Source organism: Mauremys reevesii, linkage group 9 (genome assembly GCF_016161935.1).
Source record: "Mauremys reevesii isolate NIE-2019 linkage group 9, ASM1616193v1, whole genome shotgun sequence".
Lineage (NCBI taxonomy): Eukaryota > Metazoa > Chordata > Testudines > Geoemydidae > Mauremys > Mauremys reevesii.
This window is the reverse complement of record NC_052631.1, coordinates 91,009,906-91,153,877: the sequence shown is the minus strand read 5'-3', so window position 1 is coordinate 91,153,877 and position 143,972 is coordinate 91,009,906. Positions and strand designations below refer to the sequence as shown.

The following is a 143,972-nucleotide window of genomic DNA, read 5'->3' as shown; positions in this document are numbered from 1 at the left end:
GAACTGAGTGCATGTATCTCAGAATAGTATCTGGCCCTTAAAACTTTCAGAATCAGAAAAATCACTCTGACCAATATACCACAGTCTCACCACCTTACTTTTTTCACCTTGCCCATTAATCTCCTCCCACATATTCTCTCTGATTACTGCGCTAGATGAGATATTTCTGAGCCACAAAATGCAGATCTGCATTTCAAGCCTTCAGCGTTCAGGAATGTTTGTGCTTTTGGTTCAGCCCATTACTGATGTAGGGGCCAAGTCCAAAATTTAGACCCCAGTTCTAATTCTGAACACTCTTCCTCTCCAAAAGTTCAGGGCAAGCAGGTTGCAGCAGCATCAGTGACGCTAGACCCGGAAAGGAGGTGTGATAGAGCATGGCAGGACCTTTCCGTATCAAGGATCAGGAACTGTGGTGGGGATGTGCATGCTCCCACTGATTCAGATTGCTTTAGCTTGAACAGAATCAGAATGTCTCCAGGACTTTATGCCGCCATCAGAGGCAGAATTGAGCTAGTTATAGTGCTCTGGTGACCGAGTACTTGTTTCTGGAGGCTGCTATCTTGTGTACCATAACCTAAATTTTCATTTAAAATGAAAATTAAGAGTCAGATTACAGTGCTCAGCACCTGAACTGTCACGGATCTAGGCATCAGCTGCCAGGTTAGTGATCAGAGCCGTGAGCGACTGTGCCTAGTGGTCACAGCCAAAGGTCAGGAGACAGAACCAAGGGTCAGAAACCAAGCAGGGCTGGAAACAAGGCAGGAACAGGAGTGATTGATGCTGCAGATGTAAGTGTGAACAGCTAGCTATCAGTCTAATGCTAGTGCTGGGCTTCAGAACATGTCTCTTGGTTCCTCCAGCCAACTGGATGGTTTGGCCAATCATGTGATTCTGCTACAAGCCAATTGTGATTCAGCTGCTAGTCCTCTGTTGCTCATCCACGAGGTGGAACTAGCCGGGCTCAGGCTCAGCTGCAACCTGACATAAACTCAGTGAGAGTTGTGGATGCTGAGAACCTTTGAAAATCAAGCTTAAGAAGGTCTCTAGCCTTTATGGTTGCAAAGGTAACCTGAAAGATGATTCTCGAGTGTAAATTGATGCAGTGCCTGCATCTGCAGATAGCCTGAAATAATACTTTGGAAGGCAGCATGAACTGCCTCTGATTATTTAAAGGGTTGTTAACTCTGAAGTGTATTAATGGCAATTTCAGTGTCAGCATTGTAAGCTATTGAACTACTGATTAATTAGGAAGAATTTACCGTACATGGAAATTCATTTTGGTGTCTTAGGTGGATGGTTTGTTTGTAGGTGGAACTTGGGAGAGCATCAGTACTTTCTTTTTTCCTATTTGAGTCCTGCCTTCCCCAAAGCCCTTTCAGGTCCCTTATTGTTACCTGGAAACACTGAATGTAGGTATTAGAAGCCATAATGGAGCATTATTGTAAACCATTATTATTTTCCCCCAATATAGTAATCAGTTAGACAATTTTCTGTATTTAGTTCTTTCTATCTTTCCATGTAAATGAGTTCCTCCAGATTCTTCATTATTTTTGTCTCTGTCATGTGAATTCCCTCCAGTGTGTTGATCTCCTCTCAGCATTGAGGATCCTGGATTTTAGGTATAATCTCAACAGTACGCCTCATTCATCAGAAGCTCTACATTTCTCCTGCCACCACCTTCTTTTTTCCATTATATTGCACTGCAAGCTCATGTAGAACTTGCTGTCCACCATCATTCTTTGGGCTTTTTTTAAGCATTATTTCTTCACGAGTATCTCTCTCCCTATGACTCTCTTTTCCCCAACTGAATTAGGTTGCATTTTTTTCCAGGTCAAATCTCATTTTGTTATTTCCTGCCCGTAGGCCATATCATGCCATCAATATTTAAGCAGAACTATTCCCTACTGAAATCAGTGTGGCTTTCTCCTTAAAAATTGATGGCACAATGTGGCCCTACTCCTATGTTCCTATTCCTCTTCCACTATAAATCGATATGTTATTTCTCTTTCCACAATGTGTTAAAAATACTGGAATATTCGGAACCATATTTAACCTATTAATTAAACAAATGGAATTTCAGGACCTAGCACATGTGTGAATTTTGTTAGCAAGTGAGACTCAACCACATTATTTAGCTGATTTCGCTGTACAGATCACTTTAGTCTTCAGGCTGAATATCATTTCTTCAAATTGAAGATGAAAACTGTAATTGGATATAGCCACAGATGTTCAGAATACAGAGGACAAAAATATAGGTTTCATAACTCATGAGTTATGCAACCAGTAGCTTTTTCACAAATTAAAATGTAAATTTAAGGGGAATTAAGCAAACAAAATCAATCTAAGCACAAATAAAACTATACTCATATCCTTAAAGCGGTGTTTTTAAAAAATTCCCTCAGATTTTAATCATTGTTATTTTTTCCTAGAAAAGCTCCTCACTGTTTAGTGGATCTGGTTGCGCTGAGACTATTTTAAATTAAGAAAGTTATATACCCAGGCACAAAAACAATTTCAGTTACCTGAAATGCTGTGGCTTCTCATTGAAAATAGGATCCAGTTTAGAATCTCTATTCTTTAGTCAAAGCCCTAAGTGTGATGGGTCCCACTTACCGGAGAGAGACCGTATCTCCCTCCATAAACATCACTTCCCATAACAACTACATTCCATTGGAACTACAAAGCTCATAAACACAAGAGACTGAACTTTCAAGCTAGCTGGATCGAGATTACAGAACTCAATCTCACAAAAGATAAAAACGACCGGAGAACTAACCACTTCCAGAATTTAACTTTGCTCCACTAAATTCTAACACATACAAATGAGTAAATGAACAAAACCAATCAAACAGGTTCTCCTACAGGCTGGGATGGATAACAGCAAAGAGAGAGAGATTGTTATGTTATTTCTATTTTTAATTATTCAGGAGATGCTCAGATACTACCGTTGCGGGTTGCGGGGCATGTAAACACAGAGACAGGGAAATAGAAAGTGAAAGAGCACCTTGGGGGAATGATATTATATTCCCATATTCTCAGAACCAATGTTCACTGATAGAAATTTGTTCTAAAATATATTCAGGGGTTGCACAGGTACAACTGAGAACAGATTTTGAAGACCACAGGTTTGCCCAGGTGTCACTCAGGGCAGATGTTGCCCTACAAAATCTTAATTCCTGGTCATGCTGCAGTAGGTGGAAGAGGCCCCGTTTGAATTTCAAATCCGTTTGCAGAACTGGCTGGCATCTTTTTTTAATTTTTAACCTGATCAGATTTGATTTGGATATACAATCAGCATGGAGCCCCACAATGCCATTTTACAGACCCTTTCCAGAGCAGAACTGCATTTGGAAAAATTCAGAGGAAAAGAACTGAGATTACCCCAAACCTTGTCTTGAGTAAACACAGCTATTAACCCTATGAAGGGGATGGGAAAACAAGAAGCTGATCACTGCAGAGAAAAAAGACTTTGAAAACTTGTTCTATTGCTCCTGTTATAAAATCTTGATTCCTCTAAGTGTTTCTGTTCATATAGTCACGTTTCCCACAGTCCTGCCAAGGCAGTCCCCAGAAACAGATGCTCCTGATCCCTTCAGAAAATCTATTAATCTTCCCCTCAAGAATTTGACACGACTTGGTTGGATGTTGTCAGTTTAAATCAAGCTGCATGAATGTCATAGGAGTCAGGAGTAGAATCTTATTGGAAACTAAGAGGGAGAAAAGCAGAGGGACTGTTATTTACTCCGGACAGTCCTGCTGCTGTGTATAGCACAAAGCATGCGCCTCACTGTCCCTAAATGAAGCACAAAGTGCTTGGCGCAGTTGCTAAATAAGAAGCGGCATCTCAGTGGGCTGCATCAGTGGATTAATTTTAAATGCGTAATTCAATACTGTATAGACCACATAAGCCTTTAGGAATAGAAATAGAGGTTTTATAACTGAGTTATGTAAGCAAGTTTTTAGAGCTTGTAACGAGGATTGGCAGAACTCATTTATTTATTTTTAATAATTTTTATGGATAATATTGATGTTTATTTTTACACTTTTTTATTTGAATCCATTTACATTTTCACGGTTGTGTGAAATTATGGGTTTTAAGCACTTTTTCAATTATTATCTATTTACATTTTTGCAGTTATGGGAAATTAGGGGGGGGGTGTTTCAGACAATAGTTATTTAATTACAGTAGATGTTGAGATCCAAAAAGTTAAAACTTTGCAACCATTAAAACAAAATTATCAACATCACATGTCAAAATATACAAAGTAAATATCCTGAAATCAAACTCTAATAAGTTCTCAAGCAGCATTTTTCTTACTTAGCGTATCTGTAAATTTCTATTATCACCAATGAAAATATTTTTCTGACTGTTTCTGAGTGTACAGTGAAACTGGGATTTACCAACATTTACCAATACAAATCTAATCCTTGTAAGCCTACTTATAGCACAAAATTCCAAGTCCAATTAGGAGTGTAAAACAAGTGGTACTCTTTTTGCAAGATTTTTCACCTTCCCTTTGGTTAGTTTCTTTCAAAATTTAGTTCAGTCTATCAAATCAAAGCACTTCCTTCATCCAAGTGCACTACATTTAAATAAAAATGTCTCATTGCCAATGCCAGAATCCAGCTTTTTCCCTCACTCCTTAAAGACAAATGTACCTCAGATTCCTCCAGTAGCTCCCCAGTCAAAGGCTTATGTCAACGACATTTAAAGAATGCTATTGAATTTGAACCCTCATTACTGGTGCAGAACTGAATGCCCGGACCAAGTCTTGAAATGACCTATGTGGTCTCACTAGGCCTAAAGTCAGCAGAAAAGATTCTGGGGGACACCTCTGGAGCAATCCAGTGCTGGGGAAGCACGCACAGCCCTTCTTCATCTCAAGGAGGTAGCTTTCAGCACGGGCATGGGGAAGAGGGAAGCAAGTGTGTCACCTATGAACTGGGCAAGAGCTTTATGTCCACTCCATGCCTACTGTGGAGCCACAAGGCTCAAACCATGGCTGTGGGAAGAAGAAGGAGTCAGGTCTGTTACTCTCACCCCAACCCAGCTGGTCATGGCCAGAATGAGAACACCAGGATTATACCTCCAAATACACATGAAATGACCAGTAGCAACTTCATAGCATTTTATAACCAGCGTTAGAGTAAGTGGTCACAGGAGTTATTAAGTGATTCAGCTATTAACTGCAATTCAGCTATTATCTGCAATTTGATCCTACAGCTGATACCTGACCAATGCAACAGACCCCAGAATGCAGAAGCTTTGTGGGAATAAAGGAAGTCCTACCTTAATACTGTTCTTCATGTGCCAAACAAACTGTTTCCCACAACACAAAGGGTCCAAGCCAGTATCCATGCTGTAAAGAACTGTCACATCTCACTACATAAAAAGGACAAAGATGTCAAATTAGTACAAAGATCTCAAAAATACAGCTTCTCACTCTTCTTTTGGACAAGGGATTAATAGTTGCCCTTGAGTAATATAAATCCCAATTTCTTTATACACACACACACATCAGGTTTGCAGCTTTAATTAGCAGCTTCACCAAATTAAAAATAGTGCATTACTTAAAATGACAGACTTGGGCAACTAGCAGAAATATCTGAAGGATATGCTGGTACCTTAGCTAACCGGAGCTGCTCCCTTTTAAGCTGTGCACTAATATATTTGGCATCAAAATAAATCGAGCTGTGAAACTTAGAGATTGGCATGAATGAGAATCCCAGCTACAAACATTCCCAAACTTTGCAGTAGCTTCCCACAGCAGATCTGATCCCACAGCTTCAAAATAGGCAGAATCACAAGCCTGGCTCCGAACCCTTTCAGAATTTTGGAAAAGTTTGTATCTAGCTCCATATCCAAACTTTGTGGCTCAGATCTATCATATTATGGGATTAACAACTGTGTTTTGAAAGTTCTTCATAAGAGAGACAACCTTAATGATTTAACAGCAACCCAAAAAAAACCAGGCAGAATTGCCTCTTAAGCATGAAAAAGACATTAATTATGGACCACGTTCTGAAGGCACTACACAGAAAACCAAGACATTCATCTAGTCATTTTTTCATTGTGGAATAAATTCTGTTGGCAGGCACACTAGTGTAAATCTGGAGTAACTTCAACTAACTTCAGTGGAATTTCTCCAATTTTATACTGGTGAAACTGGAAATAGAATTTGGCCCTAAATTCTTTTCCTGGATTTATTGTTGTTTCACAATGAAACAAAAGGCCTGATTCTAATCTCATTTACATCAACATAATTCCATTGGCTTCAGTGGATTTATTCCTGATTGACAGAACTGCTAATAAAATCAGAATGAAAGTCCAAACTTCCCCCAAACTGAAATCCTTCCTGTTATTTTACATTTTGCTTGGAAAATTGTGTGAAATCTCTTCTTATTGCAGTAATTCCCTAGAAGGGAAGCTCTTCACCTGGAGGAAGTGGTTACAGACCCATTATCACTAATTAAGATGGATGCAACACTCTAGCAAAAATGTTAGCTAGGTGCTCGGAAAATTGTTGATCTTATCTGGTTAATCCAGAACAAATAGGATTTCTTAAGGTCTCTTCCTCAGCAGACAGCACAAAAAGACTGAGAAACTGCTTGCCTGATGCACAGAAATCTGTCATTCCTCTGGTGCATTTTCAGGTACTTAGCAACATCAACTGGCCCTATTTATTTCACATGGTATAGGCCAGGAGGAATTCATTTTGAGGACAAGATTATTATGCAATGGACTTGGTTATTTTAGCAAAGGGTGGGCTTCTTTTACATTAGAGAACAGAAGAGGACAGAGTTGTCCTTTCTATCCTCTGGTGTTTGTTTTGACAGCGCAACCTCTCACATAGCTAAAATCAGGGGCCCTGAATAGCAAGGCCTGAGAGTTCCTGGGATCAGCCAAAAACAGTGAGTAACCTTGTCAGCAAGAATGGAGGATGACAGACCACTATAGTTCCCAACCCTGCCAACTTCTAATGTTCCTAAACCACAAGTTGGGCCCCCAAACATCACAAAACTAGTTAAAAATCAGGACTTCTGGGCCCTTGGCTCGCATTTTCTCCTCTTCTCAGTAACTGGGAGGGCCAGAAACCCTTTTTTTTTCCTACCAAAGCCAAGACACTCGTGTAATCATGTGACTCCAGGAGCTGAGGCGCTACGTGAACATCATTTTTTGTGACACTCATGACAAAGTCGCAGGAGCTGGCCCCACATGCCGGAGAGATGGCCCCTCAGCAATCCTCCACAGGGCCCTTCCCTCCCCCCAAAATGTGTCTCCACTCTGAGCCCCGCCCCCCAAAAGAACCAGTGTTGCCCCCCCAAAAAAACTCCACCTCTGTGACTAGGTTTCCCTTCAGCTCCTCTCCTCCAAAGCCCCCCTCGATCCTGGGTCCTCCCAGTTCCCCTCTCCCATACCTGAACCTTCTTTGGAGGAAAGAAGCTACCAGGCTGCACAGAACTCACCAGGGCTCTCTCCTCTGGAGTCAGCCCAGCCCCCTGCCTTCCCAGAGTGGTTCCCTCACTCTGCACTCAGGGTCTGTGGAGGTGCTGGCAGGCCTGAGAGCAGCCAGGAGAGACAGAGCAGCCCCTAGTAGCTGAAGGTGACACTGCAGCTTCCTCCAACCCGCCCAACTGGTTGCTGATCATAGGGGAAGGCGAGAGAGAGAGAGAGTGCTGAGGGCTGTCTCTCCCCTGCTCCCTCCCTCCAGGCGGGGGCGAAAAGTTGGTGAGGAGAAATCTATTAATAATCCTCCCTAGTTGAAAGTTGGTTGGGTGGGGAGATGCCCCCCAAATGAAATGATGCCTATGACCAAAATCTTTTGTGCTATGCTATAAACTAGCTATGCCAGGGGAGGTTACTAGTCCTTTCCAACTTGCTATTCTTTTATTCTTGTTCTTCTCCCATATTTTATATTGCACTGCAGGAAACCTGCCATGCAGTTAAAAAAAAAGCATTGTCCAGTCCCTGAATCCAATGTAAGCAGGGTTAAAGCTCTACTAATTGTCTCTTCAAAGTTTTGTTTTGTTTATAAACAATTTGAATGTGAACTAATGAAACAGGAAGAAACCATTCTGTCACCCTGACAAGACTGCATCAAGAGAGGAAGATCAGTGCTGGAGCCAGAGACACAGAGAATGCCAGATTTCCACCCACTAAACCTAATCAGAAATATACAGAATGTACCTAAAGGAACTGTGGAAATCTCTTGCTGTCCCCTGTGTTTCTGGCTGACATGCTCATCTTCCTGATTTGATACATGTTACTAGGATGCTTGGTTTGTTGGAGTTATCACTATAATGGCTGCTTGGCAGATATCACTAGAGATTTTGAAACATTTTTAAATACTGCTTTGCATTATTTATTAATTATTGTTATTATTACAGACAGGCTTAGGAACCCAGTCAAGGATCAGAGCCCCATTGCACTAGGCACGGTACGGACAAGTAAGAAGATAGTCTGTGTCCCAAAGAAATGACAGTCTAGGTGTCAGAACAGAATTTCCTTTTCTAATTTTCACATTCTGATTAAGTGAATTTTCCTGTGGTGATCTAAGACTAATGCAGAGATATGAAAATTGCTTCAATTTCCCCTACAGGGAGTGAATTAATATGGTCAAACCTAACACCGATTTCTTGTTAAGCATGCTACCCCAGATACCAGAGTGTGCATATTGAAAATTAAGAACACATTTACATATCTACGAGATGAAAAATAAACCAGGCTGGCCTCAAAGAAGTTACAAGTGCCAATGAAACTGGGAAGTCTTAACCAAAACAACCAGATGTTCTGCCTTTATCTTGGGCTATACACTGAAGCAGTATCCTTCAGACACTGCCATTGAGGCACTCTCTGGGGAAAAAGGGGGAAAGCCTTTTCTCCAAGGCTGAATCTAATCTAGATGCAGGATGCCGGATGATATATAGACCCTGTCACAGGGTGACTGGCCCCTTTAAGAAGGAGTGAGGGGATGGGGGTGGGGGGAGGTTTCCAGTCCACCTGTGACTCTTCAACTGCTTCCCAATTGCGTTTAAGAAAGGCACCGACCTGAGCTATATAAAAAGGGTAGCAGGCAGTAAGAGTTGCCCCAGGAAGAAAGTAGTGGTTGTTATCACCATGCTGGGCTAGAGAAATGTTGGGCAGAACAAGTGGTGAAGGCTGACTAGAGCTGAGGAACCCTGCTGAGTTACAGGAAAGCTTGTGAAGAGGCTCCTAGAAACAAGGGCAAGAACCAGCTGGGTTAAAGGAAGCCAAGCCTGAGGGTAGATCCCAGGAGCAGTGGTGAAAGTTACAGGGAGGGAGGCCTGAGCAGGGGTGGCTCCAGGCCCCAGCACGCCAAGCGTGTGCTTGAGGTGGCAAGCCACTGGGGGCGCTCTGCCTCTCGCCACGAGGGCGGCAGGCAGGCTGCCGCTAGTCCCGGTCCTGCTGGCCTGTGGGAGGTCTGCCGAAGCCACGGGACCAGCGGACCCTCCGCAGGCATGCCGCCAAAGGCAGCCTACCTGCCGTGCTTGGGGTGGCAAAATGCCCAGAGCTGCCCCTGGGCCTGGGTGAGTGGAACACTCTAGTGGCATACCTGATTTGAGCCCCCTGGAGAAGAGCTGTGGGAAAGAAGTCATTCTGGGCACTCTCAGGTGGCTGGCCTGGGGAGTGGAGCCCAGGAACAAGACCCCAAAAAAGACTTGGAATAGGCTGGAGATGGCCTCTAATGGGTGTGAGCTGGAAATGATCCCCTGAGGGGGGCATGAGAAGCAGCTGTGCTTCAGGCAGAATGGTTTTATGATGAGGGTTCTGTAGATTATTTTGTGTCTGTGAATAAATTTGTGTGGGACTTGGAAAGGACACTGAGAGACTGCCTTCCTTTTTATGGGTGAGTGAAGGGGAAACTGAGGAAGGTGCACTGGTTGTGCTGAAGATGGCTGCAGGGGGGGTGCCTGAGACAGGCTGCCCTGTCACCTAAAATAATGGGAATCTTTGGGAAGCCTTTCTGACTTGCTGTAGGTTCATTCACAGTGGTTTCAACAAGCCTTTCTATGGATAAACTCTCTCCTGAGGAGAGACTACATCAGGGTGGCCTAGGTACCTTTTAGTTTGCACCATATGGGACAGTTAGAGCACTCTACAATTTGTACCCTAATAATCTGGTCTGTGGCACCATGCAGACAAGCCCTGAGTCTGGGAAACTGAAACAGGGCCTACAGGGAGTCATCAATGTTAAATAGCCCTATGCTGGTGGGATGTAGGGGCTACTGGCAGAACCAATGAGTGTGAATGACCCTCTAGGACCAGCCATCCACAGGGGAATGGAAAATTCTAGAATAAGAAAAGCAGGAAGAGGTGTCCAGCTGCTCTCTAGCAAGGAGGATCAGACCACTGCCAGAACCAGAAGACTTGTGAGGGGAGTAGAAGCAGGAATGACTTGGCCTCCCTGAAGGAACTCATCAAAAGCCAAAGACTCTTAGGAGCAGTGAGGAAGCTGAGGGTGTGAATTGCATGCAGATGTGTAATGGGGTGTATAAATCCCACACTAGTTAACCCTGGGTTAATAGGAGCCTGAGCCCAATTAGGCCATTGTGTAGCATCCGGTGGGTCTAAGGCATAATTTCATTGGCGCTGACTCTGTGGGTGCTCAGGGCAGGGGCGGCTCTAGGCTTTTTGCCGCCCCAAGCACGGCAGGCAGGCTGCCTCTGGCGGTTTGCCTGTGGAGGGTCCGCTGGTCCTGTGGCTTCAGAGGACCTCCCACAGGCAGGACCAGCGGACCCTCCACAGGCAAGCTGCCGAAGGCACCCTGCCTGCCGCCCTCGCGGCGCTGGCAGAGCGCCCCCCGCGGCTTGCCGCCCCAAGCACGCGCTTGGCATGCTGGGGCCTGGAGCCGCACCGGCTCAGGGGATCAAGCACCCGCAGAAAAGAAAAAAAACAGTGGGTGCTCAGCACCCAGGAGTCAGACCTTGAGTATGGAATCTAATGAGTTCTGTGCTGCTAACAACTTCTGCCCTTCGGGCAGGGAGTTTGTTTATAAACAGAGGCAGGATGATTAAGATAACAATAGGCTTGTCATTATCTTAAATTAAGAATCATTAGATGATCCTGAAAGCATTCCCAGGCACTCAAGTTAAAGACAGGAAAAAAAGAGTAGGAATAAATGGTCCATTTTCAGAATGGAGAGAAGTAAAGTGGTGTCCCTGAGGGGCTTGTACTGGTCTGGGACCAGTGCTTTTCAACATATTCATATATGATCTGGAGAAAAAAAAGGAGTAAACGGAGAGGTGGCAAAGTTTGCAGATGATACAAAATTACTCAAGATAGTTAAGTCCAAAACAGACTGCAAAGAGTTACAAAGGGGTCTCTCAAAACTGGGTGACTTGGCAACAAAATGGCAGATGAAATTCATTGTTAAAATGCAAAGTAATGCACATGGCAAAATATAATCCCAACTATGCATATAAAATGATGGTGCCTAAATTAGCTATTCTCTAGCAAGAAAGAGATCCTGAAGTCATTTGCAGTACTCTAGTTTCCAGAATACTACAAATTTATAAATCCTTCACTGTACCTGTATTATCCTGAACTCATTCTCCAGCTTCAGAAGACTTAAAAATTATCTCCAGTTATCAATGGGACAGATGCAACTGAATAATGTAGCTGTCCCTAATTTGCATAAAAACAATACCAGGGAACCTAGATGTAAATAAGATTGCTGACAGTTTTCATCCAGAAAGCTAGTGAGTCATAATGTCTTTAAACTGGGATGTTAGTGAAGACTGCTTTTAGGTGATTGCAATGATTTTAATATACTGTAATTCATGAGAATGTAATTATGTAGTTCATAACAATTGCATCACTAAAATAGTAAAGATACCAATGATAGACACATATTCAATAACTAGAATATGAAATAAGTGTATAAATATGCTGATAATAGACTCCCCTCAAAACTGGCAGAGTGCCTCCCCCAAACACACACACCTCTTCTTCAAAAACACCCCTGGGCAAAAACAAAAGTGTGCACCTATTCATAATTGGTTATTAAACCCAGCTGGGGAGGAGTTGGGGCTTCATAAAAGAAGGAGCAGAGGGCAGGGGAAAATGAGGCCAGAGAGGAGATCCATGTGAGAAGTAACTAGGAGCTTTCTCTCTTAGGCTAAAGGTTCAGAGAAGCCAGGGAGGCCTGAAGCTTGGATTCAGAACAGGTTGGGGGGCTGAGCCAAGAGACAGCCTGGGAGGCTCTGCTGTGAAAGAAAGAACTCTGCTGATATTGAGCAAAGCCCGGACAAGAAGCCATGATGAAGGAGGGTGGGGGACCTGGAAAGGAAGCCCAGGAAGCTGAGAGTGTCACGGAAGGCTGCTAGAGGCAGGGAAAAAACCCAGTATTGGCACTAAAAGGCAAAGGCTACAGGAAATGGTGATTTGCTCTCATCATCCTGCAAGAGGGCTCAATACGGAGCTGAGACCCAAGGAGTACCAAGATGGCAGGAGATGACAAGCATGGCAAGCCCAAGACAAGAATGGGTAAAGTACTGGGAGCTGAGTGGGCGTAGAAGCACTTGAAGTGGGAGTTCCTTGAGTGGTCTACATTTGAAGATACCAGGTAGGACATGTGGATCTTAGTAACCACCATGAAGAGGGGCTGAAGGGACTGGAACTTTGGATACAGTTTTATGGGGACTTGGGAGTGGAGTACCCTGAAGGGCTATGGAACTAAAATGTGACCAGGCCGGAGGGAAGAATCACTAGAAGAGGCAAACAACTGCCAGGCTGGAGTAATCATCAGCGGGGAGTGCTAGATGATGAGGTGGAAAGAGCTGCTATGGCATGCCCTGCCACCCCGGTGGTGAGTCAACACTCCTACAAGCATTTTTTTCCCCATTAATCTGTCATTCTGTTGTGCTTATGACGTACATCTCAACCCCAATATAACGTGACCCAATATAACACAAATTCGGATATAACGCAGTAAAGCAGCGCTCCGGGGGGATTAAAGCAAGTTCAATATAACGTGGTTTCACCTATAACACGGAAAGATTTTTTGGCTCCCGAGGACAGCGTTATATTGAGGTAGAGGTGTATAAAGTGTGTGTGTTCAGAAATTCCTTTACAAAACCTGTGTTCCTTGCTTTAACTGTCCTGGTGTCCCAGAAGGGTGTTGATGAAGAAACCAGAGCTCACCCAGCCACATGGATGCTGGAGGGAATGGGTCTTAGCAACTGATGGAGTGGGGTCAAGAGGGCACTGGTTCCAGGGTCTAGGTGGCTGGATTGTGGGACCCACAATCCAAAAAGAGGCGTCAGAGTGTCTGCAGCTGGGGCCTGTGCCTGAGTGACCAAGAGCTAAGAACAGTGATCAGTCACTACCCAGAGCCAGGTTGGTTAGCAGCCCGTGGAATTCAGTGGTTGGGCCCCCTCACAACAGACTGCTGGCAGTTCAGCGAGTGGGACTGGAACAGACTGTGCCAGGGAATCCTGCTTCCTCGCTGGTCATGTGTGCCTTTTTATGGATTTGTGATGAAGGCAAAAGAGGTTCAAAGTTGACTTTTTTTTTTAGTAGGGGAAGTGAGTTAGCATGTGGCTTCATGGCCGTTAATGCCTCTAGAGTTAGTCTAGCTCAAGTAAGAGTGGCCAGTCTGCCAGAATAACACTCAAGGCTACAAAGAGTAGTTGAGTTAGTGTCATTCATCAGCTGCTAACACAAGCTTGAGCCTGTTCCCCAGATGGGCCAGCCCATTTGAGTTAAATCACCCCACACTTGAGTGAAGGGTTTCTGTGTGTGGATGGGACTCAGGTTAGGGGCAACCGAAATTGCAGTGAAGACAAACTTTTAATTTTCAGGGGAGTTGTTCATGTTTGAGAATTTTTTTTCCTTTTATTTTGTTCAACATGGTGCAGCCTGATCCTCAGCTGGAATAAATCAGTGGAGTTACACCAGCTGTGGATCTGGCCCATTATCCCTCGTAGAGCAGCACCTTTACATTATGGATCTTATATTTTAATTCACTATATGGGAGCTTGGTTAATGCAGTCATTTGCTTTGCTGCGTTTATTTGGAATGTATAGTGTGTCCTGTTTGGAGCTTATCATAACTCAGAAATGTGTCTTTCTCAGAAAAGGATTATTACAGCAGCACCAAAATGAGGGACTCGTGGTAGGTGCTGTACGGACACATAGTAAGACAGTCTTTACCCCAAATAACTACTTATCTAAATAGACAAGACAAAAGGTGAAAGGGAGGGGGGGGAATTGTGAGTTTGTGTGACGGGGCGGGACAGCTCCGCACTGGTACAGCAGGGGTTAACCCTTCTTTGCTAGCAGAGGAAGCCACGCCCAGGAAGCTCTGCTGGGCATGCTCCAACTGGCAGACCGGTATAAAAGCCTGCAGGTCTGCTCAGTCTGGGCTGGCCACCGGGGGAGAAGGACGCAGACCGTCAGCTCCTGCAGAAGGAGAGCCAGTGAGCCTGGACCGGGGCGTCAGCCGAGCTGAGGCCGTACCGGAGCGGAGACCCCGGGGAGGGGCGCCTGCCGCGAGGGACCTACGGGGGAACCGCTCCCACAACGCAGACGTCCGGCTAGACAGGGTAGGAAGTGACCCAGGGTGATTGTCGGGACTGACAGCCTTAAAGCTGCAGTACCGCTCGGCGTGTTGCGGGCGGATCCCCGCCGAGCGGGTGGCAAGGAGAGCTTGCCACAATCAGGGCCCTGGGTCGGGGCTCGGTGGAGAGGGCGGGCCCGAGTCCCCCTACCCCACCCCTTAAACCCCGCTCCGAAGGGGGTGCTTTTGGACTCTGGCCGCTAGGCCGCGCTACCCCGCTCCGAAGGGGGTGCTTGTGGACTCCGGCCGCTAGGCCGTAATACGCCGGCTACCAGGGGCCGACCGACGGACAAGGGAGTGGCGTGACGCTAGGCCCCCAGCTCGCCCCTGCCACTAGGGGGTGCTGGGGTACCAGACCTGTCACAGTTGCCTAAAGTCTCACAGCAGGTCAAAGCCAAGAATCAAATCTTACCTGGTCTTCCAAGTCCCAGTCCAGTGATCCATGCACTAGGCAACACTGCCTCTAAAGCAGTGGAACAGCAGCACCGCTGTACAAAATGAACTTCAAGGACCTTCAAAGGCTCCAACTGTGTAGCTATTTCAACCTAGCTGGCCAGACGCAGAAGCTCTCACTGTGAAACCTGTAGATGTCAGCAAATCCTAACAAGTACAGTGTGGGTTTTTTTGTTTTTGATTTTAAAGCTTTCAGAGCAAACACACTCCATTGGTGCCTAGCACTTCAGCTTGACATGAAAAATGTTTGAGGATCCTGTCTGATGAGAAGCCAGCAATGGCAATACACCTCCACCACCTACGTTGTCGCTAGGACACATTCATCAAAAGGAGAAATCTACATGAAAGATTATGGAAAAAAATGTCAAATGGAGAGAGAGGGTGGCGGGATTAAAGAGCCAAATTCACGCCTGGTATAATTCCATGGACTTCAATGGATTTACACCAAGGATAGATTGGGCTCCTCACATTTAGCTCATGTACAAGGCTGGTAGCCTATAGTCTTCTTTTTTTATAACCTGGTAAATAAATTGACCACGGTACAAGACACCAGGGAGCACAGCGGGATAGTTACTGGCAGTAGCAACTCCCTTATGAAACTCTGAGAAGTGAAGCCTCATAAATATCTCTTCCACTTTCTGTGGCTGTATGGAGCATCTGGCTGCCTGCCTGTGAAGCAAAACATACAGTTTTCAAGATTCTTACTGGCATGGATGCAACTGTGCTGTTCTGGCTAGCTGTTTTTTCACTTGCACTTAAAGAAACAATACTTATCCCATCATGTCCGCTGCTGAAGTCATATTTGTCAAAAACCCCAGGTTGGCGTTAACAAATCATTAAAATCGGATGCCTTTTCCCTACCCAGGAAAAAGGACAGACAGCGAGAGCCATGACTTTAAAATGCTGCAGGGGAAAATAGTTGGGGAGTAGGCCAGGGCTTTAACTGTACATTCTGTTGGAGGTATGAGTGACCTCTCCAAGTGCAAGTCAGTTTCAGAGCCATATTGGAGCCATCACCACTCCAGGATTCCCCGGAGCCAGTGGTCGCACATAACATCTTTCATTTATGGCTGGAGTAATGGCTGCAACTATGAACCTTGTTACAGTTATTCTTGAGTTTGTAACCTCCGTTCTAGATAGCATGCGTTCAATCAATGTAAGCCACGTCCCTGCAGAGTCATGCACTCATAGGAGCGGGAAGACATGCACCTTTGAGTCTCCTTGGAAACTCTATGAAACAGATTCACATTAGTAGGAGAGTGCATCATAATGGAGAGGGTAGTGTGGAATAAGCCCAATTACTTACAAAAGTAATCTGTACAACACCTATTTTTAAGGAAGGTCTGATGGTGAGATAATACAACTTAAGACCAGTTTAGGAATTAAAGGATGCTTCTCAACAAGCATCAAGGTAAACTATGCAGCTGGAAGGAGACACTACATATAGGATCATGTGAAAAAGAAAAAACATAGCAGTACCCACCAGTCCAGGACTGTCAGCCTCTGAGCTTCAGACATTACTGAATATTTAGAGTAACAGTTTTTCTTTATGCTTCATTCTCAGTAACGCTCTTAACTGCATTACCAGATAAACTAATGCAACCATTATCTCTGAAAATCTGTTTTGTTAAATTGTCCTTTCTACGGGCCCAATTCTGCTCCCACTGAAGTCACTGGATGTTTTGCCTTCGCTTCTGTGTGAGCAGGACTAGACCCACAGGCCCCAATTCAGCAACATAATTAAACACAGGCCTAACTTTAAGCATGTGCCTGGTCCCATTGCAGCCAATAAGACCACTCACCTTGGCTTGGGCTTAAGTGCTTTGCTGAACCAGGATCTTGTTGGTAGTAGGGGGAAGGTATTTTAAGAAAATATTAAACTGTTACGAGTAGTTAAAGTACCTTTTTCCTTTGTCAGTTTAAGTATTCTGTACTTTACCTTTCTGTTGTATCATTCCATCACAGCAAACAATATTCCTTACAATCAGAATTATTGTTTTAGGACTGTCATGCAGTAAGGAGATACTGCTACAAAAGTCACATTTATGTCCATCCTGCTAATAAACTTAGGGATGTTTACACATTAAAATACTTTCTCAGACTGGAAAAAAGCACACTGAGTGTCTACTCTCAGCTACCGATTACTTCCATTAACATAGGTACAGATCATGCCACTTTTTATTTAAAATGAGAACTTCTAATTGATTTCACTGGAGAATTCTAATTTAAAATCTGTAGTACATTAGGGGTCTTGAATAGGCATGATTCAAATGGAGAAAAGACTCTACTGTCTTTACCTGTATTTAAAGTGCAGTGTGGAAGCATCCTAGGTTTTCATCGGACTGGAAGGAACCTTGAGAGGTTAGCTAGCCTAGTCCCCTGCACTTTTATATCCAGCTGAGACACAAGTAACCTTTTTTACTCCTTTCTACTAATAAAACATGGCATCTCTGCAGCTAATGATGCCAACTGATATGGTTTTACCCTGCCAAGTTTGACCCGTAAAATGCTGCCCCCTTGGAAGACATGTCCAGAAAACATATTCACTTGCCCATTGCTTGTGACTACATATGCTGCAGCTTGTCATGGCTGTTCAAAGTATTCGCATCACCAGCACTAGAGCATGTATCCAAAACAGTAGGAATAACTCTGCTCACTGCAGTTCAGACAATAAACTTCTCTTCCAAAACGTCAGATCAGAGCTGGGCTTGGTGATGTAACCAGCAGAGAGCAGTCACTGCAAACAATTAAAACAAACAAGAGCCCCATGACTTGGCACCTTTCCCACAGGTTGCTGCTGTCGTTATTTTGTAAATTGGAGAGAGTTACCTAAATGCTGTGGAAATGTTTAAATTTAGAAGCTTTCCACAGTGCTCTGGTACACAATCAGCCTCACTCTTCTATTCTGGAAAGAGGCCCCTGTAGAACACCTCTGAATTCATTAGCTCAATTTAGATGATGATCTAATTGGACAATGTGATCTAGTGCATAGGGCACTGACCTGGGACTCAGGAGATCTGAGCTCTGCCACTGACCTGTTGTGTGACCTTGGGTAAGTCACTTCACCTTTCTGTGCCTCAGATCCCTGTAAAATAAGGCTGATTATATTTAATTTCTTTTGTAAAGTGCTTTGAAATCCACAGATGAAATGTGTTATATAAGAGCTAAGTAGTATTAACAAATACATTCTGAAATGGATAAAAGGGAGAATCTACTTTGAGAGTCATGTTGCAAATGATATTTTTTTAAATACAGAATATTTGTCAAGCAATTGCTGTTGCACTAGTATAGTCTGTTAAAGGTAAGTTGCCATTTTCCGTTTAAATGTAATTTAAAGATTTTTATATGATGTAAGAATGCAAAGAACATTTATCTTCAATAAACTGAATAGACAAATAATTATTTTCAGTAAGGCTTGGTCTACACATAAACTTTGAACTGGTCTAACTATGTCAGTTAGGGGTATGATTTAATACCCATATAGTTACACCAGTAGAATCTCTCATTTAGAAACGTGCCTTATACTGACATAGCTTATTTCCTTTCTCATATGGGAGATACCAGTATAAAGCACCTTTGTATCTGTATAACTGTGGCCATACTAAGGGGGTTTTACTGCTTCAGCTATACTGGTATCTTTAAAGCAGTACAACTTTCTGTGTAGACGAGGACATTGTGGCCTTGTCTACCACTGCTCAGGAGCAACTCTATTTCCTTCCCCTGGAGTGAGTCCTCCCCCTCCCCCAACTCCCCCATATGTTTCAGGATTTGTCCTACAGAACAGTAGCCTCGCAGCATGACACTATGCTGCCAACACCCTCAGCTATTTAAAACAGAGACTTTGTTTGACATTCTGTAGGCTGGTCTTGCAATATGTGTGTGAGTCATCTAGGAAAATCGGGACAGGCGGCTGATCCAGCCATTCCCCATTTACTTACTCTTGCTCTTATAAAAACCCATTTCATGACTTTAACATGTTCTGTATATAGACTGGCCAGCTCACCTGTGTGTCTGCTTGTTGACAGACTGATTTACTGAACTATGTACCAGTTTAACAATTGACTATATCCCTCTTTACATAACTTGCCTATAAAACTTCCTGTATATTCTGCATGATGGTTTACTCACACAGCAACCATCCTCTGGTCCCAATGGCTTCTAACTGCAGCAGCACCAGGGGATGCAGTGTCTTTCTAGCAGCTGTAGCTTTCATCACACTTTCTATGTAGCTTAGTAAATAAACAGAGTTAAAAACAGAAATGCCCCTCCCCTTTCTTGGACCCACCTTTCCTTTGCATTAACAAAAGCCTCATTATTATAAGAAACGCAACCAAGTTTTTAAATGAATCTACTGCTCGTAATCATTGGAATACTTCCTCGCTCTTTGGGGAAGGTTTGAGTACCCTCTGCTGCCATACGGCAGCATAGCAGGAAGCCTAAAGCCAGATGCCTGTGCCATATACATGGAGTTTCAGTGACCAGTTTCCAGGTCCATCAGTAAAAAACCCAGTCCTAATTACCCATAATGTTACATACTCTCTGCACTTCTCTGCAGTTTATTTAAAATTACAATCTTTGAAAAGTAATCTTAAAAATACCCAGGTAAGCCTATTGTGTTATGTATTATTTGTAACGAAGTAGGGCCCAAAAATCCAGTCAGGATTGTGCTGGGCACAGAAAATGGAAAATCAAAGATCCACTCCCAGGAACCTAGCCAGCTCTCATGGCTTTATCACAAATCTCATGATATGTGGTGGGTTTTTTTTTAAAGCCCTTGCTCCTGGAGTCAAGTGATTACATTGAGACACTCAACTTTTTTTAAAGTAAGCTTCTAGCCCTTGTGGTTGCAGAGAAAAGCTTGAAAAATGTGCACTTCAAAATCCAGAAAACAAATAAAAGGAACCCCAGATGTATTTTCTTAATCCCATGGTTTTTTATTTTTTTTTAAATGTGTGGCATTGGCAATACTGAAATCTACTCTCATGAGTTTTTGCAAGGCTTCCCGGGACCAGAGGATCACTGGCACAAATACTGGTAGACGGCTCATTAAGACTGCTGTGAGCACTGCTGGTGCACAGTCCTGGCTTTCAATCCAAGCAGCTTTGGTGAATGCTGTTTTTGCAGTAGTTGCTCAGTTCTCCTGTGTGCAGTAATCACAGCCAGAATTAGTATATATTGGCTCACAAACCGTACTCCATGAACCATGCGCTGGTCATATGATGTTGACTCCTTGTTTCCACCTGCTCATTTGCAGTAAGACAATTGAAATATGCCAGTCTCCTAATATTATTTTTCCATGTAAGCGATTGCTGTAGTGCCAGGGGAAGGTGGCCTATCTGATCACAAACAGGGGGAGAGGTGGTCCCGGAGGCAATCTCTCTATAATAATAAAAGCCCTGTGGGAACCTCTGATGTATTATGTAAAGCCCTTCATAATCTAGATACTAAATATGAAAGCCAACCCTTCCTCTGTGAATCTGAGGCTGTGCTAAGGAAACCCCTGAGCCAGTTCAAGAGAGCTCCTCAGTGAGGACATTTTAAATAGGACATTTGGGGATGTTTGACCTACTGGAGATTGTTAGCGCATAGATCACTTTTAGCAACATGTTAAATGATTTCTCAAGTTATATATGAATTAAATGCTTCTGTGCTCTATGGCAATAGTTCAATCCTGAACCATGGCAATATGCAGCTTTTCAGCTTCACACAGCACGCTGTGCCCTTCCAGTCATTCCTCGAACAAGCATGCCATGTAAACGGGCAGGGCCAACAGTTCTCTGATGCCCTGAGAAGTGACAAAGCACATCTATCCCTCCGAACTCCTCAGTCACCAAAATGAAATGTCATTGAATTGTTGTTGCTGATATCTTGCTGCCCTTGGAAACTGTCTATATGGTAGATCTTTTAAATGGATTAGCAACCATATTTTCCACTTACTAATGCTGTCAGAATTTGGAGACAAATCAATATGCCTTTAGGCCTTGTTTCTGCTTCTACCATTGTTAGGGGATGTGAGAGTTTTCACAAATGGTGCACAAATCTAGGGCCAGTATAAAATAACTAAAACTGACATTGGAAAAACTTTTTTTTTCTTTCCTATAACTGCTCACGGTCGCATTTATTCTTTGCCACTTTCTACAGATTCACTCTGGTATGTTTTAGGTAGAACTGGCCAGAAGTTTAAAACATCTAGCTTATCCTTAATTGAAATTATTTCCCCCCACAGATTTGTCAAACTGTTCAAATATTCTATTTGTAAAAAAAATGACTTTTCCCAACTTTTTTCAAAGCATTTGTTAAAAATATTTTTCAGATTTGTCACTGAAATAGTAACCATATCTAGAACATCTTAGATCAATTTTTCAATAAAGTGTTGGGGAAAACAGAGATCCATTTCAAGCCCTTTGGAACAAAACTCTGAAATTTTGTAATGCTTCAGAAAACTAACTTTTCAGTTTTTGATAAGCTCTAATTTTGGGGTGTTTGAGTTTTGGAGAGTGAGGAAAGGATTGTATCCATCAGCAGGAGAACCTAAAGAGGGTCTGAAAGGAAACTCCATTTGATATGCCTAGGAGTATGAAGGTTCATAAGGGACCATCACGTCTCACTATGAATAAATCTACTCTAGAGATAATAGACATTAAGTTAACACAGACTGCCTTGTTCAGCTGATACTACATTATCAGCTGTGTGCAAAGCTTAGTGCATAGGCACTTTCATGTAAATGAGAAGGGACACATTTAGGCTAAATATGGTTTAGTTCAACCAAGGTCATGGGGACTCTTGACTCTAGGAAGACAAGGGGAGGGATAGCTCAGTGATTTGAGCATTGGCCTGCTAAACCCAGGATTGTGAGTTCAATCCTTGAGGGGGCCACTTAGGAGAATCTGGGGCAAACTCAGTACTTGGTCCTGCTAGTGAAAGCAGGGGGCTGGACTGGACTCCAATGACCTTTCAGGGTCCCTTCTAGCTCTATGAGATATGGAGGCAGCAGGGCCAAATTCACAAAACAGTGGTGGAGCAGGGAGTAGAGCATAGCCAGTCTACCCCTGGATCCTGCAAACACTTCCACCTGTGCTCAACTTTAAGCATGCATGTAGGCCTACTGGAGTCAGAGACTATGCACACAGTTGCAGGATTGGGGCCCTGATCTGCTGATATACACTAAATTGAGAGTAAAAACATTCATGCACTTTGCTACCAAACCAGTTCCCCTCCAAAAGCAGCAGTAGACTATGCTATTCAGTGGAGATTTGCTTATTTTCTAGTTAACATAACAGATGAAGCAAAACAATCACTGAAGGCTGGAGCCAAGGAGGATGGTATGTTTAGTATTTCCATCTTTACTCAGTGATGCATGTAAGATAGGCGCCAATGATGCTGCAAATTTATATATTGGATAAACATTCTATAGCATTTCTATCCCCTGGCCTGACAGCCAAAGGTACCTGCTCCATGGCTGTACCCCCAAATGCAGCATGAGGCATGACCAGCTGGATGTTTAGATGGGCTGTTATTAGGAAATGTTAACTGAGGCTGGTAGGCCTAACGTAAGGCCCATACACTTTGATTTTGTTGGGGCAGCCCATTGCTCAGTTTCTATAAACAAACATACTATAGAAGTTTACAGAATTCTGCTCATTGAGAGTCAGTAAAATATAGGTAATAAGGATTTCTAGAGTAGCGTCCTGTCCAGAAAGCAGCAGTTCTGCTGCAAGGAGTAGTGAACGTCTCTTCTGGTCACCAAATTCTTCTGATCAACTAATTTAAAAAAATAATAATTACTGATATTCCAGTTCATCAAGAGCTTAAGCTCCATTCCTGTCATCAATGCTACTGTGCCAGCCCCTTGACTTCAAGGTCCACCTAGCAAAGCACAGCACAGAGATTTCTTTCAGAATCGTTGAAAGAACCCCACAGCCCAAGAGAGACTGCACCAATTGTCCCATGACTTCAAAGAAGACTAAATACAGTCTCTCACCTCTGTGATGCTCAGTTCAAAGCCCTGTAGGTAGAGTTTTCCCCAACCTGGAATCTATTCAGTATATCAACCCACCCAGCACAAACAGTTCTTCAAGGGCTGCTTCCCTAATGCCAGTCCTGCCCCTCTGGAATCACAACCCATCCAAACCCTGAAAAATTCCATCATGACAATAGCGTTTAATAGTAAACCAAATATGGGAATAGAATACAAAAGGGGGTCCTCCAAAGGTGAGGATTACAAAAACGTATATACAACCATACAGAAAAGGAGACACAATATCAAGAACAAAAGCAACAAGGGAATAGATAAATGCTGTTATCATTTGCAGTAGTTTAGGTGTGGGGTTGCAATCCAGACTGGCAAAAAACAGGAGAGAAATAGCAATATATAGGAAAGTGCATATTTTAAGCAGAGGGTCAGGAAACCCATGTATGTGTTATCAGCTGTAGAAAACCATAGTAGACAATGTTTAATTTGTTCTTTTACATAATACTCTCAAACTTTAGAGAAATACAAGTGCTTCAGTACATTGCAGGAGAAGATACTAACAAGAAGTAAAACAGGCCTGTAATCTTTACTCTTTCTGATTAGCATTCACTCATAAGAGCAGACCCATTAGCTTACGTGGGACTATTTGTGCAAGTAAGTTGTTCAGCCACATGAATAAGAATTGCACAATCTTCTTTAGCAATGGATACAGATTTCAGAAGTAGTAACGTACTTAAATTCAGGCCAGAACCAACAGGTGGGAGTCCAGCTAATGAGTTACTCCAAGGTCAAAATGTGTTGTTTCATATTTGGACCTCTTGCCACGCACCATTTTTCTTAAAGCTACTACCCAACTTGTTTGCGAAAGACAATCTGTCAGACACTTCAGACTTCAATGTTTTCATCGGCTGTAAACAGAAAATGTTTTGCAAATGTGCAGTGTACAGGCAGGTGCAGTTTGGTTGTCATGACACTGATGTCACTAAGTCATTTTACAAAGTTTATTTTTAAAGGATCTGATTCTGTTCCCATAGAAGTCAGTGGCAAGACTCCTACAGACTTCAGTGACAGCAGAATTGGACCCTAAAAGAGCAGCTGTTTGCCAGCTATGTGTCTTTAGATAGATGTTCAGCTTCAGCTTTCAGTTATGTACTGGTGGCTACGGGTGGATGTTGAGTGCATCTTTCTCCCCCCCCCAAACTGTAAAGGAAATAGTCTAAAAATCATAGTGCGGTGACTATGGACAGTGGGAGGCTGTTTGTAGCAAACAGGTATCCTTCTACACAGAAAAGAAGAGTGGGTCAAACCTTCCCCACCTCTGCCATTAGCAGGGATATTTCACTAAAGAGGCTTACAAAGAGAAATTGCTCTATGCTAGAAATTAAATATAAAGACTTTAGCTTAGGTATAAGGACCAAATTCAGCATCTCCAAACTACGTTAAGGTCAGTGGAGTTATTCCAGATTTACAGAGGTAACTGAGCAGAATCTAGTCCTTAGAAGGTATTGATTTTTTAAAAATATGTTAGCAGTAGAACACAAAGGCAGTTGCAGTTCTGGGCCTTTCCAGCAGATGGTATAATATAAGGCATGAGGCCCAAGGCAGAGTGACTCTAACCACCTAAGAAATGAGAATCCCCTACATCTGCATTGCTGCTTGTGTCTTGTTTCATTTATGAAACAGATACGTTAAAAATCAGAACCACAGTCAGACCTGCCCTTGACCAGGCTTTAGAGACATAAATGCTACTACATCAGTGATAGCCAGTCTGGATGCTCCAGTGCAGAGCTCTAAAACCATTTTGTGACACCAAACAAATTCAATGCTCAAAGTGAAATCATGCAGAATACTGTATTGCGTGCAGGGTACTTTAACCTCCCCTTTTAGAAAGGAAATGCTTCAAAGGCATGAAGTGCCTCCTCCTAGAGCACCACTGTCTTTTAGTCAAACGTGGTCAGTATGAATCGGTCAATTGGAATTTCATAGTATTTTGTCATGGAAAATGCTCAGTTTCCTAATGCTGGTGGTTACTGCAGGTTAACCCGTCAGTGGCATTTCGTCTTCACATATTCACAGCTACAGTCTGTGCTGAAAGTTCTAAGGCTTTTATCTCATCCCCCCCCAAATGGTCCCAGCGAAGAAGTTACTATATGGAGTTAATACAGTTATTGGCAGTACAGAGGAGGACACTCTTGTCATTTGCTATTGAACAATCTGAGGCATTTCACTCCAAGCTTTGGCTTTTTTCTTGGCCAGGGACAGCCAGGGTGGTTCAGCAGAGCTGCACGGTGTCATTGGCAGATTACAGGATTGTCTCGTTTCCTTTTCAGTGGTGGGAACCACAGACGCTTCCTGAGCCATAGGTCCAAGTGTAACTGCTGAGAACAATGCCAGTCAGTCATCAGAACACAGGAGAGTTAGACAGAACTTACGCTAACTTTTTTTCCTGCTCTTTAAAGTGACGTCACCTAGAGGTGAAACAAAACCAAAAGTGACACAATTTCACAAAGCAACAGAGATAAGAGGAGGAATTGCCAGACTAGATCTGACCAGTGGTCCAGAGACCAGTGTCCAGTCTGTGACAATGGCCAGTACCAGCTACTTCAGACAAAAGTGTCAGAAACTCTGTAGTAGGCACTTAGCCTATCTCCAGTGAAAGCTTTCTCCTAACTCCCAATATTTAGAGGAAGGCTTAAGCCCTGAAGCATGAGTAAATTTTTCCAAAATTCCTGAGGGATTTTTATCTTGTTGTTCATATAAATATCCAATTGCTTTCTGGATCCTGCTAAAAACTCTTGGCCACAGGTATAGCTTGTGACAGGGAATTCCACAGGCTAATTTTGCATTGTGTAATGCACAAGTGGCTCGAGGAGTCAACCCCATATGATCATGTGCTGCATGGGAAGAATCACTCCAAGTTTACCTTAGGCTAGCAGAGAATGACAGGCATCTCCAACACTGAGTGGTCTAGAGATTTACCTTCCAGTCTTTACTGCCAACAAAAATACTTGTACTATAAAAATGCTATTAGGAAAAAATATGCGTTAAACCCATACTACATTTTCTTGGACATGTTAGCCAGAGGGGAGGGAAGTTGATAGGATAATGTGACTAGATATTCTTTTCAAATATAGCTTTTGAAATCTACAGCCTATCACAAGCCTGGTGGCATCGGCAAAGACTAAGGAATGTTGATACTGTTGCTGGTAAGGCTCTGAGCTACTATTTAAAAAAATGCCTAATTTATCCATCTTATAGAAAATATCGAAGACTGATGTCTTCCGACAGGTTGCACAGGACAGGACAGAATGCAGCCCTACACATAAGCAACTGAAATATCTCAAGGGACAGTTCACAAGCCATTTGACATTCAGCACACTTCTTCCACTCCAACAGATTGTATTTCATTTGGAAATATAAATCAGGGCCTGAAAAAGCCAAACCTTCTCTTATGTTTAGTTAGTATTTACAAGTCTTTGTGTGGCACGCAGAAGGGGGGCTAAGGCAAGCATGAATGGAAGCTATTTATGGGTACAAGCAAAGTTAAGCACAAGGGGCCTTGATCCTGCTTGCATTGAGATCAATGAAAAAATGCCCATTCACCCCGATAACACCTGTCGGTAAAGCCTGCCCCTAGGATCAGCTCAGTAGGACCCTGGGCCTCAGCCTAGGATAGCCCTGGCTGTGCCCTAACAAGAGCAGGTCAAGCTCCAGATATAGCATCACTTTTTCAACATTGCTTACCTAATGTAGGGACTTAGGCCCAGATTTTTAAAGGTGCTCAGGCATTGCTGCACTCAGCAGTGCCACACCTAACTGATTTAGGAGCCTACATCTCATTTTTCAAACGGGAAGTAGGCACTTAGGAGCCAAAATCCCATTGACAGTTGATGATATTTAGGCTCCAGAAAGGCTTAAATACCTTTTTAAAATCTAGGCCTCCAGTTTCAAAGGGTGTTAGGCTCCCAAGTGCCTAAGTCACTTTTGAAAAAAGGGACTTGGACACTTATGAAGATCATACCCATATTCCTCTGTATTGAGTGAAAGTCAGTCTCAAGTCCCTTGGACAGTCTCAAGAGCATAGGCTTAAAAAAAGTGGGTGGAGTGTAGACAGAGAATGGGCGAATCTGAGGAGACATGGGGTTAAGGACATGCTAATAGGAGGTCTAAATAAGCAATCCCCTTTCTGGCCTGACATTTGCTCCAAGAGAGGAGTAATAGAGGATCTGGTTTCTCAGAACTCTCTCCTAATCATCACATTTTACCTTGTGCTAGACATGCACCAAGCCACACCTGCCGCCCTGTACAGGACGCGTATCATACACACAAGCCGCAATCACTTATCAAGTGTAGAAAGAAAACTTTTGTAACACCCATTTATGAGTCAAAAAGTGTGTCCAAGGTTACCACTTGCTCTGGAAGTTATATACACTCCTTGCCCCTCAGCCAAGTCAAATTATTGGCTCCTTTAATATGAGTAAACAAGGGGAGTCTAAGTTTTGAAAGTCTCCCTGTTTTGTTGGTCATGTGGGGAGAATGCTGGCAGCAGGGTGTGGTGTTTTTCTGAACTGTTGGGTAATGGTGATTTTCTTGAGAACATCAACATTAGTCAGAGATAGTCATAATTTTCAAGGTGAAAGAATTGAGTGACCATAGCTGCTACCTCTGTGGGGGAAAGACATTGTACAACAGGATGATCCATGGAGCAAGACAATGCAAAGAAAGGTTTAATGCTGCTGCAACTTTCATGGGTGGCATGACTTTCAGCCAAAGTGAAAATCCAGGTGTCTCCGGCAGAGGCATGGGAGGAATTTTCAGCCCAGCCCTGACTGTACTCCAAAAAGAGACGTCTCAAACTTCCTACCTGCTTACCATTGTCTAGCTTTGGGCCAAGTTTACCAAGTCTGGGAATGAAGCTGGCACATAATGGAATCCTTAAAAAAAAAAAATGGATCATAGCTGAATCACACACTGTTGAGCTGACAGCTAACGCGGCATTTCTGCGCCATATGATTCCTCAGCCAGTCATCCATTGCTATGTCAGTGACCCAGGATGGGGAGGAAGGCGAGAAAGTCTATTCACTTACTTACAAGAAAGCTTTGAAGTTAATAGATTTCATTCAGTAAAATATATTCTTAGCTGCAAGTTTGAGTCGTGTTATCTGCACACGGTTCCAGTTCAACTCTGATGTTAGGCATAGCCCTAAACAAGGGCTGGGGCATACGCTGCATCAGTCTCCTCAGAAAGCACCATGAGGCACACACCTCTTTGAGCCACGGTTACTCCCGGCTGGTTGTAATTTACTACTGGCCTCTAGTCGCAGTGAATCACTACATCACCAACCACCCCCTTCCACGCCCTGAGTCAGGAACTTTGGCAAGCGGGCTGAGGATGGAACTTTTCTCTACTCACCCCCCACCCACCTGCTCTGGGGATGGAGGAAGCAGGGAGTAGCATTATCAACATGTCTGGACGCAGCCTACTGGGTGAAAATGCTGAGCATCCACCCTCTGAAGATTATGCCCATTTAAAGGTTTCTCAGGCTGGGCAGCCAAAAATGGACACACCCAAAAAATCACTAGTGAAAATCTTGGCCATTACTGTGAGTCAGACACACACACTTTAAAAAGAAATACCTGCTGTAACAGACATAGTGATCTTCATTTGTGATTTCTTCTCCTGAGCACACAGGCTGGGAGTTACGTTCTTCCCCATTAAATTCTCACTAGCACAGGTCACTCGCTTTAAGGAAAAAAAACAAAGAATGCAAATAAGGAAACCAGAAGGTGTAAATAATTACACCCAGGAAGTAGTTCCCCTTTAAGGTTCGATCAGAGGTGGACTTGGAGAATTCACCAGAAGAGAAATAGAAACAGGGCACAGGTGCTTTGGGGAATATACCAAGGCAGGCAGGTGCTTTTCTCTTTACACAGCTTTTCAATGGCATGTTTAATAATCACTACTTGTGATATCGTATCCACTTACCATTAAGTCTGTAATACACTTATGATCACAATGATCACTGAAATAACAATACTGCTTTGTCCTTCCTTGGCACCCTCTATCCAAGGATCACAAAGTCCTTTACAAATGTTACTGAATTAAACTTCTGCAAAGAGGACAATTATCCCCATTTTACAGATTAAGACAGTGAGACACAGGTCAAATGACTTCCCCATGGTCACACAGGAAATCTGTGGATGAACCACAAACCTTTTGTCTCCAAGTCCTGTGCCAGAACCAGTTCTCAGCAACAGAGCAGGGGCTGTGGAAAACTGCCGTAACTTAGAGCAGCTTTTTGTGGCCGCTTTAAATTGTGCTGGGCATTTGGCAGACCCCTTCAGAATATAAGAGGCGCGAAGATGACTACGTCAGGAAAGGCGTGTTGCAGAGTCTGACCCCAAAATTCCAAGGACCTGAGCTGTGGATATAGCCAAATACACATCTATTCATTTGTATCAGCAATTGTCCGTGGGCACAACATTAGAAATTGGTTTTGAAAATTTGGTCATAAACATTACTAAAAACCTGCTATCTAAGAACATCAAATTCAGTATTGTGTACAGGTATCCCGTCAGACTGTCACAGTATTCACAATGGTTCTAGTCTACCAGCCACTAGGTACCATACCTCCTCTTGATCCATTTTGGTCAAAGTTTTGTCCTCCCTTTTATGTCCTTTGGCAAGAGGATGACCCTGGAAACCTTTCTGCTTTAGTTTTGCCATGGAGACCCAAGCTGGTTCAGAGGTAACAGTTTCCAAATGCGGACTAGGGACTTTTTCTATAAAAGAAGCATTTTGGAAGTAAAAAAGGGATTTAGGGCAAGTCTATCAAAACCTAAACAGTTTTGTGTTTTAAACCCTTCAGTGAATACACTTTGAAAAGGGTGAAGATAACTTTTCCCTGCTGATTTTGTCTTTGTTCCTCGGCAAGGATGTTTGTCCTTTTTATCTACTGGAGTCTTTCAAGTCAATCGGGGCAGGATTCAGCTCTCACAGCAGCATGCTGACAATACAGGCTAAATGTAGAGTTATGACCATTGTTCTGTTATGTAATCCAGTTAGAGACAAGCTGCCTTTTCGGTTCCCAAATTTTTTAGAAAAAAAAAAATCACAACTAATGTGATACCTGGTTAAGTTCTAAATTGCATTGGCCTGACAATTAGCTGAAAACAAATTCTACAAATTCCACAAAAACTGGACAAAAATGGCCCATTTTATATTTCTGATGCCCTGTTACAATTCTAGCTTGAATACACTGTATGGTGGAACCTAAGAGTTTTCTTGAATAGCCTAAACCCAAGATAGAAGTCCAAATTGACATCAGCTGAGTTACAGCAGAGCTGTATTTCAGGGTCAAGGCTATTAAAGAAAATTTTTACTCTTTTCATATCCCTGGTTTGCCGCTCTTTGTAATGGCCTTGCACAGCCATTATTCTCAACAGTCTTTGGATACAAGCATAGTGTAAATACCTGAAAGTTTGTTAGAGTGTTGCTTCTTTGAGACTTCTTCAGGTTTTGTTCTGGGGGCATTTTTCTCTTCCACGACAGCTGATTTTTTAGCTAAAGCTTTCTGGTTGCCTGGAAGGCCATGAGGTGGCCTCCCAGTGCCTATTGATTTTTGATCCTCCTTGACAGAACCAGAAGAGGTGGTGTGAACAGCTAATGGAATCTGCTTTGGAGATTCACTGTGGTACTTTAGCAAAGAGGATGTTCTTCTCAGTCTGATCCCAAATGGGTTTTCAGCATTCTGTGTTTCATGCTCAGCCCCCTCCATGGAAGAATTCAAACTGGCCTTGTTGCTCTCATTATCCCTCTCAGGGTTGTTTTTTGTAGACTCTTGCCTGGTGGTATCTAAGTGAGCTGTTCCTTCAAACAACTCTGGTCTTATGGGAGAAGATGGGGAGCTTCTAGCACAGGAATCTTCCTTGGAATTTGAACCCCCCGAAAGAGATCTTTGCCAGGCAGGAGCAATAGTAAATCGAACTGGTTTTGTAGCAGGAGATTTCAATGGAGTCTTTACATTTTCCTCTGGAGATTTGCTTTCTTTCTTTGTTTTCTCTTGAGAAGATACACTGCCTAACTGGTTCTGCTGACTGTCACCACTAAGAGGGATACAACTCTTGAAGCCAGCCAAACTGGAGGAGGCAAGGCATCCGATGGAATGTTTTTCCAAGTTGTTGGATGCATCTGTCTCCTGATTGCTTTGGCTAGCCTTTAAAACAGGACAATGCATTTCTGGTTTAAAATGTAGCTCCTTGTTCACTGCACTCTGAGGCAGCATGGAATCTATATCTGACACAGACACAACTGAATCTTTTTGTAGGGTTGTTTTTGAATCTACATGGTCTTTGGATGGCTGAAGTTCTGTAACTTTGCACATTTCTTTATCATCATTTGCTGCTGGGGTATTTTCAGGCACTGAAACAGCCATCCACTCTACTTCAGAGGACGTCTCCAAAGTAGCTAAAAGAACCTGTGAAACACACACTGCAGGATCTGAATCAGGCCAGATGAAGTTGTTCTCATTGGTACAAGGCTGTTCTTCCACTTTTCCTACCAGTGCCACACCCCTGTCTCCAGGCTCTTTGTCACTTTGGTCTACAGGTTGTTTTAAGGATACCTTTGTGGCATCTGCCAAACTATTTATGTCCTCCTTTTCCAAGGAAATGCCATACAAGTCAGATGCTAACGTGTCCTGAAATACAATTGCTTCTGGTTCAGTCTGTAGAGATTCAGAAAGTTCAATTACTTCATCGGTATTTTGCAGAAGTAGTTTGAATTCACCAATAGAGTCATCAGAGCAGTAAGGTACCAGTACTTCCTCTGCCTTGTTCTCCTCCTCAGACTTTACTAGAGCAGACTGCACATTTGGAAAGGACACTGTTACTTTAGATTGGTGATCTGTTTCTATAAGGCATGCATCCTCTTCTAGCAAAGTACAAACTACATCTGCAGGGGATACAGAATTCTGAGGGTTACTTGTGGAATTGTCAGTCTTTGTTATGGCCTGTGTCTCCTTAGCGCCACTTCCTTTTCCATTATTCTCCTCCCAGACCAATGGGCCTGTGTTGAACAAAAGAAAACAAATTTATGCTTGATGGTTACAATGAAGACTCCTGCACTCCTCAACCCCCCTGCCATTGTAATTCATAGTAGGTACTATGGTCATTTGCTAATAGTTTCCCAATATCTGGATACCATTTACTAGATACCCAAGGCTGACAAACATACTTAAAAATGGGGGATGGACTGGCTGGCTCAGGAGACTGGTAATGAAATACATTAGCTTCCGTTGGAATATAGCCAGGGCTAGTAATAGTCGAAAGCTGCTGTCGCCAGGTGCCTGCTCAGCAGCTGATGTATCAAATGCATTGTTGCTTTCAGTTCAGATCTTAGTGTGCCAGTATCTACATCAGTGAAATCACCATAACTATTGGCACTATTACTGGTAGTCTCAGGGATGCAATATCTGAAATGGAGACGCTCACCCCACTGATATCTGCCCTGTTCCTGTTCTTTGGCTTTGGCACCTCGACCTCTAGAACTTCCCCCTTTCACTGAATTCACCAGAAATAGTGCAAAGTGTCACATACACCAGAAATAGTGGAAAGAGATGCCCGACTACATACCACGCAGAGCTGTGAGCTGTTAAGAACCCTCAATCCCTGTTCACTTCAACGTGGCTTGCAGGCACTAAGCACTTCATAGGCAACACTTAGCATCCTGCAGGATCAGGCCTTGAGTTTGGTTTAACAAAACACTGACAATGTTACAATCAATCAATGCATTTATAATGCACTGATCAAAATCAGGGATTCTAAACATGGGCTGTGTGGGAGAAATGTCAGCTGATTTTACTATTGCAGTGAGAATCAATTATCAGCCAAAAAATAGAGGAAAAATGGACCTGCTTGTACATAAGCTATTTAAAGTCACAATACACACCGTCTCACAAGATGGTTTGTTCCAAAGGTACAATGCTCAGGCAGTATTTACAGATGTAGGATAAAATTTTCAATAGTGCCTAGGTTACTTAGAAGCATAATCAATGAGATTTAGGCTCCCGTGTGATATAGGTGCTTTGGAAAAATGTTACGCCTAGTGTGATTTCTGTTTTAATGCCTTCCACAGAGTTCATCATCATCCTGTTTAGCAGAGCACATCATTCTTTTCTCACTTTCAAGCACAGTCTGCCAGCTCTCAGGCAGAGGGGATGGAGTTTAGGATTTAAAAAAAAGTAAAAGCTGCCTACTTTTAGTCATAGAATTCTGTTAACAGACTTAACAATTTAGCCTTCAGAATTATGCCTTACCTGCCCAATTTTCATACTGGTCCGCATCAAGGAATCTTGTTGTACTTTTCTTTTCTGCAGTTACAGGAAGACTCTGCTCCTTTTCCAGTTGTTCCAGCTAGTGGGATTCAAAAAGACACTTGGGTTGGTTCAAAGTAAAGACTTTTGCACAAAACTTACACTGTATGTAACTTCATTTTGAAAAATATAAAACATACACAAGAAAAAAATCCCTGTATTGTAACTTCAACAATACGATGAATGAATGTTGCTACTCCAATGAATTACATAGCAAGACATCAAAGCTTTAAAACTACAAATACAGTAGTTCAGTTTTTGGTGAGTACCAGAAACATTTTAAGACAGATACATTTTGAGAGGAAGTGTTTTCAAGACATCACAAAGCTACATGGGTGTATGGAACAGAACAAGTCAGAGATGTCATCATCAGTTCAGATCACTAGAAATGCTAGAGGAGAATTCGCTGTTCTCCTCCAGTGTTGTAGTTTTATCTGCTGCAGTGCAAAGAGCATCAAATAAAGATTCTGTAAGAGCTGTGCTGCCATTGAAGCCTAGCCACATGGCAGGGCAGGACTTCATGTCTCCAAGGGGGCAGAGAGCCACCCTTGGGAATTCGTACTCCTCCTAGCAGCAGTAAACCCAGAACAGATTTTCAAGAGGAAATGCTCCTGGTGCAGAAGGGAGCATCTTGCATAGAGCAGTTCCTCCCCATTTCTGCCACACTCTGCCCCATCACTCTCTTCCTAGCCTATGGGCCCCAGGCCCACAATATGTTTCCCAAGGCTCTGTAGATTACTGTGACCAGATAGCAAGTATGAAAAAATCGGGACAGAGTATGGGGGGTAATAGGCACCTATATAAGAAAAATCTCCAAATATTGGGACTGTCCCTATAAAATCGGGACATCTGGTCACCCTACCGTAGATTCCCAGGGGGAGGGGGAGAAACACTGCTCTTCCCCTCAGATTCCCTACCCCAGTGCCACCCACTTTTGCTTCTCTCTGCCAGTGGAAGTGGAAGACAGCGCAAGGCTACGTGTTCCATGCATCCATCTGTCTGAGCAATCGGTTCCCAGATCTATGGAGATCCTAGGACTGACATTCAGCCCAAGGCTACTTACAGTAGCTCAACTACTCTGCCTCCTTGGGATGCAAAAGATTACAGATAAGGCTGGGCTGAGATTGTTTAATACACCTCTACCCCGATATAACGCGACCCGATATAACACAAATTCGGATGTAACGTGGTAAAGCAGTGCTCCAGGGAGGCAGGGCTGCACACTCCAGCGGATCAAAGCAAGTTCAATATAATGCGGTTTCAGCTATAACGCGGTAAGATTTTTTGGCTCCCGAGGACAGTGTTATATCGGGGTAGAGGTGTAGTTTTTTCTAAGTAAATTGGCTTTTCAAATAATACAAACTTTTTTTTTTTAAAGAAAAAGTTTAATTTGAAGTTTTTCAATTAAACAATTAGAAACTAAAAACCCCTTTCATTTTATTCAAATCAAATAGGACTGAAAACAAATCTGGTTTGGGGGTTCCCCCTTTCTTTTCCTGGCAGGGGAAAAAGGGAGGTGGGACAGAGAAATGAAGGGAGGGAACAAAAAAAGAGAAAAATTCATTTCAATTTGAACGACAGCAACAAAACATATTAATTGTGAAATCATTTCTGTGAAAAATTCCAAACCAAACAAAATTTTAGTTTCATTCAAAAATTTCCTTGGAAAAGAATTCCCATTTTTGAGTGGCTCTGAGACAGCGACAGAGTTCTCTATTCTATTGATTATTCCCATGTCAAATTCTACTTCCACAGTGTAATTCTCACTGTAGCAAAATTCTCCCCTTCACGGCCATTCAGTCAGAGTTTTAAGGCCAAAACAGGACTAGGTGTCTGTTCCTGTCTCTATTAAAGCCAATGGGAAGATTCCAATGGGAAGATTTCCATTGGCTTTAATCACTTATCCTCCTGTTTAACATATTCATGAACCCCAGAGAGGGGGGAAGGAACAGCAAAGGCTGCACACACTTGCATCTGTCTCCCTTTGCTTTGCACTCATCCCCCAGAAAAGACTTACAGGGGTTTGCTGGTTCTTATTGGTAAAAACTCTCTGTTTCCGCGGGTTTATTGCTATCCTGTGCTTAGCTGCCGAGGTATCCAGGCAGCCCACGGGACTGGCAGGGGTGTTGAAGTCAACAGGAAGCAAGCGGCTGGCTTGTGTGGCTGGAATCACAAGCACCACAGAGGACAAAGGGCTGACAGGTCTAGAGGAAGCATCGGAGGGTACCTGCAAAACACAAACATCGCTATTTATTTTGCTCAGATTTTCTGTGCATCTGATCCTGGTTCCCATTGCCTAGCTCACCAGTTTGGTTTAGAAGCAAATATACTCAAAAACAGATCTATAAAAGTATTAAACAGCTGAATTTTTTTTGTTGTTGTTGCATAAAACACACCCTCTTCCAGGATGTGTCCGTTCTTCTCTCGGCTTCTACTTGCAATTAACGTTTACGCTTAGTATTGTCTGATCGATGGCACTGTAACACAAGTGAGACACACATAACAACATTCCTCTCCCAATTCTTATTTGAATGAGCGGTTTAGCAGTATCTTCCTGTACCAGCAGGAGACACTGCTGCCGTTTTTATAACAAGATCTTTTTACTCTTCCTCATGAGAGCAAGCAGATAGCCTGCAGCAGTGTGATTGCTGATGGCCACAAAAGAAGGACCACACTCCGTTCCCCACCAACTCTAAGAAAGTTTCTATCGATTAATTTGTTCTTTCACTCTTCCCTCTCCGTGAAACTCACAACAGATTTCACGTGTCCCTTTCCATCTAGCAGTCCTGTACTATACCTCTACCCCGATATAACGCTGTCCTCGGGAGCCAGAAAATCTTACCGCGTTATAGGTGAAACCGCGTTATATCAAACTTGATTTGATCTGCCGAAGCGTGCAGCCCCGCCCCCCCAGAGCGCTGCTTTACGGCATTATATCTGAATTCATGTTATATCGGGTGGCGTTATATAGGGGTAGAGGTGTATTTTTGAGATAAATATGCTACACACAGGACAACCCCACAACACTGCTATCCTTGGGAATCAAATATTTGTCATCTTAGCAAGAAATGATGCTATTATGAAGTGAGTTGGGGAAATGTGTGCAGTGAAACCCAAAACCATGCAAAGTTAGTCTGGTTTTGTTACAAACTTGAAACTCAGACCAGGTTTGCTGGAAGGTTCGCAAAGTTGCACAGACACTTCAAGCAAGCTTTATCAGAGTGAAAAATCTGCCGTTTTCCATGGTTCCACCACAAAACCCAGTGAAACATGCCAGTTTGGACTGAATCTGGCACTCTCTTTTTTGGGTTTGCTTGAACTTAAAACAGGGTCAAGAAGGAGTAATCTATGCTGATCAAATAAAATGTTCCTACAAACCTCTCTGAAAGGAATGTGCAGAGTTCCCCATATTATTTATGATGTGGCAAGTTATAATGTCTTATTACACAGTTTCAGTCTCAGGGTCGGCAGGCATACATCAGAATGTGAGAATACATGGGGAAATTGCCTTATAAGGATGCTACATAGCTCCATTCAGATGTAAATTCCATTGTAAAGACCCCTGGGCAAGTATTTAATAAGTGAATATTTTAGATTCGCTGGGCTCATAAAGTCACAGACTTAAGATGAAAATATTGGTTACCGTGATGAAATACAGTATTGTGCATTAAAGAAGAATCATGATCTACAAGATCCTCCAACGGTACATAGTATGGTCACTTTAAGAAAGTATCTGCTCTCAATTTTGGCCTGGGCCAAGGCCTGTCAGATTTAATTCAAACCATCAGGCTGCATCTGGTTGCCTAAAATGTATTAAAAATCCTTTAACTCTGATTGGAGGAAAGTACTCATTCTCAGCTAGGTTTTTAAATGCAAGATTGGAACTGGAGCGGTGCTCTAAAAGGCTTCCCCCATCTGATCTGCAGTATTAGTCTAGGTATATACATTACTACTTTTTTTTTTGTTTTTTTTTTGCTTAAAATGAAAAGCATGCAACTCCCACTTTCTTAATCACTGTTGACTTTTTAAGTTCATGGAGCTAAAACAAAATCAACACTGAATTTATTAATTCAGTTTTAGGTTCTCTTTTTCACAGTGTGTAAATTCAGGAGAAGTTAAAAGAAGTAAAGCAGCAAACTATTATTGGTTCTGTAGAATTAAATAGGTTCAGCAAATCTTAGAAAAAGAAAACCGTAACTGTTGCTCATTTCCCTCATACAAGTTCTTTCCTCTAACAGTTTTAAAATGACTGTGGCACTCTGAATTCATGTATGAAAGGCCAGATCCTGTAGTCAGACACACGCTGTTTTATACAGCAAAATCAGCTGCTGGGCTTATCTGTGCACCAGTACCTGATTTTACCAGATATGTGATGCATTGCCACATATTCAAGAGACACAAACTCTGAAACTCTAGTTTATCTGTGGACAAAACAATTAATAGTACTTGTTTATTTCTGTCCTGTAAGACACAGTGACCCATCTTCTTTTCGTAGACTATCAACTTTTACTGAAACCTGAGGCTAGAGGAGGTCTTCACAGGGACTCCAGAGCTATGACAATTTACACCAGTGGAGGATCTGCCTCTAGGGATGATAAACCTGGTCTTTAATGGACATTAAGTGCTGTATTGCTTTCTCAGTGGATGTTTTGTCATCTCCTCCCCCCCCACACACATTGATTGGATGGTGATTTCCTCTTCTCTGGGGCAGCTTAAAGAAGAGTAGATAGAAAGCTGTCTCTTTAGTGCTTTGTTTTAAGGTAAAAGGGGGAAGTTTGGGTTAGATTATTAGGGACGACATCTGTGCTGTAACTGGAATTCAAGCAGAAGGAAAATTTTGCAACTAGAGAGGATTTTCCTTGAGAAGTGTTTGGGCCAGGAAACTTTCCTTGTGTGTTGGACTTCACTTTGCTGTTTAATTAATTAGCGTTAAAGCAGCCAACAGGGAAGTTAGATTGCTGAAACAGCCATTTGGCAAAGGAGTTTAGCCCTGGGTGAAAGCTCTGGAAGAGGGAACGGGGAAAAAAAGATTTGCTGTGATGTTTTTAGAGTAACAGCCCATCCTTATCTTTTAAGCAGTCAGGAAGTGTACATTTATAAATACTTAGGCCACTAATGGGAGTCACACACATGCCCCCCTGAGAGCTTCCTAAAGATGAAGACAGCAGCAGAAGCACTGAGAGAATCCAGGAAGCCAGTGGAGGCCTTGATGTCACGTTACCCATCCATTTCAGCAAACCCAGCAGACTGCTAAAATCAAACCATTACACTGTGTGAAATCCACTTAAGCCGGGACTGTGCTCAAGGCCACTTGTTCTTTACTTAGCATGAAGCAAAGGGAATTCTGTTAAACGGAACAACTAGCTCTGGATTTATAATTGCTGTTCTGTTCAGTTTACTGGTTCATGCTCTTCTAATTCAGAGCTTGATATTAAAGCAAAGGGTATAAATGTTACTGCACAATTGATGATTGTTTAAGGGAAGGCATTTTAATTTTAGATAAATGTAAATACAACATCAAGCTGGGCTGTTGAGAAAATCTTTGGGAGAAGGGACAGATGCTGCACTGCGAAAAAGGAGAAAAAGCCTATACAGCTTCCCGGCAATTGGAGGAAGAAAGCAGGAGCTGACAAGCAGTGGAACTCTGTGCACCACAGAAAGTTATTTCTCTTCTTCCCTGCTTCCCCCCTTTCTGCACAGAAGACCAGGCCATGAAACAGGCAAAGTAGGAGGGAAGGAAATCATGGTCAGCAGAAAGCAGATATTTTCCATGGAAAAATTAAAAGGAGCCACCAGTAGCCAGGCTACAGAAAGGAGAGTCTGGCTAATATAAATGGGCAAAAGGGACTGATTTTGACTAGAACTGGTAGAACATTAGTTGAAACATGGATTCAATACACATAATGAGATTTTTTTTTTAAACAAGTGGAAATTACTTGGACCACTTTGACTTTAGAATTATTTGCCCAGTCCAGTTTGTGACCCACTAGGAGATGAGCTTTCTGGGTGGAGCAGCAATTGGGGGCAGACAGAAGGCGGCCTCAGGGAGAGAGCAGAGGCCCGCCATTCCTAAAGAGCCTCGCATCCCCTCCCCCTCCAGAAAGCGATAAAGCCAGAAACTACCAGGGGAGGCAGTACTTGCTCTCAACCACAGGCAGAGGAGCAGGGTCCATCTTGGGAAAACACCCTCCTCTCCCATCCTTCTCAGAGGCTGGCAGGAGAGAGTGTAAGGCCTCCTGAGCAGTTTGATTAGAGGCTGAGGGTTTGGCCTTGGAGACGCTCTGCCTGAGTAGAGCCCTGTGCGTGGAGCCCCCTCGGGAGGGTGCACGGGGCTGTACACAATCTTCTGCCACCATGCTGCCTTGGCCTTACTTGCAGTTCCTACTAGATAGTTGAAGAGTTAATTTTTATTTATTTTTGTGGCAGTTTTCCCGTATGGGGCGGGCAGTACGCCACTCCCGCCAGATCAGCATTTGTTGTGACCCCATGAGACGCCCCTTCCCTTTCTTCTCCATCAGGCTGGCATGGAGATGTCTGGGGCTAGGGGTGTAGCCAGGGAGTAGGAAGAGCCCTCCCACTAGGCAGTGGCTATTTCATGGGGTAGGCAAGCACCTCTGCAGCCCTATTTATAGGTGATGGCCACTCTTGTAACCGGTATTTGAGCTCAGAGGTCACCTGGGGAGGGTTGGATCGTTTCCCACCTACTTTATTAGCTGCTGGAGAGTGGGTGGCTGGAAAAGCAAATCTGCACTAGTAGGTCTGCCTTCCATGGCTAAAGTAGGCTACTGTTGGTGGAAAGGTGCCCTCTTGCTCTGTAGTCAGCAGGGATAGCCTGCGGGGAGTCACCTGGGCCTGTTCTTTGAGCACATACACTGGTGAGGAGAGCTGGCTTACGCCTTCCCCTTCTTAGGTCAGGGATAGGTTGTGCTGGGCTAACTGCAAGACCAACAGCTCCTAGTTATCAGTTAAATACTCAACTCAGGCTGCAGCTTAGCTCAGTCCCTTTTCCCCAGGACACCCGGGGTTTAGAAAGGGCCAAGAGCTTTACACATGCCGACCTCTAGCCATTCTCATCCGTCTGAGAGAGGAGCAGAGTGTCCCCAACAATCTTCTGGTGACAGACAGGACTCCCCGAGCAGTGGCTGCTCTTAGGGCTTTATGGTGTATTTAGGGGAGTGAATTGATTTGCAATATTATATTGTGCCTGTTAATTTGACCAATACCTTAAGTTACACAACAGAGTATGTAGTACAGGGGCGGGCAAACTTTTTGGCCCGAGGGCTGCATTGGGTTTCCAAAATTGTATGGAGGGCCGGTTAGTCAGGCGTGGCCCGGCCTCCGCCCCTTATCTGACCCCTCCTGTTTCTCACCCCCGACAGCCCCATGGGACTCCTGTCCCACCCAAACCCCCATTCCCTGTCCCCTGACCACCCCTGGAACCCCTGCCCCTGACTGCCCCCTGCCACCCCATCCAACCCCTGCTCTCATTCCTGACTGCTCCCTGGAATCCCTGCCCCCATCCAACCACCCCTTCTCCCTGTCCCCTGCTTGCCCCCCAAAACCCCTGCCCCTGACTGCCTCCTGCCACCCCATCCAACCCCCCCTCCTTCCTGACTGCCCCCTGGGAACCCCTGCCCCCATTCAACCCCACATTCCCCACCCTCTTACCACCCCAACCTCATCCACACCCCCACCCCCTGACCACCACCCCAAACTCCTCTGCCCTCTATCTACCCTCCTTGCTCCCTGCCCCCGTACTGCGCTGCCTGGAGCACCGGTGGCTGGTGGCACTATAGCCACGTCGCCCGGCTGGAGCCAGCCACGCCACCACGCAGCACAGAGAACAGGGTCAGGCCAGGCTCAGCAGCTGCGCTGCCCCAGGAGCTCACAGCCCCACCACCCAGAGCATTGCGCCGGCGGTGGAGCGAACGAGCTGAGGCTGTGGGGGACGGGAAACAGCAGGGGAGGGGCCAGGGGCAAACCTCCCAGGCCAGGAGCTCGGGGGCCGGGCAGGAGGGTCCCGAGGGCCAGGTGTGGCCCGCGGGCTGTAGTTTGCCCACCTCTGATGTAGTATGTCACTAGAGACAGCTAAGCTATTCACATGAACAACTGATTAGTGGAATTCAGCCCCTCTTTCTGTTTGTGCATTATCTGCAGACAGACTTCAAATTTTTACAAATTTGTTTGTTGTTCAAAACTCTGACACGTGTCTTTCTGGGCCCACATGTCACTCTCTGGCTTGTGCATGAACGGTCACATTCACAGTTCACTGTGGCATTTTTTACCCAGAAGAGCTCTAGCAGTAGTAGGTGGTGCATATTTGGCTTCATACAGACCCCGTATGCACTTTCTCAGAAAACTTTAGTAACAGGAAGAGCGACTATTTACCTGTTCATCTTCACTGTCTGTCCCACCTAAACTCAAAGAGCTATGGCGCTGAACGGGGTTGGAGGACTGTGGGATAAAATAAGGAAAAAGGTAAGTCAAGGGAAGCATTACACACAGTTATCTGGGACCGAATACAAAAGCATAATTATGAGAAAATACAGAAGGAAAACTTAGGAGGGGTCATTGCAGGATTCCTAAGTCATAGCCTCGCCTCTCGGTCATTCATTCATTCCTCATCAGTGATCAGACACAAGGGACAGAAACGTACATACATTTATACCTGTATCCCGCTCTCAGATTCATATTGTGTAGACAGGACAGTGTACAAAAGCACAGTGCCTAGATATATATGCAGTAAGGGGACATACACCTTAGTGGAGAATTGAGCCCATAGTGTTTTAAAAGTTATTTTGACCTTTTGCCACTGTTAGATATTCAGATTTAAAACTAAAACTACGAGGTCTTTTTAAAGTAGGAAGGAAGTTCTTGAAAAAGACCCCGCTCCTTTGAATCAGATTGATTCAGATGTTATATCTGCTTCACATATGGGTTCAGTCAAATTGTCCCTCATTCCTGTGCTGTTTCAATCTGAGTTATTATTATGGCTTCCATTACAGAAGCAGCTGAGAATCTCACAATCTTGAATATATTTATCCTCATGACACACCCATCTGGTAAGGAAGTTCTATTATTCACATTTTACAGAGGAGGAGGCACAGAGAAGCTAAGTGACTATTTCCTGGTCACACAGGAAGGCTGTAGGATCAAGAAATTGAGCACAGGTCTCCCAAATCCCAGGTTAGATCCCTAACCACTGGATCATTCTTCCTCTCCCTATATGACCTGACATAAGAACAACCACTGCACAATTCCACACAACTGACAAACTTCTAGAAGGCAACAGTTTTAAACCTTAAGACATGTTCACTTGTGGAAACAATAAGTCTATAATGAACCAAAGTAAGAATGATGTTTATTTCTCCTACAACAGCAGATCAATCATTCTGTCCAAAGTGTGCAAAGAGATTTGACTTAAATGTACTTCTCTGATCAGTGGATAATCCTCATATGCTAACATGCTGCTGTTAGAGCATTCTATAAACTACTTAAAAAAAAAGAGTCCAGATATCAATTTATTGTTCAACTTATTGTGGAACTAGGCAGACTGCTCTAGAGACCTTATTAACAGATCAGTTTCACTCTTTAAAAGTGCTCCAAAGTATTTTATTATTTGCAGAACCCTTAGATAAATGCATGCTTTCCTCCCCCACTCTCTCCCATAAAGGAAATTGTTTACTACCAAGACTTTACCACAACAGCCCCCTTTTCAACCTGTCTTTTTCAAAGTGAACTCTGCTTCATGCTAATGTGCTTTTCTCCATCCACTCATCATAGTCCCAGTGCTGAAACAAAATACTGGCATGTTTCCCCCGCATCTTCAAACCATACTCTCTACTGCTGTATAAGCGGTTCACCATGATGCTCCCAAGCTTCTCTCTTGGATACATACAAATGTTCTGCAACAACGATTTGCAGCCAATGGTCCTTGCTACTCCCACCTGCCACTGGGACCAAGTCCTCTTCCAGATGTATGGTATTTCCATCTGTCTTGCATCCTGATCTATCCATTGTTACTTGAGTTCCTTAAAACATTTTTAAATCCTCTTGGTTTTCTTTCTCTCTCGATGCAAATCCAGACACTCTTTCTCCTTGCTGTGCCTTTTTGCTGAAGTTATCATGCGTACATTGAGCACTGCACAACTGTATGAGAATATTCTGGATTTTTTTCATCATCCTCTGATGCAGCAGATACATTGTAGGCCGCTGCCAGAGGATTCCAGATTTGGCCTGTTAGCCCATTCTGGGATGGCACATCTATGTTCTGAGTAGCCTCTACTTAGGCTTTTCAAAGATGAATATTGCCTTGCTTTCCACTGAGAGAGACATCTTTGCTCCAGAACCTTGGAGCATTTAGGGATCTCTGGCCAAGTTCAGATTGGACATAAACATATAGAACTCCATTTGTTTCAACTGTGTTATAACTGATCTGAATTTGGCCCCTCATGTATTGCAGCAACCAAATCAGGGGTTTTCAAATAGTGCCATCTTTTGTTAGATAGGTTTTCAAGCCAGCTAGGAGTCTTCTGTTATTAAAGGCTATGATTCTGTTTTCATCAGCTGCATAAATCCCTTTGCCTGATTCTTCCCTTCAGCCCTAATTTAACTCAGAGTTGAAGTATGAATTTACTTTTTTGTTGTCTTTATGACTTTTATATAAATCTGCCAACTGCCTTAATCTTTCCCAGAGTGTTTCACCTTTCAATGTTTCTACTGGTTTTCAAGACTGTTAAAAGCACAGTTTGTTCTAACTTGATCCTTAACAATTTTGTAAAATTCTTTAAGAGATAAGCACAGAACACTCTAACTTTTTGTGTATTTCAGGGACAGCTATTACATGGTTGGTATTTTCTGAAGACTGTTTGTCCATCCCTCCACATTTGGAGATGTAGATGGTTATTATTATAATATTTTGTGGAAAGAAAGGATTTTTAAAGCCTGAATCTTTTACATTTTAAATTGAATCAGGAACCTCCTCTCAATTACCAATATCTTTTATAGCAATATACAGAGATGGACCAGGATTTAAATATGGTGCAGGTACACATCCATAAGTACCCCAGAATGCCTGCTTTTCTTTAGGTAAGTTTGACAATTGGATTTGTTTTAATTACCCGCAAATACAAAATAGCCTTTAAACACCCGGTGACTGCCCAAACCTCTTTCCCACCACTGGACCTTGAGCATTCCTGTCTCTAACTTACTGATGGGTTTTCAATTAGATATTTATCTATATAAGGGGCCACTGTTGACCTAGAATTGTAGGACTGTCAGTTTAAAAAAAAAATTCTGTGCACCAACTCTACCCACTTTCGATTTAATCTACAGCAGATTCGATCTTTTTTTAATGGGTCTATAGCTATATGTGTGTGTGTGTGTGTGTGTGTGTGTGTGTGTGTGTGTGTGTGTGTGTGTGTGTGTGTGTGTGTGTGTGTGTGTGTGTGTGTGTGTGTGTGTGTGTGTGTTTTATACTTCCAGAAGTAACTCCACTTCTGTAAACCATTTTTTAATTACCTCCTCTTCCATTGACTTGCAAACTTAAAAAAAAGTTTTTTCTTGGTTTCTCATTCTGGTATTGAATTTGAAAGAGGGAAACCACCATGCATGATAAATCAGAGAACCGCAGGTTTTGTACAAATGAACGCACATAAAAGATGGCATAGAAATAAGAATAATGATTTATAGTAAAGCATTTTATTGACTGCAGACTTTAAAAAAAAAACATTATTCTACACTGGCAATTCCATTTATCCCTCTAGTACTGAAGTGACATGATGAACATACCTTGCTTGGTGAACATGTTAGAACTTCATGAAGAGTGGAGATTTCTGGAGGGCTTTTAGGTAATCCATCATCTTCTGAAACAGCACCTGTATCTTCCAATTTCCTGCCAGTTATAACAAGAGGAGAAGACCCAAGTCTGATGTTCTGTTGTAACTGGAGCTGTGGGGTGAAGGGAAATATAATACACAATCTTAAAATGGCTTTAACTATATGGAAGAAAACTTCATTATGTACAATTCTACCCAAGATATGTCAGCTACCAGACAGAAGCTTTTAGCGAAGAGAAGTATACAAAGGAAAGGGCCATCCAGAAAGCTTAGTAAAGAGTGAAGTTGTATTTAGTTACATTCTCCCAGGATCTTCCATGAACACTGGCTGCTGCACAAAATATTGAAAAAACAATTTAATTCAGCAGATTATTACAGACTGACATCTCACCATCCCCAGCAGAACCACAGCCAGATTATTATAACACACGGTGTTCATGCTGTACATCCCCACACTGTTTTGAATTCTCAGTTTATACCTTAACCCCTAGTCAATTTCCACCATCCGCCCACACCCAGAACTAACTCTGTGGGTTTGGTCAAGTCACTTAATCGTTCTTCATCACCAAAAGTAACAGTTGCCCGTTTTACCAAGGTGGTGTTAATTAGCTAGTGTTGGTAAAGAATGACAAGTGATGGCATTTACCAGAATGCACACGGACTCCTCCACAGTTTGAAGGGCTGGTAGCTCCTGGAAGCCTGGCTTTATCTGGACAATTGTCCTTTGCATAAAATTCCTTTGCAAAAAAAAGACTGCTATGCCCCAACCCCCGACAAGCAGCTGGGCCCCACTTTTGCACCAAGAAGCAGGGCCACCCAGAGGATTCAGGGGGTCTGGGGCAAAGCGGGGGAGCTGTGGCGCTTGTACTCACCTGGCGGCAGTCCGGGTCTTTGGCAGCATTTTGGCGGCGGGGGGCCCTGCAGTCGCTCTGTGTCTTCAGCAGCACTGAAGGGCCCCCCGCTGCCGAAATGCTGCCGAAGACCCGGAGCAACTGAAGGGCCCCCCGCCACCCAAGACCCGGACCACTGGCAGGCCAGGGCTCGAGGGTCCCCTGCGGGGCCCGGGGAAAATTGCCCCACTTCCCCCCCCCCACCCCGGGCAGCCCTACCAAGAAGGAAGGTGTTGACAGGAAGAATTGCTCTCACACAGATATTTTATACAAAGGATCATCTCACTAACTCTCCCCCAAAGCCTCAGGACGCGGGGAGTGATCATGGCTGACAGAAATCACTGATGTTTGTCAGAGAGGGCGTAAATTGTTTTGCAAGGCTGCCCAAAAAAAGGACCAGTCTGATTGAGGGGGCAGGGAGCGAGCAAAAAATATATATAAATAAATAAAAAAACAAAGTCTGCAACCTCCCAAGTGGACAGATGTTCCCTCTTAAAACACACAACAGAAAAACAAATCTCAGGAAACACCAGTTCTGAAGCTCTTGGAGTCAGCTATGTCAGGGCTGGAACACAGACAAGGTCTGAAGAGAACTTTTGTCCTTCAACTAAAAATGGTTCATCTAAGTACCCCTGACAGAGACCAGGACCTACGGTCATTTGCTTATTAAACCACTGGTTGGGGAGTTTACAAAGACCTAGGGGCCGATTCTCTGTTGCCCCTCACGCTATGTGGTCTTTATACCTCTGCAAAATGGATGTAAAATGCTACTATTCTGATGTGGTAGCATTTTACACCTGCATTGCTCTCAAATGTATGGGTGTGAACGACTACAGAGCAACAGAGAGTCTAGCCCAGGGTGGATTTAGAGTTAGTGGGGCCCTGTGTGCAGCTTCATTTTTGGGGGGCCCCTATGGAACCAGCCAAGAAAAAATACATTCTCTTATCTCCCCTCATTTTTCATTCTTTTTTTCCTTCATCCTCCTCCTATATTGTAAGTAATAGGAAGTAAATGAAAATAAAATGAGGCACCTTGATTGGGGCAGAGGGTTGGGGTGCAGGAGGGGGTGAGGGGTGCGGGCTCTGGGAGGAAATTTGGGTGCGGGTTCTGCGCTGGGGTGCGGGAAGGGGGCAGCACTTACCTCAGGCGGCGTGGCTCCCAAAGCAACCGGCACACCCCTCTGGCAGCGGCTCCTAGGCGGGGGGGGGGGCACCAGGGCTCTCTTGCAGCCATAGTTCCCAGCCAATGGGAGCTGCAGAGTCGGCGCTCAGGGCAGGGGCAATATGTGGTGACACAGGGACAGGCCGGCCACTTCCGGGAGCAGTGCGACACAGGGGGAGGGAGTCGTCTTAGCCCTGCTTAGTCTCTGTGCGTCTCTTGGGAGACAGCGGGTCTCCGTGCGCTGCCCAGGGTGGGGGCAGCGCATGGAGCCACCTCTCCCCCCCGCCAGGGGCGTGCAGAGACGTGCCAGCAGCCAGCCGCTTCTGGGAGCAGCGCAGGCAGCCTGCCTGCCTGAGCTCTGCTGCGCTGCCACATTTTGGGGGCCACCTGTCTTTGTGGGCCCCGTGGTAAATCTGCTCCTGGTCAAGCCTCTGTTCTACAACCTCCTTATTCAGATTCTCCCACATCTGCCCAAGCACCCCACAAATTTATCCCAAACCAATCAGAGAAATAGAAGCAAGGCAATCTGCACATGCTAGACAGATGACAAGCGGCTCAAAGAATGCAATGAATGCAGCAAGCAAATGAGACCCATGACACATCTGCACATCTACTCCCTAAGTGGGAGTAAAATCTGCTTCCCTAATATTTTACAAACCCTGCCCACCATTATTTATTAAATGCAGAGGGCAAGACATTACAGGAGAAATGGCAAATGTACGATCCCTCTTGCGCTGGCAACAGTTAATCTACTGTTACTAAGAACTATCTGGTTTTATTGGTGCGCAACTTTTTTACCCAAATGAGAGTTAAGTTAAAGGAAACAGACTCTCCCCTTTGACTATAAAAATATCCCTGGCAGCACTCTGTTATTATGCAGCGTAGTGGATAGTTGAGGGAAGAGGAGTCAAGGGGATGGAGATAACAGAATCAGATTAAACAAATGGAAAGGAGCTTTTGCCCCTAAAAGGTCCTGCCTTATGAAATTATTATTCCCCCCCCGCCCCTGACCCCATTGTTTTGCAAGTAAGATTTTGAACTGAAACTTGGCCTCATCTGTATTTTCGTGAAGAGGTCCCTCTGCCTATCTCCTGCTATTTAACATGTGATGCAACCTTGTTTTGTAACAGCGGTTCATGCTGACCAATGAAGGCCTGTAGGCGGCCTTGGACTGCATTATCAACAGTTTGCTTCAATCCGCAGGAAAACCTTAAACTTTTATCTTTGTGGTTTACGTCGGGCAGCTATCCGAGTGCAATAACCAAGGATGGATAAGGAGGGTGCCAAGGAGGGTTCAGCATGTGCTTTGGAAGAAGGAAATGACCTAGGAGAACAGAGTGTCCTCAGCTGACAGTGATAGGAAGAATAATGATCTAAATAAAGCTGTTATTAAGAATGCCCTGACACATCTGTCATTCCACAACACAGTCATGCACACACAGAGTAGTGCTGGACAATACAATAAAAACCATTAAAAAAACATCTCCGAGCAGAACTGTAGCAGCGGGATGCCTTTAAAATAATACCAGTGAACATAAGAACGGCCATACTAGGTCAGACCAACGGTCCATCTAGCCCAGTATCCTGTCTTCTGACAGTGGCCAATGGCAGGTGCCCCAGAGGGAATGAACAGAACAAGTGATCATCAAGTGATCCACCCCGTCGCCCATTCCCCGCTTCAGTGTAAGGGATACATTTCAATATAAACAAATAGCCTTAACCAAAAGGCAGATGCTATGAAATAAAGAATGGAAAGTCCTTGAGAAGAGGAACTGCTCACACCTCAGGAAGCATATAGGTTATGAAGTCTTGGGGGCAGGGGTTGTCACCTGAGTAACCAGCACCAGTCTGAGCACACTGGTGCCACTTAATATATCTATCTATCTATCTATCTATCTGTGTTTCTGAGCAGCAGAACAGATTCAAACAACAGCACATCTGTTTTCCAACTCTCTGCCATAGGCCTTGAGGAATCAGCCGGAGAGAGGACCCAAGCAAGTGTTCATCATGGCAGCTCACAAGCAGTCAATTATCCAGCCTTGTGAACATGGAACGTGCTCTTACCTGTAATGTTTTCACTTTCCCAGGTATGTTTTCCTGAGAGGACATGTCACCAGCTGTGGTTTCTGGCGCAGATTCAAAAATAAAGACACTGTCATGTGACAAGGCTTTGTTTCCCATGCTTCCTTTGGATCTGAAAAGGAGGGAAGATCTTTGAGCCCATTATCTCCATCTCCAAAATTTCGTATCATTCCTGTATTCAGACACCTTAAGGGGCAGAGCGGTCAGGACGTTTAACTAGGAATCCGGAGAGGTGGGTTCTATTCCTACCTTTGCCACTGTTGGGTGACATTGGGAAAGTCATTCTCTGTGCGTCCGTTTTCCCTCCCACCTTTTGTGGGTCTTGTCTAGTTAGACTGTAAGCTCTTAGGGTCAGGGATTGTATCACTCTGTGTTTGTGTAGTCCCTACCACAAATAAAGCCCTGGTCTCATCTGAGGCCTCTAGGTGCTACCATAATAGAAGTAATTATTAATAATAATAATAATAAAAAACTCCTTGACTCACACTTTGGGTCTTGCCAGCAAGGCTTCAAAGACAAGCATATCATAGGGATATGTCCCCTTTGCAATCTTCCCCTCCCTTCTTATTGCCATTTGCTTTTTTGTTTTCTTCATGCAACTCCACGTATGGCCCTGCTCCTCTAGCTTGGGGGAAAGTTACATTTTACACTAATGTTAGAGAAACCCCTGTCCTTTAATGCAAGGCTTCCCCCAAGAGTCCAGGGTTACACGGCTTATAATCTGGCAGAACAGCAGGATCTGAATCCAATTCTCAATTCTAATAAGGCTCCTTTTATGCTACATCACCCAAGCAGAGGGTGATGACTAATACGGTCATTGGGAAACTCCTCCAGTGCAGGAGAAATCGCTGGGTGGCATGCAGCCATTGCAGCAGCTCCACACCATACCCTTGCAGGAGACTGAGGGCATCCCTCCGTCCAGCTGTTCTTGGTTGCTGGAACAGCCCCTTTGGGCCTTCACAGCTGGGTGTGGGTCAGATCAGCCCCGGTTTCTGGGCAGAGGGAAGCACACACACAAATCGAGTTCAAACCCTGGCACACAACGAGGTTAAAATATGGGTCACTAACAGGGTTTTAGGCAAAGAGAAACTGTTATAACATGACTGGACCATAACTATAGTTCTCCAGAGGTTTAGCTTGGCTAAGGGAGATGATTAGCTCCTGTCTATGCTACAGCTATTAACTGAGCAGTAACCAGGCCCCTTCAGTTATAGATGCTGTATAGACAGGTTGTAGTTGTACATTCCCTGTCTAAAAGGCAACAAACATGGGTTGCATCAAAATTTCACACCAGCACCTAGCTAGACACAAAGAGCTCTTTCCTGTGGCCAGGCCTGTAACCCGGGTCTAAACCCCTTGGCCCAGCTGCCTTTCAGGCAACGTAAATTGCATTTAGCAGATTGACTCAGGGTAAATGGAAGTGATGAGGGATGATCCCTGCCCACAAAACTGTCCGGGAAAACTTCCTACTCGATCCAACATTTGCTTTATATGGGGATTCCAGATGGAATGGGGGGGGGGTTCTCTCTTCCATTAGTCTCATAACCTAAAATTCCCTCTTTACCTCCAAAACAAACTCTGGGACAGAGAGAGGGAGCTTTTCATAAAGGAATACGCAATTTTAAAAAACCCTTTCTGCTCCTGCCCTACAGCAAAACCATCTTCTCACAATCACTGGGGAATGACACCTGCAGTGCCTGCTTGGCTAACTTCACTTTGCGATTTGAGATGTAGCCAACCATATGCTTAGCCTGAGTCTGAAAGCATTCCCCCAGGGCATGTGCAGCAATCTTGCTGCACGTTACTGTCCTATCCAGAACTAATCTGTGCTCTTACACTAAAAGCCGGGGCCAGAGCTCATGTTCTTCCCCTTTCCTTTAGCATCATCAGCTTGCTAATGTTTATCTTGAGCTGTTGCATAGCGTTGCAGTGCACTGATAAACCCTTGCCTGCCTTCACCCTCTAGGTAATCCCTACGTTTTTATATGGTGTATATCAATTTTTATACAAGCCCCTTCTGGATGAAAGGACTATACCCAGGCAAGATAATTACTGAAGCTATTATGCTGTGGCTAGAAAGATGGTGTCAATTAGGTTTTTAATTAATCTAAATTAATACTGATGCTCGTTGTTGTTTATTGATTTATTTAGAACTGATCCTGTGTCTGGCCATGTATTAATCTCTTTTTAAAACAGTGATGTTCTTACTGTACTTATTTGGAGTCCTTTAGGAAGAGTGGCAGATGTTTGCTTGTTCTGGAGACTGCGCTGCCGCCAGCACTAGTTAGATGTTTAAAAAATACATATATACACACACATATATATGTAATTGCAGAAGACTTTCTACATTTTCTTTTGGCAGTGACAATAAGAGCATAAAAGTAACTTTAGAATGAATTGCAGGTCTAGAAGAGATGAGTGTAGGACACGCTTTGCTACATACAGTATATTCACAGTGTAATCCCATGCAGTGTATTTATATTTGCATCCAAATCTAAAGCTGCATTGTTAGCCAATAAAAAGAGAAAACAGATGTTTTAGCCATTATACTTCTACCCCAGTTTCCCTATATAAATATATGAGTCAGCCACATGCATTCCCACCAAGATGCTGTTACTTAAAGCAGCAGGAACATGAAGACAGAATTTAAAAGGAAACTCCATGAGTTGGAGTTTGCTTAATTTCTGCTCCACTAAGTGGGTAAAATCAACCAAGGGGAGAACTTGGTCCTAAATAATCCTTCTCCAAATGAAATCCACTGAGCAGGAGGGGCTTCTAAGTATGAGCTGGTGGTTTAATCTCGGCATGGGGGGGTGTATAATGCATACTCTCGGGTGGGTGATTGATGGATGCTTTTATGAAAGCAGCATGTTTGAGCAGTGGTTGGAATGAGGAGAGAGTGGCCCACATGAAGGAGGGGGTGGAGCTGCAAAAGGAAGTGGGAGAAGAAGGCACGAAACAAAAAGGGGGTGATACCAAGGGGCTACATGGGAGGGGTGACAGGTTTAGAATTGGGACTGTCTAGGGTTGACAAGCCAGGAATTAAAGATTAATTTTTAATTAAAGATTATGTCATGTGATGAAACCTTCATCCAACCAAAACTGGCAACTCTAGTCATCAAGGAGGAGATCCCATCCCAGATCTTCATCCCATGGACCTCAGAGTTCAAGGGGCAACCACACAGGGGCCCCTTGGCCATAGGTACTCGAACTAGGGGTGCTGCCATACCTCCCGGCTTGAAGTAATTTCCATTCTATACAGGGTTTACAGTTTTGTTCAAAGGCTCTCAGCTTCTCCACTATAAAAATTGTTCCAGCCCTCCTGCCCTTGGCCCCCACTGCCAGTCAGCCTCACTAATTCCCACCAACTCAGGGACAGTTGGGTTTCTATGGAAGCTCTGCTGACAGAACTCCCCTTACTATTCCACAGGCTTGTATGGGAAGAACTCGACACCTCTGAGGGTCTGGGCCCATAGTTAATATTTTTAATTAAATTATTTAAAAAGATGACATGGTAAATCTGCCACAACCACCAGCACCAAAACCACAGCTCCAGGATTGTTTTGGTATCCTACATACCAGGAATTACAAAGCTCAGGGCCCAGTTCTGCAAGCCTTCCTCATGCAAAATTCCTGTTAGCTTCAACAGAGTCCCTTGCATGTTCAAGAACAGACCCGTTAAAGAATTAGCTTGTTTAGTTTCTCTAGGTATTTATAAAGCACCCAACTCAGTGTGATATCTGGGTATGAACAGGTTTTTGAACAGCACAAAAAATTGTTTTTTTTTTTTTTAATAGATAATCAACTCAATTTTATTTCTTATAACAACAGAGTTTTACCCACTTCCTAAGCTCTAGTTTTGCACAATATTAGCTTCAGTTTATAATCTGTGGATGATAATGCTGGGATAAAGAGCACTTGGGTATGGTGTGCTCGATTAACTGCAAGAGCGAAATCTCTTCTTCACTTTTGCACTTGGAGCAGACAGTAACATTCTTATGAATATGCACCATTTCCAATCTGTGCGTCAGCTAACAAAGATTGATAGGTTAGTTGTGTGGGTACAATGCCTCTTACCCTATATATGATCACTCCCTCTGTCATTGCTATGCTAACAAGCCAAGGCCTGTCAGATCCCCAAATTCCTGCCTACTGCCCAGTATGCAGCGCGCACGCACATAACTCATCAGTCCTCCTAAACAGCACATAACTCATCAGTCCTCCTAAACAGACATTTTTAAACTAATTTGTTCCAGACTGGGTTTGAAAGCAAACAGTTACATGGATTGTTTCAACAGAGAACTGATCAAATACTTATATTGAAACAAGTAGGGGGCACATTGATTTGAATATTTTTCCAGGTTTGTTTGGTTTTTAAAAAGAATTTACAAATTTCTTGTTAATGGTTAGGTTCTACTGTATAACTTGCTGATGTTGTGGCAATACCTGCCCCTGAGGACACTGGTATCTGCAATAGGTTTGAGCATGCCTCCTTAACTAAGAAATAACAACTCCTCTTTTGGGAAGGGACATAATATTCAGAATCAAATTCAAAGCAAGGGGTACCCAGCACAGATGTGTAGTGTCTCCCTTGCCACACTATGTGCATGTGGTTGCAGGTGCAAAATTAGAGGCCTTTAAAAAAAAATGTAGCCCTAATTGTCAGCTTTGTCATAAGAAAATTAACTAAGTGGTTCTCTAAGGCAGAGATTCTGCTGCTAAATTCTTTTCCTTTGCCCCAGTCATGAGGCAGGTTAATCCACACAGGCTCCATTGATGCTAAGAAACAGCCATTTGATTTCATGTACATTCTCTGTATCAGCAGTACTCAGATCACCACTTACTCTAAAGTCACTGCTGGTGACTTGCCAGGGTGGATTTCAAACACCAAACAATAAATTCTGGTCTATCTGCAGTTTTACAGGCTAAACAGTTGGATATATTTTTCCTCCTATGCTGATTTTTGGAGCCCGTTTCAAAGGAAAAAGGAAATTCCTGAAATTCCATCAGCAGCATTAGGACTTGTTTTGCACAGACTTGGACAGAGGTTTCTCCTTAGGGGCCAGCTCATGCTTTCATTCTATTGCTGTAAAATGTCTGCACAACCTGGTAATTTTTGTGTTTCACTGCAAGCTTACCCAGGCTCAGTTGGTGAATGAAGAGCAATAGTATCGAGCGCAGGGACACTGACATCGCTGCTGGACTGGCTTGGTTTTAAATTATTCTCCCCCCTGGGAGCTGGAGATTCTTTCCTTTTCTTCTTGGCAAAAAAGTTCTTGAAAGTCTGAAATTTGGATTTTTTCTTTCCTGCAATGTAAGAGAACAAAACTTTACAAAGGGTGCAGGCGGAGGTTACTACGGACAACGTTCCATCCAAAACTGCAGAGGGATCCTTTGGAGAGCTGCAAGCCACAGCAACCCATTCATTTAACTGAACAACTTTGTAAATAATTCAGTGGTGGAGTCCTGTGAAATACAAAGCTGTAATTCTTAGTTGGGCTGCCTATGAAATATCACTACAATAAGCAGATGGTTCCAATACTTCTTTAGGTTTCCATTTAGGAACACAGCTTATATATAACATACACCACAGATCCGCACATTGGCTATGTAAATCGAGTTTGGTTTACCATGAAGGATAAAGTACATTTTAGATGTTATAATGTCTTTACTTAACTCTTAAGGTCTTCAATTAGCTTAATTTAGGCCCGGGCTTTTCAGCCAATTTTGTAAAAAAATAAAGATAGCATTTAAAGAGGGACAGACTAAATTTGGCCAAAAATTTAAAGCTTTTATAAATCCTAAAATCAAAAGAAAAAGTCTCCCCAATTAAAAATATATATACATTTCAATGAAGACAGTTGCTTTTAAACATATAACACTCTCCTGCAGCATCTGACACCTCAAAACATTGGTGCACCAAATACCCAACAGTGAAACTGGCTACAAACAAAAGACTTCATTGGGTTTTATTGTCCAAACTCGGAAATACACAAAGTATCAAAGAGCATAAGCAGTAAGAAGCATAGTAGATTTTTTAAAATTCCTTCACTTATACTAATCCAAAGTATTTTAGGGTGATATAGTTTTGTTTGTTTAGCTAGTACTTCTTTATTATTGACTTTTAAATTGACAGGGTCCCTTTAATGACAGTTTGGGGTTCTTTGGTCAAAACCCATTGTACTAAGTACCCTCAGACTTGACTGTGACATAGTTAGACTGCAAAAACAGTGCAAGGTACTGGAGCACAGACCATTGTTCAATTCATATTCCAGGGTAGCTGGAGTAATACGCAGCTGGAGGATTTCTTCATAAACAAGGCATTATTTCAGTACAATTATTTGTCTTCTCCCAGGAATAAGTTAGTCAGCAACGCTTTGTCTCAGCTTGTGCCCTGCACGTACGGCAATTTATGCCAGAGGCATTATCGGAGCTGAAGCAATGCCACCATCCAGCTGCATCTTGCGTTAGACAATAGTCATTTTGAGAAATACACAATGACTCCAGGCTCTACGCTATACAGTAGCAAATAATAATATTGTCACTCCCTGCTGAGTTGTGGCAGGTGTTGGGGGCTTGCAGGTTGGTTTCTGCTGGAGGAGAAATCAGTGACTTGGAGTCTGGGTAGAGACAGCTTTATTTAGGACATGCAATTGCAAGGGAAGAAAACAGCTGACAGAGAGCATTTTTGCCTTAGTTTTTTTAAAGTAAAATTATACAAGCATTTATACCTCTTTGTGACGTGCATTAATTAAAAACATCTGCATTTTATTTAGGTTATTTGCTATTTATTTTAGTATTTTTTTAACTTTTTTTTTTTTAAAAAACATTGTTATTTTAAGGCTGGGTCACACTGACTATGTTGCTGTTTTCCACTCGCTTCTGACCTGAGCCCTGCTTCTACAGGTCTTGCGATATTAGGCTAACGCTTGACAGAACAGTTGCTCTGTCTCTGACACTTAAATGGCTGCACTTAAACCCTCTCTTTCTTTCCCTGTTTCCACAGTATTCTGCTAGTGTAACTTGATTTATTTACAGTGAAACAGGGTACTCAGTGGTGGATTAGCCACTGGGCCAACGGGTCCCATGCCTGGGGGCCACAGCCAATTGGGGGCCCCCAGAAAAATGGGCACCCCCCACACCCCGACCTGCTCCGCCCACCCTCCTGGGGAATGGGGTTGGGGCATGGGAGCTTGCCTCGCTCTGCCCATCCAGTGTTCCTGCTGGGGAGCAAGGGCAGCCCTCGTGTCCCAACCTCGCTCCCTGGCAGGAGTGCTGGGCAGGAGTCTGGGGGGAGTGCAGGCCAAAGGGGTGGGGAGGGGTCCCCACTTGCTCTGGCTCAGGGCCCCACAAACCCCTAATCTGCCTCTGAGGTACTAGCCCTTTAAGGACAGAGGAGGTTGTTACCCCATTCCATGTGTCCAGGGAAGCAAAGGAAGCAGTCACTGGGAGGGAGGAAGACGGCTCTGGGGAGTAGTTAGTGTCTGGGACAGGGAAGATATAGGCCAAAATTCAGTGTTACTGTAAGTACTGATAAAAAGGACTTAAGTGCCAATTGCACCATTACATATTTATATTTATAAGTACGAGTATGCTGTGGAAATAGTACCTATACATTTATAAGGAAAAGTACAAGTGCCAGTACTTTCCACTCCCATATTCCCAACAGCTCCTTCAGCATTGGACTGTGCCCAGTGGCTAGTAGGCATTTTCCACTCCACCCTACAGGGGATGCAGCCACTGGGCTGGGCAGTGAGGCTCCTCATGGCAGGTTGAGTGACCAACCAAGAGCAAAGGGGGCTGGGCCGCCATCTTCCTTGGCTGTTGCAACAGCAGTGCCAATAGAAAAATGCCCTGGTGGCCGGACCTCAGTGTCTCGATCTTCCAAGCTGGGTCAGTGAGCTCTGGGGGCCAACCAGCAGCTATCTGGGACAGTTGGGAGGGATCTGTTTGTTTTAAAAAAAACTGCTTTGAAAAATTACTTGCAGATTGAAAAAAAAAGGCTTTAAGCTTTAAATACCTTTTAATTGTACATAAATACAGACCATTTAAAGCACTTGCATACAAGTATGGAGAGTGCTTCAAAATACCCAAGTACCTACTTGGGTACAAATGTATTTAAATACACGGGCACACTGCATCTCAGACCACTGCTGCTTTAAGGGCCTGGGACCAAGCTCCCCTCCCTCCCAACCCGCACAAACAGGTGTTGGGGTTATTGGACTCCCCTGGGGAGACTCAAGAGACTCATTAGTTGATGGGGCAGGTAATTCAAAAGGAGGCTCCAAGGCCTGTCAGGGGGAGAGAAGCTGGAGAGGGGGGAAAACTCAGCCAGGACACAGCCCCAGGAAGGAGGGAGGCGAAAGCCCTGAACCTGAGGGGATAGTCTACAGGCTGAGGAGACCAGGACTGGAAACAGTCCCAAGAAGGACAACTATGAGACCCTAAATTTGAGGGCTGAGTGGAAAGGGGTCTTTTGGGAGCTGAATAATATTTAATAAATTAGACACCAGGAGAGGCGGAATATTGTTTCAAAGACCTTGGCTGTGACTGGATTATTCTGGGAATTCAGAGGGAAACTGAGGCAGAGTGTCCACAGGGCCATCCTAGACCCCAACGGGTTGCCATGGGATGGTACCTTCCTCCATACACCAATTCCAGAATAGAGGCGGTCACCAACAGCACACAGGCAACCCCTTTTTCAGGAATCTCAATCAAAATACTAATTCCTGGTTCCCAGGGAGCAACTGTGTCCCAGGAATTGACTCTAGTTAAAGAGCCTCTCTTGCCGCTTGCTACAGCTCCCCGAAAAAGAAACCACATCACAAATCTCACAAAAACACAAGTGTTCCTTCAGAGGCTGTACACCACCCCAGAACAAAGAGAAAGAGCTTGTCAGACTGTGTGTAACAGCACCACCTAGCGACTCTCACCATAGTGATACACAGCACTTTCCTGCCGTGGCTTTCAGCTGCAGACCTCAAAGCACTGTAAGAGAAGAGTAAGTTATATTATCCTCATTTTGACAAATCGGGTATCTAAAAAAGGGAGTAAGTGACTTGTGCAAGATCACACAGAGCCCAAGCCAAAGCCCACTGAAGTCAGCAGCGATTCCTGTTGACTCCAGCTGGCTTTGGACCAGGCCTATAAACAGCCCGTGGCAGAGCTGGTAACAGAAGACAGGTCATGCGCTAGCCATTAGACCCCATCACCTCTCAAACAACAGAGAAGTCAGGTGGTTCTTATACTATCTTCACCCCACCACCAGTGCTCATATGAGTAATTAACATTCTAGATGTGTGTCTCCCAACAATCCTGTATATATCTATACAGCCTATTAGGTCTCTGTATAATATTCCAAAAAGCAACTGTATTCCATCGGGCTAAAATGACTTATTCTAGGTAAGGTAAAGAGCATGAAAAGATAAAAGTACAGTCTTTGAAGAGAGTATAGAGAGAGATTGTGAGTGTGTACACGCACATCCATCTATCCCCATCAGTTCATCCTCTAACAGGCTTCAGCTGCTCAAAGAACAAAACGTCAAACCGCTGCAGGAAAATGTTTAGAAATTTAAAGGCATCATATGCAGAAAACAAAGGCATTACAATTACATCACTATACATACATACCAGACACCAATGGTGATACGAACAGGGAGGGTCACCTAGTTAGTTTAGGCTCACTAATGGCATTTGCACTAGAATAAATCAGAAGTTATGGGATTGGGGGAGGGTCAGTTCCCCGAGCTAGTTGTTCATACAGTAAATAATAAAAAACAGGAGTGAAACAACGCAAACAAAGAAAGTTGCCATGACTGTTACTGCAAAGGATAAAACCAGACAATTTCTTCCCTGATTTTTTTTTTAATCGTTGTAGTAACGAATTTCAGGATGGAGGCCATGGAAGTAGTTTGTCAGCATCAGACAATGAGTAAACCCCAGTCGTTACATGAGTGATACATACTACTCTAATACAGTTTAAAACTCAGAAACCGCAATCTGTTCCTTAACCATCATTTTAATGTTGACAGTGCCTTGCACATTGTCTCAAATAGCAATACTAACACAGTTACGTTCTGACAATTGAATTCCTCCAGCTGTTTAAACTAAATGAGAAAAAGAAGGCTCTTCCCTGAAGCTCACAGAAACTAGCAGTCCCAACCATTATATCAAAAAACCACTTCAGGATTGCCCTTTTCTGTGTGATCTGTGTATTTAGACCCTGAGCCCTCTGGGGCACCATGTCTGTGTTCTTGTACTGAGTTTGGAGAGCATTTGGCACTTAAGACATAATTCACAATAATGGTATTCACTTTAGCTTCATGTTGTGAACTGTTGTGCATCGGTTTTGCATGCTGTTCAAAAGTGACCATGTTTCACCTACGAGGCATTTCAGTACTAGGTGAAGTAACCAAATATTTCACTAGGTTTGGTGATACTTGAGCTATCTATGGGCAAGATAATCTGTGTGTATACAGGTCCCAGCGCAATGGGGTCCTGGCCCATGATTAGGGCTTCTAAGAACTGCAGTAATACAAATAATAAATAAAAAAGGAAAACTTAACCGGATAACGAATTAAAAATCCAAAATCCAGCACAGAGAGGGAGAGAGAGAGAGAGAGGAATCCCAAGTTAACGCAACTCTGTATAAAACCATTCATCAAACAGTTTATGAATGATGACTCATGATTTGAATGCTTGGGATTGGCAATGCTGCAATTTAAGATGCATGTTTTCCAGATAAAATTTAAAGGGCTATTGTCAACTTTAAAAAAATCGCACTGCTATCTGAAAATGTATGGGCTGTTAAAATTACAAGTAACTACTGTAACTGAAAGACGAGAAAACAAACATTTTGTTCTGTTTTTTCAAGTTCGTTTACTTTGTGCATTTCACAGCACTTTGCATGTAGCCAGTTTCGTTATTTTTCCCTCTCTGGTCAGTTCGTTAAACAGTGTCCCTTTGTTGTTTGTGTGATTCTTTTACACAGCAACAGGGGAAAGAAAAACATTTTTTAGAAGAAGAAAATGTGATTGTAAAATGACAAAAATTGCTAGGAAGATACAGGGGTAGGGGTAACACCTGAAACTATCAGTATCACCAGCCTCAAATGTTTAAAAAATCATGAGTCAGCCCCAAAATCTTGAGACTGGCTTAAAATAAAATCATGAAATGTAAACCAATCATAATAAATTTTAGGTGCTTTTTATTTGCCTTCTGGGTTTGGGGCCTTTAAAGTGCACTAAGGTCATATTTGCAAGCTTTTCTCTCCAGCCATGAGGGTTAGAAACTTCATATTAAAAATATTAAGCCAAGAGTCTCATGAAATACCATGACTCCAGGAGCTGAGACTTGATGAAAAATTCCAAATATTGCCAGACTTGCAAGGGTAGGCAATGCTAAGATTGTGACTTGAAGGTGGTCAGAGAGTCAAGCTTGTCTGGCTTCTCTCTGTGATCACAGCCATCACCAGGGAACAGCACATACTGAAAACGCTCTGCTACCTAGAGGAAAAAATCCAAAAATCTGTGGAGTAATCCAATTGACTGGAGCATAAATGCTGGGAATCTCGGTCTCCAAGGTTTTTGAAATCACCCCAATTAAAGCTATACAGAGGAGGATTTGATGTAATGCTACACTTTGTAGGGAGCTAAGAAAGGAAGGGTCTTTTGAAAAACCAAAGGACTGAGATAGTGCTGTTCAGTCTCATTAAACAATTCAATATTAGCTACAGCAACCCTGAACCTTTTTAGAGCCGGATTAAGTTTGAAAAAACATAGGAATGTTTTTGTTTCTGACCCAAATATATATGTAGGCTCAGCTGCAGATGCTGGGCCAAATCCTGACCTCATTGCAATCAATGACAAAATTCTCACAGGCTTCACCGGGTCCAGGCTTTCTCTCATGAGATGTGTGTTTATGACCAAAACTAACTGGAAGGAACTTAGTCCGTCCAAGCAGTAGGTGTCACACAGATGATAAAGTTCACTAACTTGCACACTGTGTACTATGAGGAACCTGGGATGGTTTGCACAAACTAGATTTATATACTAAAAAGTATGTTATTGGTTAAGCATCCATCCTTATTCTCCACCCTCATTCCTTTATCCTACTCCCACCACCCATTCACAGTTCAATTAACAGAATTCTACTATTCTAAAATCTGCTTCTTTATGTAGTCCCATTTCCAGGCTCTCTAGACTCCCAGCACAAAACTGCTGTGCTTAGCTGCGCCTATCTGCAGCCTTCACAGTGCTACATTGCTACTCCTTACTCTGACAGCTAGCCGGGGAATGGCCTGTGTGCATACAGGTCTCTGACAGCACTCAGCAGCACACGGTTTGGTCTATACTGATGGGTGTAGATGCATTTACACATGATAAGCAAGATGATCGTTATCATCTGTGAAGTACTGAACCAAACGCTCCATCAATAGATGATATTACAACTGCTCCTGAGCTACCTCAGCCCATCCTACTGCTGCTGATACTGAGGAACAGCTTGAATAGTGGCAAAAGGCTTTTTGTTTTGAAGACAGACAGATCTTCTGACTGGACAAGACATTTTCTTTTCTCCCTTGACTGTCGCGCTCTCATTCGTGGGGCTGACAGAGTGCCAATCCAGGCCACCAGACTGAAGGATAAGCAAATGGGTGGACATCTGTAGCAAACACGGATGCTCATCAACCAGGAGGAAGTGCTACAGTGGTGACACGGTCCGTCACCTCTTCCCTACACAGGAGTTACCACTGCAACATACACTCAGGGCTGGATTCTAAGATAAAATCCAGGCAAAGTACGCACGGCAGCCAGTTCTGCAGACTACACAGCCCTGTTTGCTAGGCATCCAACATTAGAATTTGAGATAAATATCCTGCACAAATGTACAACTCTCCAGGACTTCACATTGGTTTCCCCAACAAGATTCCCCTGCATACAAGGCATGGCTCTTTCTTTCCATTACAAAACCTCACGAGACTCCAAAGAACAGTTCAGTCATGGCTCCCTTTTAAAGAAACGAATCCTGCTTTCCAACAGCTTGCCAAATTAACTACACATGTGAAGAGCAGCTGTTTACCTGCACATTCCTCAGTTGTCTCCCCGGCCTCTGGTGGCTGTATGACATCTGTTGGCCCTGTAGCCATGATGTAGTCACTGAAATAAAAGATAAAAACAGTGTGTTAATTTTTAGTCAATGCACTCAACAATGTTAAGTATCAGAGGGGTAGCCGTGTTAGTCTGGATCTGTAAAAGCAGCAAAGAATCCTGTGGCACCTTATAGACTAACAGACGTTTTGGAGCATGAGCTTTCATGGGTGAATACCCACTTCGTCGGACGCAAGTACAATGTTAGAGACACAGATTCATTCTACCCAGCAAGGAAACTGAACATTGCTGAATGTTCCCAGATACTAGTCACCAAAAAGGGCTTGCACAGATATTTTGCACTCCAACCAGTGGTGGATTTACTGTGAAACAAACCATGTGGTGGCACAGGGTCCCCAACGACAGGGGGCCCCAAATGCAGGACAAATCTGACAAATGACTGAATTTAATAAGCGTTGCAAGTCGCAAAGCAGTCCAGGCTTTCTGCATTCTGCAAACTTATTCTGAGAACTGTGCTCTAAACGTGGTTTTTTTGAAGTAGTCTAGCAAAGAATTTTGCTTTGCCGTTTTTTCGCTGTCTCAGCAATAGCATAACAACAACTAAGGAAACTGTCATTTGCCAATCAAAGTCTGTCTGCTTGATCAATTATCCAACTGAACAAACGCACCCTCCCCCATACTTTGCAACAATGCCTGTGATTTGCCACAAGTATGTAATGGTTCAAAATCCCATTTTTACAGAGTCCGATAAAAATGCGGGATTAACTGCGTTAAACCTAATTGAGTGGTCAACGGCCCATCCAGGCCCACTCATGGCTACGCGGGCTGTCATTTGCCAACCCCTGCTCTAAGAGGACATCATGAGTCCTCAATGTCAAATCAAAAAGGTAATTTTTTAACCTGCTTTGAATATCTTAGTGAATTTGACAATTTTCTCAAAGAACATTTGAAAAATTATCAGTATTGTGGCTCAGGGAAGATCAACTTTTTAACACACCAAACCTACAATGAATTCATCACTATAATGGCCGAGTGGCTCACAAACTAATTCACTGATGAAATAAAGGATGCCAAATACTGTTCCAAATAGTCTATTCAACACCAGATGCGAGTCATGTAGCCCAATTAACATCAATTTTAAGATATGTGACCGGCAATGGTGAAGTTATAGAGCGATTTCTTTGTTTTGTCCCGCTAGAATCCCACACTTCTGAATGTCTAGAGACAACTGTTTTAGAAATCATTGCAAATTTAGGTTTGGACATGAAATTTTTTCATGGGCAGAGTTTTGATAATGCTGCAAATATGGCAGGAAAATATTCAGGTCTACAGGCAAGACTGAACAATGCAAGCCCCTCTGCTTTAGTCATACCATGTTCCAGCCATTTCTTAAATTTAAGCTGCAGCCAAATCTTGTGAGGCAGCTACACATTTTTTTGACTTTGTTCAAAATGTGTATACCTTTTTTCGGTTTCCACGCATCGGTGGAGTATGCTACAATCACACTTGACGCAGGCAAATGAAAAACATTTGACAGTCAAAAGAAATTGTGACACCAGGTGATCTGCTCATGCAGATGCTGTTTTGGCTTTGAAAATGAGCTATAATGATATAAAGAAAACCTTATTAGTCATAGCCACATCAAATTCTGAAAAACCAAGTGCGAAAACTGAAGCAAAATCATTAGCAGAAAAAAGTTTGAAAAGTACGATATTGCTGTTTTTACTCTTTTGTGGGACCATTTACTTCAAAGAATTAATGCTGTCAGCAAATTGCTGCAAAAGGTTGATACAAGTTTTTTGAATGCTGCACAATTGTTAGCCTCAGTTAAAAGTTTTGTCATGGAAGGTCGAAATGACTATAGCTCAGTGAAAGCAGAAGCAGGCACTATCATTAACAGAAAATATAGGTTCCTCTGATATATCTGATGAGAAGCGTAAAAAAAGAAGGAAGTTATTTTTCAATGAAACTAGAGCCAATGTAATCAATTTAAAAGGAAAAGAGAAGATCATCGTTAAGACCGTCAATGTTATTTGCGACACAATAATAGTGCAATTGCAGGATAGAGGTGAATCTCTAAAGAAAACTTTTGACAGAAGAATGGACGAAAATGCTAAAAGCCACTACAGTAAGAAATTAAGTGAATTCTACCGAGAGGATATAGACACAAATCTTTTTGAAGATGAAACATTTCATTCATTTTATCAAAAACAATTAGGTTGATTTTGTAAAGAAAAAGTGTTAAAAAAAAAAGCTATCTGAATACATATATATTTTTTTCAAATTGAATACGTTTCTTCAGAGGAAGTTAACTTTTATTTTCCATTCATGCGTCATCTATACTTTTTATTTTCACACATTTTTCACATTAGCGTAATGCAAATACAAGCTTTCATCTAGGCCAGAAGTTCTCAAACTGTGCTCTGAGAACTCCATTCAGGTGGACCGAGGAAAGGTTATTAAGTTTTTTTTAATAAAGCGCTCTTATCCAAAGCACTTTACAATAATCAGCTAACAGTACAAACAACATTTGGAAAGCTCATTAAGTGGTCCGCCGAGACCCTCCACAATTTTCAAGTGGTCTGTGGGAAAAAAAGTTTGACTACAAAAACAATCAAGGTACCTCACTTTATTTTCATTTACTTCCTATTACTTATAATATAGGAGGAGGATGAAGGAAAAAAAGAATCGGGGGGTGGGAAGGGGAGATAAGATAGAATGTCCTTTTTCTTGGCTGGGTCCTGAGGTAGGGGTCCCAAAAATGAAGCTGCCCACAGCACCCCACTAACTCTAAATCCACCACTGACTCCAACCACAATCTTTTCTCCACTTTTCAGTAACAACCCTCTTCTCCTCTCCCCCACTCCCCCCAAAACTAACAAAGCAGCATTGCTTCTCCACAGCACAGCCATCTTTTCAGGAAGTCAGGATCAAAGTTTACATTAAAGGAAAGAAGCCATTAAATATGCTCAACTAAGAGTAATATGTCCCAGCCTCAGAATACTGAATCTTTACAATCGCTATTTACTAAACAGACACAGCTCCATCCATGCTACTGTAAAATCCTGTCAAAATCATGCAAAAAGGACCAATTTGGCTTTTTTAAAAAAAAAAATATTTATTTTTTTAAGTCCAAACTCAACTTCAGTAAGAGAGATGAGCTGCTGAGAATTCACATGTTCTGTCCTCAGGGACGGCGCTTCCATTAGGCGACCCTAGGCAGTCGCCTAGGGCGCCAGGATTCAGGGGGCGGCATTTTGTGCGCTCTCCATGGGGCGTGCGGGAGCTTCCAGTTCTGCTCCCGCACCGCCGAAGAAGGACCTTCTGCCGACGTGCCGCGGAAAACAGCGGCAGGCAATTGAGCAGCTCAATGACTGCCGCTATCGCCTGCAGCATTTTGGCGGAGGGTTCTTCTTTGGCGGCGCAACGAGAGCAGAACCGGAAGCTCCCGCGCGCCCCATGGGGAGCGCACAAAATGCCGCCCCTCGAATTCTGCCTAGGGCACCAGAAACCCTGGCACCGCTCCTGTCTGTCCTATGGTGTCTCCCTACAGCAGTCACTTTGCTACCCTGTCAGTATTATAAAAAGGAATTAAGTATTTGCATTGAACCAGCATCCTGGGCTATGCTACACATGTGGAAGCCGATGTCAGCTGTTAGATCAAATCTATTTTGGATTTAGTGCAATCAGCATTTGGCCACAAGCTTCAAAACCCTATCGCAAATAGGTCTATTGATCAATCAAGTTAGCGGAGAGCATCATTTCCCCCCTTGACTAAAACAAAAGTTAAATCTAGTTTTTAAGATCATACAAAGTTAAGTGGCTCCAGTTTGTATTTTCCAGCACTCCTTCAGATACAAAAGAATTAAAGCAGCAGACCACAAAAGTGACAGTTCAAATGTCAAGCAACAATGGAAATATGACAGTTTTAGCAAGACAGCTCTACATCAAAAAAATCTTGTCCTTTGTTGTGGAAGATAAATGATATAATATGCCAGAATTTAAGGAGCAAAAAGGTTTTATTAATAAATAATATCAATTTAGATGCAAAACCTGCTCCAATAGACTTTAATCTGGTCTTTATTTGGCCATTTTCTCACTCAAACTGTTTTGCCAATATTTATTAGTTAAGACTTTCAACATCACATGAGGGGAGAATTTTTATGCCAGCTTTACAGATGGGTAAACTAATGTAATTTAGCCCCAAAAGTATGAGAACCTATACTGAGAGCACCAGCCCACTGAAGTGAATAGAAAAGCCTTGCATTAAACACTGATTGAATTAAACCTTTTTTAAATGCAGCTGGTTTGAGGCTATCTTCAAATAACTGTTAGACAATAATAATAATTGAATGCTAATCATAGAATATCAGGGTTGGAAGGGACCTCAGGGAGGTATCTAGTCCAACCCCCTGCTCAAAGCAGGACCAATCCCCAACTAAATCATCCCAGCCAGGACTTTGTCAAGCCTGACCTTAAAAACCTCTAAGGAAGGAGATTCCACCATCTCCCTAGGTAACCCATTCCAGTGCTTCATCCCCCTCCTAGTGAAAAAAAGTTTGTCCTATATCCAACCTAAACCTCCACCACTGCAACTTGAGACCATTACTCTTTGTTCTGTCATCTGCCACCATTGAGAACAGTCTAGATCCATCCTCTTTGGAATCCCCTTTCAAGTAGTTGAAAGCAGTTATCAAATCCCTCCTCATTCTTCTCTTCTGCAAGGCACATCTGTCTGCCATGATTTTTTCTTTGCAATCATGGAGAGGCATTATACCTTTCAGATCATCGCTTCTCTTTCTTTTTCCTAATGTTTTGTCATGTTCTTTCTTCTGTAATGTCTATCTTTCCCATGTATTCTGGTTAAAGTGGTGACCAATAGGAAGTTTTGTCTTGTTTTTTTCATTACTCCTTATATATTGTAAAAGTTTATTGCATTAGATTTTCTTTCAGGTAGGGGGAAATCTATTTGAAATTAAGTGTCATGAAAGTGTTCAATAAACTAAAACTGACAAATTTGCAGATTCCCAGATCTCTACTCATTTTTACAGGATGGTCCAGATTCTGAGTAATTTACACCACTACAAATGAGATCAGAATTTGGTGCAATATTGATTTCACTCTGGCTAGCTTTTCCTGTTTAGTTTTCATCTGTTATACATTTATATTATCACTTTATAATCTCATCTGCTCACCAAGAGTCTTGCTAGAACTTGGTTAAATTTTGACAATCATGCTTCTAAATTTAACCATGTTTTTCAATTTGGTAATTTTTTTTTAAATGTACAGTGATGATTCAGCTGACAGGCAGCATTTGCAGTCAAATCAGCTCCTGCATTTACCCAATTTTACAGCTGGACTGACTGAAGCATATGTAGGTTAAGTGACTTATTTAAGGGCACACAAAGAATCTACATCTAGCACTAGATCACATCGCTATTATTGTCTTAAGTATGAAACAGTGATTTGGGAGGGAGAGGAAGCATAACAAAGTTTTTCCAAGCTTTCAATGAACAAATATTCAAATTAAAAAACAATGAGCTCTACCAGAAAAATATTTGTTGAAATATTTTAAACAGACTCAGAATTTAAGAACCTAAGTCAAGCAGGGTTGTAGTCCACTGGCTATGTTGTAAATTACTTGTACTTCAGAAAGAACAGTCGTCAAAGATTATGGATAATATGCCCTGGACTATGGGTGTCTGTCATGGTAATGTAGAGAGAGAAAATGACAAACTATCAATAGAAAGGCATGTGAGGCCTTAATTGATTGAATCCTTGGAACTTCACCATTTCTAAAGTGTAATGAGAGCTGACAGACACAGTGCTGTGGCTGATGTATCAATACAGCGGATGTATCCTTGCCAGTCTTTCAATCAGCTGTACTAATCATGTGCAACATGCGAGCTTTCCCATAGCACTAACCCATTAGGCAAGGGCTTTTCAAAAATGCAATATGTATATTGATTTCTGCTGATAAAAATATCAGGTCAAATAAAGGCATGGCCATTCGCAGCAACATTTTCAATACTCTTTGGGTCATGAGACACTGGAGTTTAATTCTTGAGGTTCAGATTCATAGCAGAGATGGTGAGCTTTGTAGTTGCAAAGAGTTCACTTAGAATTTAGTCCATAGGTTATAGTCCAACATCTAACATCATATTCAGGGTGTTCCAGCTTAACTGGGACCTCAATCTTGCGACTCAAACTTCCTCTGGTGAAACTTAAGCAGATCTGAGAAGACAGGATCAGGACCCAAGGATCTTTTATACAATTTCAGGCCTTCTTTGACAAGTCGGAGTCCCTTGGTTTATAATAGGCAATCAGGGCAACTTTGAAGTAGGTCCATCACCAGGATATAGCTACAGGAATTAACATAAGGCAATTGCCTGTTTTTCCACCATTCGCAGCTGATTGGCTATACATTTCAAAGAGAGATGAACACAGCAATATCCTAGGTTTACAGTTCATTTAAATGCTAGGATCTTCTTTGGATTTCTGAATTAACAGAATACAGCATAGACGGGGACTGTTGATTACACTGTTGACCACTACCAATATATATGACAATACACAAACATTATCTCCCCATATGTCTTTAAGAGTTGAATTTGAGTCATTCATCCTGCAGGACGCACCTCCAGTTAGCCCACCAGAGTAAACACAGGGCAGCGAGCTGGGTTCTGTTCTTGCTCACGCACCATCAACATAATTGTTTACTAAATTCCACTGACAGGGCCAAATTCTGCCCTCAGTTTCCCCTGTCCAGCCTCCCTGAAAAAGATTCTAGAGTTGATCATAGTGAAACCAGTAAGAGTACTGCTCAACTTTCAGATCCCCTGAGAAAATTAGACCTGAAAGCTATTGAAACACTACAAATGTGGAACCTCACCGTGCTCTTTGTATGACGAGCACAGCAAAACTGCACTTTGTGGGCCAGATTCTGATCCCCTTACTCATGCTGAGTAGTATCTTACTCCACAAATAGTCCTACTGAAGGCAGCTGCTAGTACAAGTCAGGGGATCCAAACCTGACCCTGACTTATCGGATATCAAAAAAGGATCCACAGCCTCTTCTGCACTAGATTGGTCTTAAAAATTTGCCACTGTTGCTACCATCACTAGTGAGAGCGCCAATGGAGACAGACCCCTGGCTGCTCTAAGCAGGCATAACAGGCATGGTAGTTAAAACACTCCCATTGTGATCAGCACTGGTCATAGTGAGAGAGAGAAGTTTAAGAAAGAAAAAACTCCTCCAGTGACAGTGAAGCTGATGAGTAATAGGATCTTAATAAAGACTAATTTGCATGCAGAGAGAGTTTTCATCCTGAAACTTAAGAAAGGTTAAAGGCCTTTTCCCAAGGATCACAAATAATACAGTATTAATTGCCACCAGGAAGGCTGGATAAGCAGCAAGACGATATTTAATATCAATAAAAATTCTCTCTGAGGATCAACAAGGGGTCAAAATTCCCTGACGCCTGAGACAGTGCTTGACTCCATGGCCTACAGAGATCTCTAGAGCAAGGAACAGTTGGTAGAAAAGGCCCTATTCGTCACTTTCTTGAGGAGGTTTGCCTGAGTAGAGAGCAGGGCCCAAAGCCACTGAGTTCTTTTCCCCCACAGTTTGCATTCCAGAGGCTTTTCCTGACAGTTTCTGAAGGATTTCTGCTACCCAACAGTGTCCGAAGCATCACACTCTGCCCTCCTAGCGTGCGTGTATGTAGCACTAATGGAAAGCAGCTGGTGTGCTCTAGGATTTTTTTTTTTTTAAATGTAACAGGAGGAAATGCCTTTCAGACAGCCACACAGACTCAGTCTGTAATTGTGTGAAAAGCCAAAGGGATAAGAAGGGGGAAGGGCAAAATGAGACAAAAAACATTCATAAGCTACCCTTCCAAACTAGGTGGAAACACAAACCGGTGTTAACAACAGTGGAACGAGGAACACTAATGCCTCTATGTTGTATGATGCAATATCTCCATCAGTTCCTTCCCCTCTGGCCCAGATCCTCAAAAGTATTGAGGAACCTAACTTCCACTGATTTCAATGCTAGCCTTTCTACACTAAGATTGGGCTAGTTGCAACGGGGTTAGCCAAACCTCCTGCATAATGATCTACTGCATTTTTTCTCCAAAACATTTAGCAGGAAAAAATATCCTGTCCACACAAGTCAGGAAAAGTATGGCGGAACCATATTATAAAGGACTGAAGCACATACAGTTAGGACCTCAGTGTGGACAGGATTTTAGCCAATATTATGGGCCAGACAGATCCTTTGCTGTTGTAAAGCAGCATAGATTCAGTGACCTCAATAGAGCTATACTGTATTGATTTGCACCTTATTAGAAATCGGTCAAAATTTTTTCCAACACAGCAATTCATCCTTTTGAAACCACCACCAGGAAATTTTTAGGAGACAGTTGGAATGAGGCTGCCCACTCCCAGATGTCTTGTTCTTCCACACTGAACATCCATTATTTTAGGATGGGAATCAGCAGCGTTATCCAGCAACTGCACTGGGAGACTCAAGTGCATTGTTGGCCTTATGTGACCTTTTCAAAGCTTCATGACCCTGAGAAATTTGTGCGTGGTTTGGAAAACATACATTCAACATCCTTGAGGATGCTGCAGAACGCTGACTTCACCATTTGGAGAGTGGACACATCCAGAAAGCCTTGCTGCCTATGGAGATGTTGCAAAAGGTCAGCAACAGGAAATGTCAAGCCACTATCGCTAAACAGCAGACATTCCTCATGCAAGCGGAGTCAAAATGCAAGAGACTCTGGTATCAGGATGAAACCAACACCCACTCTCTCCCTCACTCCACATGCTTAAAAACAAAACAAAAATTATTCAAATAGCTAGGCAACAGGCATGCTGGAACTGCAGTTTACTGTACTAAATGCAATCCTTCCACCGTTACCTGGTCCTCCTCACCCCAAACGGTTTAGCTCCACATCTTGCATCTCATCCTATGTTTAGACCTTAAACTCTTTCGGTCACAGATTGTCTTTTATACAATAGCTTAGTGGATAGAGCACTGGACCAGGACTCAGAAGACATGGGTGCTATTCCCACCTCCGCCGCTGGATACTGGGTGAGTCTCATCACCCCGTGCCTCAGTTTCCCCATCTGTAAAATGGGGATAATGATACCGCAAGCACTTTGAGATCAAAGGATGAAAAGCACTATGTAGGAGCTAGGTATTGTTGCTATAATTACAGTGCCTAGTACAATGGTCTTCCAGCCCCTGACTGGGGCCTCTTGCATTTTACCACAATACAAGTTATAAATGGAAATAGCAGTAACATTGCTGGTCTACATCCTTGCCGCACCTACATGTCTGAGTCTCACATTTATCTTATTGAAAGGCACAATCTTATTGTAGGTAACAAAATCGAAAGGACCTGGGCCCAAAAATGAGAGATTCTGGTGGCTTTTTAATAATGAGTTATACTTCATAAACGCTAACAATGGTGAGGAAAATGGACTAAAACAACAATGAACTGAATGCCAGTTTTAAGACGTGATATTAAGGGTGTGTCTAAACCTTTTTGTAGATCCTCTCCAAAACAGCCAATTATCCCTCAATTGGTAGGTGACAAAGTAGCTGGGGGCAGGGGAAAACACTTCACAGAGATTGAATTTCCCTGGGCAAACTGGAATCCAAGAGGATTTAATAAGATATTTAGTGGCCCAGGAATTCAAAGTGCACAGAGGAAAGTAGATGCTGGCAGAAACTTTCAGAGGTTTAGCTGTGCCATAAGAATTCACTCTAGTAAAAACGGTCAGTCCTCTTTAGGTTGTGAGAATGCAAATAAAATGCAGGCTTAATAGTCTGAGATGCTGCTCTTGGCAGTAAACTCGGGAAATCTCTCTTCATCTGCCCTCCCACAATCCAGCCGGTGGTAACATCTACTGCAAGTTCTCAGTGGGGCCCATTTTCGTGACGTTTTCACCGTGACAGGATTTTGGCAGGGGCCAGAGACCAGCCTCAGGAGGACAGAGAATCTCCAGCCCTCTAATGAATTTAAAAGCCCTTCCTGGGGAGAGAACCCCCCGTCGGATTGGCTGCTTACCCCAACTGCCTTCCTCTTAGGGCTGAGCAACCAATCAGAGCTGCTATTGGAAAAGCTCTGTCCCACTCCCCTTCGCCTCCGCAGCCTAAAGCCAGTCTCACAGGAGAGAGCTAAAGAGCCCAGCGGCTCAGGGCGGCTCCCCTTCTCCATCCCCTCCTGGGGCAACAGGCACTAGGGGACCCCAGCTTCTCCTCCCTCCCTCGGCAGTACCCGGCCTGGGAAGGAGCGGGGTGGGGGGTGAAGAGCTCCTGGAGCTGGCCCCCAGCCTGGAAGGGAGAGAAGGAACCTCACTGCAGTGCCCCCAGGCCTGGGAGAGTGGATAACCTCTGGAGGGGCAGAGGGGGTCAGAATTAATAGGATGGGGGCTCGGTGTGGGAACAGGAACTATTTGGTGATGGGGGGGAAGGGAAATCGAACTCCTTCTGTGGGATCCAAAAATCACCTCGCCCTGTAAATGGCCATGGGATGATGGCCAGTGAGGAAGTTAAAGCAGGAAGGCCACACTTCATGCGCACAATGGGACCAGATCCTCAGCAGGGGTAAATCAATAGAACCATTGCAGATTTACACCAGCCGAGAATCCAGCCCCTTGTGTTTTGAAGGTGGAGGAGCACATGACACACTGGAAGAAAACAAGAGTCTGTAGATGGTGCATCAAAGAAAATGCAAAGCAAATATTGGGAGAAGGGGCTGAAGGGACAAACATAGAGAAGGGGGAGTTGGAGGAAATAAGAACTGAAAATAAATAGCATTAGAAAAAGAAGGGTTAGGTGGAGGCAGAATTATTTAGGATCTTTGGGGTCAGGCCATGAGCTGCACAGAAGGAATTAAGGAGGAGGGGAGCAACAATACAATTTGTATTTTTTTAAAAAGCAAGAGGGATTCCACCTGGCGGGTTATTCTTGTGACGACAGGGCTTTTTGGACCATTAATTAGGGCCTTATTTAATTACAAATCTAGTAAATCCCCGTTGTTAAACAAACACTAGATCTCAGCCTAGGGAAGGAGGACATGCACTTGATCTATGGGGTATTTTTTGAATTACTAAAAGAGCAGAGAGCTGTTCCTTATCACAGCCCTTTCTTTGATCATTCCTACTCTAAAATGTAAAACCTAAACCACAAAAACAGACCAACTCTTATCTGTAGGGAAACAGGAGAAAGTTGTCCAACTGTTCATCCCAGTAAGAGTCAGAAACAGAAAGCCAGCTTTTTACCTTCAATTATTTCCCCCTTCTTGATCTACTGGGGGTGCACACAAGATTTAATCCAAACTGCTGATGTGAATGGAGGCAGGTATTTTTAATCATGGTGATTACTCAATAAGCTCTGGCTGCGTTTTCCTGCTGTTTGCCTTTCATACCCTTGCTAGTGTGAACAGGTCCCCAGAGCCTGACCTGGCCAATGTAAGCCTCACGGAATTAGCTCCAACTGGATTTAAACACGTGTCTGAGGTCACACATATCCATATGACGTCAAACACTCAGGCTACGTAGTGGCGATATGGACTAAACTTCACTATAATGATGGCACATCGCCTGTCATGCCCTGCAAGTGGGTGGAAGTTAATTTTAAGATCAAGCTAGTCAAATGGTCTAGTGACTGATCAGTCATGTCAGCCATCCTTTTAGTCTTATCCACTAACGCAAAACCAACCAGACTGAAACAAAACGAGGAATAAGGCTGCATAAAATTTCCTTTGTTTTTTTGCTTACAAGCAAAAAAGACAACCATGTACTTTCATCCTGGGAAATTTGTTTCCTACCAATGAAAGAAAGTCAGTCTATATAGATGTCTATCTAGGTACATATATAGCCCTTGTCACCAGATATATATAGAGAGAGAGAGACACACACACACTCTCTCTCTCTCTGGTACTCATACTAACTCAACTCAGAGGACTGCCACTCAGCATAGGCAGGCAAACTCCTTACATAGATTATAATGGCAGAATGGACTACTAGAATCATCTCCTCTGAGCTCCTGCATAACTCAGGCCATAGAAATGTACCAAGTAATTCCTGTATTGAACCCAGTAACTTGCGGCTCAAGAAGAGCACATCTTTTAGAAAGTAATTTAAAGGTGCAGTACACAGAAAAGAGAATTGTAACATCTTCTCTGTATTTCCACAGCTACGCCCAATGCTATTACTCTGGAGAGGAGTAGCCAATCAAGAATCCTGCTGGCAGATGCCCAAAGCTGAAGGCAGCAAAGGTGTTTGCTGAAACCCATAGTGACACCGCTTCATGACAATAACCAGGCCACTAACTAGAAAGATGCAATAGCTCACAAGGCATCTCTATTCATCTATCAAGCAGCCCAGGGGACTCCAGTGAGGGAAGATAGGACCTGTGGGTGGAATGACAGCATCCCCTGTTCACAGATATCTTGAGTGTGATGCAAAGACGTACCCACTTTCTGAATTTCACCTTGTTAACAAACATAACAACAAATCATAAACCTCAGACTTTTTCCCCCCCTGAGCTTGGCTGTTTCAAGGATTTTTCCCTCCAGGATACCCACCTCTATGCTATACAAGCAACAGCATGAAAACCAACCAGGACACCCACCCACCACTCTCAGTTTCTCTCCAGCTCAAAGGAAGATATTTTAACCCCTTTTGTAACAAACAGAAGCAACCTTGTCTGGTTGCCAAAGTGAATCAGCAAAATAACGCCACATCCCAATCAGGTTTGTAGCCACTGACACGTTGCTCCAGTTACATAGCTTGATGGTAAACAGAATTACACCAAAGGCAGCATGAGCATTTTCCTCAGAGCTACATATTTCTCAAAATACATCCCACTTGAATTTGAGTGACTGTGTGACTCAAGAACTCCACAGTTGGACAAGAGTTATACATACGCTGTCTGGCAAACACATAGCTGCATATTTCTCAGAATGAATAAGCATTAGTGAATTCTTTATGAATAAGAGTCAAAGAGTATGATTCACTTAATTAGCACCAGATTTCTGGAGTTACAAGGCCAAGAGAAACAGCCCCAACAAAAACTGTAAGTTGGAGCACCCTCTTTGTTCTTTAACCAGTCATGCCAAAGCTAACTCATGGCTTGTCTACACATGAACATTATACTGTGTAAACCAGGGGTTCTCAAACTGGGGGTTGGGATCCCTCAGGGGGTCGCAAGGTTATTACATGGGGGGTTGCGAGCTGTCAACCTCCACCCCAAGCCCCGCTTTGCCTCCAGCATTTATAATGGTGTTAAATATATAAAAAAGTGTTTTTAATTTATAAGGAGGGTTGCACTCAGAGACTTGCTATGTGAAAGGTGTCACCAGTAAAAAAGTTTGAGGGCCACTGGCTTAAACTATCCTGGCCCTCCACACTAGAGGTTGTATCAGTATAACTATTAGGTTAAAAAAACCCTCCTAACTAGCAAAAAAGTTCTGTGTAGATCATGCCTCTGTTTTCTAATCTCTATCATTCTGGAAAAGCTGAAGTGCTGGTGCTATCTTGATTGCAAATATAATAAATCAGCAATCACTGCTTAGAGTTTGTAAATAGCAAAGGCAAAATCAGATAAAACTGTAAGTGATTAATAATCTACTGTATTTTTGCATGTTTGCACACTGCTTAGCACAGTAAGGCCCTGGTCCACGACTAGGTGCTACCCCAATAACAATGATTAATGAAAATAAAATAATAAGATAAGAGCAGGGAAGAGCCAACAGGCCTGCAATTAATTTGTTTCTAATATTTTATTTAGTAAAGCTCCTTGATTATTGTTTTACCAGCCTTGAAATGTGAACTGGAAGTGATTTGATTCAGGACTGAAAGGTTGTCTAATATCAGACAGAGCTTTTGCTTAACTGTTTTCTTACAATACTCCTTTGAGCACCAACTTTCAGAATTACCGCTTCCCCCATATTATGCCAGGGGGACTGTTTTTCCTTTTCCCCAGTGATAGATTCACTCTGGTATCAGAGAAAGCGGGGTGGAATTTGGCTCTAGGTCTCACTACACCAATTCAGTTAAGTCCTGCATTTGACGTGCAAATCGGACCTAATAAATGTTTTGCTGTAAGCAGCTGTAGCAAGGTTTCAACTTTTAAAGCCAAGTCTAGATCATCTAGAGATTTTAAACTCTTGTGGGCTCTACGTATGACAAGGAAATTACCGGCAAATCTCTCCAGATGGTTGGAAGGATACAAAGCCGGATACTTTAGTTTTGTCTACACTGCAACTGGAGGTGTGATTGCAGCTCAGGAAGGTGTACCCATGATAGCTTTAATCTAGCTCACACAGCTAAAAACAGCAGTGAAGATGTGGCGGTACGGACCCTGACACAGACTGGACAAGCCCACTTGGAGCCCTGGATATGTACTCACATTGCTAATCCATGCCACAGCATCTTCACTGCTATTTTTTGCTGTGCTAGATAGATTAAAGCTAGTAGGTGTACACCTACTCAAGGGGTGAGCACACCTCCGACTGTAGTGTAGATACAGCCTTTGAGCAATTCAAGTTCCCCTCTATGAAGATGACACAATGGAAAACTATGATTAAATATTTTTCACATCTCAGTCTTCTAAAATAAGATAAACACAGAATTCACAGTAAAATGCTAGAAAGGATGCCACGGTACAGGGAATCACCTTCACATCTTTTGGGGTTGTGTCTACCTGAAAGGGTTCTGTTTGACTTAAAAAAAAGGGGGGGGAAGAATTATTTCAGTTGTGTCCCCCAAATTCCTATTCATTTGCCGTTAGGAAAATGTCCTTACTTGCTGAAATTGAACAACAATAAATACCCAAAAACAAATACCATCCACAGAAATGAGGGGGAACAGAATAAAAATTAGGAGATACGGAGTGACTCACTACCTGCATTAGATTAACAACTGAACTTTCTACGGTAGGATGATCCAAATGGGATGAAATGACTAAAAGTAAATCAATGATCTATTTTTTTTAAATGGTATGTCTTGTACCAACTGTAGCTAATCATCTACACTGCCACAACTCTGCCATTTCCCTTACAGCTACATTTGCTAAAATAAGAACATAAGAATGGCCATATCAGGTCAGACCAACAGTCCATCTAGCCTAGTATCCTGTCTTCTTACAGTGGCCAGTGCACCCATTCAGAGGGAATGAACAAAACAGGGCAATTATCAAGTGATCCCTCCTGGTCGCCCAGTCCCAGCTTCTGGCAGTCAGAGATTTAGGAACACTCAAGATGCGTCCCCTGACCATCTTGACTAATAGACATTGATGGACCTATCCTCCATGAACTTGCCTAACACTTCCTTTAATCCAGTTATACTTTTGGCCTTCACAACATCCCCTGGTAACTGTGCATTGTGTGAAGAAATACTTCCTTATGTTTGTTTTAAACCTGCCACCTATTAATGTCATTGGGTGACCCCTGGTTCTTGTGCAAAGTGAAGGGGGTAAATAACACTTCCCTAGTTACTTCCTCCACCCCAGTCATGATTTATAGACCTCTATCATATCGTCCCCCCCATTAGTCGTCTCTTTTGTAAAATGGCCAGTCCCAGTCATTTTAATCTCTCCTCACATGGAAGGTGTTCCACACCCCTAAGAATTTTGTTGCCCTTCTCTGTACTTTTTCCAATTCTAATACACCATTTTTGAGATGGGGGAACTAGAACTGCATGCAGTACTTAAGATGTGGGCATTTCATGGATTTATATAGTGGTATTATATTTACTTTCTTATTATCTATCCCTTTCCTAATGGTTCCTGACATTTTGTTAGCTTTTTTGACTGCCCCTGCACACTGAGTGGATGTTTTCAGAGAACTATCCACGATGACTCCAAGATCTCTTTTTTAAGTGGTAACAGCTAATTTAGACCCCATCATTCTATATGCATAGTTGGGATTATGTTTTCCAGTGTGCATTACTTTGCATTTATTAACACTGAATTTCATCTGCCATTTCTTTTCCCAGTCACCCAGTTTTGTGAGAGCCTTTTGTAATTCTTTGCAGTCAGCTTTGGATTTAAGTATCTTTAATAGTTTTGTTTCATCTGCAATTTTTTCCACTTCACCATTTACCCCCTTTTCCAGATCATTTATGAATATGTTGAACAGCACTGGTCCCAGTATGGCTCCTTGGGTGACACTGCTATTTACCTATCTCATTCTGAAAACTGACCACTTATTCCTACCCTTTATTTCCTAACTTTTACCCAGTTACTGATCCAGGAAAGGACCTTCCCTCTTATCCCATGCACTCTCTTTTAATACTTACGTAAGACAACAGGGCCTGGTCCTGTAAACACTTATTTACCAGGCATAGTGCTCATTACTGTGAATACCTCTAATGGTACAATGCCCACTAGTAATTGTTTGCAGTCAGGCTCATGATTTGTACTGCCAACAATTTTGTTTCATCTCAGTAACGTTTCTTTTTAGTGGGGTGACCATATGCAGCCTGAATTTCTTTATACTGTTCCTCTTCCTAAAAGGCTTCTAGCTAATCATCCTAATTTAGCAGTCTCATTGTAGCAGGCCTGAGCCTGGTACCATAAAGAATCCCAGCCCTGGGCCAAATGGGATCATGTTCTGTAAATCCCGGGTTGGGTACTGGTTCATATCTCTGGCCTTTGAGTTTTCAGTACTACTAAACATATAGTTTGTAATGCTAAACATGCTATAATTTAGTTACTTGAATAGGAACGTTGCCTGATGCTCAGTGCAAACTGCTAATTTTCAAAGACAAATATAGTGTGTTAGAAGTGACTTGAAATACTTGGCTGAAAGTTCCGCACGCCAGCTCAGAAAGTATTTCTATAATATACTACAATTAAGCGCACTTAACTGGTCCACATTTAATGTGGTCGCTAAAGATTTCATGGTGCCTTCCAAGAATACAAGAGTGTGGGTGTTAACCCCCATGTCCTGGCCCAAAATCCAGTTTGGGCAAGCATATTCTGCCTTCCTCAATTCTCCTGCACTTTCAGTGGGCTACGGCAGCATTACTCTCAGGGTCCAAAACTGTTGCGAAGGGGTGTTTGTATTATTACCTGGATGCTGCCTTTGCAGAAGACAGCAGAGAAATGGATTAAGAAATTGCTCATAATGGTTTTTAAAGTACTTTGGATCCTTTGGAGGAAAAGCGTTATAAGATAATACAGCTAGGATGAGAGCCAGTGAAATTCTTCTTATATTTGGGGGGAATTTCATGTTATTTCATTTTATCTATTTTATCCATGGGGCTTGGCGGGGGTGGGGGAGCAGGGGATTGCAGAGCAAGCCTGCCCTGCACTCACCTTGCGGTGGCAGGTCCTGTCCTGCAGGCCTGGGCCAGGTTCTCTGCTCCATGTGTTGCGAGCTGGAGTATGCAGTTGCAGTGCTGCTCAGGTCTGGCCTACCTGCCCCTCCATCCTGATGGCCGAATCTGAGTCAGGGGTGCTGCACTCTTGTACTCCAGGTTGCAATGCCCAGTGTGGGAGCCCAGCTCTCTGGAACAGGAGCAGCAGGAGCCACTGCTGCTGAGTAAAGTCTTTCGTTTTATTTTGTGTTATTTCAGATTTGCAAAAACCATAAGGCTCTAACTATGACATTTGGTAAAATTTGTTTCCAATCTGTGCTAGGGGTTGTGGCATGTTACTGCATCTCATTACCCATTCAAATTAATGTCAGAAAGACCATGCAAAGTTCATCAACATACGTAGTTTAATTCCAGTAAAGAGCATTGCTGGGAACATTGATTGCGAAAGCCTCATTCTGTTCAGTCAGCTGGGCCTTTCTGAGGTTGCCACAGCTGTGCACTGACTCCCTGTGCACAGCTGGGGTCTCTTCAGTGAGACGCATACAACCAATCGTTAGGGCTTTTACGTTCAGTGTATGTGGAAATGTTGATGGGGAGCACTACCTCAGTAAGGCATCCTAGTGGGAAGGGGGTGAAGTGTGTGTGTGTGGGGGAGGTGTAGTATATAGGAATTGGGTAGTATCCCTTTAAATAGTTTCTGAGCTCTCTAGTGGCACTCTGTATTCCATGTGTGTGTGTGTGTGTGTGTGTGTGTGTGTGTGTGTGTGTGTGTGTGTGTGTGTGTAAAAACTAAGCCTTGCATGTTGTGTATAGCTAGTGAACTGTTATTTGGACCCCACTGTGCCAATGTGGTTCCTTCCTATTACATTTCCTGTGTAAAGAACAGGACTTGCTCAGTCCACACCCTAGATCCTCCTCCCTCCCTTACATCTGCACAGAATCCAAACCCACCAGCCAGCCCAACCCACTTATCCATTTCCCATCCACATCAACACCTGCTTTTGAGGAAACACTTCCTCAAAATGTTCCTCGGGAGTGGACTGTGGCATTCTGTTACTAGGAGCTACTTTTTGTAGTAGAAGACGACACTACATAAATAACTGCAAAAATGATTTTTAAAGTATATTTTTAAAATAATGAATAAAATTAACAAGCCAGATTCTAATGATAGCAATAAGTCACTGCACTTCTCAGCTACTGATGACAAGGCACTTCTTTGGTGCCTGAAAGCATGAGATTCTAACAGTGCTCCTCAGGCACAAACCAACAGCATAATAAAACACACTGTGGGTGAAATCCTGGCCCCATAGAAGTCAGTGGCTAAGCCACCATTGACTTCCATGGGGCAGGGATTTCATCCTTTGTTGTTGGAGTTCATGCTAATGTAACGCTGACAGACCCCAGTCATCGGCGGGCGGGCGGGACTGAACCTGGGACCTCTGGAGCTTAGTGCATGAGCCTCTACTGCATGAGCAAAATATGGCTGGTAGCTAAGGGCTGTAGAGAAAACTCATTAATCTTTCTCTTAGTGGTCTCATTGGCACTCAATGGGACACAGCACCACACCCAGCAGGTGTGTGGGTTACACTAACAAGGAACTCAGGGCCATGGAAAATGAGTCCAGGCACAAAGTTTTCATGGAGCCCGGTGAACCCAGGCATCTGGGTTTCACACAGGAATAATGGGAGCCAACTATTCGGGATTGTCTTTATTTTAAAAAAAGTTCTCTGTCCTGCGGTGTAAAAAGACCCTCACGGCTTCAAATATATTATGGTGAATATTTGCGATAAATGGCTGCTGTAGAGTTTCCATTCGCTGACCCTGACCTTGGGCCCCAGCCATGCTGCTTTCCAGCAAGGTGCCGGCTGTTGGGCTTAATTGCCAGCTGCAATCACACTTTTTTGAACCAGTTTCACAGTTTATTTCTGGTGGGAAGCTGCACATTTTTACCTTTTGAACTCTTCAGACTGCTGAACTCAGCAGAACGGGTGTTTTCCCTGCAAGCTCTAATTCTTGCTGGCCAGCTCTGCAGGGAGAATGAAGCTACTTGAGTTACATCAAGACTTTTAAGAGTGAGACAGGCTTTGGCAGCAAGAGTATTCTTTTACAAACTCTTTTGAGCCATAATGTATTAGCTGACCTAATACTTCATTGTTAGAACTGCTGCGAGCAATTGATTTTTACCAAGTAGGTCTCTTAGATTACTAAAATCTGCTTGGATTATGTGGCATGCAGCCAGTCACAGTATCATGTGAGTGTGTAGTAAACCACAGTGACTCTGGGAGGGGTGCACACTCTTAGCTTTCTTTGCAAAGATTAGTAATTAGTAATGCTGGGCATTGTTCAGCAGTAAATCCCCATCCAGCTAAAGCTAATTACCTGACATTTCCTCTGGTTGCAGTTGAAAACTGCCATATCATATGGATATTCAGGAGGCGAAATCCTAACCCTGCTGAAGTCAAGTGTCAAAATTCCCATTGTCTAAGGGCTTCTCCGCATGGTGAGGTACAGCTTGGCAAGCCAGGGTGTGAATCTGCAGCGCACCAGCTCCCGTGCAGCAACATTCTGTATAGACACTGCTACAGGGCTGTGGGAGTGTCGACATGGGACATTAGTGTGCAGCAGGTTTGCACCCTGGTTTCCTGCTCAGTAGAGTGTAGACCTGGCCTTAGTTACGGGAGCTTCTTGGGAATGCTCTAGGGGCTACAGTCCTGCTTTGAATAGCTGCAGTACACCGAGTCTTTCCTCCCCCCCTGCCCCGCCACACCATGTACTCCAGGGCTTGCAAGGGGATCCTCAGGAGGCTCTTGACCACAGCGCCTGCCCTAGGAGAATCCTTCCAGATACAGATCCAGGCCTTTCAGGGCCCCTTTATGCTGCTCTGGGCCCTTTTCCCCAACATGAAGGTGTCAGAACAGGAGTGAGGAGTCCACGTGGAGTTTGTAAGATCAGGAGCAGGACCCCAAACAAAATTGGTACTTTAGATCTATCCATGGCTTAATTCCAGTGAAGTAAACGGAGTTACACCAGGAATGAATCTGGCCCATTGCCTTCCACAGTGCATGGCTTGATTACTGCAGCAGTATCAATGTGAAGGTTTACATTTAGGGAAGCTGTTTGCCATGGCTCAGGAGTTACTTGCATGATAACAAATATTAAAGTTCCATACATCTTGTTCATTGGCTTGCTTTACTCAAAGCAAATTCCTCTTGTCATGTGCATTGACAAAACTGCAGAACTCTATTTCACGTACATTTACAAATTTCCAGGACTGACATGTCACGTGAACTCAAAATGTTGGGAAAAAAGTTGCTAAGAGTCCCGTCATACAAGCACTGTGTGTCCTTGGGTTTGGGCTCAAAAACATAAGAGGCTTCTGACTCATTGTCAAGCTCATTACTATGGATTTTACACTGGCTTTTCAGATATAGCACTCAGCAATACAAGATTTTAACCTGCCATCATTTTCTTCCTCTCTCGCTGTGCAACCTCGTTACGGTATTATATGCACTCAATAAGATGATAACAAAGATAGTCTATCAGAATGCATTCAGGTATAGTCCTGGCTCCAGGAGTCTTTATAATCAGGGCAACACATCAGCAATTCTAGCATGATTCAGTGAACAGGGCAATGCTCTGGGTCCCATGAGACCCCAGTTCTGTTCCCAGTTCTGCTAGTGCCCTGCTCTGTGCTCTTAGGCAAGACACTTACCTCTGTCTCTATTTCTGCATCCACTCTTCATCTAGCCTATTTAGCTTGTAAACTCTTCAGGGCAGGAACTGTCTGTGTCTCTCTGTGTTTGTACAACACCTCACACTATGGGATTCCAGGGGGCTATTGTGCTGAAAATAATGTGGAGAGGAGTGGTCTGCTCCAGTGGAATTAAACAAGAATCATCTCAATAGATCATTCCACCGCTAATGAGACGCCTTGATATCTCCAATTGTGTTTTTTTATGAATTTGTCTCTGTCAGCATGAGTCAAAAATCCTCTTATGATGATAAAAAGACCTGGAGAAGATAAGATTTTGGTTCATCTGGTTCCAACTAGGCCACACAGGCAACATAGCTTTAGAGTGGTTCCAGAAAGTTACCTTTAATTAGCACTTCTCCCAGCTGGAGGTAACAAGATAGTAGAATTCTGAATACATAATGGTCATTCTTCATCGTAGATACTCTGACAGCATTTTACCAATCCCAATAGAAATACACACATGTATTGGTGCGTTCAGTCTAACTACTGGGGAAGGAAGTGCAGTAATCGTGCAAGTCACTGCATTGGGACAGATGTAAATAAGCACAGAACTGGAGGTAGAGCAGTAAAGACTATAGACTATTCCAGTCTTAATCTACACAGAGATAAACTATTCCACAATTGCTATTCCAGCATAACTCCCAGTGTAGACATTCTGTTCCAGAACAGAGTGACTTTTATTCTGGAGTAGAGTGTTTGCACGGGGGACACATGGGGAGCTATATATACTGTTCCTAACAGCAATAGCTATTCTGCTCAATTGCCCCATGTAGACAAGCCCTTAAGGTCAAATTCCTAACAAACCACATAAAAACTTAATCTTGTGCTCCAAACTGTATCACAATGGGGTTTTGTAAATACTAGTTTTAATTGGCAATAGCTAAGATCAAAGTAGAATATGAACATCAAAAGTGAAGGTCGCAAAGTGCTAATAATTGCACTAATCCACCCAGGAACTGATCACAAGACTAAGATGACAGCTTATGAAATGGAGTCGAAACATAAACCCAGCACCCAAAATAAAGGAAGTCAGGATTTTTTAAGGAAACAAATGCAAACAGTCTGTTACTCCACATTACAAAGATAGAGATTCAATGGGAAACGTACAGACATAATCAAAATCTATTTCACTGAAGCCTCATCTGGCAATTCTTTTTTACAAATGTTCTCCCAGGCTACAGGATCCATTTTTGCCTCAGCCACACCGGATGTTGAATGATTCCGAAGAAAAATGTTTGAGCAGAAATGAAACAAAAATCACAGGCTAGCCTAAGTATGGGGCGAGGTGTTTTAATAATGGCAGTAAACAATTATATTAGCCTTGAAAAAAAATCAGATTTTCTTGGGTTCCTAATTTAAGACAACATGAGGTGGCTTTCTCACAAATGCAAGTGGAAACATCTATCTCCTCACCAAATCTCCCTCTTAGCTTATTTTGTTAGCTATGGACACATTCTCTCTCTCTTTGTGTGGGTATTACTTTCTCTTCTAAATATTTAAAACCTTTTTATAGATTGTGGCTGAGATATTCAGAGGTGCCTAAGGGAGTTAAAATCCAATGGAAACCCTAGCTGAAATACAATGGAGTTGGGTGCCCTTTGAATTTCTGAGTCTCCATCAAAGGAATCAGTGCCACAGGCTCCTGGACTGTAGTATATAATCTGGGGGGAACAGAGGGTGAAATCCTGGCCTCATTGAAGTCAATGGGAGGTTACCCATTAGCAGGATTTCACTCACATATTTAACAATGCTGCATGACAGAAGGATCATGAGTTCATAGTTTAAGCTTCAAGATGTAACTGTTAGCCTTTTACTGCTATTTTCCTTCCAGTGTATCTTGTACTGTATTACAAGCATAGCGCCCTCTACAGTCTGCTCACTTAAAGTATCAGTCTCAGAACCACTGCTCAGCTTTTACAACAGAATATTTTGTTCCATTCCTTAGCAGGGAGAGTATCAATGGAAAAACCAAGGTGTCTTCATAATTATCTAAAGCACAAACATAAGCATGCAGTGTTCGGTTTTATTCTTCCTTCACAGCTGACCCCACAGACCATAACAGCGTAGAAACCAAAATTATATATTTTAAATAAAATCAAAGGACAATTGGACAATGGAGAGCAAAAATGAAAAACACTTTCAGCCTTTATGATCAAAAGCTGTGCACATGAATTTCTAAAGTAGCATCTCATGCTATGACTCTAGCTGAATCAATACAGTTCTTTGAAACTAGTGTGCATTTTTCTGTGTTTCTTATTTTTATTCATGATTGTACAACCAATTTAGGTAATCTGGAAGAAAGATTTTTTTTCTTCTTTCAGTGCAATTGGACAAAAATCTTTTTCAGGATAGTAAGTGTTTACAGCTACATTTAGTCCACTAAAGAAAAAATATTTCCAATTCTCATTAGTCTAATATTGCAGTCATAACAGCTATTCTGCATTTTGTTATTAAGAACGGCACTTCAGGTTGAGAGCATGGATATTTTATTCGGTGCTATAGTTCTTACGCAGTATATCAGAGACAGAATTTTAAAAGTATCCACTAGAATCAACTAACTTTCGAAAAGGTAGAGGGGGAAGGGTTAGAACGTCACTTACTTTTTACTTTTCAGGCAATTGTAGAATCCAGCCATGGTCCTTCAAGTGAGATATGTTTAATGCATACTCACGTGTGGATGCCAGCACAAAGGTTCTGCAGCTTAGAATCCTGCTCCCCAAATGCCCACACACATACACAAGAAAGCCAGCACGCCGATGCAATTACTAGCCAGATAAAGTTCCTGATCTGAGGCCCACAGTCTCTGCTGAACTGGGTCCAAGGAGGGCTGTGCTTGTTCCATAAATGGTTATGAAATGTTAACTCCCCCTTTTCCTGTCTCTCTTCAACTTTTGGTAACCACAGCATCCTAAGTGAAAAATACCATATGTTGTTTGACTCTGTCTCCCTACAGGGCTAATAAGGAATTCAGTTGTAATTAGGATGTGAAGAAGCCCTGAGGAGATAACAGTGGTTTTTATCAGAGAAAGGCAGACAGAAAACAGTGTCAAGAGCTTTGAAATAGCAATAATATTTAAAAAAAAAAGAAAGCCACTTTCCAGCAGTTAAGAAGCAGGGGACCCTTTCAGACACACCATCTATACTGCAAAAACAGGCATTATGCTGCCTCAGTATAAAACATCTCTATTCCAACAAGCTGCTTTGTGCACTACCATGATGATGAAATCCCATGCAACTACTGTAAACTCATACTTTTGCATATTAACAGAATTTGCTTGGAGTTTAAAGTATCTAACCAACCCAATAGAAAAGGATTACCTGACAATGTCCTTTTAAGACAGTCGTATTCGTACTGGATCTCTCCACTACCATGCTACATTGCGCTAAAAAGAAAGGTACCATTTATACTTATCACCACTAATATGGGGCGTTTGCGGGGTCACTAATCAACTGACACTACAAAGAAAGGTAACAAAAGTATTAATATTCTCATTTGCCCCAGTATTCAAACTGGGAAGCTGAAATGCAGAGGTTAAGCGACTTGCCCAAACTCAGACACAGTAGGCGTGTCAGTGACACAGCTGGAATATAGAACTCCAGAGTTCACTATTCCCAGTCCTGTGCTCAGACTAAATCTCTCTGTCTCTAAAACTTTCAGAAGTTTTTTGATTACGAAAGTCACTGTACAGATGCAAAATGCAGTACTATCTGTGATCATGTGATCCAGAAAGATGTCTCGCTTTCTGTCCCATCTGCATTATATTAGAGCAGGGGTAGGCAACCTATGGCACGGGTGCCGAAGGCAGCACACAAGCTGATTTTCAGTGGCACTCACACTGCCCGGGTCCTGGCCACCAGTCCAGGGGGGTCTGCATTTTACTTTAATTTTAAATGAAGCTTCTTAAACATTTTAAAAACCTTATTTACTTTACATACAACAATAGTTTAGTTATATACTGTAGACTTATAGAAAGAGACCTTCTACAAACATTAAAATGTATGACTGGCACGCAAAACCTTAAATTAGAGTGAATAAATGAAGACTCGGCACATCACTTCTGAAAGGTTGCTGACCCCTGTATTAGAGAGACCTATTTTATTGGGTTCCAAGTTTCTATCTTTCCGCAAGGCTAACTGTAGAACAGTATTGCCCAAAGCGGTGCACATGGATTCTGCTAGATCTGTCAGCAGCCTTAGGTACCGCTGACCATGAGATTCAATTGCAGACACTAGCAGGGTGAATTAAGCTGCTCTTGCATGGCTCTATTCCTGTCTTTCTGAGAGAACCCAAAGGGTAGCTGTGGACAATTGCTCCTCTGCTCTGGGGCCCACAGGGATCCATACTGCCACCTCTTTTGCTCCACATGGTTGCTAGGGTGGTTACATAGGCTGCAGCATGCAACATTCAGTTCGATGTCTCCATCATACCTGACCCAGCCAGAGCAATTAATTTAACTATCCAGTGTTTGGATTAATTTGGGATTTGGATGAGAGCTGGCTGGCTGTGATTCAGTCCTGGCAAGACTCAGATGTTGTTGGGCTATGAGAAGCAAGTGGAAGAGTGGGCAGAAGTTATATCCCCACCCCTCACTAAAGAAGCGTGTCCACCATTAGTAAGACACGGGCACAGCTGGAGCATGCCGATGGGTCTTGGGCTTGTCATGGAGTCCAGGTGGTGGTTGTGGCAACCACCACTTTCCCCCCCATCTGTGCATGGCAAAACAAGTGCAACCATCTCTTCCAATGTGGGCCTTGCCTTGATTACCCATACCTTTGTCGCCTCACATATAGACTGGTGTATTGTGATCTATACAGAAGTATACCTTGGGACCACTCAGAACCTGCAGTTGGTGCAGAATGCAGCAGCCTGCTTAATAAGTGGAGTTGTGTATTGGAAACACATTAGGCCAGTGCTATATGATCTGCACTGGTTCCCAATAAGCTTCCAGTTGGAATTCAGATAGTTGGTTTTTAGCTATAAAGCTCTAAACTGTGACTGTCTGAGACCTGGATGCTTGAGAGACACTTCTCCCCCAGCTTCCATACTGATGCAGGGAAGAACAGCAGGACTGTTCAAGCTGGAGCTCTATCAGAATAAATGACGGCCTGCTCTCTGATTGGTCCTCAGTTTTGGAACACGTTCCCTCCATCACTTCCCCACATTTGTTAACTTTTCAGGCACAACTCAAAGCCTGTCTTTTTCTCTCTTCCCCAGTGCTTCTGAGGAGGAGGGGGCTGAGGTAGATATATTCATGAGCAGTCCTTTATTTATGTTGTTATTTTAATTTCTGGGATAGATACCTTGAGCAGAGGAAAGGCCCTAGAGTGTCCATGTTAGAAATCTGAAGACATAAATAAACAAATTGCAACCTACCAAGTCCTAAAACATAGCCAAGGGTCATCCTCCCCCGTCACTGTAGGAGGAGGACAAAGTTTAGTAATGACTACCTTTTATTGCCAGAGAACTCAAACAACAAGCAGTTTCAACCATCAGGGATGACACAGGTTCAAGCAGATAAATGCATACAGCTACCCTATTTCCAACATTAAATAGTATTTAGATTTATATGCAAATTAGGGAGGTATCTCAGAGTCTTGAAAAGTTGCTAATATTCCCTCCATTTGCTAAGATTGGGTGCACCCAGATGTTGATGAAAGAGCAGGTGAAGAGAGATCAAAGGGCAAGTATAGCCTAAGTATATCACCTCCTAAAATTCCCATGCTTGGGGAATCTCAGCAGCCAGCCACAGAACAAAGGAGAAACCTTGGATCAGTTAAAGTCAATGGGAGTTTTGCCATTGATTTCAGCAGAGCTAGGACTTCAACCTCAAAAGAATGGACATAAAGGGTGATGTTTGTGACAAGTCACCACAACAACCACCACCATGTGTGGGCTAAATTCCACCCTGAGTTATACTTGCGCAATGCCACTGAAGTTAACAGGAGTGTTTCTGAGGGCAGAACTGGGTAACATATTACGACAACCTTCGCATGGTGCATATTTTTATCAGAAGAGCAATGTTGCTGACTCTTGCAATTTTATCACAAATCTCATGATAGTTGATGTTTTTCTTAAAGACCCAGGTCCTGGAGTCATAGGATTAGGAGATAATCTTTGTTTTGTATTTTTAATTTATTACAATAAATTAGTAGCCCTCATGGTTGCACAGAAAAGATTTAAAATACAACTAAAACTAGGGTCAAAAGCCAGAAAGCAAATAAAGAACGGCACATTTATTTTTTTCCCTCACTTGTGATTTTTAGGAGGACTGATTTGTGGTGTTTGCTTGGGGGTAGCAGTGCTGTAAGACAGGATTCCCCTAGGCATTTCCCTTGAGAATAGTGCCAGGCAAGAATAGATCTAGGGTGGACCAGTCTCTTTGGAAAGGGTAAACACTGAAGTGGAGAGAAGCAAAATTTATTTTGACAAGGGGGAGGGAGGAAAACACCCTCAAATTTAAGAGAGCTGACAAATGTACCCAGGTTGGAAGTCCATTGGGATAGGGACCATGGGCCCAATAGCCCAATCTGTTACACCAGTTTAATGATGGTGCAACTCCATTGAATGGATTTAGGAATCAAACCCCATATCTTCATTCTCTGTAAAGCACCGTGACCAAGTAAAGGGTATATATGCACATATCCCATGACTGACTCGATCATAGGGGCATAGTTTCCTGGTGGTGCCAATCTCTTCTCTGGGACAAAGGCACTGTATACAAATGTTAAATTATAAAACAAACATACATTACTATAGGAACCGAATAATAAAATCACACACACACACACACACAAAATCCATTTACGAGAACAGGGAAAGATGCTACTTACAGCAGAATTCAGTATTATTTGTAATAGAATTGAAAATCAAACCCACGCTCAGCAGATGGAAGCTTCCAGTCGTTGGGAGGATGCTAAGAAGAAGAATGTACACACACAATACCACTTACATTTGTAACCTAATGAGTTCCATTGTTGTACTGAATTAGTGCATTTGTCAAGATGACTCCATGTTGAACTCCTAGTTCAAACAAACAAGAGTTGGCTAGAGACAGAGAGTCTCCACCCAGCATAGAAAGTCAACTGAAAGAATGCTGAAATCAAAACTCCGGCTATTGAGTAGCAACCACCCAAAAAGGAATTCCCAGAGATTACTATGAAACTTTATGACTCGTTTACCCTATGGAGCCTTGGAAGTAGGATCTGGTCCGAAATCTGTCTGGCATTCAGTTCTGGAGAGGCTGCCAACTGCAATATTTATAAGAAGAAAAGAAGGAAACCCTATCAGAAATTTGAATTGAAGTTCGAAAAAAAGTGACAAAACCCAGCGGCAGGGCCCAACTCTGTTCCTAGTGATCTCAACAGCAAAAGCCCATTCATTTAGTAGGTACAGAATTGGGCTGATAATCCTCAGTGGATCAGACTCTTCATTAATATGAAGTAGATTCCCTCTCACGTTTCCTCCCAAGATGTGAGCTTTTCCCCCAGGAAAATATGTGTTTCTATACTTTTGTTGTTGCCTTGAAGTTACTTATTTTAATACAAAAATCTGCATTTGCTGGTTTTTATTTAGGCAAAATATAGTCCAGTTTCCAAAAGGTGACATTTTATACACATATATGGATCAATGTCTGTAAACCCCTTTTCTTTTTAAACAGTACTCACTACTTACTGCTATTATTTGTTATCATTTGTACTGAGTAGCACCTAGAGACCCCCATATTAAGTTTTTCAGCTGTAGATATGAAAGCACTTTACAAATGCTGGTAAACATCATCATTCCTATTCTAAAATGGGGAAACTGAGGCAGAAAGAGGTTAAGTTACTTGCCGAAGGCCACATGGCAAGGCAGTGGCAGAGCTGAGGTTAAACCACTTGACTTATTGTCGGGTACCCTACCAATGGATCACTCACCCTCCAATAATTAAGCAAGTCTTAATACACATCTGAGGGACACACAAAATCTCAGCACTTGGCCACATGAGAGCACTGTACTAGCCAAACGACAGCAGCATGCAGATCTTTGCAGTGCTGACAAGGTCTATGAAAGCTGGCGGGGCAGTGGGGAGGTGCCCAGTTTTAGGATTAAGACTCAAATCTGCATTTCCCCAAGGTTTGGGGATTGGGTTTAGCTGCAGTGTTCCAGCCCAGGTTCATTTTAACTCCACTCGACTCTGAACTACCTTGGCTTTGCTGACTCAAGTATAACCCTTCCCCTCCCATCATCTCAAGGTAGTTTGCGTGCACTGTGTTTAATTAAAGTAACAACTGACATGGCTCACATTCGCTGCTGCTGCTCCTCTCTGGCCTGACACCAAAGCATCACTCTGAGCCGGTGCTGAGCTGAGACAGTCATTGGGCACCCACATCTATCAGTGCATTGTTTCCCTGCATGTGAAAGCAGAGCAAGGATTTCAAGTGGCAAGTTGCTGTGTCACAACTCATTTAAAGAAAGGTGTTGCCTCAGCACCGGGAAGCATCATTGGGGAATCAAAGGTAAAGTTTACTTAGGAGTTTCTTAACTTCTGCACTAACCCACAGGGAATGAGGCATGTACAGGCAGAGCCCAGTTACTCACCAGCCCATCTTTCTCATCTGGGATTATAGAGAAATGTTTTGTATTAAAAAGTAACGTCTGAAATCAGAGATTTTTTCCAGACATCTGTACACATCAGTGTATACACAGCAGAAGCCTCTTAGAAGTCAGAGATCATACAGCAGTAGGAAATGCAATAGGGGAACCCAAAAAGAGCTAGACGCACTGGCATAGTTCCACAGTCACCTCCCACCCAGTGCATCCGCCTAAGCTCTACAGCAGAGGTGTTAGAAGCTGCAAATACAGCCAAGAATCAGAAATATGTTTCACATCCAACTTAAGTACTGCAGTTTTAGCAGCCCCGGGCAACCAAGTCTCTACTGAACCAGGATTAAAAAATCAATCAATCAATCAATCAATCCTTCACATAGTTAGAACTTTAAAAAAAAAAATTCCACAAGAAGATACCATATTCCAAACACAGCTGGGCCACAACCATGTTTCACACCCATTTTAAACATTGGGGTTTTTGTTTTTTTGGTTTTTTTAGGGGGGGAGGGAGCGGGCTTCCTGGTACAGAGGGCCAAAATGTCACGTGAATTTTACATTGAGCAATTCTGGGGGAGGAATAGAAATCTTATAACAAACCGGCATTCATCCTTGGGGCTTAACATGTCTGCTTTTAAGTATATTTTAGGATCTCTGGAATGGCTTCTCATTAAAAGGGCAGACTTTTGGTCTCTCTCATTTTTAGCCTTAACCTCTCTTCTGCAAAGATCTGTGCAGGGTTTGATTGCCATAGGTACCTATACAGTCCTTGCGGTGAACGTTCTTTACTACCTAGTTCTCTCCCCTCTCTTGCATTTTCAACTCCCCCTCCCACCCCCTGGGGTCAAGAAAAATAAAGAAATCATATTGTGACTTTTTTTCTTTGTTAAGTTTTTCTGTTGTGAGAATACAGCAGCAAAAATATTAGCATCAATATATATGAAAACTATATGCATTTCTAATGTCTGCATCACCATAATATCTGAGCACCAAATAACATTTCGCACTTCTATAGCACCTTCCAGCTAAGGATCTCAAAGTGCTTTATAAACTTCAGATAATTTAGCTCTATACCATCACTTTTTAGAGAGCTGCAAAATGAGGCACAATGGCTTGGTTTTCAAAGGTGCTGAACATCTGCTGTTTCCATCAACTTCAACATCTCTGAAAAATCATAAGTGACTTGCCAATGCGGCATTTATGGAAGAGCAAGGTCTTTCTTGAATCCAAGTCCCCTAACTTCTCATCCTGTACCTTAACCACAAGGCAATCCAGACTCCATTAACTGAGTATTATCATATCTTCTACTCGCAGAAGGGAGATCCTCCTTACACTCAGGCAGGATTTCACCATGCTCTTGGTCTTACCAAAATATTTATTAAAATGTGACTTTCCAGTTGAGTTGCATATAGAATATCCGTTCCAATATAATGTAATAAAACTTGTGCAAAAACCTAAATCTAACCTTGGAAATCTCTTTCTCCATAAATCATGCCACTATTCTCTTTGCATTTGCAGCCTGGATTGTTTAGCTGTATGATCACATAAACAGGACTCAGGAAACATCTTCTTGAAATAGGAACAGATCCAACAATGAGTTCCCTTGCTGCCAAAGGAGCTTGGCTTAGGAGTTTTCAGTGAAAGCCCTTCATTACTACAGAGATGGCTGAGTAGGCATCACTTTTACAGGCTGCAGCATCAGAGCTTTAAAGAAACAGGGTTGGAATAAGGTACAATGTTCTGGGGAAAATAAACAAGAACAAACAAGTGGTGATAAGAGGATTTCTACCTTTCATAGTTTACATACTAAGACATCCATCTGTGCTTAATTTTAGAAAAAAAACAGGATCAAATCCTGTCCCTGAAAATACAGAACTGAGTCTCTTAGATTGTGTATCTGTATCAGCTCTTTATTCATGTATATGAGCCTGGGGGATTTTTTAGGCTACTTACTTTGGAATCTGTTGATCTAATTGCATTCCTTTTTACTCTCTGTGCAAGCTGTCTTTTCAGTTACTCCCCTGTTGCAGGAGTCTGTGTAAGACAAGCTCCTTCAATACCAAGGATATTTTAAAAAAAAAGGGAAAATATTATTTGATGCCAGGAGTTGATATTTCCAAGCATGAGTCATCTCCTACGGCCAGCTACAGAACATACCATAGAACATACTACTTCCATCAAGGAATTTGAGATAAAGTTCAGTATGTCCTATCCAGGTTATCATTGATTGTTAAAATATATTAGAGAACATACTGAATCTATCCTGTGTATTCTGGGTCTCCTCAATGCATGAGCAGTCAGACATGAACTCTTCCTGGAGCATTCGGAGTTAAAGGTCATGCCATGTGTCATTCAACAGGTAATTTCCCTTAGATTTGCAACCAGATCAGAGACATAGCTTTGGATCTCGGTGTCACACTGCATTAATCTCCATACAATATATGTGTGTGTGTGCGCTGTATATAGTAGATTCATTAGGATTTTATTAATTTACAAGGATAAAGTATGTAATATTCATTCATATATAAAAATGTGATTTATTTCTGGGGAAAATACTAAGGTCCTAGTATGAGGAAATGCAACTTTTTCCCACAAGATTGTAAGTCCAAAAATGCAAGATTTTAATGGGTCTTGATGAAAAGTGGATTACTTTTTGAGATAGTATAAGAGACTGGAATTTCCTGTAAAAATACTAGCACAGTCACTATTTTATACATTAGGAAACTATGGTTCTTTTGTTTAAAGATATGTAAGGCAGAATCTGAACAAAGCAGCTTTATTTCTACACCTATAACACTCACTTAAGAAAATATGTTAAAAAACCACTAAGCCTTGGTCTACACTGGGGGGGGGAGGGAGACATCAATCTAAGTTATGCAACTTCAGATACATGAATAACGTAGCTGAAGTCGATGTACTTAGATCGTCTTACAGTGGTGTCTTCACTGTGGTGAGTCGACTGCTGCCGCTCCCCCGTCGACTCTGCCTGCGCCTCTCACAGCACTGGAGTACAGAAGTCGATGGGAGAGCGCTCGGGGATCGATTTATCGTGTCTAGTGTAGACACGATAAATCGATCGCTGCCCGCCGACCCAGCGGGTAGTGTAGACATACCCTTAGCTGTAACAACATGACTCACTCTCCTTGGTGTTCAGTCAAACACAATTTAAGCCCATCTGCAAGAAAATGTGAGAACTCAATGGGTTGGTGGCATGGTCCAAATGCCTCTACCTGAGTGCTTTAGTGTAGATGTTTACTACAGCAACGGGAAGGGTTCTCCTGTCGTCATAGGTAATTCATTTCTCTGAGAGATGGTAGCTACATCGATGGAAGAATTCTTCCGCTGACCTACCGCTGTCTACACTGAGGGTTAACCTGGCTCCGCTCTGTTGGTAAGGGTGTGAATAAGGTAAGTTTTCTATGTACCTCTTTCTTCTCCATTCCACTTCTAGGGGCAGATCCAATACTCACTGGGAGTTGGATCAGGCCCTTAATGCTGCTAATGCTTGTGCAAGTTTTAGGAATACTATAAAAGGCCATCTGAAGTTTGATGGGCACAGGGCTGCCCAGAGGATTCCGGGGGCCCGGGGTCTTCGGCGGCGGGGGGCCCTTCCATTCCGGAACCTGCCGCCGAAGTGCCGCAAAGACCCGCGGCGGGCCGCCGAATTACCGCCAAAGCGGGACCCGCCGCCGAAGTCCAGCCCGGTCTTCGGCGGTAATTCAGCGGAGGGGAGGGGCCGCCGCGGGTCTTCGGGGTACTTCGGCGGCGGGTCCTGGAAGGGAAGGGCCCCCCGCCGCCAAATTACCGCCGAAGACCGGGCTGCACTTCGGCGGCGGGTCCCGCTCTGTCTTCGGCGGTAATTCGCCAGCTGGGGGGTCCTTCCGCCCCGGAGCGGAAGGACCCCCTGCCGACGAAGACCGGGAGCAGAAGAAGCTCCTGGGCCCGGCCCCGCGAGAGTTTTCCGGGGCCCCCCCCCGGAGCGAGTGAAGGACCCCGCTCCAGGGGCCCCGAAAAACTCTGGTGGGGGCCCCTGTGGGGCTCGGAGCCTGGGGCAAATTGCCCCTCTTGCCCCCCCCCCGGGCGGCCCTGGATGGGCATGCTTCTCTCACAGTAGTTTCTGACCAATATAGCCCCTTTGACTTCAATGGAATTATTCTTGATTTGCACCAGTCTGAGTAACAGGAGAATCCCCCTCACCGCTCATGTGTCTGGAATTTCCTTATAACCACCAACACCCTGGATATTAACTGGACTGAAGAAAAAACAAATTCAAAGGTGAAGGTCATGTCTCAAGTAACGCCTCGCTGGCTATTGATTTAAGCCATAATACGGGAAGGCAGGGAAATGCAGTTCTGGGGAAAGGCTGTCTAACTCTAGTGCCTGCAAACACAAGACTGAATATAAAGTGAGCATTGACCTCCTGAGAAGAGCAATAAACTCCCAGAAAGTCGTCTCTGTCAGGCTTTATTGCTGTGAGAAAAGGAAGCAAACAGAGAAATAAAAATCAAACCTTTGCATCTACTTGAAATTGAAATCAAATTAGTTGATGTTGGTCAATATCTTGTTTTCTTTATTTCACTTCTTCGGGACATGCTCAGAGATGTTGCATTTGGCCCATATTATAAATTGCAAAATAAAGGAAGTGTACAGGGTAATAATAGTACTTAGTACTGATGCAGCATTTTATACCTTCAAAGTGTTTTAGAAGCATTTAATTTCCACAACTACCATGTGGTATATATGGTTACTCCTTACCACTGTTACAGATGGGGAAACTGAGGAAAAGTAATTCAGTGACTTTCCCAACATCTGTTTGAGAAAGGGAATGGTAAGGAATTCCTGATTTCCAGCTCTGTGCTCAGACCACAGCTGTCTCTCACCCTCCCCTTCTGTTACGCCTACATCTATAAAAACAGTCAGTCAGAAAGGTCTATGTACCACTGAGATGCTATAAAAATGAGCACTCTACAGATACCTAAGATAGAAAGATGTATGTCCATGGGCCAGATCTTCAGCTGGTGAAAGTGTGATAATTTGTTGAGTTGCTGCTCTGATGACCAGGAGATCACTGAGCAATATGCAATGTGGTAGCCCATATCATAAACAACAAGCTACCACAAGGCTCTGTACTTGTGCCAACCCTTTTTAATATTTACATAAGTGACATGGCTCCAACTAAATCCTGAAAATTTTGATATGCAGATGAACTTGCCACAATCCAAGCATCAAACCTCCATGACATTGAGAAAGCATTAACTGAGGACCTCCAAAAGATGGAACAATATTTCCAGACATGGAGGCTCAAACCAAACCCTGGAAAAACAATAGTAAGCACATTTCATCTTGATAATAAGAGTGCCAAAGCCACATGAAAGTAGCTTTCTGTGGTAAAAATGTGCAACACAATTACATTCCAACATATCTGAGAGTGAAACTCAACTACACCCTCTCCTTCTACGATCATCTGGAGAAGGTAGCTGGAAAGATAAGAAAGCCAACACAATCCAGAAACTAGTAGGTACAACCTGGGGTGCATCAGCATTGTGAACATCTACAATAGCACTTGTATATTCAGTAGCTGAATATTGTGCACCGGTATGGAGCAGATGCAGCCACACACAACTTGTGGATACCCAGATGAATACAGTGATGTGGTGCATCACAGGAATCCTTATGTTGACTCCAACACTATGGCTACCTGTCCTATCTAATATTGCTCCCCCACCGATACGCCGAACTGCTGCAACATTCCACGAAGCTCAGCCAACCTGTGAAAACAGAGGTCTTCCTATTCACCAAGACCGTGACAATGCTCCTCCCCCCACCCCAACATCGTAAGTCCTGCAAGCCTTTCTGGGAACATTCATTTAGCTTCATGCAATCAGGCTATGATCAGAAGGAGGCTTGGGCTAAACAAGACTTAAAAAATAAGCACCTTGTGCCAGATCTCACGCAGAAGGTTTCTGGGTTTGACCTTCCATGGTCATCCTGGTCAACTTGGAACCGAATTCGAACCAACCCTGGTAGATGAGGATATCTACTGCACAAATGGAAAATCAAGGACTCCCCGGTGTGCAAGTGTGGTTCCCCACGACAGACCATCGAACATATCACTACCTACTGCCCAATTTATAAATATGAAGGAGGCATTTACTGCAATAAATTCTGCTACTCCTGATGTAGCCATTTGGCTTGATCAACTTCAGGTGAAATTGCAGTTGCTGCTCTACGCCAGCCAAATAAAGAAGAAGTGTGATAATGCCAATGAAGTCAACCAATTTGCTGAGTTAAATTACAGTCAATGAGGCTGCACCAATTTACTTCATTTGAGCATGTATCCCCTTGAGTCCAGAGTTCTGAAGTCATCATATAATAAAACATACCTTGTACAGAAACAACTTCATGCAGGTTCTCCCACAGCAGCACACTGGATAGTCAGATTCCATTTCTGGGAATCCTGAAAGATCAGCAGTTTGTTCCCAACCATCTCTTAAATATGTTGGCATTGTTCCCACAGTAAAGGGAAAACAAAATAATCTACTACATTTCCAGTTGCAGGAAAGATGCAAACTTCAGGAGTATTTTAAAGCCTAGAACTATTTAGCAAATTTGGGCACCCATACAGCAAGTTACTCAAGCACATGCCTAAAGTTACACATGTGGGCAGTACCCCGATTTCAATAGGGCTACACATGTTGGCGCTAGGCATGTGGTTAAGTACCTTGCTGAAATGAGATCCTAGCTATTGACCAGAGAAGTTGTGGTGTATGTAGAGGATTGCAATGAAAATCATTCTAATTAGGTGCCCATTACTTTAGTATCTTAGGCCTGGTCTACACTGGAGGGGCAAGGGGAAAGTGAATAACGTAGTTGAAGTCAATGTACTTAAATTGACTTACCGTGGTGAGTCAACTGCTGCCGCTCCCCCATCAACTCTGCCTGCGCCTCTCGCGGAAGTGGAGTACAGGAGTTGACGGGAGAGCGCTTGGGGGTCAATTTATACCCTCAGTGTCTTAATGTGGGGCTTAATTAATGCTTAGAGCCTTGCTCAAGCTCTCTTGGAGTGAATTTCACCCTGCATGCACAGGACTCAACTTGACTTTGTTAGTCCTCGTAATATGATTAACTTTTGATGCAGATACACTGATTGTAGCTACAGATTCTTTTCTGCTACTAGATTTAATAAAGTAAGTTCCATACAGAGAGATACCAGTCAACCATAAACTTAGAGTAACCGGAAAGTTAGAATAAGAGGAGTTTTTAGTGTCACCCTATTTAGCTAGAGAGTCTTCCTCTGTCTCCTTCAGGTTATTAGCTTCCATTAAAGCAAGTAGGCCCAGATTCTCTCTCACAAGAAGTTTCCACTTGGTGCAGCTGAGAGAGAGGATCATATTCTCAAGGCAAATCTTTGCTGCATTGGTTAGAGTAGCCTGGGAGCTGCTGTAATTTGTGCCATCTGGCAATGGTCCTTGAGGAACTATATACCACCTAGGGATAAGCCAGAGCAAAGTAGTGATACCACTACTTGGAGGCCAGGTGTGGGGAGTGGTGCAAGAACCTGGTGTACTGGCTCTGCCCCAGCTGAGAGTTCCCCCCATGCCAGGAAAATTCTTAGACAGTCCCTAATGTTTTAAAGGCCTTTAACATATCATTTGAATTCCAGGCCCTTCTAGTATTTTAAAGCAACCAAAAAATACAACTGCTGAGTTAAATTATGGAAGGACTTTTACTGTTTGTTACATTTGGTATCACAATATTCTACATTGTGCTATTTGCACATAATGGGTAAGGTTCAAGGTTTCACTGAGACAAATGTAACTAAGTATTAAAATTAATGAGTCTTTCGGAACAGCAACAATACCAGCTTTTTCCCAGGACTGTGCATAGCGTTGTCACTATGAATTGATGATATATTATTGCCAAATATAATAGAAAACATTATTACAATCGCCCCAGGGGAATACAATAGAAGAGTGTTGCAGACTAACAATGCTGCACACCACGTAAAATGACAACATGGTCTGAGTTCTTACAAAGCTAAAGTTTGATTCCATGCTGAAAAGGCGACCCTGCTAAAGTGTTAAAAGTTGCAGTTTATTGTCTTTCTAATTTACTCTCTATATATGTAAAAATGCTTTCCCGCCTATCTGCTGATAGCCCTGTTAACTAAAAGTCAAACTGAGATTTTTCTGATAGCACAAGTAAAAAGTCAGCAGATATAAATCTAATACTCTCACTCACCAGATCTCCACCCTCTGCTTATGCTCTTTTTCATTAGTCACTTTCCTAACCCCACTCACATGCACAGAAGGGGGGTGGGGTATAACTTCTAATGCAGATAACCCATTACTATAGCAATGGCAGGCTTGCTCTTTTTCTCTCTCATCACCTCTCTAATTAAGATGGCTGTTACATTGCTTATATTTTTATATTATCTTTTTAATTAGATTAACTTAATTCTACAGACTTGACAAATCAGCTAAAGCAAGAATTTCTGAGATAAAACTCAGGTTTCCCTTGCTTTAAGCTCATTAAAAATGTTAAGGTTCTTATTGTAAATGTATTTTCTTCTCTAATAAGCTATCATTTTTAATTATTGAAGAACCCACTAGCCAGCAGCCTTAGGGGTCTAACATTCATTAAATCCACTCTTCAGTCGTCACAATGGTAAGGTAAGAAAACACATAAGATGAATTCCAACAAAGGAAACTGGTACTGAAACATAAAGCCTTAAAGAAACATATGCTGGCAGTTAGTAATACATGTATAAATGGTTTAACATTCCTTTACTTCTTGTATAATTATTGTTCCTATGCTGAAGAAAAACAGAGGAGAGGAGGAACACGGTGCAGTTGGCCAACATGTTATGCTGAGATTTTGAATTCCAGTCTCTAATGTTGAGTTGCTATGTCATTTTCAAATAGAAGGACCAAACACTGGGGGCAGTTATAGGGAAGCCAAGCAAGCTCGTGCTTGGGGCCGCAGGTTCTAGGGGGCGGCATTTCCGGCCAATCCTAGGGTGGCACAGCTCCCCTATTATTTATTTATTTATTTTGCTGTGCCTCTGGGTCTGGCCGCCCTGCACCCTTGGGGGGTTTCTATTTTGTTTTTTGTTGTTGTTTTTTTGCTTTGCCTCTGGGTCCAGCCGCCCTGCTGCACTCAGGGTTTGGGGGGGAGGGGTTTGCTTTGCCTAGGGTCCGGCCACCCTGCGCCCTTTTGGGTTTTTTTTCCGCTTGGGGCTGCAAAAAAGTCAGAGCCAGCCCTGATCTTATCAACCTTCTGTTGACCTAATACAGTGGCTCTCAACCTTTCCAGCCTATTGTACCCCTTTCAGGAGTCTGATTTGTCTTCTGTACCCCAAGTTTCACTTAACTTAGAAATTACTTGCTTACAAACTCAGACATAAAAATACAAAAGTGTCACCGCACACTAGTACTGAAAAATTGCTCAATTTCTTATTTTTACCATATAATTATACATCAATTGGAATGTACATATTGTACTTACATTTCAGTGTATAGTACATAGAGCAGTATAAATAAGTCATTGACTGTATGAAATTTTAGTTTGTACTGACTTTTCTAGTGCATTTTATATAGCCTGTGGTAAATTCGGTAAATAGCTAGATGAGTTGATGTACCCGCTGGAAGACCTTAGTATATCCCCCACAGGTACATGTTGAGAACTACTGACCTAATGGACAGGAGGTTTTTCATATCCCACTATCTATACATCATGAGTCTATCTTTTTTTTTTTTTAAACTGAGATTTGAAGAATAACCAGTGGTTCCCAAACTTGTTCTGCCACTTGTACAGGGAAAGCCCCTGGCGGGCCAGGCCGGCTTGTTTACCTGCCACATCCACAGGTTCGGCCAATCGCGGCTCCCAGTGGCCGTGGTTCGCTGTTGCAGGCCAATGGGGGCTGCGGGAAGCAGTGGCCAGTATGTCCCTCGGCCCACGCTGCTTCCAACAGCTCCCATTGGCCTGGAGCAACGAACCGCAGCCACTGGGAGCCACAATCGGACAAACCTGCGGACGCGGCAGGTACTCAAACCAGCCTGGCCCATCAGGGGCTTTCCCTGCACAAGCAGCGGAACAAGTTTGGGAACCAGTGAGCTAGACAAATCCACAGCTTCCCATGTGGTGCCCTAACCTGTTAAATCATTTCATGCCAGACTTGAATATAACATATAGCTAAAGAACCAAATCTGAAATCAAGAAAGCACCATTCACTCTCCAGTTTGGTATATGTTCCTGGATAATTATATTCATAACTTTGCACTACTAGAGCTCTGTTAAAAGGCGGCTCTCAGAGCACTTCACAAACACTAAGGAAGCCACACAATCACCCAGAAGAAGAGCTCTTTGTACCTTAAAAGCTTGTCTTTTTCACCAACAGAAGTGGGGCCAATAAAAGATATTACCTCACCCACCTTGTCCCCCTAATATCCTGGGACCAACACAGCTACAATAACAACACTGAACCCCTCCTCCCCGTGAGGTAGGGGACCTTACATCCCCCCCAAAAAAGACAAGATGTGGGCATGGGGTAGGATCCGACTTGGGAATACCTAACACTTGCTTCTACTTTGAGAAGGTCAAAGTGCTTAGTAAAAACAGGGGTTGGAGAACATGTCCCCCTTAAGCCTCTCAGGCACTGGTGGTGTCTCTGGGCTTACAGATGGGTATTCTAAGGGGAGCTGGGCAAAGCTTTGCAAACAGATAGTTTATTCACTGAAAAACAATGAATTATTTTTAAGAAGTCAAAACACTTTAATTCAGCCTTTTCTAAATGAAACATTTCAACTTTCTTTTCAAATTGCAGGGTTACGTTAGAAAACTGCCTAGATTTATTTCAAAACAACAAAAAAGAAAAAAACACTGGAAACTAAACTAAACTCAAAATATCTTTTCAGCCAAACAAAACGTTTTCATTTTGGGTAGAACTAAACATTTTGTTTGGGATGGAAACAGGTTTTTTGCTGTTTTTCCGTGAGAAAAGCCAAAAATATTCAATTTCTGGTACACCTACAACAATTTTTTTCCCCGATTTAGTTTGGCTACCAGATTGAAAAATCATTCTTCACTCAGCTCTAATCCTAAAATCACAGAGGTAAAACTCCCACTGACTTTGTAATTAAATGCTAAACTGTATGATACTGTTCAGCCGCTACCTGGTGATGTGTGTAATTTACCTTATCTGAGACTAGATCTGCCATACCTGGGCAGCGCATTAAAGGATCTTAGAGTGAACATCTCATGCATCTCTCTGGAATGGAAGCTCTGTGGGGAGTCCACATCTGGGAAAGAGCCTGACCTGCAACCTACCGGGTACAATCAGTACCTGACAGACGTCATTGGGAAAAGTAGCAGGCCCTGTGTGATTTGCTTAAAGTCACACAGCAAGTCAGCAGCAGGGCTGGGAAAAGAGGCCAGATTGTTTCATTTCTAGTCCCATGGTGTAACACTGGACAAAGCTCCCTACTTACACAGAAGGGGCTGCATCTAACTCTCTTAGGGAAGCTGAAAATCTTTTAAAAGCAGCGTAGTCATTCAATAGAGCACAAACTGGTAAAATAAATGACAGCAGAGTTAGTCAACAGGATTAACCCCTTCACTGCTAGCAGGTATTTAAATCAATGGAACATCAAGACATTCCCATAAAGGCCAACTACAGTGGCAAAACTGATTTTAAGGACATAGTCTATTTCCAACCAATACTATGTCAAATTTTCCAGCAAACATAGGCAAAAATATCCAACCAACTCCTATGAATTACAGTAGCCTCCATTTATCAGTAATTTTTAATTAAGCTGAAATGAGATATATATTGCAGTAGAGAGAAATAATGAACAGAGCCAGATATGCAAATCTGGCAGTTACAGAAAATGGCTTCGTGAGAGCACTGCTGGTTGTATAACTCAATAGTAAATAGCACAGATGAGGTCAGATTTGGGGCTGGGATCAAAGCCATCAGAAAAATAAACCCACCTGCATTAGCTTTCATTTTGCTTTTGAAGGGTTAAGGAGCTTCTTATAAAGAAGCTGTGAAATTAGCTCCACATTACTGTAAACTCCCAAAGCACTAGGGAGCACTACTGCCAGCCCTAAACCTTTAAAAATCATGAATCAGGCTTCAACAAAATCATGAGATTAAAAGAAATCAAAAACCTCATTATTTTTAAACCCAAAAATAATATGGGGGTGGTATTTGTCTTTTAGCTTCTGAGCCTTTGGGAGGGTACATTCTGTTCACATTTTCAAGTCTTTCTCCACAAAATGTAGAAATTTAGATATTTTTGTTTTTAGTGAAAGCTCTGATTGTCACATAATCCCTTGACTCCAAGAGCTGAGGCTTTAAGAAAAACACCAATAATCATGAGACACGTGATAACATTGTAGGCACTGGCAACACTGAGTAATATTGTTTTAAATAGTTCCTGTTATTGGAGTTAATTACAGATCTCATCTGCAGCTATGTGAGGAGGTATTTTCCAGTTGTAACCTGTAGCACTCATTCTATTGCATGTAGAAGTTATCAGCAAAAGGTGTGGTGATACACCTTCCCAGATCAAGACAAACTTATCTGTGTCTCTGTTTAAATTTCACTGTAGATTGGTCTTAAATAAGATACAGTAACTTGTTAGTCTTATTGGAAAAACTGCTTTCCAATTAAAACATGGTAAGTAACGAACCCTTATGCAAATCGTTCTAATTACCTTTGAAGTCACTGATCAGTTTCAAACAAGGTCTATGCTTGTGTCATTGGCATTGCTTTTGAAAATTATTTCAGATTTAACGAGTGTGTGCATGCATGATTCATGGTAACACCGGTGGCCCAATGTGCACAATAGGGCATATAACGTGACTCTAGTCACACTGCTATGTGTTCTGTGTTTGATTTGTCATTACACAGCCTGATGTTCACATTATATAACTAAAGATTTTGAAACCAATCACATGGTGAACACAGGCTGTAGTATAAAGCCAAAGATTAATGAAAATCCTCAGAAAAACACTCTAGCAGGCTCACTGGGCCACTGTTCATTTTCTTTAGTTTCATTTTAAAAGCATTTAAAAATGATTCAGCAATACGGATGAAAAATCCTGACCGGAAGGCTTAGAGGAATTACAGCAAAGATTAGGCAATATTGATTAAAGATGCAAGAATGTTTATTTGTTAGCATCAAACATATTAGACTTTCTCCCATAGAAACCATCCAGAATAATCATGTAATGAGAACCAGACAAATATTGTTCAATGCATCTTCATTTTCTCAATTGTTCAGAATTAAGTAATATTCTAAACCTTTCCCCAACAGTTATTCATGATCTTGACATTTTCATTTGTCAGCATCATCTAATCATGAAACATTCCAAATACGCGGACTTTTCTTCTATCAATCAACAGGGGTTCTGAATGCAGAAACATTCTTCATTTCTTTTCTCCCCAACTCCCCACCCTCTTCCTGGTAAGTGAAAAGGCTAAACAGCCTTTCTGTAGCTATATTTTGTCTGCAGCGAATACACCAACTGATAAATTAAGACAAATTTGGAGAACAGACAAACAATAATTGTGAAACTGAAGTCTGTGGTCATATTTGCACTAGCACTAGTAAATCTTCTGAAGTCCTGAGGCTTACACTAAGACAGCAAAATTAATTTATCATGACTACCGGATCCCAGAGAGACTGGGAAGAGTGGATATTGATTGCACAATATGTGGAAATGGCTAAAAAGACTGTATTATAGGTCCCAAATTACAAGTAATGTTTGCGTAATCAAATCTGCATTGGGAATCTAGGAATCTTAGACATTTGGTTTTAAGAAATTTCCTCTGAGCATTAGAATGAAAACTCAAGCAAACACTTCAATCTCTCTAACCACTCAGTGACAGACTTGAAGGTGGCAATTTTGCAACAAAAAAACTTCAAAAACAGACTCCAAAGTGAGACTGCTGAACTTGAATTAATATGCAAATTAGACACAATTAACTCAGGCCTAAACAGGGACTGGGAATGGTTGGGTCATTACACTAATTGAAGCTATTTCCCTATGTTAAGTTCTCCTCACACCTTCTATGGGTCATCTTAATTACCACTTCAAAAGTTTTTTTTCTCCTGCTGATGATAGCTCATCTCAATTGATTAGACTCTTCCTGTTGGTATGCATACTTCCACCTTTTCACGTTCTCTGTATGTATAAATATCTCCTGTCTGTGTGTTCCATTCTATGCATCCGAAGAAGTGAGCTGTAGCTCACGAAAGCTCATGCTGAAATAAATTTGTTAGTCTCTAAGGTGCCACAAGTACTCCTGTTCTTTTAACAGTGGAGAAAAACATCTCATTTTCAACCAGTATAGTGGTAAACACATGAAGTTATTTAGTCTCTGCTCCTGGAGCATCTGATTAAAGTTTAGTTACATGGTGGAAATCAGAGTGCAATCTGCACTGTACTGTTACTATATCTGTATTGTACATACATTTACATTATGCATATATAAAGCCCAAGTTAAGGAGGTGCTGAGCAACTCCCACCTAAGTAAATAAGAATTGAGGGCACTCAGGATTTCACAGATTTGGGCTTGTCTCACTGTTAGGCTAAAGAGTTATGGGTTCAAATCCTACACCAGGATTTAACTTCATACCCAGTCTGTGAGGATGTGGTCTTTTTGATCAAGTATTTAGGGGCTCAATCTTGCAAAGAGCTGAGGACTCTGACCTGATGTTGCACAGCATTAAAAATGTACTTAACTTTAGGCATGTGAGGAATTTCATTGAAGTCAATGGAACTACTCATGTACTCGGCACCTTTCAGGATCAAGCTCAAAGTAAGATATTTGGTTCAACAATAGTCCCAACAGTGCACATTGTATAGTGTTATGCAAAAAAACATAATCAAACAGCATCTTGCTGACAGACACACCCACTCATAGAAAGTGGTTTCAGTCACGTATGACCATTTGTTTTTCATTGTATTCATTTTGCAGCAATACAGCACCTATATATTCACATTTCCTATAATGTAACATGTCACATGCAAGCATACAAAGGTATTATTACATGCTTTTCTGGGGGGCTGCTGCTGCAGTGGAGAGAGTGGAAATGAGGAGTATCTTAAGCTGCCAATACAAATATCAGAAAAGTAATTTCAATGGCATTATATAAAAGCTCCCATTTAGTAGAACCTGCTGCTTCTAAGACATGCAAACTATAGAACCTTTGACATGCCAAGGCCTTAGCAGGCAGATATCAAAGATCAAAAAGAAAGCAACAAAAGCCAGGGCAGGGAACTGCAGGGCTGCCCAGGGAGAGCAGTTTATGTAAATGAGTTTCCTCCCTCCCACACTCCAAAGCTGTGTACCACCTTCAAAACTAATAAGGCCCCAGTTCTGCAATGAGCTAATGCAGAGCTCCATTGTCTTCATGGCGCTCCATGTGGGTATACAGGGGTTCACCCAGGTCTTTAAAGGATCAGGACCTAAGCAACATTGGGGCTCATCAGAATGGCTGTCAGAGCTGTTGGACTCCTTCAAGGCCTATCTTTAAGGAAAATGGTGTGACTGCACAGGATTACGTAGAGGGAATGATTTGTTGGGTGAAGTAGGGCCATACTGAGGAAGATCTGTGTGCACCTTGCTACCCAGGTACATGCACATGGTGCACGATTAGGGCATGCTCCTAAGAAATCTGTCTCACATGAGTAATTCTTATTCACACAAGCATTCCCAATTGAAATCAATAAAACTATTTATGTGAATAAGGACTAACTCACAGGAGGGTGGTTAGCAAGGAGCCAGCTCTTAAACTGGGGATCTCATCAGAAAAGTGATGGTTAAGTGAATGACACAGTAGATCTGGTTCCATAGCAATTGTGATTACAGATAATTTGTTCAGTTTACAAGATTATATGATTTTTCTTAATGTCTGTGTGGCAAACCCATCCTGAGATCTGAACGTCAAGTTGGGTTCCTTCAGTGTACTATAGCACAGTATTAAAGATTACACACCTGGGATTTAATGGACAATATTATTGATGATACATGAGGCAGAATAAAATCCAGATCATTCACCAGTAAGCATGCTGGCCCTGCTGGGCTAACATAAGTTAAACACTGGTTTAGGGCATAAAGTACAAAGGGCTGGCTCAAAGACACATGAAGCAATATTCTGAGAAAGATGGTACCAGTTTTACATATGACAGAACCTCAGTAATTCACATGAATGACAGGAAGACACTAACAAATATAGTACATGAGCAATGAATATAACCAAGGATAGTGCCTCACAAGATGTACTTGGTTATTGATTTGACAAAATGTCATTTAGTTTTAATTATTTATTTTACTTCATCGCATTTAGACATTAGTGTTCTGTGGTATAAATTAACAAAGTAAAAATTTAGTAGAACAGGCTTAACAGAAGCCTAACTACAGTGACCTACTGTTAACTCTTTGCTAAGAAGTGGGTACAGCGAGCCCACCAATTTCCTTGTGTTTGTTGTAAGACTGTCTGATTTCATGTGAGTATTATAAGGTGTGCATCAGTGAACCCATTTTGGTGTTTGCTTACGGGTCTGATATTGCAGCCATTCTGTACAAGCTGCAGAATTGGGCTCTGAACTAGTAAGGAAAGTAACCCACACATGCAAGTTAAGTGTAATATGCATACATGCAACTTGCCCAATTTCACTCATCAAGACTTTTTAATATTTCTTTAACATTTTTTCCTTCAAATTTAGTAAAATGCTATTTTTTTCCTAAATACTATGGATATGCCAACTTTAGAACCAAACTCTACCCCAATTCTGCAGACACATCTGTCTGAAAGTAACTTGACACGTGAGTAATTCCATTGACTTCAACCGACTACTCTCACATGTACAATTAAGCACATGCATAAGTGTGTGCAGGGATGTGGCCTACAGACAACTTAATAGTGACTAGATAGAACTAGTGCATAGACACCTGGGGGCTGAAAATGAATATGAGACGTTTATGTCCACATAGTACAGGGGTTTCGAAAGGGGTAGGGAATAACTTTTTGATATAATATATCATCTGACACACACACTGCACCTATACATTCACATTTGAAAACGCTAAGGCCTAGATCCTGTCTGCACAGAGCTTGTTGGGAGACTGGGAAACTGAAGTGCTCAACAGAGACCTGGAGAAGGAGGTGGGGGAGATAATAAAGGCATAGCCATTTAGCCTTTCCTAAATACATTGGACCAGGAGGGCTAGAGAGGGAAATGAGAGCTATTCAGTTAGAATATTAGGAACTTTTTTCTCCATTGTTCTCTGCTCCTTTGGTTTGAGTAGTTAGGTTTGTTGTCCTCTGGGGACAGCTTGTTACTGAACAGATTTGCTGAGCCTGTACCACGGGTTTCAGGTGGCTAAAGATGTTTCTTGGCTCAAACAAAGAGTGCTTCAAAATTAGGAGTTTATCCCGCGGAGAGGCACAGTGGGATGCACTCACAGACATTCAGCTCCACTAGGAAATCAGAGGGCGGATGGTACCGAGCCCTTCGTGTCAGTGGCCTCCAGCTCTAATCTCTCCGCCTCCCTAGACACTTAAAATAGACCTACGGAGCCTTTTGACATCCTGAGCACTGGCAGCACCGGCTGCATTAACCTTGGCAGCAACGATTAAATACAAAAGGCACCGGGCTGAGGAAAGAACCAGCGACCCAGCTGGCAACGGAGAGTCCATCGTGCCCCTCACAGGCTCACCCCAGTGCCTGCCTCTTGCCCCCGAGCTGGGGGACCCCCGATTCCCAGGGCCCCCCACCCCGGTTCCCAAGCCCCCAGCTGGGAGCTGCACACGCGCCGGGCTCCTCACCTCTGGCCTGGCGAGGGGCCCCCCCAAGACCCGACCCGAAGCCGGGACAGGCTCAGAGGCGCCTGCCTCTCCCGGGGCGGGACCGCCCGGCTGCCCGCGGCGCCGCACCCCGAAGCCGGGGCGGGCAGAGCGCAGGCTGGGGCACGGTCCCTCCGCAGGGCTCAGCGCCCCGCAGGGGGCTTGGCAGCCCGGCTTTCCCCCTCCCGCTCCGGGACCCGCAGCCCCTACTCACCGGCGGGGAGCCCAGGCGCGTCCTGCGCTTCCCTCTGCCGGGGCTCCGTGCGCTCCGCGCCGCCGGAGCGGCCAGTCGCCACCCAGTGGCCTCCCCAGCCGAGCGGGCGGGGCAGCGTCTGGAGAGCCGACCGCTGCCGGGAAGATCCCCGCACAGGCCCATGTGCAGAGCCGGGCGCTTCCCCAAGGTGGCTCCCAGCTCCGGGTGGAGTCGAGTTCTGAGAGGCCCGATTCCGTCCGGCCCCGCATTGCCGGCAGCCCTGCGCTCCACCCCAGCCTTGCTTCCGCTCCCTGGTGGCTCCAGCCCCTGGCTCTGAATCCTCCCTTCTCCCCGCAGCAGACCCTGGGCAGGGGCCTGGATAGCCCCCGGGGATTTATTATTTCCCCTTTACCAGTGGAGTAACACTGGAGCACAGAGAGGTGAATGACTGTGAGTGATGGGAGGCTGGAGGGGCTAAAATCCAGGAGTCCTGATTCCCAGGCCACTGATCTGACCACTAGAGCCTGACTCCCCTGGAAAACTGCCAGTGAAGTGAGAAAAGCGAACAGGAATCCCACCCCCAGGTACCTCTGAGACCTGGGTTATACAGGTTTGCTTGTTTTGAATGGGACTTGCAGCCAGATGGGTGTTGATTAGTCTTGAAAGAACACATCTTAAGAGGTGGTGGGGAAAGTCCTCTCAAGCAATAAGCTGTGAGCTCCTTGGAAGCATGGAATAATTTCATGTCTATAGTGCATGTCATCTAGAATGTCTCCCATGAATTTTGATATATAGATATCTGCAATTGAAATGCAGCCACTTCTGGGGTGGCAGTTAGGAAACTGGTGGACAATTGGAGCACAAAAACAATGTACAACAGCAGGGGCGGGGGTGTGCAATTTTGGCTAAGAATACAAGGAAAAGCCCTCTGACCAACAGTACCATGGGATCTTTCATGCTTATCCAGAAACTTGATTTTAAACACCTATCCAAAAGCCCGACACACTCCCTGGAAGTCAGTATTGCTTGGGACCTTAAGCAAAGGTCCTGTGTAGTGGTTCTTTCTGAATTCTTCACTTTGCAAATGTGCAATAACCTCCCACTTTTAATAACTTTTCCTGTGTTTGTCACCTCACCTAGAGCATGTGTGTCCTTGTGATAATATAAACTTGAGATCTTGATTCTTATATGTACTGTTTCATCATGTGGTACAATAACTATTTTGAAGAACTCTAGCAAGGAACTTGAAATTAAAGGCCTGAACCCACAAGTGCTTTTATGTGGAATAACTTGGCCACATCAACTGCATCTGTGCTCTTTGGGCCCTGTTGTAAATTTTGATGGATTGATGTTCTAGTATGATGTGAGCTCATTTTCTCTCTTTTTCAGGCTAGACTTTCCAGAGGGTTGATTTGTTTTAACTTGGTTTAATCTGTTACTGTAGTAGCACCATTAGAGTTAAGTTTGAGAAGAGCTTACTTTCTAACAGCTGTTTTTTCTAAGTGCTTTAAAATCCAAATATATAGTCAGGTCAGGTCTACACTACAGACCTATATTGGTATAACAAAAATCCAGCCCCCCGAGCTACGTAGTTATATTGACCTAACCCCCCATGTGGATAGTGCCATGTCGAGGGGAGATGCTCTCCCCTCGACATAGCTACTGCCTCTCAGGGAGGTGGATTAACTATGCCCACCTGACAGGAGAAGTTCTTCCATCAACATAGTAGCGTCTTCACTAATTTGCTACAGCTGCACAGTTGTAGCACTGTGCATGAAGACAGGCTCTCAGATTGTTTTTAGTTTTCTTGTGCCTTGTTGGGGTTCAGGGTAGAGTTAGGAGTACATATTTGAAGTTAGTGGAGCAAGGAGTTCCCAAGATACAGTGCCCCTAAAATAAAGCAAAACCAAAGCATTGGAAAAGGAAATATGTTGCCCCAAAAACATTTTAAAGTATAATTAATACATCTGAATATTGAAATGCAAAGTCTCTGTTCCATTAGCCCCTCTCAGGCAGCACAAAGGGAGTGGATTCCCCAGCAGGCGTAGTGCTAGCATTGCTGCTTCTATGCCTCCTTCCCCTGGATCTTTGTATAGGCTGCATGGCAATGCAGGTGGGGAGCAGCTAGAACATACTCACTATTCCCAGCTGGCAATTTAGAGCAGCCCCCCAGGCTGCTCTAGTCTGTGGTGACGGTGGGGCAGAGACTTGGGGACCAATATTGATTCCTTGAGAGCTCCCCTGCTGGGTTCAGAAGAAGACCTGGCCAGTAAGTATTCAGTAGGAACAAAAGTTTTTCCCATCTGACAAAGTTATGATGTTATGTTTGTGATTAGCTGGTGGTAGCTTCTTTTTTATTTCTTTGGTCTCATTCTTCCCCTGTCCACCACCTCCCCCAACCTCCAAACTACTCTGGTAACTATTAAGCCTGGCTGCCTTTTTTAATTATAAGCTTTGCATATTTTAAAGTACTGAGGATTTGGGGCATGGAGGAAGGCTTCTTCTACATATTTATAACTTCTGTAGCATTTCCCATGCAGCCTACCAGAAATGAATGATGACCTTAAGGATCTGAAAGAATTTCCCTGTGAGGATGTCCCATAACCAGAGCAGCTGTAAGTGAATAGGAAGGGGGGAGTATCAGATTCTTCTCTTGATGTGCATTGAAAACTAACTCCCAGACCACTACTTAGCAGTTTAACCTTGTGTCAAAACCAAACATGAGCTAACTGTCTTAAAATGATGGATAAAATCAGAAAGCTGATGATAAAAGGAACCACTTGTGGAATGAGACAAGAATTTGGCTTGCACCTAGAAATGTGTCAAATCAAAACTGGTTTTTATTTCGTTGAACTAGACATTGAGATGATTTAGGAGACTAGAGTGAAAGATATGCCTTCCACATGTCTCTTTCTGCTGTTGCCTTCCCCTTCCGGTGGCCACTGCCGCCTTCTCCTTTTGGCTTTCAACTTGGCCATCATTCTGTCTTCTCTATGGTGATAACTGGACTTGTCTACACACACAGCTACCCAGGTTAACTAGAAGTTATTTTAAACTGAGCTGGTTAAACCAGTGCGAAAGGCACAGTTATTTTGGTTAAGAGTGGCTTGTTTTGCTTTATCTTAAATAGATTAGGAACAGATGTTAGCTAAACAGAAAGAAGTCACTCTTATCTGAAATAGGAAGTCTCTACACCGCTTGTTACATCAGTTCAACTAAACTGGTTCAAGTTTGTGTAAAGACAACTCCTCTATCCTACTTTCTTTTTCTTCCCTTTATCCTCTTTCACTCCTGGGGCAGATTAATATAATGGTAGGGATGCACACAAAAACGAGGGCTCTGATATAATGTGTCCTTTGCGGGGGGAGGGGGCACAATGGCACTAGTACAGACCTCAACTGCGTTATGAAATTTTAGGACAAGGTAAATAACTTTCACATCAGTAGGAATTGGTCCTTCTGAAGACTACAACCCATAACACATTTAAATGCATTGTGTAGTCTCTTCCCTGCCCCCCAACACAGCACTAATGGAATTGAGTTGTTAGCATTTCACACCATCTGCAACAGTATCTTGTCTTGGTGTGTGTGTGTGTGTTAGTTCAGTCTCTTTCATGTAGAGTTTTCCAATTACTTTCCACTTTCAGGAAAACCTTCCTGGTGCATCCCAACTCCAATCAAATCCCAGGAGTTACTTCATAGGAAGAGCAGGGATTGTATTTACTCTTCCCCTAACATCACTGTGAATGTTCTCCTAGGATTATTGGGGATGTTGGGACTAGGAATCAGACACAGATTTTATGTATTCCTTTTCCGCACGCTAAGCCTTCCAGAAGTATCTCCTGCCGAATGCTTCTGGCACCTGCTGCCTCCAAGGGAAAGAGCCCATATCTGAAATTCATATCTGGATCTCTAGTGCTTACCTAAAAGTCACTGACCTGGCCCTAAAAAACTCCTTATTGTAGTTGACACTAGCTCAGCAGCTTTCCTGTCACAGTGATGAACAAAGGGACCTATTTGGCAGGACCAATTCAGAAGCAGCAGATCTGGCAGCATGACTGATAACTGCAGTAAGGAAACTGTCTGAAAATCAGACTGAGTAGCAAGCTTCCACCAATATGTTTCTCTGAAAGGAAATTCAATAGCACATTGTCAAGCTGCTCCAGCTAACCGGTCTGCCCCCTATCTCTGACACGTTTTCCAGAATTCTGTCATGAGTTCCGTCTGGAGCTTTCTTAGGCTGCAGATGTTCTGATTAATCAGTCTCCAGTACTGACATCATCCTGATAGCCATCGGTATGTCGTATTCTTCACTTTGGGAGAGTTTGCTCTTTCTGGCACCTATCACCATCACATTCCCTTCTCCCTGGTGAACACTGAGGAACATAGTTCACCATCGAGTTCATTTGAATTAGTAGCTCAATAGAGAGGGAAAGACAGAGGATGCTGCTGCACAATAAGCAGCTGGGAGGGGTCCAAGAATATGGGATGACACTGATCCCTGTGCAGTGGGCCGACACAGGGATAATCCACCACTTAAGACTTTGAAATAGTGCTTAAATGGGACTTAAGTGTTGCACAGGCTTGCTGCGGGCCTTCTGCACCGGAGTGAAATTCACCCACTGAGTACAGCACAATATGAGGGCTGCTAAGGACCCTTTTAATAAATCCCACCTACTGAAGCTTTGCAAAACTAGGAAGGACCCTGTTTTCTTAGCCTATGTAGGCAGTAGTGACTTGGGAAAAGTGAGAGCAGAGCTTCTGCATCATTTATGTTCCTGGTGAGTGAGTTAAGTAGGAGCTGGAGGCACCATACCCGAGTAGACAGGGAACTAGACAGGGCAAACTTAAGGAGGCCTGAGTTCAATTCCCAACTCTGCCACTGGTCTGCTGGATGACTTTGGGCAAGTCTCCTGGTACCTCAGTTTCCCCATTTGTAAAATAATGATACTGATCTCCTTTTATAAGGCACTTGGAGATCTAAACATGAGATGAATTAGGTTTTTTTATTATATGGCTTTCCCAGAAATGCTATCTATGCTTGGAGAAATTATTGCCAGACAGGGAGATTGGGCTCTTCTCTGCACAGCTGCACAGTTCCAACACCCCTGCTTATATGCATCTGATGAAGTGGGTATTCACCCACGAAAGCTCATGCTCCAATATGTCTGTTAGTCTATAAGTTGCCACAGGATCTTTGTCACTTGTTACAGATCCAGACTAACACGGCTACCCCTCTGATACCTGCTTATATGGTACTTTACTGCATTGTAGGCTGAAGGAGGCTTTGCCTCCACAAACAGCCCCAGATGGCCCTGCCCACACTCAGCCCCGAGGCCCTCTCCAGCTTGCCGCTTCCCCCTTGGCCCTAGCCCAGGCAGGCTACTCCTCTTCCTGGGAGTGTGCTGGGGCTGGGGTGGCCACAGCCACCCTGCAGCCAGGACTTGGGGTGTCTGGGACTGCCCAGTGCTGGGGGATGTCCAGGGCTGGAGCTGTGGCGCCTGGTGCTCCAGGACTGGGGACGCTGGGGCCACGGTGCCTGGCAGCACTGCGGTTACCCAGCCTATGCTCAGTGGGAGGGGGGAAGGGGCTGAGGTTGGGGTCACAGCACCGCAGGCTAGGGGCTGCCCGCCCAGTGCTTGGGCCATCCAGCAGTGGGCCTTTGGCACCTGGCACTCTGGAGCGGGGGGCCATGCACCACCCATCCGTCCGGCGCTTGGGGGCTGGAGGCATTTGGGCGGCCCGGGAGTGGAGTGGAGTGGGGCTGGCGGCCACCGGCAGGGGGCCTCTGGGCTCCAGCGGGGGAAGAGGGGCGGGCCAAGCTGGGGCTAGTGTCTCCAGCCCACGGTTCACCTGCCGCCCAGACTTTACTAACTCAACCTCACAAATTCCCTCATTCAATGGGAGTTAGGCACCTAAATACCTTTGAGGATCTGGGCCCTCATCCCTAGATTAGTAAGAGAAACTTCTAGAATGCTGCTAGCAACAACTGTGCTTAAATGTAACTGGAGCTAAAAAAATTCTGAGCCCACTGTGAAAAGAACTTTGGTTCCAATCATCTACACACTAAGGAGAACAATCATAAGAACGGCTATGCTGCGTCAGGCCAAATATCCATCTAGCCCAGTGTCCTGTCTTCCCACAGTGGCCAATGCCAGGTGCCCCAGAGGGAATGAACAGAACAGGTAATCAAGTGATCCATCCCATCACCCATTCCCAACTTCTGGCAAACAGAGGCTAGGGACACCATCCCTGTCCATCCTGGCAAATAGCCATTGATGGACCTATCCTCCATGAACTTATCTAGTTCTTTTTTTAACCCTGTTATAGTCTTGACCTTCTTCACAACATCTTCTGGCAAGGAGTTCCACAGGTTGACTGTGCATTGTCTGAAATATTACTTCATTTTGTTTGTTTTAAACCTGCCGCCTATTCATTTCATTTGATGACCCCTAGTTCTTGTGTTATGAGGAGTAAATAACACTTCCTTATTTACTTTCTCCACACCACTCATGATTTCATAGGCCTCTATCATATCCCCCCTTAGTCGTCTCTTTTCCAAGCTGAAAAGTCCCCGTCTTATTAATCGCTCCTCATACGGCAGCCATTCCAGACCCCTAATAATTGTTGTTGTCCTTTTTGGAACCTTTTCCAATTCTAATATATCTTTTTTTGAGATGGGGCGACCACATCTGCATGCAGTATTCAAGATGTGGGTGTACCATGGATTTATATAGCAGCAATATGATATGTTCTGTCTTATTATCTATCCCTATCTTAATGATTCCCAACATTCTGTTAGCTTTTTTGACTGCCGCTGCACATTGAGTTGATGTTTTCAGTGAACTATCCACAATGACTCCAAGATCTCTTTCTTGTGTGGTATCAGCCAATTTAGACCCCATCATTTTATATGTATAGTTGGGATTATGTTTTCCATTGTGCACTATTTTGCATTTATCATCATTGAATTTCATTTGCCATTTTGTTGCCCAGTCACCCAGTTTTGAGAGATCCTTTTGTAGTTAAGTTGTGCATACCTTGTGAAAAATTTCTAGGGGCACCCTTGTTCTTTCCTACCATTGAAAATTATAAAGAAAATCAAACCAACTACTTCCCATCCCAACTTTTAACTAAATGCCGCAGCGATCAGCATAAGGAAAAGTAAATACATTGTCACCAATGGTAATTGGCTTTTGGAAAGTATGGTAAGATTTGATGCATATAACTGTGTGATCACTATTAACTCAAACCAAGTTCCTCTGTAGAGTATATGACCAAGTTTCATACTTCAGCCTGATTTTTCGCTGCTTTGCACCTTGTGTGGTGCTACTCAGCTGTGCAAAGACAGAATGTAATGTTACCACTCTGATTTGGTAGCATTTTACACCCATTTAGCATAGGTATTAAAATACACCACCAGGTGCTAGGAGATGAAAATTCAAGCCCCTTGGTAGGTACTTTTCCCCCCCTCCCTCAGTTCTCTGGTGACATAGGCAGTTAGTAGTGCACAATCACTGTCTAGACTCCAGTACTTCCTTCTTAAGAGTACTGTCATGAGTAGAAATAGATGGAATACCACAGAAGGAAAGAGCACACAATTTTAAAGAATCAGAACTGGTAACATCTGGAGCCTCTCTGTGTTACCCTCACTGGGCCCCATCTTGAAGTCCTTACTTAGTCCAAAGTCCTATTGCAATCAAAACTGAATAATGAATTCCAAGATTAGACCCCCTAGTATGAGGCTAGTTCTCTGTTGCTGAACATCTTGTAAAATGCACTCTCAGAACTATCACTTGTGCATTGTTCTTTCATATAACAAAAGGGTGAACACATGGGACCAACCCCACATAGAAGCGGGTATGCAGGTGTATTTGGATTCTCTTTAGTAAATACTATTCAGATCATTCATTTTTCAAGCAGATGATCAAAAATGCACATGCCCAAGCTTAAGCCAGTGGGAAAAAAGCTCTTCTATCAGATTAAATGCTAGGAAATGTATAGAAAGAATGTCTGAGTCTTACTAATAGACTAGCTATGGAGCTTCATGATGGGTTGTAATAAAACAATCCATGCTCCACTTGTGGTTATTCTGTATGTAAGATCACATTTCTGTATTTCAGTGCGTGCAACAGCAGACATACAAAGTGCCTTTCCACTTCACCAAATCAATTTGAAAAGAATGAGCAGATATTTTATATTGTTTTGTAAAGCAATTGCAATTTGCTGGCTGCTAAATCATATTACAGGGCTCTATGATGAAACCCTAATTGTGAGCATCTATGAAATCTAATTTATTCATTATAGTTAGAGACTAAGGTGATGTTCTAAAATACAGCATGAGCTATGCAGAAAACATTAGTGTGCTCACAACACCATCTAGTGTTCATTTTTGGCAATGTAGCTAAAAAATGCCTCTAGTCTAGGCCCAATTTCAGCCCTTTTCCTGCTTCTCTTTCCCATCATTGCTAAGAGCAAAATAAACCTCAAAATGAAAAAAGATAAAATGAATAAAAATCATCTTGTAGTAAAGATTGTAAATTCTGATCCTGCAAACACATGTATGCTTAACTTTACTACTGAGTAGCCCAATGACAACCTTAAGTCTGGCATTCTCTGAGTGCTTGGCTTTGTAACCTGTGTGTAATTACTTACATTGCAGTAGCACTAGAGCCCCAGTCCTGGCCAAGGAGGACCCCACTGTGCAGTACACCATATAAAAGGACAATCCCTGTCCCAGAACTTTACAAACCCAGAACAAGATGAGAGAAAACAGGTGAACACAGAGTAGGATGACCAGATAGCAAGTGTGAAAAATCAGGACAGAGGGTGGGTGTGTGCAGGGCCACCCTTACCCATACACAAACTACACAGCTGTGTAGGGCACCAGGAAATTTGGGGCACCAAATTGGCCCAAATTTCCTGGTGCCCTACACAGCTGCATGGTGCTCCAGCAGCCAGCCTGATCCCCTGACTGTCCCCGCTCCTGCCCGGTGCCCACTCCACCCCTTCCCCATAGCCCCCGGCCCTGCTCTGCTCCTGCCCCACCTCTTCCCATCCCTGCTCTGCCCCAGACCTGCCCCCACTCCACCCCTTCCCCTGAGTTACGACTTGGGGGACTGCAGCAGGGGTAGGCTGTGCCCTGCCCTCACCGGGCGGCGGGAAGTGGAGCCACCTGGTCCTAGCCCGCTCCACGGGTGAGTGCTGGGGAGTGGTTTTCTCCCCGTCCCCCCAAGCCTGCTCCTTCCCTCCACACCTTGGGCACCGCCCCGAGGAGGCCTGGGGCTGCGTAGGGCACCACAGTGTCTAGGGATGTGTGTGTAATAGCCCCAAATAGCAGGACTGTCCCTATAAAATCGGGAAATCTGGTCACCCTACCACAGAGCAGCCCACTGCAGGGAGGGGGCCCAAAGAAACCAGGCGCCAGCATTGCTCAGCCGCCCAGGTGGCGCTTGGCCATGGGGCGAGCAGACAGCGGGGGCGGGAGGAGGAGTGGGCGCCTATGAGACAAAGCTCCGAACACCAGCCCAGCCGCTCGGGCTAGTGGCCGAGAGGCGCCCGCCGAGGCCCGGCTGTCATGTCTCCAGCCCAGGCTCTGCGCGCACCCGGGGCAGGGGCTCCCTCGGGCCTGGCTGGGCTCGGGGCCGCCTGGGCGTGAAGCCGCAGGTCCCTCCCCCCTGGCGGGGCGGCCCCAGCTGGCTGCTCCGCCCCGCCCCGCTCGGTCCCCGCTGGCCGCTCAGAGGCAGCCCGGCGAGCCGCGGAACCAGCCGAGCCCATGGCCCAGGAGGACGAGGCGGCGGCGGCGGAGGCGGAGAGCGGCGGGCTCCTGCTGGAGAGCCTGAGCGCGCCGCTCACCCTGAGCCGGCTGGGCCTCTGCCTCTTCCTGCTCTACCAGATCCTGCGGGGCGAGCGGCCGCCGCGCCAGCCCGACGACGCCGAGCCGCCGCCGCCGCCCAAGCTCAAGCGCCGCGACTTCACCCTGGCGCAGCTGCGGCCCTACGACGGGGTGCAGGACCCGCGCATCCTCATGGCCATCAACGGCAAAGTCTTCGACGTGAGCCGCGCCAGGAAGTTCTACGGGCCCGGTGGGTGCCTGGGGGGGAGGCTGGCTGTGGGGGGAGGTGCTGGGTGCGGGGGGTGCCTGGGGGGAGGCTGGCTGAGGGGGGAGGTGCGGGGTGCCTGGGGTGCCTGGGGGAGGCTGGCTGTGGGGGGGGTGCACCTGGGGGTAATGGGGAGGTGCTGGGGAGGCTGGCTGTGGGGAGGTGCTGGGTGCGCCTAGGGGGCAATGGGGGGAGGTTGGCTCTCGGGAGCTGTGGGGGAGGACGAGGAGAGGATGTGGGGAGCTGTGGGGACAAGCTGGGGTGCAGTGGGGACCAGGGGATGAGCTGGAGTGTAGTGTGAGGGGGAGGGTGCAGGGGGGACCAGCTGGGGTGCAGGGGGGACCAGGAGAGGTGCTCATGTGTAGTGTGGGGGAGAGGAGAGGCTCTGGGGAGCAGTGTGAGGGAGAGGCCTTGGACGTGGTTGCGGTGTTGGGCTCTGTCTCTCACAGTATGTTCCCATCTCCCTAGCAGAGATCCCCAACCCTTCCTCCCTCTGTCTGCTGCTTGTTTGTTGTTTCCCTGTGTAACTGGCAGATCCGGTCTGTGGAGAGGATTATACTGGGGGGGAGAGGCCCATCTGTGCTCTGTCTGGAGTTTAGAAGCCCAGCCCCTCACCCAACTCTCAGGGCCTGACTGAACACAACCCAAATCACTGCTTTCTTGTGCAGTCTCCGTGGGTGTAGTAAATTACACAACACTCAGTGCCTCTTTCCAGAGCACAGGAGACTGATAAGGCAAAACTACTGATATGGGGGCCCCCATGGGCCAAAATAAAAGGTAGTGGTGGTCTCTAAGGGGGAAAGTACCCCACCCCAGGGCTTTGCAACATATGCTGTCTGCTGGAATTTGGGCAGCTATCAATTTAGAACTGTATTCCCTGCACAACACATGGGTGGGTGGGGAGAATGCTCTTTATTAATGCTTAATCTCTCTAGTTTCCTATTTGAAAAACACTTTTGCTTCTGAGCGGCTCTGGGTTTGGGTTGTCTTTAAAATTGGTGAACTTTTACCTAATTGGAGGTGATACCACTACAACTAAGTAGTAATAATAATAAGATCATAACGTTGGGAGCCAGTCCTGCCACTCCTATTCACCTAAACTAATTGGCATACTCAGGACTCCTCCTATGAGTAAAGGTTTACTTGTATCATCAGGGTACAGAACCAAGCCTTTTAGCTATGTACACTCAGAGTATATCTGACTCTTTCCCTTTATTTTGATCTCTTTTTGTCAAGCTCCATGCACATTTACAGTAATCTTTAAATGATGATACTGATGGGGCAGGCAGTTTTGTTCACCTGGCACAAGATTTTCTTTGTAAAGCCGTAGATGGCAGCCCATGAAATATTTTGTTGATTTCATCATTACATTCCCTTTTTGGTGGAAACAGTTCTATTATTTGATATTTATAATAGAGTAACACAGAGTTATTTTTATGATAGTTGTTCCCAATCACAATGACAGCCCCACTTGTGCTGTTCAGACACATGCAAAGATGATCCATGCCCTGTGGGTGGGTGGGTGTAAAGATGAGTAGGGTTTTAAGTTCTAGAACAGTCAGGTAAGATACATGATTGATTTGGATGTGTGGTTCTCTATCAGCATAGAGCTTTAAAAAACCTACTCATGAGTTACATCTCAGAACATGAGAGGCTGTATAGCATGTCTAATTTATTAATGTAGTCATGAAATTGGGTCTCTGTTTGTATGAAAAGGAAAGGGATTCCATTTATTGAAACTCTGAAAAGGCTTCTTATCCCCAGTGCAGGTGGGCAGAGCCTCTAATGTAACCAGATTTTGGTGTTTCAGCTCTCTTAAGAGGCATTAATGTATCATTGGAACATGTGCTATCCCAAATTTTCTGTTACTTCTGTACAGATAAAACATTCTGCTTACTATTGCAAATAAGTTAATGATTGATGAAGCTTACCAGCACTCCCTCTTGATAAGATACTTCTGACCCACTGTGACATCGGTCTCTTGAGATTATTATGAAATGTGCATTACATAATTTTTTTTATCTTTACTAGGCGCCCGAGTCCAGCCTGATCGCTATCCTTCGAGTAGTGTCAATCAAGATTCTCCTCCATATCTCAATCCAACTAATCATCTTTCAGGTCCTTCTTCTTTCATGGGCCAACTCTCTCTAAGCCAGAAGGATTTGTCAGAAATCCATACCCTTGCCTGGCACTCCATCTCCTCAGACTTCTGAATCCTTCCTCCTTCCACATAACTGACTCCAGTTAGCTGTCTTTACAGGTGCCACCCATATGCCTCAGGCTTGCTCCAGGAAAGCCATTTGCTTCTTGTCATCTCCTTGTGGATAGCTCCCTTTTGCCATGCCCTCCGCACACCAGCACTTGCCTCCTCTTCCTGATGTCACAGCACGCTCAGTATCTTCTTTAGTGATTCCGTTTACTTGTATTGTTTATTGTTTCGGGGTTTTGGGTGTGTATGTACTGGAAAATATCTGGCTCAGTATTACAAAATAGGACAAATTTTACAATACAAATCTTATTTGGGGATTTCTACATAAGGTTCAAGTCAGGGGATCAGCATGTTATTTGGTTCTTGGTACGTGGTCCTCAAAGAAACAGCAGCGTAATAATTACCCCAACATTTTTTTTATTTTAAAGAGGGCCCATATGGAATTTTTGCTGGAAGGGATGCATCCAGAGGTCTTGCCACATTCTGTCTGGATAAGGAGGCTCTGAAGGATGAATATGATGACCTGTCTGATCTCAACGCTACGCAGCAAGAGACCCTGAGAGACTGGGAATCGCAGTTCACTTGTAAGCAATTTCAAATACGCTCTCAGTGAAGTAGCTAGCTTCTGTGTATAATGGTGGAAGACATTCAATAGGCTATATCAAATGTCAGAGACAAAGTGGGTGAGGTTAATATTGTTTATTACACCAACTTCTGATGGGGAAAGACATAAACTTACAAAGTATCAGAGGGGTAGCCGTGTTAGTCTGGATCTGTAAAAAGCAACAAAGAGTCCTGTGGCACCTTAAAGACTAACAGATGTATTGGGGCATAAGCTTTCGTGGGTGAATGCCCATGCGTCTCATGAAGTGGGCATTCACCCACGAAAGCTTACGCTCAATACATCTGTTAGTGTTTCAGGTGCCACAGGACTCTTTTGTTACTCATAAACTTACAAAGAGGCCTTCTTCTTAAGGTCTGGCCCACACCTGAAGAAGAGTTGTGTAAGCTCAAAAGGTCTCTCACTAACAGAAGTTGATCCAATAGAAGATACTACCTCATCCATCTTGTCTCTCTAGTATCCTGGAACCAAGGCTGCAAACAAACTTCTATTTGAAAATATTGTACTTTGTTGTAACACTTAAGTTTTCTAATACTGAAAGATTAGAGAGAGAAAAGTCAGTTTTTCCTCATTTGAGTGGTAGCTTTTGGTTTGGTTTGGTTTCTTACAGAGAAAGAGAAGAGATTAAACCACTTTTTCAAATAGTAAAATGTGACTAAAAAGCAGTTTCATTCCCTGCCAATTTTTTTTTTGGTAGTTTTAAACTTCTTAATTAACCTGGTTGCACATAGAGTGTTCCTGTAAGGCAGTTAAATTTAGTTGGCATTGTATGGCGCATTCTGTTTTTCTAACATCCTGAAGAATTAAGGAAGCTTCTGGAAAACGGGATGTTTTTCCCCTTGGTACTCCTTGCTTCTCCTATTCTTATTTGAGCATTTACAAAACAAGGTTCGGAGAAGTAAAATTTTCAGAAGCTTCTAAGTGACGTGCAGAAGCCTATGTTACATTTTCAAAAATAATTTAAGCGCCTTTGAATACTGAGTGAAATTAGTAAATTCTGTATATGTCAAATTAACTATGCAGCATTATTCAGGAATGGCAGCCCCAGAATTAGGGGAGATGGACTGCCCTATGCTCACATCTGGAGACTCAGCTGCTTTAAACTTATTTTGTGGGCAATCGCTTTTCTTGTCTATTCAGGCTTGGATATAAATATACAATGATCTAAAAAATCTGGGCAATACTCTCTCTTCTGTTTTGAACTAGGAGTCACCAAATGAAATTAATAGGCAGCAGGTTTAAAACAAAAGGAAATATTTCTACATACAATGCACAGTCCACCTTTGCCAGAGGGTGTTGTGAAGGTCAAGACTATAACAGGGTTCAAAAAAGAACTAGATAAGTTCATGGAGGATCGGTCCATCAATGGCTATTAGCCAGGCTGGATAGGGATGGTGTCCCTAGCCTCTGTTTGCCAGCAGCTGGGAATGTGTGACAGGGAATGGGTCACTTAATTATTACCTGTTCTGTTCATTCCCTCTGGGGCACCTGGCATTGGCCACTATCAGAAGACAGGACACTGGGGGAGATGGACCTTTGGTCTGAGCCAGTATGGCCATTCTTATGTTTTGTTTTGCAGCTCTTTGTTTTAAAGGCTTCCAGTGTAAATATAGCAGCTATAGCTGCTCTGTGGTCCAGGTTTTTGTTTACTGTTAAACAAAAAAAATTGAAACTTTGTAGGCTGAAAACTGCTCAGCTAGCTTCTTATACCCAGGAGTTTGATATTGTATAATGATTCTCTACAATAATATCTTTCTGGTGAAGAATATTAACTGCACACTTAACCTGGGTTTCTAGATCAGGAAAGTGCTAAGGTAGGTTTGTTTGTTTGTTTTTCACTTACATAAAACAGACTGTAAATGTTATATAAATAACAAGCACTTCAGTAAGAAATATGTAGTGGAAATCCCATATACATTTGGTCTAGATAATATGACCATTAAAGTTTACCAGAAGTCTGGCTGCATGAAGTCTAGAACTTCAACTGATTGTGTTCCTCCTATTACACTGGTATAACATACGGTACTTACAAATGAATGTGGCATATAACCCTTAAGTCTTAAGATACCTACATTCAGACAACTTGAAGTGCGACTTGGCTTTCCTTTCATAGCTGTGGTTTCTGACATGCTCATTGGTATCATGGTCTTCACACCAGAAAACTATTCAAGCTTTACATTAAGCAGTCAGTCGGGGGTCAGACGTAGACAAGTCATTTTCATCATGATCAACTTGTGAAGTCAATAACTTTCATATGTTCCTGTTGTATGTTGCGTATATCGTGTTTCTGTCAAGGGGCTTTCTAAAGAGTACATGTGAAAATAATCTATTCAGTGTGCCCACATGTAATGAAGTCCTTTTTTAAAAGAAATGGTTGAAAAGGAAATAATCCTCTTAGGGTAAAAACCTTTAATTGGAATTTAAAAAAAATGTAGGAGCAAATGTAGACAAGGATCTTTTTCCACAGTACCGCTTCCCCTAGTCGCAAATAATTAATATTTTAGGAACAGTTACAGAAATGTATTTTTTTGTGCAATGGGAATTAAAAGTGGGATGGGGTAGTCTTTAATTTGGTGCCCAACATGGAGAGCCAAGTTTTCCCCAGGTAATGCTATTGTTTTTTGCTCCTAATTTGCTATTTTGGAAAACCTCCTCATGTAAACACAGCTGCTATTTTGACTCTCATCCTGTCTTGAACAAAGCTGTTAATCATGCCACATTGAATGGTGGTTTTATGTGTGTCCTAGACACCAGAATTACACTACCATATGTGTGACCAAAAACCAGCATTTAAATCAGTCTTTCCAGGAGTGAAGTGTTAGTACTTTAACAACTGCAATGTAGTTCCCAAACTTCTAGCAGATTATGCAAATATTTGCCTTTAAATTCATATAATTTAAAACTATAATATAGCAGGGAGTATAGTAAGAGATTTCCCTTCACTTGCTAAAAGGCTTTGCTGATCTGGAGAGCTGTGCTTCATAACCTTCCTCCTTATGCATATGTCTTACTACTTTAAATGCTTCACAAGGAAATATCTAACAGGAATAAGGCTTGTCTGGGTGCACAGTAGGAGAATTCCTATAGTGCCATCTCTAATGCAGGCGGGAAGAACATTTTTTCCTGTTTCCCAGGGCCTGTTCACACCATGAATCTCTGAAAATATAAACCCTTCAAGGTTTTCTTGACATTCTCTAAGAACATTCTCAGGATGCTAGCTTCCAGAACTTCAGAACTGGCATACGCAAGTGTAATTGCGGGGAGGGGGGGCTGTTCTTTCCCACTCACCCCCCCCCCCAGTGGTGATTTCATTTCTTCATTGTTGTAGTTGGCTCCCTTTGAACATGAGACCTTGAAACTGAGAACGTCATGGGTAACAAAAGTATCCGTGAATGCCTTTACATTGTCACTCCTGGTTTTGGCAAAAGGAGAATTGTATGGTTTGCATTTATTTTGCCCATTTCTCACATAAATGTCACCTGTTATGACAGTAGTAATAGTTTGACAAGTCAGTCACTTTTGTCAGTGTGCAAAACAAATGTAGAATTGGTGGTTCTTGATTTTAATGTTAATGCTATGTTAACCACTGTCTCTACTTTAGTGAAAACATTAGTTTGCACGAGGTAAAGGAATGATCTGTATTCTGTGCTTTTTCTCAATTTACAGTTAAGTATCACTACGTTGGCAAACTGCTGAAGGAAGGAGAGGAACCCACTGTATACTCAGATGAAGAAAAAGAAGATGCTAAAGATCAAAAGAGAGACTAGAGAATGCAGTGAGGAACAATATTTTTGTATCTTAAAGGACCATTTGTAACATTCCAGTTCTGTTTTACAAGTTGTAACATCAACAGTAGTTAGAAAAAGTACAGACTTGCTGTGAATTGGATTGCTTTTAAAACCATTCTTAATCTAAATTTACCGGTAACATAAACAAGATTAAATTTCTTCCATAAAAACTGCATGACCTAAATTTCTGTAGGACAAAAAGCACCAGGACCGTGCAAAGGTGAACTGCAACTTTGTACTAAGAAGTTATTTCTGTTTTTCTTTCATCAAAGTAGGTTGAAATAAAAAAAACAACATTATTTAATGGCTAAGGCCCCAATCCTGCAAACACTTAAGCATAAGAGTAACTTTACACATATGAGTAGTTATTCTACACTGAACTCAATGGAAGAGCTTGCAGGATCTGGGCTTTAGATTATAATTTCTATGGGGCAGGGACCATGTCCATAAAGCATCATACCTATCTATGGTGCTATATAAATAATAATTTTAATGGCAGATAAAACTGACATTTTAAAAAGATTTACCACAAGCCTATAGGGGAATCACTGAACATGAATGCTTTTTTAAAAAATCCTCTTTTGCTCAGAAAGGCTATATGATTTTTTTAGGTACTCGTATCATTCTTCAAGGATTGATGAACGGCTAAGCTAATTCCCAACTCGGGTAGACATGTGGCCGAGTGTCTACTTGAGTAGCACAATATAGCAGTGTGGCCACAGTGGCTCAGGCTAGCCATCCGAGTACAACCCCATCCAAGATCCTAGGTATGTATTTGAATAGCTAGCCTCAGTCGCTGTCCATGCCATGGCAGCCACGTTATTTTAGCATGCTAGCTTGATCAGAGCTACCATGTATGTGTCTACCTGGCACAGAAATACACCCAATGGCAGCGAAGACACACCCCATGTTTACTGACAGCCATGTAACTGAATTAATGGTTTTTGTTGTGTTTACCTCTAAAGCATATCTGAAATGTTACAAAAGTTTTTTGGTATTGATTATACGTTAGACCTCCCATCTAGAGAGGGGGATGACTCAGCTATGACTACTGTTCATTCACTCTTCCTCTTAGCAAAACTATTCTAGGAACTGATCCCAAAATTTAATCTATATGACTTTTTTTTAATTGGCAAACCTCCTAATGTAGACAGTTTATGCCAGCAAAAGAGTGCTAAAGCTGGTACAGTTCATCCCAGTTCCCAGAACAAAATAAGTTATACCAGCAAAAGCACTTTATTGCCAGTACAACTGCATCTACACTGATGCTTTCTCTGGTATAGAAGTGTCATTCTATACAGCACCCCTAACTGACGTTACTATACCAGCAAGTTTCTAGGGTAGAGCTGGCTCTAGAATTGTTTTTTAGCGTGTTACTTTGTCTCATAACTCATGTCCAGGCTCGTCTTTTAGCAGGTTCTTCCTTACTGAGTAACCAAGTCGCATACCAAAAAGGGGAATTGAGAATGTCTTTGCCCAGTGAGGAGGGTCAGCATACTGTTAGGACACTGAAGAAATATTTCAGATTGTTAGTGGAAATGTCAAGAAATTAATGACCCACTGATCCCTCATGGAACGCATTCCTTGTCGAAACACTTGCTTGAATGTTGTGTGTGCTCTGTAGTTCTCCATCATTCCCTCTCTGTCAGATCCTGTTGGATTCAGTTAAGCAAGTCAGCGTAGGTCCTTGATTTTTAGCTTGTTTCCCTTCTGAGTCCAACAGACCCTGAGTTCATTGGCCTTCAGGACATGTTTCAAGTTACCTATTCACTTAAGCCTCTGCTACAAGAGAGGCACTTTTTTTTTTAAGTTGACTTTTGTTAAATGTTTTTTAAACCTTGGTTGGTTTTAAATCAGATTGAATGTGAGTTTGCAATAGGCCGACCTTGCAGAGCTCTTGCCCACTTGCCTGCAGTATGTATGTAATATATATATTTTAAGCAAAAGTAATGTTTTAACTCTTCGTTAGTACCATAGTAAAAGGTGGTTAAGTGGGTTTTATACCTGGGCCAGTAAACTTTCAAGACAACATTGCAAATCTACCATAGGCACGTTCCTGCACTGAAAGGTTAATAGTGGTCTGGTAGCTTAAGCACAGGTCTAGAGTTAGACTTGTTCTGTAAGCTTAGCCAAATCACTTTAACTCTATGTGCTCCAGTGTCTCCATTGGTAAAGGAGGCCGATACTTACTTCACAGGGGATTGAGCCCTGGTTCTTTCATGTAAAGTGCTTAGAGATCCTCTGGTGGAAAGTGCTATAGAAAGGCAAAGTATTACATAGGTTTTTTAGCTTTTTTTGTTTTTTTCATGGTGCCCATGTTTTGTTTTGTTTTGGTTTATCATGAGCAGCCTGTGTGTTGCTGCTACTGTGTACTTTTGAATGAAAACCAGCTCCGTGGGAGCTCAAGCCTCTTGCAAAATCCCTTGTTGCTGATGATCCTATTTGCCAGAGCAGCCCAATGTTCTATAAAACTTAGAGAGGAAACTTTAGGCAGAGGAGCAGACAGAGCATAGCTGCTTACACCGAACAAAAAGGGAAACTCCCTAAACTAGGCAAAATTGTTCTTAAATAGCAAGTGTTCCATGAGGTGCAGCAGCTTTTGTAAACACCCCCTAGTGCACTGTGTAAAAATACCTGAGACCGTGTGTGTTCAGAATGACTGTTCTCAATCCATACTCTGGGAACCACTTTGATTGCATTTGTCTTTTTGTAACAGTAGGCCTTAAAACAAAGAGTGCAGTTGTTTGCACAGGTAGCTTGCTAAAATATTATATGAACCATGTAGGGAGAGGCTAGGCTAATGTAAAACTAGTTATGGGCTTGTGTTGCTTTTTTAAGCCATTTATACCCCTTGTAGACTACTTCTAATGGTTTTACCTCAAATCAGAAAAGTGCTTTTACTTGTTACAGGCAGACAATAAAATTCTTACATAGTGGTGGTATTTCTTTATTTTATCTAAAGGGACCAAATACAACTTTCTAGTCCCTAGCATTCTGAATTTCAGGTATTTATTTATATATTATTTCCAGTCTGTCATGTGACCAGGGACAATGCTTAATATACAGTCTCCACTTTGGACACTTCATATTCAACCTTAGCCAGTCTGAGCTGAATGCCTCTGGATGGGGTTTGAAACATACTAATTTTAACTGAACATTTGATTAATGAATGTGCAGTTGACAAGATTGTACTCCAGCACCGCTATAAAACCTGCTTTGCTGTTGCAGATCTACTGCTGTGCAACAAAAAAGCTCAAGTAAGCTTAAACGGTGTATAGCAAGAAAAACATAGAAGTTGAAGGTTTGGATGCCTTCAAGTGAGCTTAATGAGATCAAGAATCTATGCTTCCAAGTGATCGAATGTGCTTCTTATGCCATTGCTAAGTTATTAATAAACCAAGGGCACGTCCACACTACAATCTTAAGTTAACAATAACAGTAGTGTCTGATGTCCACCCTACCCTCCTTCAGTCAGTGGTACATGCACTCATCAGGAGCACTTTCATCAACGGAAGAGGGGCAGTGTGGGGGGCTGAGAGCCAGTACTCTCAGCTCCGTGCAAATCCCTGCCGGGAGCCCAGCTGCTCCCTGGGCTTCTCGCCTTCCTGCTCCCAGCTGGGGTTTGTCACTTCCATGGGGGGAGATCCATGCCTGGAGTCCAGTTGGCTGCCATGCTTCCAGTAGGGAATTGAGAGGCTGCAGGGGGAGCCAGGCTCCAAGCTAGGAGCCCCGGGCAGCCTCCCTCCCTGCTAGGAGGGGGGAGCTGGGACTCCAGGGGGGAGCAGAGCTCCCAGCAGGGAGTCTGGGGAGTCAGCCCAGCTGGGGAGCCAGGCTTTCTTGTCAATTTCACGGCTCCACTTATGCCTCTCCTAGAGTTACGTCGGTGTAGGCCAGGGGTCGGCAACCATTCAGAAGTGATGTGCCGAGTCTTCATTTATTCACTCTAATTTAAGGTTTTGCATGCCAGTCATACATTTTAATGTTTTTAGACGGTCTCTTGCTATAATATATAACTAAGCTATGGTTGTATGTAAAGTAAATAAGGTTTTTTAAATGTTTAAGAAGCTTCATTTAAAATTAAATTAAAATGCAGAACTCCCTGGACTGGTGGCCAGGACCCAGGCAGTGTGAGTGCCACTGAAAATCAGCTCACGTGCTGCCTTCGGCACGTGTGCCCTAGGTTGCCTACCCCTGGTGTAGGCACTTACAGGGATGGAAGCAAGGCTGTGGGTGTGTACGCTGACTTAGGTCTACAGAAGCTGCCTTATGTTGACCTAACTGTAGTGTAGACCAGGTTTTACACTTGACTTGTGTATTGGTTAAAGCAAAAATAAACCCTATTTTCAAACACTGGGCAGTGGCCACTGCCCAAAGTGGGTTTTAGAATGTTAAAAATTGCTTGACAGCCCCTAAAAACCTTTCATGGTCACTGGGGCTTTTCCACAGAAGTGAGGGGTGGGCAGGTTTTATATGAAACTCAAGGAAAATAGCAATAATTTAACTAAACCACCAAAAATCAGAATCAACATTGCAAGCACAATGTACATGTACACCCCTCACCCCAAAACCACTGATCTTCCCCTGACCTGGTCTTTCAGCAGCTGTTAACAAGCCTCTTCACAGCTGTGCCAACATCTCAGGCTGGCTCATCTGTAAAGATGAGTTTCCAGGTGTAGTCTGTCTGGTTAATATAAACTTTAGGCAGAGCTGACAGGATTAATGTGTGCAACTCCCTGCTCTGGCTTGCCCAGCTCAGAAGCTGTACTGGGCCTATTAATTTTCTCAATTTTAACTTCAACCTTTTTAGAGTTAAAATGCAAAAACCATTATTTTGGCTTTAATATGTTTTGCCTCCAAAATTAACTCCCCATCTTTTCTCCATTATTTCTTGGGTGGGAGAACCTTTTGAGTTCAACCCGAGGCTGCATGTAAGACGCTTTTGAGTAATATTCCTAAATTGTGTACGTTATATAGAAAAACCTTCTACATTTGGCACATGTGAATTGAGGACACAATTCCAGCATGGGAGTATCTGTAACAAAATTATAAAACCTTCTGAATGGTGATGTACATTAGAACAAGCTTTGTGACTAGCATCCTAGGAGTGTAATATACTGTAGCAGTTTGGTCTAGGACTGGATGCAGAGACCTGACTTACTGACTCTTTAGAGCCTTATACAAGTCATGTAACACTTGTGCTTCAGTTGTCATGTCTATAAAATGGAGCTGATACTTACCCTCACTCTGTAAAGTGCTTTGAGGGCGTAAGCACTTATTTAAGTAAGAACTGATCCGTCTAATGCAAAATGAAGGCAATTCAACAGAAGGAAAAAAGTTTACAATGTGGTAGGGGTCAGGTACCACTTCTAGTAAAGCCAATGCCTGTTGCAAGAAATAAAGGGATGTTCTAAATTTTTGGCAGGGGAAGGGAAAGGAGGGACGGGAGAATTGCTTCATAAAATGGCTGATGTTTTCTCTTGATAAACACAGGGCTTGGGGAAATGGACAAACTATATTTGCATTTGCTGTGGCTTAATCCCCTTTTCCAAGTATCACCAGCTACTGTGACTAAGCAGCACACCAGGTAATTGAACAGATTTCAGATTAACAGAGCATCATGTGCAGATTAGCAGTTGAGACTTTCCCATAATCACCCTAGTCTGAACTGTCGGGGAATGGGGACAGAATTGCTGTGGGCATGTATAATATACAGAGAGCTGTAGAATTCTGGAAAAAGAAAAACCTACCTACTTTCATCTCCAAGCAGCCTTGGTTCACTAGCAGCTGCTCTGTAAGGGCCATAAACCTCCAAAGGCTTTGCATCTACCCCTTAACTAATTAGCTGTAAGTAGGCATTACTTTAGGTTCTCTAATTATGTAAGAAAGTATGCTTCAGTAATGAACGGTCACAGCAAACCTTATGTAAGCAGTCACACAAGACTGAGGCGGGGCTGAAAGGCTCCATGTTTATGCAGTTTGGATTTTTTTTTTAAATCTATACAATAAAGGGGATTTACATCTGAATCTTTATATTTACTAGATCTTCCAGTACATTGTGTGCTATGAATTCAGTTTGTAACCTGCTACCCTTCAGCATTTTGCCCCACATGCTCTTGTACTCTGTACACACAATTTGATGCCAGTTTGTTTGTTAAATCAACAGAAAGTGGCAGAGTCTGAATGCAAGGCAAATGTTTGTCAAAGGGTACTCAGTCATGTGGAAAGGACCTGGATTATTTCTTCCCTCTTTTCTACTGCCTAAGCCAACCCAGAGAGTGGTGGTTAAATCATTGATAAAGAAATCTTGCCAGTCATTCTTACATTAGTCATTTAGAGACAAGTGGGGAAATTTGTGTAAAGTTTTGGCTTGTAAATGGGTGCTAAATGAGAACAAATGCCACAGCCATTGTTAACCTCACTTCCTTGATATGATTAAGTTTTCCCCTTTTCAAACAAGTGGAGCCTTGGTGCTTTTTCACACCTCTAGGCCTCCTTTCATTCGCATTTTTGTTCAATACCCAGGCTACTCCCCACAAGGGGGACGTGATCACTTTACCGGGAAAAATGAAGGTAAAGGTTGAATTCTCTCTCTATGGATTCACCTATCTTTGAGCCATGTTACATCCTATCAGAGTTAGTACAAAAGTTAAAGGGAAATGTCTCCTCAAGCAGAGTAGAAATGCAGTAAAAATAACACTATTCTTAGATCATATTTCTTGGTTTTAAAATAGACAGTGGTGTCTTGTAGCTTTGTCAGTCCTAGGGCAGTAGACAGACAAGCTAGGTGAGGCAACATCTTCTGCTGGATCAACTTCTGTTGGTGAGGGTGACAAGCTGTTGAGTTTCCACAGAGCTGTTCTTCAGGGCTAGGAAACTAAGGGTATGTTTACACTACTCGCCGGATCGGCAGGTAGTGATCGGTTTATTGGGTATCGATATATCGCGTCTCATCTAGACACGATATATCAATCCCCGAACGTGCTCCTGTCGACTCCGGAACTCCACCAGGCTGCGTGGCAGTAGCGGAGTCGCGGCCATCGATCCCGCGCTGTGAGGTAAGTCGAAATAAGATACTTCGACTTCAGCTATGCTATTCCCGTAGCTCAGGCCTGCACAACTCATAAAGTGGCGAGGGCCATATTACTCCAAAGAAAACAGCTGAGGGCTGAACCCCCCCTGCCTCACCAACTCCCCCCCAGCACCACCCAGCCCCCCTTGAAATATTCCCCCCCTGCCAGCACTCCCTGCCCTGCGGAAACAAACCCTCCTTCTCCAGCACTGCCCCACCAAAACAGCGGTATTGAACCTTGGTAATATGTTATAGCGGGCCCCTAAGGTAGTATAATTAAGGTAAAAGAAAAATGTCTTTTTGCTAGAAGTAGAATAAGATCTTCCCCCAACTTTGTAATCAATTGCCCTGTTGAATGAATGAGGTGTGACTGGGGAAGGCGTGGAAGGCAGCATGTCCAGACAGCTGCAACCCTTGGCGAGGGGATGGGAGCCAGACCAGATCAGGAGAACAGGTCAGCCGCTGACTCCTCAGCCCCTTACCTGCCCCGGCTCGCCTACTCACCCCTTGCCCGCTCAGTCACTGCCTCAGCCCCCATTACCCGCCCGCCCACTCGCCTCCTCAGCCCCCTCATCCCACCGGCTCACCTCCTCACTCCCTGCCACTGCCCGCCCGCCTCTTCAGCCCCCCCCACCCCTGCCACTTGCCTACTCACCCCTCGTGGGCCGCATGTTGTGCAGGCCTGCCGTAGCTGAAGTTGCATATCTTACATCGCCCCCGCCCCCTAGTGTAGACCAGGCCTAACTGAGTGTCCCAGGTAAATACAAGGTGGAGCAGATTTAGAAGAGACACTTTGAGCTAGATTCCCAGACATGAAGACGAGTTCCGTGTAAGCTCGAAAGCGTCTCTTTCTCTCCAACAAAAGTTGGTCCAATAAAAAATATTACCTCACCCACCCAAATGCATTTTAAAAACCACTTTTAATTCTCATTTATTTCACCTGCTGCCTTGCTGTACCATAATATTCAGCAACTGCTGGAAATGTAAACTGATAATTCAAGTAGAGCTGTCCAAGAGTGGTAAGTGGGGGTTGCAGAAGACAGGTTCTCTCACTTCTCCTCACTTACCGGATAGCTGAACAGCAGCTCTCCAGCTGAGGAGCTGAGTGCCACACAGAGGTTACACTACAGGTGGAGAGCAGCTGTCTGCTTGGTCCCTGAGTGCTCCAGTCACAGCTTTGCAGGTGTTTGGCAGAATCACACTAAGCATTTTTGTCCTTCAGGTTTATTGAACTCCCTATCCCAAATCACATTATTTACGTACCAAACACGTGGTTGTTTTGGTACGTCACTAGCTTTATTTCAAAGCAAGCTGGGCAAGTGTGTAATGGGCTTGGTTCATTTCCACTTCTGAAAAGGGCCTGATCATCGACAATCTCCACTGACTTTACCCTTTCAGGATTTGACCTTAAGCACACCTGAGGCACAATGCACTAGCCAGTTACTGTGTAACATGGTGTATTAGCCTTAAACTGGGTTATGACCTAGCAAACACATTTTAGGCAGCTTAGGGAAGTGCTGAATAGTGGAAACGCCACCTGACGCCAACGGTGAGTGGCAACCCTCAGCATCTGGTCCTTAATGCCCATTTTATAACAGGAGTAGAAGTATTCTAACCATTTCATGCAAGTATCTTACTGAGATTGTAAGCTCTTTGGGGACAGGGACCATCTTTTTGTTCTGTATAGCGCCTAACAGGTTGGAGTCGTAGTATAGATAGGTGCCAATGCAATACAAATAACTAACGGAATTAAATGGAATTATGTAAGCACCTGCAGTGCATGCCTGATCACTAGCCACCTGAAAGTTACTTTTCACAGTTTAATATATTATACAGTAACATTTAAGAGATTTACATAAAATAAAAATACATTTTATTCTTTAACTTTCATAATTAAGACATTACATCTTATTCCTGAGCAACATCAATATATAAGTTTAACCAGAAAACATCCACAAACTTTTTTAAGTTTAAAAGCAAATTCTTAAATTCTGTAGTTGTTTTTTACAAAAGCCATGTAAATGAATATTGACCTATGAAACATCATGCTGAACAGTCCAAAATACAGAACTACAGGAGCTCAGGTAGTGTGTGTCGGGGAAGAAAGGTAAGGAGATTAATAATAAAAAATACATGGGGGTAGGATCTAAACAATGCAATCTATAAACTACTAAGGGAAGAGTTTGCTGAAATTATGTCTAAAGTTATTTCATAGCTTAATATGATGAAGTAAAACCAGTCAGATTGGCATTTTTCATTTTAAAGTGCACATATTACATTTTATTCACTTTATTTGTGTTATCTAAATGGAAAATTTCAAATTCAGGATTGGCTTGTTTGTAAATGAATCTAGGTGATGCAAGAAGCAAGAAAAGAATCAGTACATTTATTTGCTTTTAAGTGGGATGACAGCCTGGTGCAAAACCATCAGCAAATTACACTTAAAGAAATATTTAGTTCCAGTTCTAGATAAAGTCACTTCCTTACCTGTAAGTGTGTGAATTATATAATGCAATGTGCATAAGCCTATGCACATAAATAGCCATTTCAGGATCAGTGGGGAAAAAGTTTGCTTTTTGTGGCTGTAAATATTGCATCAAGGAAAAACACTTATGCCACTACAGTGGAACAGAGATATTTACATGGTAAACAATTGCAATAGTTGGTCTTCATTACAACTATATAAAAAGCAAGATAGACAGGGGGCATAAGTTTTCCCAAGTATATAGACAATATTCTCAGCAAGAAGCTGTCTTCAAACAAAAAGGTGTCATACATAACAGTACTTTGAGTAGCAACCAGTTGTCATTGATTACTGGGAACCTGAAAAAGGCACTCAACCTATGAACATGTTTTTAACAATAAGAATAGACTGGGGTAAAACCTGGCTTAGAAGGCTGTAGAAGTCACCATTATTGAACGATGCGGTGGGAAACACAACATAACATGAATGAAAACTGCAAACATTTTTACTACTACTTTATTAGAGCAGAGGTTACAAACATGAATGATATGCTCTGTAATGAAGGGAGCTACATCACATTTAGTATCTTGACATGTAATAAATAAAGCATACTAAAATGAAACCTGAAACAGGAAGTATGTTGGTCTAAATTCAGACCAGAATCTGTTCCATTTCCATCTACATCTTCATGAGGGAATTTGTCCAAGAGCAGCTGTGGCTATCTTCTAAATAGAGAGAACTGAACAAATGTAGATATTAGTCCAAGCTTCTAGTCTGCATTTTCACATTATGTCTCCATGCAGCAGAGATTTATAGAAGTTAGCAACATTTTGAAAATGAAGTCTTCTCTGGGAATTATCTGTAAACTACCTTGAACTAAGTAGCTGTCTCACTGCTTGTGCCTCCAGAAAGGTGCGTCTTAGAAATCCTGCGAGCAATTTTCACTCTGTATTGAAGGTAACCTTTCATGCTGATGATCAACATGCTGAAATCATCCCCTTTCATTGTTCATCGTTTAGAGCTTTGTCTGGAATATCCTCCCTCAACATCTCAGGAATGCTAAATCTAGTGGCAGTGTAATGATTTAGATCAGCCCAAGAAAATGTCAAGTTTTCTGGCTCATTCCTAGAATTTTAACTGAATGCTGAGGAACTTTCCCAGTGTAGCTGCTCGCAGAAGGTTAACATGTACTAGGGTGTATTTTCTCTAATTTAGAAACTCATTGCAAGTTTTCACCTTTTTTTTTTTCCCCTGACAACTGAATTGCAAGGTTGCCATACCCCACCCTTTTGCCATCCCATCATATTAACAATATGACTGAGGAGGCACTCTGAATATATGGTTACTTCAGGATTTATCCCATCTATGTATAAGTGGTTTTGTGAAATCAATTCAACTATAATAATTACTAGATACCAGAATGCAAATGTTTTATGGCTCCCCTGGACTCAGCTGGGTGGCCACTCAGAGGTTTCAACCCATTAAGCTTCAAAACTCTCAGCAATTGGTTCACAATAGCTTGTGTCATGCACTTGGGTAACTTTTTGGTCTTTTTTCATATCAGTGCCAAATCCATACAGATTCTATTTTTGTAGCTTGTACTAAGTAGATTGTTCCACTGTCCTCCCACTCCAGCATGCATTACAGGAGTCTAATCAAAACAAGACTATTTTAGACTGCCTATAATCACTAAACTTGTTCTGCCGCTTGTGTAGGGAAAGCCCCCTGGCGGGCCAGACCGGTTTGTTTACCTGCTGCGTCTGCAGGTTTGGCCGATCGCAGCTCCCAGTGGCTGCGGTTCACTGCTCCGGGCCAATGGGAGCTGCTGGAAGCGGTGCAGGCCGAGGGACTTTCCCTGCACAAGCAGCAGAACAAGTCTGGGAACCATTGCACTAAAAACTTGGCCTTACAGTTCACTTCTTAGAGCCATATAAAAGGGTTTTTTTTGTTTGTTTGTTTTTGGAGCGGGGGGCTTTTGTGAGCAGCTTCAAGACCCCATTGCCATTAGCTAGCAACTATTCAGCATTCTCTTTTGGGTTCTGCTCCACAGACAGCATCAGAGCATGGATTTGTCTAAATTAACTCAACAGGAAACAGGACATCCTCCAACATCTGCATCCATCTCTTTCCTCAGTGTTAATTTCCTCTCATCTCCTGTAGATAAGGAGAAAAAACGAGTTATTTGAAGGAGATTTTCCAAGAAAAAGATGCTGGAGTGATGCAGCCATGTAGCTAAAGCATAATAGACTGAATCAAGATTCAAAGGGGAAAGCCAAATAGAATTATTTCACTCCTGTTGAGAGATCAGAAGGCCAAATGTCTAGTGCCTCAGTCAGTTCAACCAGTGCTGTACACTGTTCTTTCCCAGTTAATTTTTCCACAGTAATATGTCTCTAGAAGTGTAGTTTTAGCCACCACATTATTTTACTGATCTTCAGAATTGCACATATTCTCCTTCCAAAATGTGATGAGCTGGTGCATGTACACTACTTGTCCCCATTAAATCTTAACAAGCATAACAGGATGGGCATATATTTGCTATTGTGCATGGATTCGAGATAGATACATTGCCATCCAGTTAGGTGGACAAGGATACTACTTTTCAGCTTTTACATCGTTCTTTGCAAATCTTGCACTGCCAAGAGAAGACCCAGCTCAACAGGTGGAAACTTGATGGCAGTGATTGGGACAGCCCCAGAAGGCAGTGGGGAGCAGATGCTGGAGGAATGCAGGATGACCCCTCCTCCAGAGGCTCTCATCCATTGGCCAGCCAGAGAAGGAGGGGAGCTGATTGGTCCCTCGCTCTCCCCTTTTATTAATTTAAACCTTAGCCCAGATCCTTGGGAGCCTCTTCTTGCTCCACTTCAGCAACAGGATTTCTTAGGTTCCCAGGTGCAGGATAAATAAGAATGACGGTGGCTTCTGCCACCAGGAGCAGCAGCACCCAGACAAAGGTATCATCTCCAGGCCACTTCTAACCTGGCTGCGTAGGTGCATAAAGAGCAGGAGCCCTGCGCAGGGGTGTAGCTACAGCATACTCTCACAGCCACCCAAATGCAAACAGGCATCCTGCAGCGACTAGGCGTGGTGCTGTGGTCTGTCTCCCACCCCAAAGAGTGCTGCTGCACTAACCGACTGTCAAGCCCTTTAGGTGTCAGAGGAATCAGCGTCTCCTCCTTCTAAACTACTTTCAACAGTTAGGTCAGCTTGACTGTCAGAGTGATTGTGTCAGTAACCATAATTCTGCACAGAATCCTTAAACCTGTCAAACTGAGAAGTGTCATCTTGGTTCTATTTCACTTCCCCCACCTCACCTGCCCTTTGGCGAGATCTCTGAAGCGGAGAGGCATCGGCATGGATGGCATCCTTTGATGCTGCTGCCATCACATGAAGTGTTTTGAATTTCATCTTATGGCGGAACATTTTGCTACATTTTCTCTGTATCTTTTTTAGAGATTCCAACTGTCTCCAACTCTCCATTTCAGAGAAGCCACGTTCATCAGGTAAAATGGTAGGGGAGGGCTTTTTTCTCTTTTTCTTCTTTTTGTGGGTATTTATAGTTTCTTCACTGGATTTCCACTCACTTTTTCGCCCTTCGTGTCTCAATTTACTACTGCACCTCTTGTACGATTTTTTAAGCTTATGTCTACACTGCTTTGTCAAACCACCAGGGTTAGAATTTGAACAGAAGCTACATTTGCTGGATTCATTTTCTGGAGAATTTTGACCTACGTTTTTGACACAGACAAGGAATTTTCTCTCCATTTCTCTTGGGAGGGACCATGCTTTATTGCCATCACTGTAAACATCTTTATATTTTTTTTCTGTTCTCTTTGCCTCACTAAAATACTCAGAATCACTCCTGATCTCTTCCATTAAATCCCTGAATTTGTATGTGTATGGTGGGGCAACTTCTCTTCTGTTATTGTCGTCTTTGGATTCTTTATCATGACTAGTATTAGTGCCTCCAAAAGAAGAATTATTAAATTCAGCATATGGTAAATTAGCAATATCAAGTGAGTCATTCCACTGTACTTGGAATTTTGTTGTAAACCCTCCAGCATAGGCCTTGTTTTTTGACACATTCTCTGTAGGCTCAGATTTCCGAATCATGATCTCCCATCTGTAATTATCATCCCCACTACAATTTCCCTTGTCAGGGTTTTGTACAAAACTCACTTCCGTAAAGCGTCGCCCATATTTGTTCTTCAAGTTGATCTGAAAGCCATTCCCATTATCAGACACTATCCTCTGCCACCAAGACTTGCTAACGGTGCTTTTTGGCTCTAGGCAGACACGTGCGTAGCTTGGAGTTTGATAATAGTTTAATAAGTAATGTATAAACTCGTCAGTTTCATAAATCTTTTGCTTTTTGCAGTACCCTGTACCAGACACTTTTCCAGAGTGCACTGTCTTCAAAGGAGGACAGTCTTCTCTCTCACAGGATTCTATAACCTTGCAGTCTTGAGTAACTGTAATCTGTAAAGACCCACAGCCAGAGGAGCTGTATGCATCCCTGCCAGTTAATTTATCAGTGCTTGCTGCAGTTGGATCATTTAAGATCGTTCTCACAAGATGACAAGGTGATGCAGGTAGATTACTTGGCACCTCTTCCTCACTAAAAGAGGTGTTACCCGTTTGGAAGAACTGATTGCTAAATTTTTTCTTATCCTTCAGTTCTTTGTGTAGAAGATAACGGGATTCTCTCTGCTCTGTCTGTGTATTTCGTAACTCCGTCTCAGGAAAGCAATCCTTTCTTATCTCTTCAGGGTACAGCAAGGGCTCCACTTTTTGGCTGGTCAACTGTGCAAAATCCTTCAAATAAAATCAGAGAAAATTACAATGTGAATGTAACAGACAAAATTTGTACAGAGAAACTATACCGAACTAACCTGTGAACTAACCTACAGGCAGTGCAAGTTTGCTCAAGTCAGGGCAGCTCTCCAGGTATAAATGAGGGCAGAATTTGACCTACTGTATCTAATTCAGGCCATGGTCATACCAGCTTCTGCAGCTCACCTGTGAAAGTTGAGGGTATTCACCGTGTCACAGGATTGGGTCCTTAATTAGCTAGAATATTTGCCCTTTCAATAAGTCATTGGCTATATTGAGCTAACCTTGCTGCTTTTACCTGATTTGCATCCACTACAAAAATCATTTTAGTCACCCACTTTGACTATAGCATTGCACTAACTTCGCTAATTCTGTTAAAGTGTTGCACTTTTGTAAATTGAATATCTTATCTAAGAATTATTAGACAAACTGCTTTAAATCACCCTATTTTGTAACAGCTGCAAATATGATAACTAATATTAAACTTTACAGGTGATGACACCAAAGGATTAAAAGGCCCTACATCTCTCTCCAAATCTTTTCTGTCTAGTTCCTCACCCTTTAAAAAAGGTTTGTTTAAGACACCCCCACCTTCTGCAGAATTTAAAATGTTCTGCTGCCAGTTAGTTTTGAAGAGCACTAACTCACACAGATTGGCTGGTGCGGCCTTTGGCTGGTGCTTGTTGATGGGGGTTCCTAAGTACTGTAAGAAATATTAAACATCAGAGGTTGAAAAAACTCCACTTGCCAGTAGTAAGCTTTCCCTGGCAAGTGATGGTGCCTATCTTAATTACTGCAGTATTTAAGCTTTCATTTTAAAAAGTTTCTAGTCCATGTAGCTAAGAAGAGAATCCTTCAAATGCAAATCAACGTAGTGAGCATGTAGACAAATACTTCCAATACTGCCTCTCCTGCTCTGATTTTCCCAAAGCATCAGCAGAGTGAGACTGACAAAAGGTGTGTTGGATATGCTGTATACCCTGGGCAGCAGTGAAACTTACAGGATTCATATCAATTTTACTCTGCTGTTGGGGAAGCTCTGAGCAGCAGAGGCAATAACTGGAGCTATTTATGGGACAAGAGGGCCCAAAAATAGCAGAGACTGTCTCACAGGATGCTGGGGCAGGATTATATTAGAAATAGCCCTTCTTCTTTTAAGCATGGTCATGAGAACCAGGGAACTGATTCAATTTACCAGACACCTACTGGACAGAGACTGATACAAAAGATGAAGTGTCAAGCAGGGACAGAATCCCAACGCCTTTTCCCTTATGTTCACATGCAAATGAATCTGTAAACTCCGGTGTTGTACCGTATGACTGGAGAATTGCTAACCTAGTTCCTATTTTTAAGAAAGGAAAAAAAACTGATCTGGATAACTACAGGCCTGTCAGTTTGACATCTGTAGTATGCAAGGTCTTGGAAAAAATTTTGAAGGAGAAAATAGTTAAGGACATTGAGGTCAATGGTAATTGGGACAAAATACAACATGGTTTTACAAAAGGTAGATTGTGCCAAACCAACCTGAGCTCCTTCTTTGAGAAGGTAACAGATTTTTTAGACAAAGGAAATGCAGTGGATCTAATTTACCTCGATTTCAATAAGGCTTTTGATATGGTTCCACATGGGGAATTATTAGTTAAATTGGAAAAGATGGGGATCAATATGAAAACTGAAAGGTGGATATGTAACTGGTTAAAGGGGAGACTACAATGGGTCATACTAAAAGGTGAACTGTCAGGTTGCAGGGAGGTTACTAGTGGAGTTCTCAGGGATCAGTTTTGGGACCAGTCTTATTTAATCTTTTTATTACTGACCCTGGCACAAAAAGTGAGAATGTGCTAATAAAGTCTGTGGATGATACAAAGCTGGGAGGTATTGCCAATACAGAGAATATACAGGATATAGGAAGATCTGGATGGCCTTGTAAACTGAAGTAATAGTAATAGGATTAAATGTAATAGTGCAAAGTGCAAGGTCATGCATTTAGGGATTAATAACAAGAATTTTTGTTGTAAGTTGGGGACTCATCAGTTGGAAGTAACAGAAGAGGAGAAGGACCTCAGAGTATTGGTTGATCATAGGATGACTATGAGCCGCCAATGTGATGTGGCCGTGAAAAAAGCTAAGGCAGTCTTGGGATGCATCAGGCGAGGTACTTCCAGTAGAGATAAGGAGGTGTAAGTACCACTATACAAGGCACTGGTGAGACCTCATCTGGAATATTGTATGCAGTTCTGGTCTCCCGTGTTTAAGAAGGATGAATTCAAACTGTAACAGGTACAGAGAAGGGCTACTAAGATGATCTGAGGAATGTAAAACCTGTCTTATGAAAGGAGACTCAAAGAGCTTGGCTTGTTTAGCCTAACCAAAAGAAGGCTGAGGAGAGATATGATTGCTCTCTATAAATATATCAGAGGGATAAATACCAGAGAGAGAGAGGAATTATTTAAGATGAGTACCAATGTGGACACAAGAACAAATGGATATAAACTGGCCATCAGGAAGTTTAGACTTGAAAATAGACAAAGGTTTCTAAACATCAGAGGAGTGAAGTTCTGGAACAACTTTCCAAGGGGAGCAGTGGGGGCAAAAGACATATCTGGCTTCAAGACTAAGCTTGATAAGTTTATGGAGGGGATGGTATGATGGGATAGCCTAATTTTGGCAATTAATTGATCTTGACTATTAGCGGTA

The 143,972-nt window shown here is 43.1% G+C and overlaps 3 protein-coding genes across 12 annotated transcripts in view; 1 reads left to right on the top strand and 2 right to left on the bottom strand.

Annotated features, from left to right (window-relative positions):
* Positions 1-23,174: 23,174 nt before the first annotated feature.
* Positions 23,175-110,732, bottom strand: KIAA1210 (KIAA1210 ortholog). 7 transcript variants are annotated; one of them, XM_039488390.1, is made up of 13 exons: positions 86,154-86,168; positions 79,798-80,016; positions 62,428-62,504; positions 54,489-54,657; positions 49,333-49,462; positions 45,170-45,328; positions 41,768-41,833; positions 35,397-35,606; positions 33,323-33,419; positions 30,481-32,073; positions 29,638-29,789; positions 28,644-28,749; positions 23,175-25,384 (listed from the first exon to the last, which is right to left on the bottom strand). In XM_039488390.1, the coding sequence occupies exons 3-13, from the start codon at positions 62,492-62,494 to the stop codon at positions 25,209-25,211; spliced, it is 2,925 nt and encodes a 974-aa protein (XP_039344324.1). In that variant the 5' UTR covers positions 62,495-62,504; positions 79,798-80,016; positions 86,154-86,168; the 3' UTR covers positions 23,175-25,208. The 7 variants fall into 7 exon arrangements, with proteins under 7 accessions (XP_039344324.1, XP_039344319.1, XP_039344318.1 ...); XM_039488385.1 differs by lacking the exons at positions 79,798-80,016; positions 86,154-86,168 and adding an exon at positions 110,213-110,732 and having other exon boundaries at positions 23,175-25,381; XM_039488384.1 differs by lacking the exons at positions 79,798-80,016; positions 86,154-86,168 and adding an exon at positions 110,213-110,731.
* Positions 110,733-119,863: 9,131 nt separating this feature from the next.
* On the top strand, positions 119,864-129,845 carry PGRMC1 (progesterone receptor membrane component 1). Its single transcript, XM_039489615.1, has 3 exons — positions 119,864-120,275; positions 122,928-123,083; positions 126,788-129,845. Exons 1-3 carry the CDS (start codon positions 119,966-119,968, stop codon positions 126,886-126,888), a joined length of 567 nt encoding a protein of 188 aa, XP_039345549.1. The 5' UTR covers positions 119,864-119,965; the 3' UTR covers positions 126,889-129,845.
* Positions 129,846-136,931: 7,086 nt separating this feature from the next.
* The window catches only part of LOC120371980 (A-kinase anchor protein 17B), a 22,241-nt gene continuing 15,200 nt past the window's right edge, over positions 136,932-143,972 (bottom strand). For 3 of the 4 annotated variants that reach the window (XM_039488547.1, XM_039488548.1, XM_039488546.1), the window contains 2 exons: positions 139,757-141,257; positions 136,932-138,596 (listed from right to left, as the gene is read on the bottom strand). In XM_039488547.1, the coding sequence (XP_039344481.1) occupies positions 138,526-138,596; positions 139,757-141,257 (1,572 nt within the window). In that variant the 3' untranslated portion in view covers positions 136,932-138,525. The remainder of the gene's footprint in view (positions 138,597-139,756; positions 141,258-143,972) is intronic. The other variant, XM_039488549.1, reaches the window with a different exon arrangement.

Bases quoted from the DNA above. Each gene is read 5' to 3' on its own strand.
- PGRMC1 (XM_039489615.1), top strand. From the start codon at position 119,966: ATGGCCCAGGAGGACGAGGCGGCGGCGGCGGAGGCGGAGAGCGGCGGG. The intron at 120,276-122,927 runs GTGGGTGCCTGG...TTTATTTTAAAG, and splicing joins CAGGAAGTTCTACGGGCCCG to AGGGCCCATATGGAATTTTT. The intron at 123,084-126,787 runs GTAAGCAATTTC...CTCAATTTACAG, and splicing joins CTGGGAATCGCAGTTCACTT to TTAAGTATCACTACGTTGGC.
- KIAA1210 (XM_039488384.1), bottom strand. From the start codon at position 110,460: ATGCGGGGCCGGACGGAATCGGGCCTCTCAGAACTCGACTCCACCCGG. The intron at 41,834-45,169 runs GTATGTTCATCA...TTTATCCCACAG, and splicing joins TAACATGTTCACCAAGCAAG to TCCTCCAACCCCGTTCAGCG. The intron at 28,750-29,637 runs GTATGGTACCTA...TTTTCCTTAAAG, and splicing joins CCAAAATGGATCAAGAGGAG to CGAGTGACCTGTGCTAGTGA.